This window comes from Schistocerca nitens, chromosome 7 (genome assembly GCF_023898315.1).
Source record: "Schistocerca nitens isolate TAMUIC-IGC-003100 chromosome 7, iqSchNite1.1, whole genome shotgun sequence".
NCBI classification, from domain to species: domain Eukaryota; kingdom Metazoa; phylum Arthropoda; class Insecta; order Orthoptera; family Acrididae; genus Schistocerca; species Schistocerca nitens.
This window is the reverse complement of record NC_064620.1, coordinates 570,250,193-570,394,371: the sequence shown is the minus strand read 5'-3', so window position 1 is coordinate 570,394,371 and position 144,179 is coordinate 570,250,193. Positions and strand designations below refer to the sequence as shown.

Sequence of the window (144,179 nt, the reverse complement as noted above, 5' to 3'; positions counted from 1 at the left end):
TTGTGTGTGCAGTCAGTACCATAATACATTAACAGAATACAAAAGCAGAATTTTTGGTTCGCGAAGGTAGAGAGAAAACGCAGCACAATTTTGGTGTGTCTGTAGACAGTGGCATGACCTACTGAAACACAAGTACTATATATTTTAATAGGAGGATAATTTTGTGATTAATAGGATTAGGATAAGTCTATTATGTGTTATTTTGGATGGAACATGTATTTTGTTATAAATATAATTTTGTGTTGAGGAATTTATTCGGTCATTAATGGGTTAAGTGTACTGTGCTTCAAGTTTTACTACAGTTTGGGTGAAAGTTGATTATAAATATGGTGTGTGTTTAAGAATATTAGTGTCTTATAATTATTAAATGATGTGAGTGAATTTAATGGACAGAAAGAGCAAGGACTTTAATTAAAATTTCTGATTATATGCAGTCATGAAAAATACTGATAAATACTAATTACTCGTTGATTTGAACGGATTTTGCCATCACAAAAACCATGCTTTCTTATGGAATTATAGATGAAATATCAGGCAAATATGAAATTCAAATTGAGTGTAATTTGCCAAAGCTTTGACTTTTATTTGCGTTATTATTGATCTCACATTTATTGATTCCTCTGGAATTGGCCTTCAGAGCCTGAGTCATTAGGATTCGCAATGTTAAATCATTATGGCGAAGTGTTGTACAACACTCCTATTTTGTCAGCATAAACCCATCGTGAGGGTGAGCAGCGAATCTGCGTGTATTTGGGATCATATGTGACCGTTGTACCATAAAATCGAGGGCAGTATCTCGAGGACAATCGGTACTTGGAACGAAACCCCGTAACACTGCATTAGGCTAGAGAAAAGCGTGTCCATATGCTACGAAACATGATGAATTAAGTGAATACAACAAACTAAATTAACTGAGGGCAATATATAAGATTATTTGATAATGTTGTTGTATCCCAAACTTGATAACCACAACTAAAGCAGAAACTAACATTTAAAATGAGCGTCACAGCCTAAAAGACTCAGATAATTGTGTTTAATTAGTTTCATACTATGTTTCTTAATACTTTGTAAGACCACCATTCGATTATCTGTGTGTTTAAGCAGATCAATAAATCATCAGTTCGTTAATGTAAAATCTTTCATGTAGTCTACAATAATTTATACGAAAGGATACAATCTCTTATCACACTTGTTTATTTTATTAATCGTGCATGTGCCAGTCAGTCACAACGCATCAGGGGAGAACTCTGATGAGAGCCGCGTACATCCATGTGAGTCGTGGGACAGATCTGAGTCTGAAAAAAAAATAAACAGACAAATAAAATAATATCATGTGCCGCAATAGAAGTGTTTATTGATGACTATACTGTAAACGAATGTTTGTGGAAACTTCACGGAACTAATTACACAAGGCTCTTGAGCAGTTTGTTGGGAAACCCTATAAAACAAGGGGTGCAAAAATGTAGGCTAATGTTAGTGTTCAGAGAACAGCCACAAACTAGCCGATACAAAGAGGAAAAAGTACTGTAGTTGTTCCATTATTAGTTATTCCATTATTAGTTATTAGTTGGTACATGTGCCAAGTTTTTATATCTGTGAATAGAGACCGTTACAAAAGTGGAAGGTTGAATGACATTAATACAAGGAATTCTTTCCAAGTGTGCGTTTTAATTATGAAAGAAACATAAAAATTGTTAAGGCTTTCGTGGCCACTTGCAATGTCGGGAATATGCCGTACACCATGCACATGCGGAAAAGTTTATGTCGGAATGACTGGACGATCAATCAACATCAGGATCAAAGAACTTAACTGACACTGCAGGTTGGGGCAGAGCACGCACTGAGTGAGACCGACCACGTAATAAAATTCACCGACACGGAAGTTCTGGCTGTAGAGAAGCACTATCACACGCGATTGTTCAGAGAAGCTGTAGAAAAAAAGAAACACGCGAACAGCTTCAACAAGAAAGAGGAAAGCCCTAAGTTAAACGGATCCTGGCTTCCCGTACTGCAGCGAACGACCGTCGCAGGTAGCAAGAGGGGAACTGCACGAGAAATGACCGCGGAGAAGCCCACGGACGTTGGCGTGCCAGGTACATACAGTCTGCGGCCGCGAGTTCGACTCCAGTTCGCCGCCGGCAGTGGAGGGTGAAGCTTTGACAATACCAGTCACTCGTGCTGGCGAAACGTCAGTAAAATCATTAGATTAACGTCGGCCGAAGAACCCGAGACAGAAGCCAATAGGCAGTTTGCAAAGAAAGATGAGTTTCATATAGGAACAAAGCAGTCTTGTAGTTAATGATAATTTATACATCAATGATACAAATGCGGTACATTATGCTGTATGAATGTGATGGATGAATGAGACTCATAAGGAAAGATTTGTGAGGAGACTGCAGCAAAAAACTTATAGTGAAAAAGGCAAGTCTTTGTAAAACACAATATGGGATAATAAGCAATTGAATTGAGAAAACAGTCCAAGGAATATTGTGAGTGAAAGGAAAATTTTTATACACTAATAACAGCGGAAGGACTGCAATATCCATGTCACTTATGTTGACTGATGAGAGTAAATAATTACTTTGCATAGCTGAATTTATATTCATTACAGTATTTATAACCATTTGCGTTACTTTATCTGATTTTATATTTATTATTGTATATCTCTTGTTTTCCATACATAATACGATGAAATTTTTTGTGTGTGCGTCAGCTTCTGAGGTAAAAATTTTGGCCAAACACGTGTAAAATGTTCTTCATTTGTATGTAAACTGTATGTAGACTTTGAGCTGTGGGAATTCGAAGTACGTTTTTCATACTGTGCATACAACTGTAATAGTTGTCATCTATTCCTGTACATATTTGCCAAATACTCAAGTAAGGCTGCCCTACTATATGATTTGTAATTGAACATATGGCATGGAATCGTAAGGGGTAGAAATTAAGAAAAAATTATTAAAGATCATGCACATTGCAACAGGCGAATTCATGTCATGCATGGGTTGGAGACAGAGACAGGAAGTGATCCAGTATATGGAAAGGGGTTTGGTCAAAGATACCATCAGAACATCGAGTGTTGAGTGAGGATATGCATTCAGTAGAAAGGAGACTACGACGAAAAACCAAAGGAAATGAGACAATCATATTCTTTATCTCGTAAAACGTGCTACAAGAAACTTTATCTCTTTCACTGGAGCACATAGAAAGGAACCGTCAAAGCAGTTAACGGCCTGTTAAATCAACAGAGCAGAATAATCGGGACTCATGCAGTCATTACCAGCCGAGCCTCCCATCATAGCCTCACGCTAGCTCCCCTTAAATACCCCAGATCTCCATCTCTCATCATGAGCTGATCATTTGGAAGTATTTTCAGTAATAGCACTCGATTCCATGGTTTAGATATTGAAGTGAATGTATGTCCTAGATGCGCCAGCACAGTTTATGAACTAGTCAAAGATGTATTGGGGATCAGGGCCTCCACCTGATGAACTTCATTGTGCTAGTGTTGAAAGAACTGGCTGTCTCTGACAACACCTCAGAGTGCTGTCAACACGGAACTTCATTGTGGAAGGCAGCAACAGAGCCTCTTGGGGTCCATATCCCTGTTCAACACTCAGAGCCTTTGGGTGCTGAAACTTACCAGGGGTAGGGAGGGGATCAGCCGACCACACGACTACGGATACCAGGTACATCGTCGATGGGTCATTAAGGATCGTCGTAGAATTCGGAGTGCGACTGAGGATACTCCAGCAGCCAGCACAAGAATAATTTCGTACTGAGCAATGGCCGTGCCTGCATGTCGGCAACCCATTGCAGCGCGTGGGTGACTGACATTCTCGCCAGGTCGTGCAACTACTAAGCTGGTTCGACAGACGTAAGTTAGAATCCAGCACACAGCTGAATGAACAACAGTCGAGGCTGGTGCAGAAGAACAACGACTTGTCAACATTCGGAATCAAATAATATTTTACTAGCGTTGTCGACGTTTCAGAGGTCCTCACAGCGATCCTGAATTCTCGCAGAAGCTGTCCTGCTCACCGCTCTGTCAACTGGTGCCCTTAAGCCTACACTGTGACGCCATCATCAGAAGAAGTGTTCTACTCCAGCACCTGGAATACTGAGGCTGTGATCTTCATCTATGACGTTGACACACCGCAGCAGTGACTACAATGCAGTATGCACAAAAGGCATTCTGCCCTTTCTTTGGTTGTGATGTGGCAGCGTTTAGGGTTTTTGACGGCGATTGTATGTCAAAAGTATATTTTGTGAAATATGACCCCAGCAGTTGGGTCCCTTAGCAAGTCACACATATTTGAACATTCTGAGCCAGTACTCGCGTCTATTGACACAGCGTCGCTATGGCTCATTCCTACAGAAAAGCTACCATCAAGATCAGTTTCCAGCCTGACCACGCAAGAACACAAGCCTTTGAAATCGTACGCCTTATCCGTGACGAAGTTCAAATAGCGCCACGGCACGTAGTCGATATCCACCTATCCATCACAAGTAGCGTCGTCTACGACAAGATGATCGATGATGAGCTGTGTCACGCTGTTGTGAGCAGATGTGTGACCACCCTCAAGTCAAGCACTCCGATGGTCACAACTGGACGGTTACCGTTGACCAATCAGGACGAGGGTTACGTATACTACGAGGCTTCGAACTCCCGTTCGAAGTGCCACCGGACGTAGTCATTGCGGCTTTCCAACCGCGTGGGACGGTAGTCAGCCACGTGGCCGAAAAATGGAGCACCTTCGAGATGTACCCGGTCCTCGACGGCGTCCGACAAATCAAAATCAAATTAACAAAACAGTGCCGTCCTACCTAGTTATAGGTAAGTCGAGAAGTCGTGATGTACGATGGACAGACTCGTTCTGGTTGCGGCCGAGGGTATCATGTACGTTCGGCGTGTATTCAACGTCGGGTTACACATATCCCGTTAGGTGACACGGCGGCACCCCTACGGTAACGGCCCTCCCCCTCAATTACACAGGGGTGACACGGTCGACCTTCATGACCGACGGAAGACCACGTGGACGACAGGGAACGTTAGACTGAACACCCGTAGTACGTCAAAGTTGACCGAAACCATTACAGAGTTGATAGAGATGGAAGGAGGTCGCCCATCGTCTCTACAGGGAAATTCGAACGAAAGAATGGAACTCAATACCAGGGTTGTAACGACCTCTGCTTTTCTCTCAGACAGGGATGCGGTGCGGGAACCAAGCAGTCTTTCGGACAAGTCCGAAGAAAGAGGTCACCGTGGAAACATAAAAAGCGACGTCGAACACCCTCAGACGATTTCCTCCTGCCGACGTCTTCTCTGGTTGCCGACAGACTGGCGACGAGACAGGAAACATTCATGATACAGGGCCGCTCTCGCCAGTTGCTTTCCCTGACTTCGACACAGCCGTTTCCGCTCTCTCTAGCAAACATATCACAAGCACAGCTCCAGCCTTCGGTACACCGGCAGAAACAACTGCTGATTAACCCTTTGTCACTCAGCTCGCAAGCGTCCTACCGCAGCCGCCCGTAAGTTAAGGACCTTGGGCGGACGTCATTGAAGACGATTGTGAATAAGGACAGGGGTGTCTCCTGACACACCTCGGCCCCTACAGTGGAGCATCAGGTGGCATAGTGGACAGGCCGACGATGTACAGACATATCTATCAGCGACCATCTACTTTAACACCATTTGGACACTTCCGATGTTGCCGCTGCTCCAAGACATGTTCACTGCAGCAAACATCGACACTGTCTTTCTCTAAGAGGTCTTAATCGACGATTTCCCGGGTATGTATGGTTATATGGCTCATTTGTCCCGCGTCTCGCCAGCTAACAATGGAGTCGCAGTTCTCTTTAGGGAGGGCCTCGAGGCGGACGAAATAAGACACCTCCCCGACGCTGGAGGAATGGCCGTAACGGTGCTAGGCGTCTGGTTTATCAATGTGTACGACCCTTCCGGAACGAATCGCCGTCGCGACCGATCGCTCTTCTTCGCGGAAGGAGTAGCACCGCCTTTTTAGGGCGATTTCAATAGCACCCTAGCACCTAAAGATCAGCTGCCACGCCAGTCACCGTGCCCCGAACTTGGGACACTCATCAGCGATGTCCAGCTGCTAGACCGTGAATTCATTGTCCCAGGAAGGGGAAACTTTATTGACACATTCCTGGGGTCAGATACATCACATGATCACACTGACAGAACCACAGGCACATAGACACAGGCAACAGAGCATGCACAATGTCGGCACTAGTACAGTCTATATCCACCTTTCGCAGCAATGCAGGCTGCTATTCTCCCATGGAGACGATCGTAGAGATGCTGGATGTAGTCCTGTGGAACGGCTTGCCATGCCATTTCCACCTGGCGCCTCAGTTGGACCAGCGTTCGTGCTGGACGTGCAGACCGCGTGAGACGACGCTTCATCCAGTCCCAAACATGCTCAATGGGGGACAGATCCGGAGATCTTGCTGGCCAGGGTAGTTGACTTACACCTTCTAGAGCACGTTGGGTGGCACGGGATACATGCGGACGTGCATTGTCCTGTTGGAACAGCAAGTTCCCTTGCCGGTCTAGGAATGGTAGAACGATGGGTTCGATGACGGTTTGGATGTACCGTGCACTATTCAGTGTCCCCTCGACGATCACCAGTGGTGTACGGCCAGTGTAGGAGATCGCTCCCCACACCATGATGCCGGGTGTTGGCCCTGTGTGCCTCGGTCGTATGCAGTCCTGATTGTGGCGCTCACCTGCACGGCGCCAAACACGCATACGACCATCATTGGCACCAAGGCAGAAGCGACTCTCATCGCTGAAGACGACACGTCTCCATTCGTCCCTCCATTCACGCCTGTCGCGACACCACTGGAGGCGGGCTGCACGATGTTGGGGCGTGAGCGGAAGACGGCCTAACGGTGTGCGGGACCGTAGCCCAGCTTCATGGAGACGGTTGCGAATGGTCCTCGCCGATACCCCAGGAGCAACAGTGTCCCTAATTCGCTGGGAAGTGGCGGTGCGGTCCCCTACGGCACTGCGTAGGATCCTACGGTCTTGGCGTGCATCCGTGCGTCGCTGCGGTCCGGTCCCAGGTCGACGGGCACGTGCACCTTCCGCCGACCACTGGCGACAACATCGATGTACTGTGGAGACCTCACGCCCCACGTGTTGAGCAAGTCGGCGGTACGTCCACCCGGCCTCCCGCATGCCCACTATACGCCCTCGCTCAAAGTCCGTCAACTGCACATACGGTTCACGTCCACGCTGTCGCGGCATGCTACCAGTGTTAAAGACTGCGATGGAGCTCCGTATGCCACGGCAAACTGGCTGACACTGACGGCGGCGGTGCACAAATGCTGCGCAGCTAGCGCCATTCGACGGCCAACACCGCGGTTCCTGGTGTGTCCGCTGTGCCGTGCGTGTGATCATTGCTTGTACAGCCCTCTCGCAGTGTCCGGAGCAAGTATGGTGGGTCTGACACACCGGTGTCAATGTGTTCTTTTTTCCATTTCCAGGAGTGTATATGCCGCCATCCTTCGTCGCCAACGAGTGTGGCGCAGTGGACATCCGTGGAAGTTAAACCCCGTAGATCTCGCCTCTTTGTATTGTCGGCGCCACATCGAGGACACGTGGAGTTCGTGCGTCCGCCGCCTCCCGACGTATCATACATTTATCAGTTGGTTGTTTAAATGTGCCAAGCGGCCCTACGGAAAACCTTGATTGTGTTTGGTTGTGAGACCGACTCCTTGCCGTCCACACTAGAATGACAGATGACACTGTGACAGATGACAGCGACGGTACAGGCCATCACCACTGAGGATGGCTGTCGCGTTGGTACACAACACGGTATTGGTGCAACCTTCTTCGACCATTACGCACGACTTCATTCTGCTCAATGTTCCGACCCGACGGCGGTGAAAGGAGTCTCACGATTGTTTTGTGGCACGGTTACACTTTTCGCTGTACAGCATATGTAGACGACCTGCTTCTCGTGCTCCCCATTCGCAACGACGTCGCCAGCGCACTACAGTGGATTGCCACATACGCTATGGCTTCAGGAAGCTGTCTAAACGTCACCAAATTGGTCACCATGGCCATAAGAGACGGTTTGATCCCACAGTGTGTCGACCACCAACAACTTAGTGGTACTATCAAATGTCTCGGAGTAGAGTTTCAAGACGATATATAGCGCACTGCAGCCTTTAATTACCGCCACGTATTACAAAAAATGCGGGTCCAGACGTCCGACCTCCATTTGCGGAACCTGGACCTTCTTCAAACGACACACTTCATCAATGTGTATCTAGCATCGCGCCTTCCACACATAGCGCGTGTCCTCCCAATACCGTTAGCGATGGCTCGACCTTTATTAGCGGCTTTCGGAGCCTACTTCAGTGCAGGCGTGCTTTTCAAAGTCAGTTATGAGTCGTTGACCCTTGCGCCAGACAAGGGAGGTCTTGGGCAGGCCCACGTCCATGACAGAGCCGTGGACCTGTTTGTCACTCGCCACCGCCCGGAAAGTTTGACGGGTTTGCTGCTGGATTCGTTAACTCCGCCCTCCTTTATGCCCCCACTACTTCGGTCAATTTTTCATTTAACACAGCACCGACGAAACACTCGACGGCTTGGGAGATATATCGCGTCCTACATCAGAGGCGTCCGCCAAACGCCAAGAACCCTCATGTTAGCTGGAAGGTGGTATGGCGGACGATACATGCGGTTACATTGGATACAGACGTCCCATTGTAATGGTCGCCTAGTCGTTGATATTGCTAATTGCTGTAATCGCAATATTTCACTCCCATTTACGGAGCTTGTTAGCACTTGATGTTAGGTTGGCGCCATTAAAATGCATTGTAGTAATCGCTGCTGCTTGCTGGATCGCTGCTGTGTCTCGATGCTGATGCTGGCTCTAAATCTGGTTGTCTAGGGTTAAAAACATGAGGTCCCGTGTTTTTTATGTGCTTTTGATGATAAAGAACGAACGAAACCAACACATATGTAAACATCAAATATTTATTACTTTGGTGGCCATCTTAATTCCACAGACCATGACACAACACAAAGTAGTACTTCCTTTACATGTTCTCTGCATTGTTTATCCATCTCAAACAATAACACAGAAACACACTTTACCAAAGTGACATTCCGAGTGCTTCCCGACCCTTCTTGCTGCTTGTATTTATAACATTGTCAAAGAACTACTAAAAAGAGATATAGTTTATAAGTCACATGTACATCTGTTATCATAATTTGTGCAGAAAAGTTATTAATTTGCATCGAGTGACATAATTTAACATGTTATTAAAATGACAGACAGATTTGTTGACTTGACAGAATAATTCTTTGTTACAAAAAGGCCGTGTTTTAGAAGTTTGTCAATTGACTTCTCTAATTTGCATAAATAAGTAAGTAACATCAATTATTAAGAATTACGTTGGTTTTCGTCTAAAATAGGATTGATTACGTGAATACTGAGTGAAAACGCTCCTAGTGAACAAATAGGTTTCACTGGGTGATTTTTATTTAAATACCTAAGTTGGCCACAATTTTTTGTACTTCATATTAATTATTTAAGATAAACTTAGTGTTTTTTACATGATGACATTTGCTGTATCAGTGATCAAGTGATATTAACTTTTGTGTGGGTCAGTTATTCAGTATAATTTAATGGGTTGACTGTTTATGGAGACATGTTGTGCAATCATTGTTAACATACACAATAACTTTTCTATAATCATAAATACTCGTTAAACTGGTTGAATTTGGAGGGCATCGCATACTTCGGTAAAGTAAAGCCTTTAATATGTTCCGTTACACCATCAACGTGGTAAATCACAGTCAACGGTAAACAAATCACCAGATCGCGCCTCCGAAAGGATGGCGGAATCACCCCTATGTGCAGACTGCGGAGTACCAAACAAGGACGAGCACCGTCTCAGATGGGGCGCGACAGAAGACTTAAGGCACTTGGTGTGACAAATTTTCTTGTACTTTCTGCGGATGACCGCTGAATATATCTCAACTCGGCTTCTACTTTTCCCGGATGAGCTATATTTTCTGTGCACCAAGACCAACCCCCTCACGTGGGTCCGTGGGCACGCGGTACAATATTTATTCACAATGTACCTTAAAATGTGTTTGCCTTTTGGGACTGCCTACAAGAACGTCATTGTACGATTGTACGGAAACCAAAATATAGGAAATATTTTCGTAATTACTTAGGTAGTGCCCTAGGCGACACTCGTTGCAGCTGGGTCATCAACAGGTAGGAGAAGATACCCATTGACTGAGCTGACGAGAACACGACCGATTACCAGTGGAATAGCCTGGATGACGGAGCGTAAGAAGAATAGTGGCGCAGCCTTGTGCATCGTGTGCTAAGCTCATTATCCGTTTCCCCATATGTATTACCTCTGTGTAGGAAAGACCCGAGATTGGTTTGTTGGCTTAGTGCACGATGTGGTGCTAGTTACACGAATTTTATGTGGTGTATAAAGGAAATACAAATAAAAATTATAAATAAAAAATTAAAAAAAAACATAAAAAGGATTGTTCACTATTGATTTTTGACCAGGCCTCGGGTTATTACGACTCCTGCCTACTCTGCTCTCCTTGCTTCCCCTCCATGCTCTCCTCAGTAAAAAAAAAAAAATAAAAAAAAAAAATTATTATAGCGTGTTTAGAGATACTCGAGGATGAGGATATCGATGGATCACGAGGTGATAGAAGCAACTAACAAACTGTCAATGCATCTGCACTACTTGCCTAGGTTCGTCACATGAAAGACAGTGTGAACGGGATACGATATTCAGAATTTCAGGTATTCCACTACCAGCGACTCCTGCCACACAACACTGCATACCAGCAGGCGATAATCCATCATTCTATAGGAAACCATGCAGAGTAGCGAAACGTCTACAGCCACTAGTAGATCAATTTACAGATCAAAAATTACATAGGAGTATTATCTAGGCCGGCCGAAGTGGCCGTGCGGTTCTAGGCGCTGCAATCTGGAAACGCGACACCGCTACTGTCGCAGGTTCGAATCCTGCCTCGGGCATGGAGGTGTGTGTTGTCCTTAGGTTAGTTAGGTTTAACTAGTTCTACGTTCTAGGGGACTAATGACCTGAGAAGTTGAGTCCCATAGTGCTCAGAGCCATTTTTTGGTATTATCTAGTATAGCGATATCCCGACGTCGGCAGATATTGTTATTGTACACAAGAAGACAGCTGACGGCACTCAAAAGTATCGATTTTGCTGTGGCTACCGTTGTTTGAACACACAACATGACGGATACGTCAGAAAACCTAGCAAGATTTAAATATCTTTCAACAACTGATCTTAGAATTGATTATCACCAACTGAATGAATTTCTCCAAGACAGACCCAAAACAACTTTCAGAACACCTTCAGGTCATTACCAATATCGAAAAGTGCCGTTTAGATTGACAAATGCTCCAGCCACATTCTAAAGCAATGGCTCTCAACCTTACTGAGTGCAATGAGGTACTGGCTAGTAGCCACCCCCCTCCCACCACCATCAACAATATTAGCGCCTAACTAAAACTAGAATGAAATAGAATTTCCTTTGAACGCTTTTATTTTTTAAATGGTGGAAATAAATGGTAATTAGTTTTCGTAGGTGTCTCAACAAACCCCAAAATGATAAGTCAATGGACAATTGGTGCCGCTTGATTCTAGCAACTTTTTATTTATATTTACAGAAAGCTGAATAACTCTCAGTGCATTGCCAGTGTTACCTACAGCTCCTCCTCAGAAAATAAAGTTAAATATCCACATTGATGATAGATATTTATTACGAAACGTGTTTCCTCTGCACCACATATGATTCACTCACTCCCTGCAACCACATTTTAATATTATATTTTAATATTTTAATATTTTAATTTAATTTAATATTTAATATTTTAATATTTTAATATCAGCCAGGTCACTGTACTACTACTTCTGTACCGCTAGATTCCTGGTCTCTGTACCTCTGAAATGGTAGAAGTTGGAAGACTTTAGGCTGCCAATGCTTTGCCTCTGACCATTGCCCACAGCAATACAGAAGCCATTACATAATTATAGTTGTGCTGTGATCTCAATTATATCGTTCATTGTAGCAAAGTGAATAATGAAGCAGTTTCTGGTCCATTTTGGGAACTACATACTAATCGGAGAAGGTATTTTCATTATGTATTTGAGCATATATGGTTCAATTTTGCTGTTGCAGATGGACGATACAAAAAAGTATACGTGCAGTATGTGGACTATGTGAGGAATAAGGAAGATATTGTGATCCAAAAAATATACGTGCAGTATGTGGACTATGTGAGGAACAAGGAAGATACTGTTCATAAATTCGTTTCACGAGATGTAACCTCGACGACACTGTCTTACGCTTTACTGCAAGTATTTGAAATGAGAAATGTAATTATTGGTAACTTATGTCATTAGTATTACAGTTTTACGAAATAGTGATGATGATAACATTAATGATCTTTTGAAAATAGTTCAGTTTTGAGGCCCAAAAATTACTGAACACCTTTTTTTACCGCTTAGAAAATTTCGTTTTACCCCTTAGAGATAATTGCCTCCAGGCTGGCAGCCACTGTAATTCCTGGATTAGAATGAAAATCTGTATGGTATATCTTGACAATAAAATTGTGTATTTGGAAACTGTAGAACATGATGACTCAAAAAGAACAGAAAAAAAAGAAAAAGATCATGTTAAACGCCTGGAGGAAGTATTTAGTAGATTGAGGGCAACACACCTACACTTAACTTGGAGAAATGCCATTTTACTCACACACAAATAACTTATTTTGGGTGTATTATCAATGAAGAACGTGCGAGAAAGTATCCTTGACTTACTTCCGCTCTATGTGATTTCCCAACACCACAAACTAATAAACATATACAGTCGTTTATTCGATTATGCAATTATTATCAGAAGTTCACGAAAGGGATCGCTGAAATTGCTCAGCCACTAACTACGTTACTACTAAAAGGTGTCAGTTTTCAGCAGACAACTCAGTGTCTAGAAGTATTAGAGAAACTCGAAGACATATTAATATCAGGTGGTATGTTATTATTCTCTAACTTTTAATAGGAATTTATAGTTCCTTGTGATGCCTCAAACAATACTGTGGATTGTATTTTTAGTAACAATGTTGGCGGGAAAGAACACCCAGTGGCATATGTCTCCAGACAATGAAAGAAAGCTGAAACTAAGAATTTGACAACTGAAATGTTAGGAATTATTTACAAAAGATCTTATTTTTTTATTGCTATTTGTACGATCGTAACTTCAAAGTGGTTACACACCACGTATCTTTAAAATGGTTATGAGGGTTGAAAGCTTGATCAAGTCAATTAGCGAGACTGTTGTTAAAATTCAATGAGTTCTGCTATAAAGTAATTTATAAACGAGGAGTCAAACATATGAATAGTAGTACCTCAAGCAGGAAGGCAGCAGTTTTACAAGTAGTGGGTGGAAGCCAGAAAGATTGGATCAAGACACAAAAGCTGTATGTGAGTGTCAGTTGTTTCGAACACAACCTCAGTCTGAAACACAAGAAAGCGTGCTATGTACATCTACATAGTGTAGATCTCGCAGTGCTGTTCCTGTAACATTGAAAATGGAAGTTATACATCAGTCACATGACCACATCTTATCAGATCAGGGAGGGAAAAAATAAACTGATAGATGTGAAGCTGGAAGATTTTCGTGGAAAACATGTCAGAGTGATGTAGAACAATATTTAAGAAACTTCATCCTGTGTTCATAAAGAGAAGATTGGAGTCATCAGGAAATTCAGTTACAGAGACTACCAGAAGCTGACAAACAATTTTCTGCACTAGGACTGCACTTTTTGGGACCTCTTAATAGAACACAAGTGGTCAATAAATAAATCTTTACGATGTTAGACCGTATTTTACAGTCTTTCTTATGATAGCCATCCTAGATCAGAAGGCGAGTACGGCAGCACAACATCTGGTTACTGAAATTTGGCATGCCAGAAGCCATTATTGTGGACCAGGGAACTAACTTTGTACCCAAACAAATGAAACAGTTATGTTGCTTACTGAAAATTAAGTTGTTACGTATAAGCCTGTTCCATCCTCCGACGAATGGAGAGACAGGACAGGTTCACTGTACTTCATCCAAAATTCTAAACCATTTTTTAAATTCGCAGCATTCAGACTGGGACGTATATTTAAGTTTTGTCGTCAGTGCATATAATTCAAAAGTTCATACCGAAACTGGCCTCTTGCCATACGAGATGATATATGGGCGAAAAATCTTGTCACCTTTTGGTGTAGTTCAACCTAATCTTGGTCCAGAAGGGGGGACCAGTGAAAAATTTCGAAGAAAGTGAGAGAAATTTTGTAAAGGTAAAGCGTTCCATGACAAAAGCTTTAGAGAAAGAAAGGCGCATTGGGCAACGGATGAGTAAACTGCCAAAATACAGAATAGGACAGTGGGTCTGTAAACCTAAAAGGGCAAAACGAAAATACTATTTACGAAATATCAGAGACCTTACCAAGTTATTGGAATCACTTCACAAGTCAACGTAAAATCACAGTAGTCAAGTGGAGCTTCTACAGCCCATGTAAGTACAGGCAGACCGTTTACAGGTGAGAGGGATTCATTGTTACAAATTTATTCAACTATTGCGAAGAAAGAAGAATTAACGAGGAAAATGGAATATCAGAGAAACCTATCTTATACACTTAGATGTAAAAAACAGCGTAAACTTCATCTAATATGTTCTTGTGGTACTTGTTAACAACTTAGGTTAATCTCATGTTTCATATCTTGTCATGTCCTGCGTATACTTTTACAAAGAAAGGAGGGAATTGATAGTATGTCCTTTTCTCTCACGAATTAAATCTCTGTATGAGAAACTTAGAACTCAGTGTAACAGTTAACAGAAATAGTACCACTAACGCTAATACATAAGAAACGAGGTTGTTAAATGCAGGTGGGAAATTCCTAAAAGCTTTATTCGGAACATAAGATAGTGAAATTTTGACAGCGCATTCGGAAATGTACAAGAGTTAGTGGAAGATACCATAGCAAAAGTAGATTGGCACACAACATACATAGAAAACATGGTGTAGAAATGCTGAATGTTATTGAAGAACAATGTAACTTAACAACGGGATTAGAACAATGTGCGCTGAACACCAGGAATATCTTAAATAGTGATCGAGAGAAAACACGAACCCTCTTAAGCCAATTAGATGAGAAAGTGGTGACATCTACACTGTTATGAGCCTCAGCAAAAAATGGCTCTGAGCACTATGGGACTTAACATCTGAGGTCATCAGTCATCTAGACTTAGAACTACTTAAACCTAACCAACCTAAGGACATCACACACATCCATGCCCCAGGCAGGATTCGAGCCTGGGACCGTAGCAGCAGCGCGGTGCCGGACTGAAGCGCCTAGAACCGCTCGGCCACAGCGGACGGCTGAGCCTCAGCAGATATACTAGATGATGCATGGTTTGAAGTCGAAACTTTGTATGGAGCAGCCCACCATGCTGCTGATGGGCAAATTTTGAAGGCATTACAGAAACCACAAAGAGACTTTCCAGAGGCACTACAACATTTGGTGCCTACAACTAGTAACAATATAGATTTATTTTATTGCATGTCTGATGTAAGAGTGGATACCGACAAGCTAGATTGCTTATTAAGTTACAGTTTCCAATAGTAGGAATAAACGCGCAACGCCAGTGTTACATGGTACATCCATATTCTGTTAAATGGAATATAGTTGGGTTATGAAAACAGATACAAACTCATTAAGTATTAGTAGTTTTCAGATGGCGAGATGTTTATATCATTATGTCTGTGGCAGATTAAAGATGTCTTAGATATCACTTTGCTACAATCCCTAGACGGTTTATTAACTTCATTTACGCCAATAATCAAACATGAGTTATAATATCAGGAGAAACTTAGACAAAATACAGTTAATTTAAGTGTATCAACAACAAGCATAATCTTGGTTCTAGAGTTCATTTGTGCAACTTACTTTTGTACAAAGCATAAGATATCTCATTAAACTGAGTCAACTACCTTCTGATACCTACAGAATGGATAAAGTAATAAGTAAGGTATGTGGAAAGTGGGAATAGTGCAAACAACAAAAAGACAGCCGGCCGAAGTGGCCGTGCGGTTAAAGGCGCTGCAGTCTGGAACCGCAAGACCGCTACGGTCGCAGGTTCGAATCCTGCCTCGGGCATGGATGTTTGTGATGTCCTTAGGTTAGTTAGGTTTAACTAGTTCTAAGTTCTAGGGGACTAATGACCTCAGCAGTTGAGTCCCATAGTGCTCAGAGCCATTTTGAACAAAAAGACAAAGTAAATCAATTAAGCTAACTAATATTCAAAAGGTAGGTTGAGAAGCAACCCAGAAAACTTTTTTAAAATACAAGGCGACTAAGTGAAAGAAAGAGAAAATTCGAGACGAAGTTTTTAAAGGGTAAGATGTGTTATGGCACAGAGTAATTAGGGGTTGCAATTAAAAAAAATAGTTCAAACTCATTCACACTGCCACAGGCAAACTCAAGTCATGACAGAGGTAGAGGCAGAAGTAGGAAGCAAGCCATATATTACAAATGACTCACATTGTTGATACAATACGATACCATCTGTCGAGTGAGGATACACATTCCCCAGAAAGGAGACTGGAAAGGAAAAACCAAAGGAAGCGAGACAAACATATTCATTACCTTGTAAAACGGGTTCCAAAAACCTCTCTTTCACAAGAGGGCATAGTGGAGAACCAACAAAACCGTTAACAGCCTTTTGGGAGAATAGATCAGATTAAGGAGGACTCATGGCGTAATTATGAACTGAGACTCATGTCGTAGCCTCACACTACCCTCCTTTAAATATCCCAGCTCTCCACCTGTTGTCATGAGCTGACCATTGGGATCGATGGGTTTCACAATAATATCACTCGATTCCATGATTATGATACTTCAGTCAAACTATGTCTTAGATTTCCAGCACAGTTCATGAATAAGCTGAAGATTTACTCAAGTTGATGGCCTCCACCTGATAACCCTCACGCTTAACGCTACATACCATCTAGTGATGGAGGAACTGACTCTCTGACAACACCACGTCACAGAATGCTACCAGCACATAACGTCAGTTCAGAAGCCAGAAACAGGGCCACTTTGGATCCATACTCCTGTTCAACACTCAGGCACCTCCAGGTGTATGGGTAATGAGAAAATCAACCAACCGCACGATTACCGGCAACAGATTGTAGATTGTTCAAGGACCGTCACAGAATTCGCAGTGGGACTCCAGCAGCCAGCGTGAGAATCACTTTCTACTGCGCAAAGGCCATACCTGCCTGCCAGCAGAGTACCGCGGCGCTTAGGTCACCGACATCCTCGCCTGGACGCCCAGTTCTGAGCTGACCTGATGGATGTCAACTAGAATCCAGCACACAGCTGAATCAGTAGCAGCTGAGGCTGGTGCGAAAGAACAATTAGACTCTAATAATGTTTTACTAAAGTGCGCATCATTTATGTTGGCGGCCGAGTTTAGGTTCGTTCTGCGCATCTGACGTCAAAAAATACAGTCAGCCAATGAACAGAGAACGACGTTGCCAGATCTCGACTGCAGAGCAGAGCAGGGAGCAGTGTCTTCAGTTTTAGAAACGTTCAGTCATAAATAAAGTAATAGAACAAAAGCAATGTCTTGATAGCAGACTTTGTTTTATAGAAAGTTTGGAAAAACCATTCTTTATACCAATTGCTTCATTTTCTATTAATTAATTAAACCAAACAAGCAATAAGACTCCTAATTCAGGCGATAGCAAGGAAAGGTGTTTGTATCAATTTCACGAATCGCTTTTTCGCAATAAAGAACAGCGGTAATTGTTTATTTCCTATTGTACTTCGACGAAGTGCGAGTAATTCATAGGCATACCAACAGTGTTTGTCAGAATTTTGCGTGACCTGTTAGAGTCCTTATGGAGCGAAATAGCACGATGAGCTGCGCTAGCGGAACGGTTAAGGCGTTGGGTTAGTAGGCGGAAGGTAACGAGTTCAAACCTTGTGCGAATATTTTCTTTATTTAAAAACAATATCGAAGTGTCTTACTTCACGAATTTTATTCGTTTGAATGCAATTTTTTGAAATTTCTAGTGCTTTGTCTCTTCATTAACCCTTTCGCTGCTGCAGTCACGTGCTCCCCGCATTCCGCGCTGTGCGCGATTTTGTCATCACTGCACTGCTCGCCTGTGCAGACACATGGTGTTCCCACTGCTTTGAAACACTTATCATTCGATTTCACAAAAACTATTTGGCCCAAAAATTAGATTTTTACACATCTTCTTGACTGATACTTTCCCCCCATAAATGACTTAATTTTGTTTCGATGTTCAACCCAGTTATTGTGCAGCATTAAATGTAGAAAACCATTGCACGAAATTTTGAAGAGTTTGCAGAGGTAAAAGTCCTTAGAGTATACTTTCCGTATGGTCGATTTTAGTTGCCACAATGTTGAGAATGAAATGTGGACAAGGTACCTAAATTTCATATAAAATTTACTGTATAACAATATCTCATTTAATTTAGGTACCACATAGGTGTCGTATGTAATATTGAGAAATATTCCGTCTTTCGCGACTGTAATAAAAGTTTTATTTACACCGGGCGCGTTTGGCTTTATTTTAAAGCACTTTAATCAGTCAAAGGAAGTGGGGGGAAGGTATCAGTCAAGAAGATGTGTAAAAATCTAATTTTTGGGCCAAATAGTTTTTGTGGAATTGAATGATAAGTGTGTCAAAGCAGTCGGAAACACCATGTGTCAGCACAGGCGAGCAGTGCAGTGACAAAATCGCGCACAGCGCGTTATGCGGGGAGCACGTCTCTGTAGCAGCGAAAGGGTTAATGCGGCCGTGGTGGCTTTACTTCATAAACTGCGCGCTCCCCCCCTAAACGTAAGCTTGCGAACTATACTATACTATGGCGCTGCTTCTCTTTGCGCGTGCGTCGTGTGCAACTGGCAACGCAGCAATCTCCCGCGTCTGGACGGGCATGCGCGAGCCGCCAAGATAAAAGAATTCAACTATAGCATCGTTGTCGATTATTAAAAATTATCTTGACTTCACGCAGAGGTGTCTCTGCTTGGCACTCTGTAATATAAGTACTGTTTCAAAATTCATCTCAATGTTCTATCTTCATTTCATTGTGTAGCTAAAAGCTTATTTTTTTAATAACTATGAAAGGTATATACACAGCGTAAAATTTATATTTATTTTTATATTTTATTTTTATTTTTATATTGAACCAGAGATGGACAAATATAGTATCGATTGTACAGTAGCGTCGCTGCTCAATAACGATCGCATGTTCAAGGAGTTATCAGCAATGTGTCAGAGTAATTTTAGATAGAGAGATATCTGGAGGACTCTCAGCTGTAAAGACGTATTGTATATGATGTGTGCTGGATACACACTTACTTCCTACCAGCATTAATGACTATTTATTTGCAAGATACCATACTGGAAATAATTAAGGTAAAGAAAGTTGTTTTGTTACTAGTTCAATGCGCGTGTTCATAAGTGACGACCGAAACAATATATAACACACACACCCAATGATTTTTTCAAACCAAACATCATCCTCCAATGATTTTGTAAAGCTAATTTTCAATGTATGATCAGTTTATGGTGTGTTAATATTGTGAGCATTATTAATTTTCAGAATCGGAATACATGTTTTAAAGTTAGTGCCATATTGTTACATACCACAAGTCAATTCCAGTTCCCAGTCCATGTTGTTTATGATTAACTACTTCGCTCAACAAGTTATTGTCTCAATCATATTCGATTTAATTAAAATGTATGCTAAGCAACAGCCTTGGACAACAGCTGTAAGATAGCTATATAGTTTAGAGTATTAACGGGGAGCAGTGCGAAGAGCGTTACCTTTGCGCAGATAAAGGTAAGAAATTTTATTATTTCAGGGATATCATTCATTAAGCACAGGGACCATTGTTTTCAGATTGATCAAGTTTTGTTTTATTACCAGGGCCGATTTAAAACCAGTCGTGTTGCAACAGATTCATGCAGTTTTGGTTTGATTTAAAGTTATTGACAGTTTACATTCTCGCAGTCGGAAAAGTTCACTACAGGGCAAAGCGCATAAGCGATGAGGTCGCCATTCTCATTCTAACAGATGTGTTGCGGGCTACTGTCAGTTAAGTTATTACAAACGTATAAGTTTCACTTGGCGAATACTGTGCAGATCGAAATGAAATAATACAGTCAGGTATACGCTCTGCTCTTTGTTACTTAGTCAGTGTAGTTATCAATTTTGCGCTGCGCATTTACTAATCTGTGTGAATTATTTCTAACAAGTCAACAGCAAATTGTTCTTTATTTCTTGTTTCTTTGTTTGTTCTTTGATTGCATCTATGCATAATGCCGCGTAAAACTATTAATACTAGTACGCTTTGCCCAATTCTAACAATACTGCATTGACGACAGCGCATGAAAGTGCATCTTCAATGCCAAACAGTCACACTACATTGAATTTTGCTTTACCCAGACTGCACATTCCATAAAATCGAAAGCCGCTGTTACACATACTTTCCATATACAAAATATGCACTCTGATCATTTACGTTTAGAATCGAATCAAAATGACGATACCCAAACCTCAGCATACATGTCAAATGCTGACACTGTTGAACGGTTTACTCAAAATACTTTAAACACTGATGGTCATTTATCAAATAATGCCATTATGATGATGTTTCTACAAATAACGGTTAGCGATAAAAAGTCACAGCAGAAACAACAAGAACATTTCACTTAAAATATTGACGCTATGAACCAACAGACACAAAAAGTAGTGACGATGTTATGTTCTCACATAAACAGGAGAAACTGACGAAAATTAACGAATGTTTTGAACAACAAGGAACGCGACTTAATGACGCCTTAATTAGCACATTAGAGGCATGTAATAAATTTCAAGAGCAAGTTACACTTACAATCCAAGCGCAAAATGAGATCATTAACGGACAAAACAAAGAGATTGAACAGACGCACGAAACTCTCGTTCACGAGTAACATGAAATCAGCAAAAATGTAATAGCTCGCGTAGAAACATACATAGACAATGGCTACAGTAAAGGTTTCGGTGGTCTTAAAAACCGTGCAAGACACGAACACACAGCTTCAAAGAGATTTTGCAGAGCATAAAACACAAGTAGAAACTCGTTTGAGTCAACAACACAAAAAACACCAAAAACATACAAACTGTCACCAGTAGACTTGAAGAATTACAACTTGATACAGATTCTTCCGTAGTCAAATCTGACATACGCAATTTTAATAAGTGTACAAAGAAACAGTAGAATCAGAGCGACAAAAATGACACCAACAATACTGCTCAAATGTCATCACTTAAAGAAAAAAACTTGATGAATTTTCGAAATGAGTTGAAATTTTAGAAAGTTATACCGATATTAAATCTGAAGACACATTGCCTTCTCCTTTCAATCAGTCTGAACAATTTCAATCTATGAACCGTGCTGTTACTGACCTTAAAACACATAGCAGGGCAGTGAATCGTAAAGTAAACAGTTTGCACCATGAAATTGCCACGTTAAAAGATCAATCACCACACAATCAAGTACATAGTAACCCACAACATAATCAGGAAGATCAATTTGACACGACAACAACTGGAACACAATCTTGGCAGATTACGGCATGTGAGAGAATTGCACGCACAACAACGTCCGCAATACACATTTTTTAACATTAATGAACCGACAAAAAGTTTCCGACACGATGGTTTCGATTACAAGCATTTCTTGTCAGTACGTAAGCTCAAAGTATTCCGGAATAACAAAACAGATCTCCGTCCCTTACACTGGGTACGACAGTTTTCATTCTGATTACCACCGAGCCGTGGGAAAAAACAAAACAAAAAAATAAAAAAATAAAAAAATGCTGTTTTGAAGAGCGCGCCGCAGCGCGTTGTGTGAAGCAGTCGCCCTCCGTTTCTGGCGGTTGCGCCGATGTGGTAATCGCAGCTTTGGAATCTCCCTCTGGTGTGAAAGCGGAAAGGTTGCCTGTTCACATGCATGTAAGGGGCGCGGTAGGGGGGTCAGCCGAGGCGAGTCTAGTCAGTTGGTCAGCCGGCTCAGTGTGGAGCAGTCAGTGTCTGTCTGTCGTCGGAGTGCGAGTATGTCTGTCGTTTGGATCAAACCTTAGGCCAGAAAATGAGAGTCTTGCCACTACGCCAGTAACAGAACTCAGCTAGTGGTCGCCCGGTCGGGGTTGATTTCCTGCACCTGAGTCTGCGCGTTAGGCCGCTAGTCTGCTCGAGTTGCTCGGGCAACGGTCATTGGCAGTTGGACTGGTCGGTTGGTTGGTTGCTCACTGAGACACGAAATGACTTGTCCGCCTTGAGCGTCGCCGCCTGTGAGATTCCCACGTGAGTCCAGTGGGCAGCGCCGTATAGAAAGGGTTAGTGGCTTCGGGGTTCACAAGAGAGCAACAGGAGCGAAACAATGACATCGGGCTGGCCGGTGCAAGCTGCGACGCCATGAGACGGGAGATCGGCGCGCCTTGCTGCGTCCGTTGAAGCGGCTGGCAGCGGACGGTTCGGGGGAGCGTTTTGGGGGTGCTGCGCCAGGTCTTCGCCAGAAATCGCAGTTTATTAGAAGTTAAGCGATTGGAGATATGTTGTTTCATTTACTTGTTAAATTCTACTTGTCTTCTTGGTGAGGTCACAAGTCGCTTTGTTTTGGGGTCGTCCCACCATTATTCTCAGTTTGCCCACCCGCGGGAAGGTGGTTACTGTGAATTGGGTGCTCCGTTTTTCCCTTGTGGAATTGGGGAGGTTTAGAGCAATCTGCGGTTCGGGTTGTTTAGTAACCCCCCTCCTCCCCTCCATCCTGTCGATCTGCCATACGTTAATACAGTAGCTGCCTCTGTCATGTTTGTCGGCTTCGGTGTTAACGAATTTATTGCTTAAAGGCAGAATTCTTGAAATATGTTTCTATCTTGCTTATCATCTTGCGAGGTGGTATATGTGTAATGTAGAGCATGTTGCACATTTCATGTAACTCTGCATTTTATGGGTTTTATTTAAATAGTCATTTTAGGTTATAAGCTTGCCACCCTTCCACCGTAAGAGTCCTTAACAAAAAAAAAAAAAAAAAAAAAGAACAGTGCACCTTCGGTGGCAAATAATTTGAGGGTTGTACCATTTCCATTCCTCTCACGGGGTGCATAGTTTACATGTTGTATGAGTTGTTAAAATTTTTGTTTAAAGTAATCTGGTGTGTTGCAGATTTGCACCAGTGTACTCTTTCAGAGGTTGTTGTGAGCGGTGATGACTACGATGACTACGGCCGTGTTGAGAGGGAGCAGGCAAGCTTCTCGGTCCGAAGGCTCCTACTGTTAATATTGTTCTTGCCTCTAAATAAAACTGTAACTTGATTTTTCGAGGGTCCTTTTCTTATTATAATTTTAAGTCTGTTTTAAAAAGGCTTTTAGGAATGAAATTCACATTTGTTCAATTGTGACTTGATATTTCGAGTGCACTTTTCTGCTTATAATTTTAAATCTGCTTTGAAAAAGCTTTTAGGAATAAATTCACATTTGTTAAAGGTAATTTTCAATCAGTCACTTCCCGGCAACTACTTCCACGCTCACCTAGTGTGATTAAATGTGCCAATGTTCTTGATGAATCGGCAGTAAATAAAGTAAATTCTTGAAGAAAGATTTTAAAAGTAAATTCACGGTTCAACCACCTAAATGGCCTATTACACATAAAATACAATTCACTTGCAGCGTTTTGGAGGGCGAGCCCGCCACCAGGATGCGCCCCATTGCAAGACAACGCTGCTCATTACAAGAATTTCAAAATACCTTTTTGTCAGCTTATTGGTCGAAAACAACACAACGAGGAATTAAAGATCAGTTAACCAGTTTAAAGTCCTTTGAAAACCATTATGCAATTTTTTTGAACACATGGTTCAACAAAATCAGCATCTTGCCGAGCGATGTAGTCAATCGGCATTAATACAGCTATGCATTTCTAAATTACTTCGTTTATTACGAGTCTCCCTGTTAACGGGGCAACATTTCGTGATCTTTTACAACTTTTGAAAGTACAACGTTCTGACTATTTCTTTGTCAATAAAAATTTCTTCCAAAACAGCAACAGTAATAACACGTATGGATATCAAAACTCATCAAGAAATTTTATTGACAGACGTAATAAGAGTTTTAGGAATGGCAACAACTTTCATAATAGTTTTCATAGACGTTGAAATTTTAATAATCAATATTCACAAAACCAACAACAGAACCAACAGTGAGGTAGCGACAACAGCAATTTTGTACAAAAAAACCAGCAAGTTGGAAATCCCGGACAACAGTATTCTCCACAAAGTCATTCCAACTTCAATGGTTCGGCGCAAACTTTCGTGAACACGCAACAGCATAGCAATAATACTACACCGCAAGGCAATAAATTCGTATGTAAAAACCAGACATCGCATTTCAACCAAAATTTTCCATATCAGACTAATTACAGCAACAAACGGAGAGGTCATAACCAGAATTTTCAACATAATTATAGCAATAACAATTTTTTACAGAATCACGTTCAATTTCAGCAACAATCTCCACTTATCCTTAATGAGCCTGGCGTATGTTTACACCCGTCTAGAAGGTATCATGACCACAACAGCAGACTTGTACAAATTATTAATAAGCCACAACAAGCTGCCACAAGTAATCAAATTCTGAGTAGTACATGACTAGAGGACAACTCCGTTGCTTTAGCATGCAACGACTGTCAGTAATTAGAAACTCACGAAACAGTATCTGAAAATGTAATGTCTTTCGACGACGTTAGAGAAACGCTTTTACAAGAAAAGAATCGGAGTAAGAAGACAGCTTCCCACTCCATCATTGAAGTACAAATAGGTATACATAAATTTATTACTGTCACGATCATTCCTATCCGACTCTCCCACTGAGCAAAACAAAAGTACGTGGCACTGTTTCTAGCACAGGCGTCGACGTAAAATTTCAAACACATTTACCTTTTGAAACGGAACTTGTTGTCCCGTTCCATATTTTTTCCAATAAATTCCTCTACAGGAGAACTATAGCTGGAGTGTTTTGTCTCTGCAGAAGTGAATTCCGCGTATAACAAACAGGAGAGAATGAACCAAGCGATGTTTATTTACTTATTTATTCATTTTATTTCATGTGTGCCACGTTTCCTTGTATCCCTTCACGTACGCGACATTGGACTGTATGTATGAGATAGTATGTGACGGAGCAGAAAGCTCTTGTCAGAGGTCGTAGCATTGCATGTGTACAGTCTTTTTGTGGTAGGATTGTACCAATCCCCTAAACGTGAACAAGTTTAGCAAAGATGGTGGGCAAGTCAGGTCAGAGAGATCGCGCAGGCCCGAGTATTGGCTCTGTTAGGTTGGCGAACCATCCCCTCCACCACCTTTTGAACGAAGAACGGTTAGGCGAGGTTTCCGGTCGAGCACTTGTTCCTGGGACGCGGCGCTGGACGGACATGGACACGCAGCTATCGTTTTGGTAATGTTAACAAAGGTATTAGATTGTCGAAAATCTGCTCGGTAATGAAGTCCAGATGTTGAAATAAGGTGCGAGATTACCAATAAACCCCATAAGGGAATTAATTTTCATAATTTATTCGAATTTCAGAAGAACTTTGCGTTTGTGCCTTGGTCAGACCACGGACCACTGGCCTGAAGCTCACGGTCATGTTATTGCTCTGTGCTTAACCCAAATTCACTCATTCAATGTATTTTAATCTGCTCTTTCATTTATAGTAATATTTTGGGGGATTTTTATTTATATTCCATATGTTTTCTTTGTGAACTTGCTTTCGCACCACGTGGTCGGTTGGAGCAAACGCCACATTGATAAATTGTAGTTTCGGTCTGAAAATGTATTGCACACGATGAATAATCATACAATAGTGGGCGAGTGTAAAATAGGGAAAGAAAAATCTTCTGTGTTCGTATTTTTCTGGATTTCTGGTGGCTATCGAAACTTGTCCACGTGGGTTGAATAGTATTGAAGTGATGATGTTTCTTGTGCTCCCCCATAAATATTTGATTTGCTGGCTATGTTGTGCGTTAAGAATGGTGTAAACTCGTGCCACTAGGAAAAGTATCACATTTTAATAACCATTGATTTGACAAGGACTTGCGAAATACTCTTCGACCCTGACATATCTTTGTTGGTAGTGTCTTTGCTGAACTTCTTCTGAGTCACCTACAGCAACTGAATGTAATAAGCATTGGTTTAGGTCTAATGGTGCGTTTGTATAAAATTACATTGAAGCCAGGTCTGCGCTCTCCTGTCCCATTCCATAATTACGTGGCGAAACTGATCCATGTTAACTAGAGAGACCAGTTTTGATTATGTATATTGCAAGAGAAACACGACTAGTTGTTGAAATACCATTGGTATTGAATAAATAACAATTAATCTCTACCCTCGACTGATTATTTGCTCCCTCCATAATAAAGAATAGGTGACAGTCAGTACCAAAGTTGAATCCTAGGTCATGGAAGCAAATAAAAGGTATATACTGCCTATTAAGCCCTGTATAGGTGCCTTCTGTAGTGGTTCAAAAATATTGCGTTATCCGTTGCGTTCAAATTTTTACCGGTTGGGTAAAACCTTCCGCTAGGAATTATTAACGCCCGGCAATAACTCGCAGGGGTCCAGTAATTACGTGGACCACACGAGTTTAAGAAACCATTTACTACAGACGGTAGCTTGCATGAGCGGTAGGACATGACAAAGTGACGGTAATCTTCCTATTTAGGTAGAGCTTTACCACCACCAGTACTGGAAGGTTACGTTACACTTTCTCTATATATCGTCACATATTTTATTCTAAGTTTTGGATTGTCCCCTTACTCACCACAGACGTAGTGCTAGGTATGGACTTTTTGATCGAACATAAAGCTATTTCGGATTTCAAAAACTCGTAACTCATATTAAAAGAAAAAGACCATCAGGATGGTTTGGAATTTCACCAAATTTTATCACCTGAGGAACAAAACGTCATTAAAATTGAACTTATTTCTGTTACCAAAAATACGCATTTGCGTGCATCCTTTTATACGGACATTTTTTTTCATCGCACTAATGTACCAGACGATATTGAATACGAACTTGAACAAACTATTACCAACAAGGTCAGCGAAAGCAAAGCATCGACTGATGACGAAAGGCGACAATTACACGACATTTTACTACAGCATTCACAAATATTTGATAACATTTCAGGTACTAGGACAGGTTTTTATATGAATATCTGGTCAAACCTCACGATTCTTTCAAATCCAAACGTTTTTCCGTACCATTTATTTAAACAGAACAGGTCAAACAGGAACTTCAAGATATGCTTGGCCAAGGAATTATAGAACGAGCTATTAGTCTGTATGTAAGTCCACTACACATTGTTATTAAAAACGATGGATCATTACACCTTGTTTTCGATTCACGTCAGATCAACGACATTATAGTAACGGAAACTGATCGACCACAGACTTCAGACGAACTTTTACAGAAATTTCATAGTACATTTTTTTTAATTCAACACTAGATCCAAAATCGGTTGGCGCACTGAACTTCACCCCAACTGTAGAAATACACGAAAATTCTCTGTTTCGGCAATCGCTATCAGCTTTGTAAACTACTGTTTGGTTTGACAGTATCTTCTCCCGGATTCACACAAGGTATGAACAAAGTAATACCGGCTGAACTGAAAGGCACAATAACCACGTATGTTGATGACTCTTTAATTGCGGAACCCACTTGGTCTGACTATAACAATACTCTTCAATCTTTACTTCAGACATTTCTCCAGCAAGGCCTCACAGTTAATCTGAGTAAATCTCACTTTGGTAAAGCTTCTATTAAATTTCTAGGCCATGTCATTTCTGCCGTCGACATAGCGCCCGAACGGGAAAAACTTCAAGCAATTCTAGATATTACCATTCCTACTTCAAAAAAGCATTTTCGTACATTCCTAGGACTGATCAAATTTTTTCGTCGCTTCAGTCATTATTCTGCATTGGATACTCCGAGATTATGTCAGTTAACAGGCAAAAATGCTACCTGGACATGGGATGAACAAGCTCTTTCCGAATTCTAGAACCTTAAACGTGCATTCTTAAATGCACCGATATTATCACACCCTGATCCCACTAAGAACATTTAGATCGCTACTGACAGTTCCAAAACAGCCCTCGGCGTGTACATTTTCCAAGATACAGAAGAAGACTGCATCATTGTTATAAAAGCATTGCATTTGCGGGCATCATTCTGTCTACTGCAGAACGCAATTATTCGATTACAGAGTTGGAAACTCATCTGTCCTTTCGGCATTTATTAAATTTAGACACTTTTTTATGGAAGACATACCACTGTTTATACTGACCACCATCCTATTCAATTTCCGATTCCCGCAAAATTTTCTCGCGACCACCTTGGACGATGGAGTTATATTCACAAGAATTTGATTTTATTGTGATCCATATTCCTGGTTCTCAAACCGTGGTAGCTGATGCTTTATCTCGTCCTCTTACTGCCAGACAAGAAGACAATGCTACAAATTTTTGCCAAACTAATTACAGTATTTTGTTCACCCAGAAAGTGGCGTTTGAAAAATTTATTTCTTCACCTCTTACAGGCATTTCCAAAGAACAGGACAAGGAAGGTATCTGGAAAAATATTAAGCAGCTTTGGCCTGACAAGACCACTTCAACAATCAGACTTCACTACTTAGTACGTAACAGTATTCTCTTTAGACGTACACATCCACACGGCGACAAATGGCTCTCAGGTATATCTGAAGATATGGTCAACAAATTAATTTGGTGCACGCACTTAAGTTACGCACATTATTGTTTATGAAATTGTTTCCTCATTCTCAGACAGAATTGTTACTTTGCAAATATGAAAAAACGTATACGACAACATACAAACTTTGTCAGCAAGCGAATTCATCGACGACTTCTTATCTCGCTCCATTACATCCCATTATACCAATTAAATTACGTCAATTAGCCGCCTTAGATACCTATGGACCATATCGCAGAAGCAAGACAGGCTTTTCTTACATCATAGTAGCAGCAGAACTAACTTCTGAATTTGTAGTGTAACGTTCCCTGGCAGCACACACACTGTTAATAAACTGAAATGACGTTTAATTGTGCCATGTACGCCGGTATGAAGCAATTCTTATGTACTGTAATTGTTTAACAAAAATATTATTTAATTTTGTATAAAGGACGTTGGTTATTATTGTAATATTTTCTGTAATAATATTCTCGATGTATTTATGATTGTAATATTTTTATACTCATAATTTAATTACGAAATATGTTAATATCTGCGATGAAAAAATGTAAAATATAGCCACAGAGGAAAATAATGTTGTAAGATTACAAAGAGATATTAATAATCAGCAATAGTATAAATAGCTCTACATAATGTGCATTCTTTGTCGTCTTCCTCGAGAGCTGAGAGAGAGAGGAACCTGTGACGTAGCATTATATGCATGAGTAGACTTCTTTTGTCTGTATCTGTCTTTAGCCGCCATAGAGGAGAAATTATAAAGGTGTGTAATTTTAATTATTGTTGTGGTCTAAATACATTATAATTTATCAAAATTGTGTATTACTAATGTAAATTAGCTTGCCATGTCATCTATAATATTTCTTTAAAGAATTTTTAGCGATTATCGTTGGTGTTGCTGGGCTGTGTCGCGTCCGAACGATTTGCAGCGGCGGCACATTTAAAAAAGTTGTTCAGCTATAAAATTAACCAAACCCGTAGATAGGGAGCAGGTAAAATTAGCAGTGAATTACGAAATATTTTTCTTTTACAGCGATCCTGAGGCTGACTGAATTTATTACAGGTTTTACATTTGTGCATTCATAGGCGGATAATTAACGTTGAAGTTGTTAATCTGTTGGTTCTTTCAATTTCTAAAGCAAATAAATTAAACGTATAGTGAAGTGTGTTTTGTCAATTATAATTAAACGTTCAGGTCGGCTTGGCAATATTTAACCATTTTATGCTAACAGAGACAGTCTTTTGTTCCATAGCTAACGCCGGGAAAGAATTCGGTACATATTTAAAAAACCCACTGCATTTATAAAATGTGTGCCAAGGCCGAAACACGTAAAAAAATTTAATTTAAATAATTTTCAAAGTCATAAATGTTATTAATCAGTTAGTTTGAATTTATCAGCATGAGAGGGTTGCTAAAGTTCACGTAATTTTAAATGTGCTTAGTTCTGTCTAAATGAATTTTTATTAGCACACGTAAAGAAAAAGGCTTCTACAACAAAGTTCGTACTGTAAGAGTAAATAACAAAAATATTTAAAGCCATTTCTTCCCCATTTTCATCCATTCATTTTATATATATATATATATATATATATATATATATATATATATATTTATTTATTTATTTCATTATAGTAACATCCGCAGCGTTACGTAAAGCTACAGCCAAAACTGTTTCAGCAGCTTTTACAAAAAATTTCTTATCGATTGGTGGTCATGCATAAGAAGCTATTTCTGATAACGGGCCACAATTTAGATCAGTTATATGGACACCTACTCTGAAGTCTAGGAAGATTACACCTTTGTACATATCCAGTTACCGAGCTTCATCAAACCCATCTGTACGCATTATGAAAGAAACTGGTAAGCTTTGTCGTCTATACTGTCATATGAAACACACTGATTGGAATAAACATATCTACACATTTCAAGAAATTAATAACTTCATTCAAAATGATTCTACATTGTTGTCTCCGTACGCTGTATTAAAGAATGTTGAACCGCCGAACAAAGTTAAGGAATTAGTAGCATTTCCCTGTTCACGACGACTACGTCACATGATGTCATCGACATTGCAATCAACAATATTAAGCGTGCAGCTGAACGAAGAAAGAAATAACAGAAAAAGGTAAGTCATCTCTGCGAATTTAAAATCGGTCAGAAAGTATTAGTACGTACTCATCATATCCACAACAAAGCCAAAAATAGGTACAACAAGCTCGAGTTGCTGTGGAGTAGTCCGTACAGAATAAGACATATTTCGCATCCAAATGTTGTTCATACAGAAACCTTGCGCACGAAAAAGTCACGAGCGAACCATCATATCAGTAATGTAAAACGTTTACTGAATGAAACCTTTTTTTCCCTGATTGAGATGGTATTTGATACCACTCTCTCACAGCGTAACATAATAATTTCTATTTCATTTTTCTCTAGTTTTAACACTTTCATATCCACAATGCACTATGTATTTATTATTTGGCATGTAACTTAGTACCATTTTATGCACTACTACGTTTTTACAGATAGCATCTTTTAGATAGGAACAAGTTTTCACATGCTTACTCTATGTCGTCATTACTATTTACTCATCGCGCTCATTCACTGTTTCACAACAAGTTGTTACCATGTAAAATAAAATAAAACCAAGTAAACAAATGCACATTTTGAGGTATCGGGGATATATGGAAAATGAACCAAACAAGTGTAACACAGGTTATCCTTCGTTGTATACCAACTAATTTTTTTCTTTCAGGTATAAACTTAAAGGTAACATCCGTATACTACAAACTCATTTATATGCTTTCACTAATCAATTCTTTATAGCAATATCAAGAATGACATGTACTAACGATGTTTCTATGTATGCTAGATATAAGTTTCAATTTGATTATGGTAATATTTTATGAAGTGATAATAATGAAGACACAATGATGTTCTGTTAATAATAATAATGATTATATGTCAATGATAAGGCAAAGAAAAGTGACGACACAGAAGTCTCCCTGTTAAAATTAGATATGTTTTATGATAATTTGAAGTTAATGAAAGCACAATAATGTGTTAATGGAGATACAGATTCTATTTTTAGACTATTGTAGAAGAGCATGACATTACTTGATACAGAGATATTTTACTCCTTGTGGTACAAAGAAAGGATCTGCTTCTGAATGGTAGTCATGCATGTTCCTCTTGATACACTGCATTTTTCTGAACTAATGCTTTTACATAGTATGCACACTAACATTTAGCACGTGTTGATATTACTTTTGTTTGCATTAACTATGCCATTAACAATTCCAGAATAATAATTTCTTCATACAACGAGCCATTTCCCATCACTCATTTTTTCGTTTTGTGTGCTTTGCAATTTATGCTCATAGTATATGCATCTAGTTGTTAATTCTGATTTCTTTAACATTTTTATTTCTATGCTTAGAATAATCTTGTCATAATACGTTTTTATCTTGCTTCATTTTCACTGATCAATTTGATGACTATGGACTATATTGCTTTTCTTTTTCTTTTTCAGCAAAAGTTCGTTTTTCTTTGCCTTATTCCTCCTTTCCCAGAAGTTATGCGTATTCCTTCCATCTCCTATTATTATTTTATTTTCACTTCTCTGTACGGTATACGTTACTCATGTACAGTCAATATTCACAACAAATACCATTTTCACATCTTGTGGACTGCACAGATACTCTAGTATACTGATCATTCTCTTGAACTCTGACAGCATATAGACTGGTTAATTATGAACTATGCGTTCTGTCATTTATTACTGTCGATCTTCATGTACTATTTTCTAGAATTATAGCCTGTATACATTAAATTTTCAAGTCTACTTACTGACACAGCCACTTTCTATACGCAACCACTACTGTTCTGCGGACAGTCGCAACATGTAAATGTAGCTCACTATTAAAATAGCTCAACTATGAGTCCACAACACACTCTGTGTACCATATTATTAGATAGTGAACTATGAACACAATTTCTCGCTTATATATGTTGATGATGCTGCCATAAAGCAGTTGTTATCTGCATAAGGTTAGGATTTTGTTTTTATATCCACCACTGTCATATTTTGCAATCTTAAAAGCATTTGATGCCTCATTTTCTGCTTATTCTATTATCCGCTGAGATGGTAATGAAACATATACTTGTTTACTTGCCTGCAACAATATAAACATACCCAACCTTACTGATGTCGACGATAATACACTACAAATGAGAGAGCTGTAATGATACCATTGATTGCACTCACGACTGTACTAGGCAGCACTTAATATATATTGGCAGAGTTGTCATTGGGTACCAGATCTACCGCTACCACCAGTAAGTCTGCTCATTGTCAAATCTCACTACATTGACATACCTAGTGATCTTCAAAACGTATTGAAGATAACATGACTTAAAAATATTATTCTCTGAAGAAGAAATATGAACCAATGTCTATGGACCCTTGATCTTCCGACCATCCAAGCTGTAACTTTACATCAAATATAACTTTATCCTTGCATTTTTGACTCTTAACTTTATATATTATATTCATGATATAGCTACACTATGCTTTGTGTACCAGTGCTCGTGATTATGCATAACTACGGAAATCAGCGTTCTAAATGGACACTTGATATCACTTACTAGTGCCCAAAAACACTACATTTCTTAATAAATTTTCGAATACTTAGTAATGTTTTTTCTGTAACTCTCTATTGTATAACTCAGTTTGTTGTAATTCCCACATACCTTGTAAAGAACGAGTTACTCATACTGTTATATTTTTCTTAGATAGGCTACATTTTCAAAGTTTCATCGTGCGCATGAGCAGTGTCATACCTGACTACTTGTATTCATGATTCCTAACCACAGATGTTAAATGGATAAAGAAAATGCTTCAGAAGTTAGCCATGACACTTTCATGTTATTCAAAGAGCCAGATGCTCACGAAGATTTGTATTTCTTTATTAATTATCTCTTTTGTGCTACGAATCTGGACTTTTATCAGCCTATACTTATGTAATGTTAAGAATATCTTGTGTTATTATGGTCAATTGCCATAACAACCCCGCCAAATTCTTCAGAATGAGGCACCAGGGTTATGAATACACAGATTAAAAATTTCGTAAGAACATTTGATATTGAACTAGAGATGGTCAAATGTAGTATCGTTGTTGTAGTAGCGTCGCGGCTGAACAGCGACCGTTGTTCAAGGTGTTATGGGTAATGTGTCAGAGTAACTTAAGACTGAGAGATGCATGGAGGGATCTCAAGTTTAAAGACGTGTTGTATCTGATGTGTGCTGAATAGATACTTACTCGCTGCGGGCAGTAAAGATTTTTTATTTGTAAGATACCGTACTGGAAATAATTAAGTTAATAAAGTTGTTTTGTTACCTATGACATGTGCGTATTCATAAGTAATGAGTGAGACAATGTATAGAATTCACATCCAATGATTTTGTAAAGGTAATTGTTAATGTATAGTCAGTTTATTGTGTGTTAATATTGTGAGCGTTATTAATTTTCAAAGATTCATAATACAAAATTTTGAAGTTAGCGCCATATTGTTACTTACCACAAGTCAATACCAGTTTTTAACTAACTATTTTGCTCAAGACGTTATTGTCTCAGTCATATTAGATTTAAATAAAATGTATTCTAAGCCACAACCTTGCACAATAGCTGTAAGATAGCTATATAGTTTAGAGTAGAACAGAGAGCAGTGCGAAGAGCGTTACCCTTGCGCAGATAAAGGTAAGAAATTTTATTATTTCAGGGATATCATTCATTAAGCGTCGGGACCATTGTTTTCAAATTGATCAAGTTTTGTTTTATTACCAGGACAAATTTATACCAGTAGTGTTGCATCAGATTAATTTTTTGTGTTATGAAAATTCATGCAGATTTGGTTTGTTTTGAAGTTATTGACAGCTCACATTCCAGCAGTCAGAAAAATTCAGTACAGGGGAAAGCGTGTAAGCGACGAGATAAAATGCCATTCCCATTCTAACACATGTGTTGCAGGCTACTGTCAGTTACGTTACTACAAGGGTACAAATAGACTAAGCGATGCCGATGGTTAGCTAAATATGGACAATCTGTTTATGTTAAATGCGACCATTGATGCTTTGAGACGTAGGACGTACTTAACTTTAAGTGGATAGTGGGAATACAATGTAATATTTTACTTTCAGACCAGTGCAGTTCAATTGAAAGGAAATTTTGTGGCGCTGTTAGTTTTCATCATTTATTTTGGGGGTTGTTTAATGCATTGGCCATAAGAGATGCTCATCCTGCCACCCAGATACTGTAGTCACCTGATAATCGGGCCAGCAGCAACCTTAGCAGAGGCCCCCAAGGTAGTTCACCCAACTGCTATAGTGTGTTCGACAGGTATCACACTGCTGGTGAACGCATACAAACATTATCAAGCTTGAACGAAAGTGAACGTTTGCAAACATGAAAGCAAAGATGACACCTGGATGTGTCAACAGGACATGGGAGGTCAAATCTCAGCGTATAACACGCAGTCTGGCTAGCAAGAGAGTGTCTTCTATGAATAACTTACTTGCAAGTTATGTGTAGGTGTCTGCTATGAGCATCATGAGAGCGCTTAAAAACCCAAATAGATATTTTACAGATGTAGCTGATGTTTGCAAGTACAGTGCCAAAAATTGTTGATGGACACGTCCACATATCAGAGGACGCAAACACTCACCTTTAGGAATAATTTTCTTGGAGTACAAGAAAACTATCAGGGATAGAGAAAACTAATTTGGTTGGCCGGAAGAAGAAGATGAGCTGGCCAGTCGGGTGTGCAGCCAAGCTCAGAGAGAAAGCGCTCTGGAGAACTCTAAGAGATCATCCTGCAGTGAGGGAGACTTTGCGAAGAACACACTTCCTGGCGAGAGACTTCACTTGGAGACGTCAGAGCAGAGACGTCGAGTGCAGCCCTGATAAGACATGGCTTCTGAGCACAGCTGCCACTAATGTCTGACGTGCTGTTCTGGACACAGCCGAAGACGCGCACCCAAATCAAAGCTAAATTTTCCTCACTGCATAACTGGCAAGCAGTGCTATATTGTACTGAGTGGAAGTATTCGTCACACATATGAATACTGTGATTCTAGCTAGATGTACTTTGACGACCAGTCAGTATCTATAATATAAACAGGACTAAAACTTTTTCTAGTAGTTTTTGCACAGCTAGCGTGCCAAATATCGTGATGTGAATGTGTTTAATTTTTTGTTGGAAAGAGATTTTAAGTAACACTTAACCCCTCTGAAGCACTATTAAAACTTATACACAGGTGACCCATGATTAAAGATTCATAAACTACACTCCTGGAAATTGAAATAAGAACACCGTGAATTCATTGTCCCAGGAAGGGGAAACTTTATTGACACATTCCTGGGGTCAGATACATCACATGATCACACTGACAGAACCACAGGCACATAGACACAGGCAACAGAGCATGCACAATGTCGGCACTAGTACAGTGTATATCCACCTTTCGCAGCAATGCAGGCTGCTATTCTCCCATGGAGACGATCGTAGAGATGCTGGATGTAGTCCTGTGGAACGGCTTGCCATGCCATTTCCACCTGGCGCCTCAGTTGGACCAGCGTTCGTGCTGGACGTGCAGACCGCGTGAGACGACGCTTCATCCAGTCCCAAACATGCTCAATGGGGGACAGATCCGGAGATCTTGCTGGCCAGGGTAGTTGACTTACACCTTCTAGAGCACGTTGGCTGGCACGGGATACATGCGGACGTGCATTGTCCTGTTGGAACAGCAAGTTCCCTTGCCGGTCTAGGAATGGTAGAACGATGGGTTCGATGACGGTTTGGATGTACCGTGCACTATTCAGTGTCCCCTCGACGATCACCAGTGGTGTACGGCCAGTGTAGGAGATCGCTCCCCACACCATGATGCCGGGTGTTGGCCCTGTGTGCCTCGGTCGTATGCAGTCCTGATTGTGGCGCTCACCTGCACGGCGCCAAACACGCATACGACTATCATTGGCAGCAAGGCAGAAGCGACTCTCATCGTTGAAGACGACACGTCTCCATTCGTCCCTCCATTCACGCCTGTCGCGACACCACTGGAGGCGGGCTGCACGATGTTGGGGCGTGAGCGGAAGACGGCCTAACGGTGTGCGGGACCGTAGCCCAGCTTCATGGAGACGGTTGCGAATGGTCCTCGCCGATACCCCAGGAGCAACAGTGTCCCTAATTTGCTGGGAAGTGGCGGTGCGGTCCCCTACGGCACTGCGTAGGATCCTACGGTCTTGGCGTGCATCCGTGCGTCGCTGCGGTCCGGTCCCAGGTCGACGGGCACGTGCACCTTCCGCCGACCACTGGCGACAACATCGATGTACTGTGGAGACCTCACGCCCCACCTGTTGAGCAATTCGGCGGTACGTCCACCCGGCCTCCCGCATGCCCACTATACGCCCTCGCTCAAAGTCCGTCAACTGCACCTACGGTTCAAGTCCACGCTGTCGCGGCATGCTACCAGTGTTAAAGACTGCGATGGAGCTCCGTATGCCACGGCAAACTGGCTGACACTGACGGCGGCGGTGCACAAATGCTGCGCAGCTAGCGCCATTCGACGGCCAACACCGCGGTTCCTGGTGTGTCCGCTGTGCCGTGCGTGTGATCATTGCTTGTACAGCCCTCTCGCAGTGTCCGGAGCAAGTATGGTGGGTCTGACACACCGGTGTCAATGTGTTCTTTTTTCCATTTCCAGGAGTGTAGATAGAGAGGTAAAAATTGACATACATGCTTAGAATGACATGGGGTTTTATTAGAACCAAAAAAAAAACACCCCATATTGATAGACGCGTGAAGGATTTCTTGCGCGCGTCGTTTGGTGATGATCATGTGCTCAGCAGCCACTTTCGTCATGCTTGGCCTCCCAGGTCCCCAGACCTCAGTCCATGCGATTATTGGCTTTGGGGTTACCTGAAGTCGCAAGAGTATCGTGATCGACCGACATCTCTAGGGATGCTGTAAGATAACAACCGACGCCAATGCCTCACCATAACTCCGGACATGCTTTACATTGCTGTTCACAACATTATTCCTCGACTACAGCTATTGTTGAGAAATGATGGCGGACATAATGAGCATTTCCTATAAAGAACATCATCTTTGCTTTGTCTTACTTTGTTATGCTAATTATTGCTATTCTGATCAGATGAAGCGCCATCTGTCGGACATTTTTTGAACGTTTGTATTTTTTTAGTTCTAATAAAACCCCATGTCATTCCAAGCATGTGTGTCAATTTGTACCTCTCTATGTACATTATTCCGTGATTTATTCAGTTTTCAAATTTATACTTTTTGATCACCCGGTATAAATAAATAAAAGATTTACTTAAGTTTGTCAAACTTCTTTGCACAGGATTGCTCGATAAGTTACAATTGTTACTGCATATCAAAGAGTCACCTGACGCGCAGATTAACGAAAAGTTTTCTTGCAGTACAAAGTTCCACACTTACATGAAGAACTCCGTCAGAAACTTTAACTATGACGTTAGTCCTGAACTATGTTGTTGACTCCTTCAGATGAGGTCATGAACTGTGCGAGCTTTGTCATGTTCGATACTATATCCACCTTGAAGTCACTGCAGACCGGTTAGGGGGGGGGGGGGGGGGGCGTGATCTTCGGGTGCGCGTCCGATACGTCGCTGAGCGTTGCAGCGAGTGCTCGCTATTGCCAATGGTATCGATCTGCTTTAGCAACTTCGGTGTGGCAAAGCAATCTGTGTGCGGTGCGACACATGCCTTTGTCACTGTATTATCATATCGATTACACCTTCCGCAAAGACTTTCTCTGCATCCATTTTTTTCTATATATATTAAAAAATAACACACACACACACACACACACACACACACACACACTATAAAGAATACATTACCAATACTTGAAAATGTAAGTAAAAATTAACGATCGCCCTTGAGGGAACATAAAACTGATTCTCAACATGATCTTACACTGAAGAGCCAAAGGAACTGGTGTACCTGCCTAATATCGTGTTGGGCTCCCGCGAGCATGTAGAAGTGCCGTGACAGAACGTGGCATGGACTCGAATAATGTCTGAAGTAGCGCTGGAGGGAGCTGACACTACGAATCCAGCAGGGCAGTCCATAAATCCGCAAGAGTACGAGGGTGTGGGGATGTCTTCTGAACAGCACCTTGCAAGGCATCCCAGATATGCTCAATAATGTTCATGTCTGCTGAGTTTGGTGGCCAGCGGAAGTGTTTAAACTTAGAAGAGCGTTCCTGGAACCACGGTGTAGCAATTCAGGACGTGTGGAGTGTCGCATTATGCTGCTGGAATTGCTGAAGTCTGTCGGATAGCACAATGGATATGAACATATGTAAGTGATCATACAGACGCTTTCGTAGGCGTGACCTGTCAGAGTCCAACCTAGATGTATCAGGAGCCCCATACGACTCCAACTGCACATGCCCCACACCATTACAGAGCATCCAGCAGCTTGAACAGTCCTCTGCAGACATGCAAGGTTCATGGATTCATGAGGTTATCTCCATACGCGTACACGTCCATCTGCTCGACACAATTTGAAACGAGACTCGTCTGAACAGCCATCAAGTTTCCACTCATCAACAGCACAATGACAGTGCTGAGGGGCCCAGGTGAAGCCTAAAGCTTTGTGTCGTGCCGCCATCAACGATACACGAGGGGGCCTTCGGCTCCGAAAGCCCAAATCGATGATGTTTCGTTAGATGGTTCGCACAATGTCACTTGTTGATGGCTCGGCACTGAAAATTGCAGCAATCTGTGAAAGAGTTGCACTTCTGTCACGTTGAACGATTCTCTTCAATCGTCGCTGGTCCCGTTCTTACAGGCTCTTTTTTCGGCGATAGCGATGTCGTAGATCTGATGTTTTATCCGACTAATGATATTCACGGTAGACTCCTAAAATGGTCGTACGGTAAAATCCCAAATTCATCGATATCTCGGAGATGCTGTGTCCCATAGCTCGTGCCCGACTATAACACGACTTAAATCTTGATAACCTGCCATTGTATCAGCGGTAACCGATCTAACAATTGTGCCAGACACTTTTTGCCTTATATAGGCGTTGCCAACCGCAGGGCCGTATTCTGTATGTTTACGTATCTCTGTATTTGAATACGCATGCCTATACTAGTTTCATTGGCGCTTCATTCAAGCAGGAGAGGTACAACGCCTTTTACTTTGCACCCTTTCTTTACCTTGGCGCGCCATGTTTGGGGGTCAGTCGTGAGTCAGTTGTGGCCTATGGAGTCAAGTCACAAGCAAGCGTCCGTAAAGAGCAGCACTCATATGCGATGAATTGCTCTCAATATTCCAAATGTATCTTATTAACTGGAAAGCCGTCTCCCCTATATCATTGCCTCAGGTTTACGATATTTGAGGTTATAAGTAGTTAATGTTGCTCACTCCACAAGTTCACCAAGCTTGAAGGTTATGATGAAGCAATATGGCAAGCTGGAGCTATTTTTCTGCTAATAGTCGTGAAGAGAGCGAAATCTGGTGGCTGATTGCTGATTACAAGTCAGTGCATCACTCAAACAACATTTTTATTCTTGTGGAACTGCAACATGAGGATCAGCTGCAGTTGTTGTTTCTAATTATTTAGTTTTGTATAAAAGTTAGCACAGCGTCAGCCTGAATTTCCTTTAACCTTTTTCATTTCCTGTAGTCTTGTGTTCCTTGGTAAATAATTTTCTGTGATGCGTAGTTTAGTAGTAAAGTAAATGATGTGCACCGTAATTACTAAGTGAATACATTCTTACATTAATTGGCTGTTCTTCCAGTTCTTGATAGAATGTTTTATTCACTAGCTGAAAACCGATGTGTAAAATAGTAAATAATGTAGAATATTACCCCAGTATCGTGTGTTTTTCCTATCATAATGAAAGCATTCTGTCTAAAGCAAAATACGGCTTGTTCCCTTTCTTCATATACAATGCTGTCACTAATGTATTAATGCAGTAAAGCAGCTGAAATGGTGAGAAAGAATGAGGTAGCTCCTAGATTTGCTTACTTACAAAGAATAGTAGTGAAGTTAATGCGCTAGGTTTAACTGACTTCTAATGTCTTCGAACAGTAACTTAAAACATTTAAAGATTTACATTAAGTTGTACTTTTTTTAAGAATAGGTGCAGTAATTCTGATTGAAACAGCGTTGAAATTGTACTTACGTGAATAAACTCCATTTCCACTACAGTAAACATCAAAAGTCTAATGCCAAGTTCAGCCAATGACTATTTAGTCGAGATCAAAATATATTTCATTTTCTTCATTATATTATGTTTCGCAGAAGGATTTTTGTGATGTAAGGTTCTCTTTGTAGCAGTTCCGAAAATGAATATTGGCCTTACTGTTTAGCTGCTAACATAAAGTTTTCTAAGAAATAGCTCAGGCGAGAAGGAAAGTATTAATGAACCATGTTTTGACAACAGCCTCAATGACAGGCATTAGACGCTTCGGAAAATCAGTGTAGGCCTTCCAGTTGTTTGACAGGTGTTAGAACATGATTTATCATTTCTAGAATTAAAATCACTGATATAACTCTTAAATCAGTAATAGTTTCATCAAAAGTAATCATCAATAATGTCGAAGGGTCTGCTTGCTGCAATTTTCATGCGCATAGCTTACACTTCTGTAGCGACTTAAGGTTATAGCGAGGTCACTTAAGTTACGAGACGGGACTTGATACTCAGAAGATCTCAGTCAAAAACAAATAAGACAAAATTAAGTAAACGGGGTCGTTACAACTAGTCGGTAAAGGTTTTATACAAGTAATAAAAACACAACATTTAACAGGAAACAGTTGTATTATTCCAATCTTCAAACATTTCATTATCATTATAATCGTTAATTAAAACTCAGAACAGTCGTATATCTGTGTTTCTGTTTTTACTAACATCCTAAATATCGACATTGGAATAACATTTCTCTTTTGAAGTATAACAACATACGATGCGTCAATTATAAAAACACGTGATAACAACATGTGAATTATTTTCCACAGCAGCAAAAGTGGCGTCGCTTTGACCTGCGAGTTGATATAAAGTAAAAATTAAAAAATGCTTCCAACTGGAAGACAACGATCTCTCCACAGTCTGTTGTTGCCCCTGGGGCTGAACTCGCGTCGGATTTCACTGTATCCCGTTGGTGCCTGCCGCGTGAAGGCCACGTGGAGAGCTGCAGCACTAGTGAATGACGTGAGGTCACTACATCCGTCGTAAGTCGCCACAGCTGTGAATATTTTCGTATAGACATGTATCGAAATTCTCCATGCACCTCAGTTCATCTGTGTAACTGCGAGGCGTAGACACACCTCTTGTGTACGTAGAATGCGTCGACTAGCGAGTGAAATAAGACGCAGTAAATACTACAGAGGACAAGATCTGTTTGCATTTGTGCTTAGCGCAGAAATGTGGTAGGTACCATATACGAGTCTATGCACTGTTATTTGCCAAAAATATCTAAATTTTGCGTTTGATTCGTTTTTCTAGCACATTTTTATAAGTATCTAGAATTAAGGCAGTTTGTTTCCCAATAGAGTTTATTGATAATCGGTATGATGTATTGCTTTTATTGGCTGTGATTGCTAACAAACTCTTTCCACGTTCCGCTGCAGTGGCTCGAAATCAGAACAAGATGCAATGTTTGTACAAAAGCGTGAAAACAGAGTCGAAAGACTTGAAGGGGAAGTAGTAGTTTAGAATCGAGTACGGCGGTGTTGTAGTCTCTCTCCGATTTTATCAATCAGTACATTGAGCAAGAAGGAGTTTGGGAAGGGAATTGACGGTCAGGGAGAAGAAACAAAAACTATGAGGTCTGCCGATAATATTGCAGAGATGCAAGATAACTTGGAGGATTAGTTCAAAGGAATGTATACTGTCTTGAAAAGATTATCATCAAAAGTAAATCAAGTGTAATGGAATGCAGTCAAGCTACATGAGGCGTCTGAGAGGACATAATGTGCAGTTTGGCAATATCAAGGAAACTGCTTCTGAAAAAGAGAAATTTGTTACGGATCAGGAAGTCTCTTCTGAAGTTATTTCAATGAGAGTCAAACGTGGACGTTAAGCATCCCGGACAAAAAGAGAACAGAAGTTTTGCAATGTAGTGCTACAGGAAGGATTCAAAATTAGATAACTAGATTGAATAACTAATGGGAAGGTATGCAGTCGAACTGGGGAAAAAATAATTTGTGGTACAACTCGACTGAAAGAAGGTGTCGGTCTGCAGGACGCACCTTGAAAGATTGAGGAATTTTTTTAGTGGAAGTAAGTGTGGTACGGTAGACAATTATGGAGGGAGACCAAGACTTGAGTACAGTGAGTTGTTTCAAGTGGAGTTTATTATCAGTAGTTATGCAGAGATGAAGAGGCTTGCAAAGGATAGAGACACTGAACACCACAACAACAACACTGCGTAAGTATTGACAAATTGGAGGTTGTGTACAATATGATTAGGACATTGTTCTTGAATAGAAACTGATATAACCGGACAGGGGAAGTACAGAAGGTGGTAGAAGGAGCGAACCACGCATAGAAGCGAACGTGTGCCAAGTGTGTTAAAGCTTTTTATAGAGCGCAGATGGACTGAGTTAATCACTGGTAACCATTCCACGACAAATGAAAATTTGTCATATCGAAGAAGTGTTGGAAGGTCGACCTGAATGCCTGTAAACGTTTTCAGGGCAGAATGTCACAAAATTGTCGGGTACGCAGATACTTGAGCCTGGGAGCACGAAACGTGAAGCCACTGCCTCGAAAGCTTAACTTCACGGGTCTATGTCCTCAGTGGTTCTGAATAAAATCTACTTCTGTCACGTGCGCAGAACTATGACCTATGACGGAATTCAGGTGGATGGTCTCGACATCTTCTCGTTTACATAAGCTAAGATCAATAATTATTTACAGTTCATAAAGACCCATCTTCTCGGTGAAAGATGTCAGACCACACTTTGGTTCCTTTCCCGAGGTTCGAGAGACGATTTGCGTGCTGCTTCTCTCCACACATCAGTAATGTGTAGTGCATTATTGTATGCTGATTGACGTTTTGTACAATGGTTACTAAAGGCTTCGCATTTGCGAGATAATGCTGAGAAAAGATAATATCATACATATCCTAAATTTCAGTAGGTAGATTTCAATTATTGCTAAATTCGTTCCACAGAACTGGAATAAGGGAAGTAGAACGGGAAATATCCTGAATATTTTCTGGGAGTTGCAGAGGTGAGTGTTCCATTTACATCATATTTGCGAAAATTTCTGGAACGAGTATTCTTCCGGGCAGCAAGTGAAAGTAACGGTACAAAATGTTTGAATGGTAATGTCACTTTCAGTGAACACCCGTCTGATTTCTGGCAATTATCAAATGTGTGTAATTACAAGCAGAATAATCTCAACATGTAATCGAACAAGCCAGGACGAGTTCGGTCCACAGTTGCACGAAAACAAAAGCACTTGGTGGAGTAGCTGGTGGCACATCTGTGCGGGCGACGTGTCCTCCGATCGTGTGGCGAAGGCGAGCGTACGTCCGAGGGTAGGTTGTCGGCCGTTGCGGCTCGGGGGTGGACGCGGAGGTCGGCGAGGGCCGCCCCCTGCGGTTGATGGCGTGTCAGGTGGTGGCGGCTGCCGCGGCCGCGTCGATGTCTGCGTCGTCGCACTGCACCGCCTTGGAGGTGGCCCGCTGCTGCGGCGGCGTCTTCACCAGCCGCAGCCTCTGCCGGGGGTGCCGTCTGCAACAGGACAGCGCGACACGTTACGTCACGTGACGTCACAAGGTGCGTCTGCGCTCCAGATGACCGCCTCTCGGTCATCGGGCCGCGTTACACAGGTTATAGTCAGTTAGGTAGTTAGTTATTTGTTCCATTTAACACATTTACTGCAGACGTTGCGATGTGAAATGTGTCAAAAAAAAAAAAAAATGGCTCTGAGCACTATAGGACTTAACATCTGAGGTCATCAGTCCCCTAGAACTTAGTACTACTTAAACCTAACTAACCTAAGGACATCACACACATCCATACCCGAGGCAGGATTCGAACCTGCGACTGTAGCAGTCGCACGGTTCCGGACTGCAGCGCCTAGAACTGCTCGACCACCGCGGCCTGCCCCGGAATGTGTCAATAGAATATTATACACAGGGTGATTCAGTTGCTCTTATCTGTGGGTGCATCGCCTTCAAAAACCACGCGCGAAATTTTCGTATTCTCTCGCTCGTCTTTTCAGTGGAGCACTGGGAAATAACTACATTTTTATGGATGACAATGCGCAACTGCGTGGAACACCCAGGGGGAGGTGCTCTTGAACTGGTACCTGGAGAATGGACTGGCCTGCCGTTCACCCAACTTGGGATGAGCTGGGGAGACGGATTGCAGGGCGCCCACATGCCCTAACGACCATGAAGCAGTGGGCAGCTGCACTCGCGGGCGAATGGAACGACTTACCGCAAGAATTCCTTGCGAATCTTGCGGCGAGTATGGGACCATACTGCAGAGCATGCTTTACCTCCTTTGGTAATAACATACTTTATTGAGAACCACATCCCGCCTTTTGTTTTGTCCAGTAGACCATCAGGAAGGACGACGACTTCAGATTATTTGTTGTCTTTGAATTTCAGTTCGTCTCATTTCTTTCAGTTATCTTCTGTACTTTAATGTTGCAATTGTTTCTGCGTGTGGTGCAGGTTATGTTACTTAACAGGGACGCATCATGCAAAAGTTACTTTCATCCGTAAGTTTTGCACACCAGTGAAGAATGATGTTGATAAATATTAAGTGGTCAATATGAAATTGAAAATGCGTTTATGTTGTGTGTTCCTCTTCAGGTGTGTTCGGTTGACGATGTCTGAGAAGAGCATAGCACTGAAGAGCAGTATGTGCACGGAGCGTCAAAACAAAGACAACCAACACTACTGATATCTTTCTGTGCTTGGCGCAAGCGAAATGATTCGCGTCTTAAGAAGTAATTCTTTCCGAGCGTTTATTCTGAGTGTAACATATCATTTTATAGCCGCTCTAACCAAGTACACTGCTGCAGACGCCTCAGCCATTTACGGCTGCAGCAGGGAAGCAAGTTTTTGTTCACACTGAATATGATGGTCTGACATTAGGTAATCCTCGCATATGGCTGGTCGTCGAGGCCTACTAGGCGGACTTTCAGGGCATGTATTTTCCCTGGACACACTTTATAAAGCAGTACCATACAAAAGAGCTGTAAGTGAGAGCACGAAACGGGCAATAAAACTGCCTGCATTTTAGTCATGATTCTTATTGGCTGTTTGGACTAAATGTTAAATAATTTCGTGTAGTCGTTTGGACGTCGCGAAATCCACGAGTCGACCAGCAGCCCATATGGGGTGTAGAAACCATGTGCTCTCCAGGAATGAGGGTGTGTGCGTTAGGTTTCAGAAGTCGGTAGATGGCGACCCCGAGTGATCAAGTTACTTGGAGCAGTGCAGAAGGTTTCGGAAGTCGGGAGATGGTGACCCTGAATGACCATGCTGTCTAGAACAGCGTGGTAGAATTCTTAAGTCCGGAGGTGGTGTCCCTGACCAGTTACTGAGAACAGTGCAGAAGATTACAAAGGCCGGGAGATACTGACCCCGAGCGATCCAATTAACTACAACAGTGCAGAAGATTTCAGAGGTCGGAGATGGTGACCCTGAATGATCATGCTGTCTAGAACAGTGTGGTAGAATTCTTAAGTCCGGAGTTGGTGTCCCTGACCAGTTACTGAGAACAGTGCAGAAGATTACAAAGGCCGGGGGATACTGACCCCGAGCGATCCAATTAACTACAACAGTGCAGAAGATTTCAGAGGTCGGAGATGGTGACCCTGAATGATTAAGTTACTTCAAGCAGTGTGGAAGATTTCAGAGATCGGCAGATGGTGGACGTGAGTGTTCAAGTTACAGAGAGCAGTGCAGAAGATTTCAGAATTCAGGAGATGGTCACCCAGAGTGATCAAGTTACACAGAACAGTGCGGTAGATTTCAGAAGGTAGGTGTTGGTGACCCTAAGTTATAAAGGTACTTCGAGGAGTGCGGAAGATTTCAGAGGTCGGGAGATGGTGACCTGCATGATCAACTTACTTAGAGCAATGCGGAAGGCTAAGAGAATGTGTATTGCGTTCCCAGGGGCATCTTCTTAGGCATTTTCGTCATTTTATGGGCGATTATTGCGGCTTAGCGACTGCAGAGCTGTTCAGTAAAATGGGAGATCTCAGAGGAGGTCGTGGAGATATTACCTTGCCGGAAGTGGTGTATGCTACGTGTGACGGCTATGTTTACTTTATGTAAATAAATTACATTTGTTCACTTGAAAATTATGACCGACGTTTTTGTTCGGACCTTTCCTAACTGACTCTGACTTGTATTCCTAATTTGTTGTTGTGGTGATTATCGGCATGATGAGCTAGTAGCCAGTTGGAGGCAGTGTATGAATCTGTTAGCGGTGAACGCACTACATTGCAACTGTCGTATCTCGGATCTTTGCTAAAAATTTTACACTCTGGAGTTTTTACTCTGGAGTTGTCAGGCAGGCTGTGCACGGGGGCCAGAAACAAAAAATTCCCGGTTAAAGATGCAATTTTTTCCGGGTGAAAATACACTGCCGGCCGGAGTGGCCCAGCGGTTCTAGGCGCTTCAGTCTGGAACCGCCCGACCACTACGGTCGCCGGTTCGAATCCTGCCTCGGGCATGGATGTGTGTGATGTCCTTAGGTTAGTTAGGTTTAAGTAGTTCTAAGTTCTAGGGGACTGATGACCTCCGATGTTAAGTCCCATAGTGCTCAGAGTCAATTGAACCATTTTTTGAAAATACACTATACCCAGGGCGAAAGTTTTTTTTCCGTGATGGTTGGTTAGTTGATTCGCGGGAGAGGACCAAGAGCGAGGTCATCGGTCCCATCGGATTAGGCAAGGATGAGGAAGGATGTCGGCCGTGCCTAGGAACCATCCCGGCGTTTGCCTGAAGCGATTTAGGAAAATCACAGAAAACTTAAATCAGGATGGCCAGGTTTGAACCGTCGTCCTCCCGAATGCAAGTGCAGTGTGCGAACCACTCCACCACCTCGCTCGATTTTTTCGCGTTATGCGACAATATGTTTCCTCTGAACTCTAAAACTTATCAGTCATTTTAAAGGTAAAGATTTTATACCCCGTAGCATAACTTCCCAAAACTTTAGGAAATGAAACCCAGCAAGAACCAGGAGTTTCGGTAAGATTTTTGAAGCGTAGCAAAATGTACTGTGCATAATTTCGTATTACAAAAGCATAAATACGAATTCCATTAAATATATTAAAAATGTTTCAAATGGCTCTAATCACTATGGAACTTAACATCTGAGGTCATGAGTCCCCTAGAGTTAGAACTACTTAAACCTAACTAACCTAAGGACATCACACACATTCATGCCCGAGGCAGGATTCGAACCTGCGACCGTAGCAGCAGCACGGTTCCAGACTGAAGCGCCTAGAACCGCTCGGCCACAGCGGCCGGCAAAATATATCACGGTAACTTCCGAAACACTGACGTCGAAATTGTGCTTCGCGATGTGTTTTTGTCAGGCGGGCATAGCTCATGTCAAGTGATCTTACCAGCCAATGATTGCGTATTCAGAGAATTGGACACGTGATGTAGTGAGCCACCAACAAAATCAGTGTTGAATAGCAGGAACATACAAATAGGAAAAGTTAATGGTTTAAATTAATGCACATACAGTAGCGCTAAAAGAAAAGCTAAGCTTTATCGTATTATATTGGTAGTCCAGAATTTTTTGATGTTCTTTCCGGGGGTGTGGTCGGGTATGATTCTAAGAGCACAGCTTAAATTACACTAGCCATTATAAAATTCACCGAACATTTCGTGGATTACCTGGCTGAATACAAGTTCTGTCGTGCACCTCGACCCTTTCAAAGAAAAACAAACTGTTTGTGAAATTGTTCAAGAACTCTTCTCGCACATTTTTTTTGAAAGGTATAGTTTTTGCCTCCGTTATTGTGGAATTTGTTATCTATAAAGGAACTAAAAAAATATGAAAAACTAACTTGAAGCTCGTTCTTCTTTTTAGCGTGTGTTGGGTTTTGATACGATGTATCGGACACAAATTTTCCAGTGATTTTAAATAATGTCATAAACGGCTCTTTTTCTGTGCCCGAAATCTTTCTAACTGAATGATCCTTAAAACGTTTTAAGTTTTGAATGAGAATCAAACGGTCTGCGACTTAAGAAATTTATCGCTCATTCCCCACGTTTTGTATAAAAGGAAATTTACTTTGGAGGTAACGGTTCTCAAACCACCTTCAGCAATCTTTTCGGGCGACCTTCTAGAAATGTAAACAGTTGTGACCTCACGCTCGTCGAAAGCAGTTTGTTGTTACGAAATGTTGTATAGTGTTCGTCATGAATCATCTGGCTCATTTTTCTGTTCACAAATGCTTGCACTGTGTTTTGTTGTTGAAGACGGTGCTTTTTCTTTGCAACCAAAGTCTTATTTTGGCATTATTGTCTCGTTTATGTTTTATTGCTGCATTATTATTCTGCATTAGTGGACTACAGTAAAATTATTTGTTAGGCTATTGGTTCTTATCAGTCAAAATTACAAAAATGTAATCAAAAACTAAAACATTGAAATACTCCGGGAGCTCTAAAAAAAATCTCGCGTTTTCCCCGGATTTCCCGGTTATCTCAGCGTGTATACACGCTTTCAGAAGATTAACATTGCCTCGATGGTCAAAGCGAGGATGACAGCCCTAATTTTGTCTTATTCGACAGTGTAATTGAGCGGATAATTAATTCAGATCCATCTGCAAGCGTTTCCACATAAATTTCTGGACCGGTGCCTCTCGTAATTTGTCTCACGCGCGACACATCGCCAACAATAAGTGCATTCACGCCACGGCTGCGAGTCACATTTCGTGCGACACCACGGAAGCTCCGACGGGGGGGAGGGGGGGGGGGAAGACGACGAAAGGAACGTTTTAGTAGGAGCTCTTCTTTTAGTGTTCCATATCTCAAAAATCAGTGAAAACCGATCCCATATAGGATCACTCTGTTGTTAGTCTGTCTGTCCGACTCTTTCAAAGGAACACACAGAAGCAAGTTCAAATTTATGTTAGTTACTAAGGTCTACTGTTTCTTGGCGATGTACAAAATTTAAACTTGTACGGCAATCCAGTCAAAAGATACGGCCATTTATATTACATATTTTAATACTCGCAAAAAAACACTCATCAAACCATACAGTGCAGTTTCCGTTGACGTAGAATCATGAAATTTGGTAAGAAGCAAAGTTTTGCAGTACAAGTAAAGGAAAAACTCAAAAATTGTGGAGTTGCAATTACGTCACACGAATAAATATTCTTTTGTGATTTGTTATCCGGCCTTCTGTCCGTCCGTCTGTTATGACCCCTTTTTTCTGAGGAACGGGTCGACGTATAAAGTTGAATTTATGTCACGTACTAAGCTCTGTTGTCCCTTGTTGGTGTGAAAAAGCTAAGCTTCTAAGGTAACGCAATCGAAAGATATGACCATGTATGTGACATATTTTGACGCTCACAAACTCATTCATCGAACTCTATTGCATACTTCTCGCTGACGTATCATTATAAAACTTGGCCAGACGCAGTGTTTTAGAATAGAAGTATAGGAAAAAATCCGAAAATTGTTAGTTTGTAAGTATATAACACGGACAAAAATATTTGTTTCGTCATATTATACGACCGTCTGTCCGTCTTTTTTCAGGAACGGGTATACGTATCGAGTTGAAATTTGTGCCACATACTAAATTCTACATTCCACGCTAATGCATTTAAAAGATGTGGCCATTTACGTCAAATATCTTGATGACGTGCCTGTATTGATACATTAACAGGCAAAAATTGTCCAAATTCTCGATTCCCGGAATGGATGAGGTATCTATATACATAAATAAATTTGCACGGAACCCTCGGTGCGCGAGACCCACTTTGGCTTACCCGGATTTTTTGCAGTTTTGTCTAATTCTGGCTGAAGTGAGCATATGGGTCACTCTTTTCGAATATACTTTATAGCGTAAGTTTAAAATCCAGAGATGAATTACCGAGCGTCGTGAAACACTGTTGGGACACTGGACTGTCATTCTGTGAGAATGCGGTTCAAATCCCCTCCAGCCAACCGGATTCAGGTTTTGCGTGTTTTTCCCAAAACGCTTGACGCAAATGCTGGGATACTTCCTTTGTAAGAGCGTGGCAGATTTGCTTCCCCATTCCCCTTTAGTCCTAGCTTCTTCTCCGTCTCTAATGACGTCGTCGTCGACAGTATTTTAAGCGGTCAATATTCCTTTATCCCTCCGAGGAGATGAATTCGTCGACTGTCTCATTGGAAAATAATTTTGTGTTAGTTATAATTGTCTTTCCAAGTATTTTACTATCACTCTTTTTCTTGATCTTTAATAACATTGTCTGATAATAGAAACCGGCAGCGTTACCATTTGCTTGAAGTGGGGCTGAAATATATACAACAAATTATAAATAGGCTTCCGCGGGACGCCGGCCGGTGTGGCAGAGCGGTTCTAGGCGCTTCAGTCTGGAACCGCGCAACCGCTACGGTCGCAGGTTCGAATCCTGCCTCGGGCATAGAAGAGTGTGATGTCCTTAGGTTAGTTAGCTTTAAGTACTTCTACGTTCTAGGGGACTGATGATCTCAGATGTTAAGTCCCATAGTGCTCAGAGCCATTTGAACCATTTTTATTAGATGTGTGTTGTTTACATGCTAGTTGAAGCCATTGTGCCCCCATATCACTAATAACACTCGCTGATTTTATTACCATCGAAAAAGGCACAGCCCTCCAAAGACGTTATTTTTAAGCCGACTGCGCAACAAGATTGGCATATTGTTGGAGGACAGTAAATCTTACGGGTTTCCTGCACACGCATTTCTGCTGCTTTACAGTAAGACTGTTGTTAAATTATAGACATATCGGTTCATCGATATTTTTCCAAAAGGTACCGATATTTGTGTGCGACACATTCTTCACCGATATATCAATTATCGATATCGAAATAGCAATGTCGATGCCGATATTTTTATTTTATGTTATACTTTTTTCTAAATTTTTTAGAAATATTTGATGCTGCTCTTTTGAAATTGTAGTGGAATATAATTTTACATTCACTGGGTCAGGGAATCTCCCTTCTTTCTGATCTTTCATCACGTCCGGTCTTTCTCTTTGACTGTGTGAAGGAAGTATAGGTGCCATAAAGAAGTTGTCCGACTGCTCTGGGCGCTGACTGTGTGAATGGAATTACAAGGTATGCGATGTGAAGAAATAGCACAACAGTTGCGTTAAAAAATAATTTTTAAAGCAACTAGTGGGCGGAGACGTGTGAAGGGAAACGCCGACGTAATCGACGCTCGGCGCTGCCAACGGAAACTGCACAACGTTTAACTTCACTACGCAATTTTGACACTAAAACTGCTAGGTGGCTGGCGTTTCCACAAATGGAAAACTAGGGATGGCGTAATGAGCTACAAATCCGATATGTGACGAAACCGAACGGTGGAACCAATGGACACCTATTATTGTGCCACTTACCCGCAGTTACCATTGTTAGCTAAGTGGTTATCGCCAAACGTGAACGTGCATCGTTTTTCTTGTTCTGAGGGGTACGAGCAGGCTGCTAGCTTGTCGGTGTACAGAATATCTAATAATAAATCAATATCTAAATATACAGATCTAAAGCTGGCAGTATTTTTACAATGTTCAGTCGATATTCTTTTGACCGATACATCGATATTTTTTTCGTCGAGATGTCGACGTAACTGAAACGTTTCCAGGTGTATTGAGGCCAGATAGCGATATATTCTTAAATATCGGTATATCGGATTCCCGATGTACACTCCTGGAAATTGAAATAAGAACACCGTGAATTCATTGTCCCAGGAAGGGGAAACTTTATTGACACATTCCTGGGGTCAGATACATCACATGATCACACTGACAGAACCACAGGCACATAGACACAGGCAACAGAGCATGCACTATATCGGCACTAGTACAGTGTATATCCACCTTTCGCAGCAATGCAGGCTGCTATTCTCCCATGGAGACGATCGTAGAGATGCTGGATGTAGTCCTGTGGAACGGCTTGCCATGCCATTTCCACCTGGCGCCTCAGTTGGACCAGCGTTCGTGCTGGACGTGCAGACCGCGTGAGACGACGCATCATCCAGTCCCAAACATGCTCAATGGGGGACAGATCCGGAGATCTTGCTGGCCAGGGTAGTTGACTTACACCTTCTAGAGCACGTTGGGTGGCACGGGATACATGCGGACGTGCATTGTCCTGTTGGAACAGCAAGTTCCCTTGCCGGTCTAGGAATGGTAGAACGATAGGTTCGATGACGGTTTGGATGTACCGTGCACTATTCAGTGTCCCCTCGACGATTACCAGTGGTGTACGGCCAGTGTAGGAGATCGCTCCCCACACCATGATGCCGGGTGTTGGCCCTGTGTGCCTCGGTCGTATGTAGTCCTGATTGTGGCGCTCACCTGCACGGCGCCAAACACGCATACGACCATCATTGGCACCAAGGCAGAAGCGACTCTCATCGCTGAAGACGACACGTCTCCATTCGTCCCTCCATTCACGCCTGTCGCGACACCACTGGAGGCGGGCTGCACGATGTTGGGGCGTGAGCGGAAGACGACCTAACGGTGTGCGGGACCGTAGCCCAGCTTCATGGAGACGGTTGCGAATGGTCCTCGCCGATACCCCAGGAGCAACAGTGTCCCTAATTTGCTGGGAAGTGGCGGTGCGGTCCCCTACGGCACTGCGTAGGATCCTACGGTCTTGGCGTGCATCCGTGCGTTGCTGCGGTCCGGTCCCAGGTGGACGGGCACGTGCACCTTCCGCCGACCACTGGCGACAACATCGATGTACTGTGGAGACCTCACGCCCCACGTGTTGAGCAATTCGGCGGTACGTCCACCCGGCCTCCCGCATGCCCACTATACGCCCTCGCTCAAAGTCCGTCAACTGCACATACGGTTCACGTCCACGCTGTCGCGGCATGCTACCAGTGTTAAAGACTGCGATGGAGCTCCGTATGCCACGGCAAACTGGCTGACACTGACGGCGGCGGTGCACAAATGCTGCGCAGCTAGCGCCATTCGACGGCCAACACCGCGGTTCCTGGTGTGTCCGCTGTGCCGTGCGTGTGATCATTGCTTGTACAGCCCTCTCGCAGTGTCCGGAGCAAGTATGGTGGGTCTGACACACCGGTGTCAATGTGTTCTTTTTCCATTTCCAGGAGTGTATTTAAAAATACTGACACTCCTATTCTACAATCTCAAAGTGAAATGGTGTGGCAAACGGCAACCTTTAGCTGAAGCACGCGGGACAGTACGATTCTTGTGGGCGAAACGTGTACATTGCATACAAATCGCTGAAATTCTGGCAGTATATGGACCACATGCAATACCGCGTCGAGACGCAGCGAAAAGGTGGCGGAAATTTGACCAAGACAGCACAGGTGTCCCTGGGTTCTGATCTTGCACCAATTGATTTACATCTTTCTGGCAAGCTGGAAGGGCATCTGGGTGGAAAGAGATTTTCCAATGATGAGAATATTCGTTCTCGAACAGCACCGTGACGGAGGAGCAAATTTCCGTCGTCGATGAATTGGGCGACTGCCACAACGATCTGACCGCTGTTTACAGAGACTTCGTGAGTACACTACTGGCCATTAAAATTGCTACACCACGAAGATGACGTGCTACAGACGCGAAATTTAACCGACAGGAAGAAGATGTTGTTATATGCAGATTAGCTTTTCAGAGCATTGTATAAGGTTGGCGCCGGTGGCGACACCTACAACGTGCTGACATGAGGAAAGTTTCTATCCGATTTCTCATACACAAACGGTAGTTGACCGGCGTTGCCAGGTGAAACGTTGTTGTGATGCCTCGTTTAAGGAGGAGGAATGCGTACCATCATTTTTCCGACTTCGATAAAGGTCGGATTGTAGCCTATCGCGATTGCGGTTTATCGTATCGCGACATTGCTGCTCGCGTTGGTCGAGATCCAATGACTGTTAGCAGAATATGGAATCGGTGGGTTCAGGAGGGTAATACGGAACGCCGTGCTGGATCGCATCGGCCTCGTATCACTAGCAGTCGAGATGACAGGCATCTTATCCGCATGGCTGTAACGCATCTTGCAGCCACGTCTCGATCCGTGAGTCAACAGGTGGGGACGTTTGCAAGACAACAACCATCTGCACGAACAGTTCGACGACGTTTGCACCAGCATGGACTATCAGCTCGGAGACCATGACTGCGGTTACACTTGGCGCTACTTCACATACAGGAGTGCCTGCGATTGTGTTCTCAACGACGAACCTGGGTGCACGAATGGCAAAACGTCATTTTTTCGGATGAATCCAGGTTCTGTTTACAGCATTATGATGGTCGCATCCACGTGTGGCGATACTGCAGTGAACGCACATTGGAAGCGTGTATTCGTCATCGCCATACTGGCGTATCACCCGGAGTGATGGTATGGGGTGCCATTGGTTACACGTCTCGGTAACCTCTTGTTCACATTGACGGTACTTTGAACTGTGGACGTTACATTTCACATGTGTTACGACTCGTGGCTCTACCCTTCATTCGATCCCTGCGAAACCCTACATTTCAGCAAGATAATGCACGACCGCATGTTGCAGGTCCTGTACGGTCCTTTCTGGATACAGAAAATGTTCGACTGCTGCCCTGGCTAGCACATTCTCCAGATCTATCACCAATTGAAACGTCTGGTCAATGGTGGCCGAGCAATTGGCTCGTCACAACACTACTCTTGATGAACTGTGGTATCGTGTTGAAGCTGCATGAGCAGCTGTACCTGTACACGCCATCTAAGCTCTGTTTGACTCAATGCCCAGGCGTATCAATGCCGTTATTACGGCCAGAGGTGGTTGTTCCGGGTACTGATTTCTCAGGATTTATGCACCCTAATTGCGTTAAAATGTAATGACATGTCAGTTCTAGTATAATATATTTGTCCAATGAATACCCGTTTATCTTCTGCACTTCTTCTTGGTGTAGCAATTTTAATGGCCAGTAGTGTATATTGGGAACTGGTGAGATGCATCTGTGTCGATTTATCTTGTAATAAAGCACTCGATAAAAGTTTCTTAGCCTTTTTGAATTCCCCCCCCCCCCCTCTATATACCGCAGTATGGCTTTGAATGTTATGATCTCAGTAATACCAATTAAAGTCAAAGGCAGAAAATGACATCATTTCAAGAACTTATGGGGCCTGGGGACCCACGTTAGAAGTAGTTAAATAGTTTAGTCTGTACCGTTCGCAGTAATTCTTACATAAGCATTTAATGTTTACGCTGCGTACCAAAATAATACGAGAAACGTTTGTTACATTAATTCGATTGTCTAGTTCCACAATACGATGACCCTAATTGGCAACGATTATTCTACCATGCAGATATTGTGTGGTAGCGTCCAGATTGAGCTGCTTTTAAAATTTCATTTTTAATTTTCCTCCTTGTTTGTTGAGCCATTCTTCCTGTTTGAAAAGTGCGCTGTACATCTCAACATACACGCAGGGCGAACAGAAAAAATATTTTAAATATCTAACAAAATGCAAACAGAAACATGGGGCAGGCAAATATATACTTTTTCCGAGTTGGAACTTGTGTGCAGTCAAAACAAGCACATCCGGTTGTGCGACAGGCCTCAGAGCGCTATTGTGCTCCCACTCCGCGCGGAACGAGATGCAGACATTTTAAGAAAAAATGGCTCTGAGCACTATGGGATTCAACTGCTGTGGTCATAAGTCCCCTAGAACTTAGAACTACTTAAACCTAACTAACCTAAGGACATCACACACATCCATGCCCGAGGCAGGATTCCTCATGCATGCCACGCTACCTAATGCCTTCCCCTACTTCGACGTACACTGCTGGCCACCGTAAATGCAACGCCCTGAAGGAAGCATCCGAATCAAGTGAAATTTACAACATGCGCTTGCAGTGATGAGATATGCAAAGGATTAGAATTTCAGCGCAGACGCACATCACGCGCGACTGTGGCGCCACCTCATAGCGCCATTTAAAGCTTGCCGATTTCGACGAGTGTACGTTCGGCACGTGTGTTTACCTTGTGGTTGTTTCACAAGACGATCAGTTATGCCTCGTAGACAACAGCGAACATCGTTTGATCAATTATCCGAGTTCGACAGAGGAAGGATAGTGGCTTACCGAGATTGTGGATTATCATACAGAGAAATCGCTAGTCCTGTTGGACGAAACCAAACAACTGTAATGCGGATATGTGACCGTTGGATGCAGGAGTGTACGACGGACCGATGTGGTCGATCGCATTCACCTCGGTGCACCACTGCACGTGCTGGTAGGCAAATTGTGCGGATGGCAGTGACGGATCGCTCAGTGACATCCCGAACCACAGCACAGCACATTGCGGCTGTAACGCATCAACCAGTGTCTGTGCGTACCATTCGACGCCGAATACAGCAGAGTGGTCTGTCCGCAAGACGTCCATTGCTTCGTCTACCATTGACGCAGAACCACAGACGTCTCCGTCGGCAATGGTGTGATGACAGACGGATGTGGACGGCAGAATGGAATGACGTTGTCTTTACTGACGAGGCACGCTTCTGTCTGCAGCACCACGATGGTCGGATTCGAGTGTGGAGACACCGTGGAGAGAGGATGCTGGACAGCTGCATTATGCACCGCCACACTGGTCTTGCACCGGGTATTATGGTATGGGGCGGTATTGGATATTACTCTCGCACGCCTCTAGTACGCATTGCCGGTACTTTAAATAGCCGGCGCTACATATCCGAGGTGCTGGAGCCAGTTGTCCTTCCTTACCTTCAGGGCTCGGCCACAGCCATATTTCAACAGGATAATGCGCGACCACACGTGGCACGCATTGTCCAAAGGTTCTTCGTCAATAAACAGATTGAATTGCTTCCCTGGCCGGCTCGCTCTCCGGATCTTTTGCCGATAGAAAACATGTGGTCCATGGTTGCTCAACGAGTGGCCCAGATTACATCCCCAGCTGCCACACCAGATGATCTTTGGCAACGTGTGGAAGCTGCTTGGGCTGCTGTTCCCCAGGAACACATCCAACCTCTCTTTGACTCAATGCCGAGACGTGTGGCAGCGGTGATCTCCAACAATGGCGGCTACTCTGGCTACTGATTCTGGCAGGAACCACATGTCACAGACGTCTGTAAACGTAATCATTTGATACTTGGTCAACATGTTATCTACAAAATAAATTTTGTTGTGCTACCTCTTGTCTTTCTTGGTGTTGCATTTACGGTGGCCAGCAGTGTATTTCGAACGATCCAGAGAGCACTAGGCATTCTTACTCATTTGTGTAATTAACTGTTTATGATGTGATACACAATAAAAGTAATATATTTTACAGATGAGTTGGAATTTTCTTATTAAATGCCTCCGAGTCCCTAATCTAACGCTAAACGCAGGTCTGGCGCCCACGACTTCATACGAGAGGCCGCCGAGAGGTTGCAGTAATATAGGCAATCTCAAGGTCAGTGTTAATCCCTTTTAGGAAAAAGTTTAAAACATTCACCCTGTACAATCACGGCTTGCCTATAGAACGGTTTCCAGAGACAACGAAAGTGTGATTTTCAGTACTTCACACAATAACTGATCGAATTTAAAAATTTAAAAAGTTGTCACGAGCTACTCGTTCAGCGGTATAGTCCCACGTTAACGATTTAACACAATATGTCAAGCATTAACGTTGGATAATGTGCATGTTTCTTGAGTTAGCGTAACTGAAGACACTCGTTTGCCCAGACTTTCATCCAAAACGACAAAAGTTTATCAGTACATTTCGCTGTTTTTGCAGCAAAACTACAGTTGAGGCATGATGTAATTTATCACTTCTTCACTACTACATCTATTAGCAACACATTTTGCGGACAATACGTAAATATATCAATGAATTTACCTGTAAAACTGTGTCATTGTACGACACATAGCTCAGTCTCCACTTATCCAGTGTTTGAAAATGAGAGCACTTTACGATTTCCAGCAAATACAATTTCAGACATTTCTTATTTACTATCTGCCATAATGTACGACAAAACAGATAAACAGTTTTCACTATATTTTGAATAAATGATTAAATAATTTAAATGGCTCTGAGCACTATGCGACTTAACTTCTGAGGTCATCAGTCGCCTAGAACTTAGAACTAATTAAACCTAACTAACCTAAGGACATCACACACATCCATGCCCGAGGCAGGATTCGAACCTGCGACCGTAGCGGTCACGCTGTTCCAGACTGAAGCGCCTTTAACCGCACGGCCACACCGGCCGGCAATAATTTAAAAAATCTATGTTGGAACCTAGTTCTTATATAACTCTTACCATATTAGCGAACTATCTGCGATTACCGAATTAAAACAACAAACGTGAGTCTCATTATAACTGACATTATACTTCATACTGAAATGTGAGGTGCTATTGATGCATTAAGCTAAGCGTTAACATACCTTACTGTCTGTAACAGAATTGTTTTTAGTATGTCCGATTAGTTCATCCTCCCGATTATCGATAGTGGTGGTGGTGGCTTTCCCATTAGTCTATGGATGAATGATTTGAAACTAATAAAATCCAACATAATTATAGTATAAAATCCATGACATACGTCCTATTTATTCGACCATTTTCTGTCTTAAACCATCGCCCAAATAAAAATAAAAATGGTCCCACTTGTCATATATGATCCAACACAAGATTACTATCTCTATTGCAAACACAAATAATGTGCACAACATAATATGAACACTTCACAGTAATTGTGACTGCACTAAGGTCTGTTATCTTGTGTTGTATCATGCATGACAACTGGGAGATTCCCCCACCCTCCCCCGCTGGATGATGGTTTAAGGCCGAATCCGGTCGGAATAAACGCGGAATTAAGAAGCAGCACTGTGTTGTGCATTTCCTACGATCTATTTCGTCGGCTTAGAAAGTATTTGAATATAATAATGATGTTTTTCCTTCAACAACAAAGGTTTTATACGCTTAACGTCAAATATTTGAGCCATTAACTAATTTGTAAAATAGTCAGATGTCTGAAGCTGTTTTACACTTGAAAGTTCGATTCTGTAAAGAACTGGGCTTTGCCACTGGGAGGTAATGGTTACAGGATAGTAAACCAAATGAAGTCAGGAATTTAAAATAGCTGGTAGCGCCATTAATCACGCTTCTGGAATCTCATCACCTTATTGGGCACACAAAATGGATCCAGTGCACCTGGATCAGCTTCGTCTGCACATGCCATCTCATTAGCGACCGAGCCTGGGCTTGTACTCTACCCAGGCCTCACAGATGGGGCAGGGCACCACACGGACAGACTCCACCTTGAATACCCTGGCACTGGTCCCTGCCTGCTACACGGTGTCGTGGGGTTTCCTACTGTGGGGTTTCCTACCGTGGGGTTTCCTACGAGCAGTGGCGCACTAAACCTGTCAGAGGCCTGGACTGGCAAAACAAAAATTGAGGCTCCCCTTGCTGCCCCCTCCGACCCTCCTCACCATGCGGGAGTTCTCTGAGAGTTTCAAACGCAAACGGAAGTAAGTCCCACATTGCTTATCATCTTCATTTTGTGTCGTGACCATCCTTGATAAGACACAGCCTCCCTTCTGTTGTTGTTATCACTTCCATCGTGTACACTGCATAGAACAGAAGTCGTATAGGAAAACGCACGGAACGAAAGCTATCGACGACGACACTGTCTGAGAAACGGTGACAACACCTACACTGAGGGTGAGCGACTGGGGTAGACAAGCAGTGGGGTAGGCTCAGTTCGCAAACACCTCGTTAGGGAACCGGTTGCTCGGGACGGCATCGCTACCTGCTGTACCCTTGTAGGAAACCCCATGATAGGAAACCCCACGTAGCCTGTTACACACCCAGCCTGCAGCCCCCTAGGTCTGTGCCCCTGCCCCCTATGCCATCCCCCTACCCCAACACAGTGCACCCTGCCCACAGCCTCCTGAAACAGTGCCCTCTGCCCCCAGCCCTCTATCCACTGCCTCCTACCCCAAGTCCCCACCCCCCTGCCCCTGCCCCTGCCCCTCACCACTCCCCCACTCCGCGCACCTGACCCCTGCTGCTTACTCCTTGTTCCCTACCCCCTGCCCTGTGACGCCTGCTCCCTGCCCCACTCCCCCTGCGGGGGTTGGAACACTTGCACAGTGTGATATGGAGGATGCTAAGTTCACCCAACCTGGATATGATGTGACGTCATTATGACGTTTATACGCTTTAGTCGATTAACACACCTATCGACTTTTACGAATGTTCGAGATTCTAAACTGTCGTCAGCTAGTGGTTTGTTTTGACACGTGCGATTCCGAAAACAGCTCAGTGTGGCAGCGTATATGTATTTCGCCAAAATAAAAGAGCTGGATACTAATAGAAATATTCCTGACCGTGGCCTTGAAAACGCCACGTAAAAAAGTGAAGTCTTCTTATGTCCCGACCAGATTAGATAGTGTGATTGTTGTATTGAATGCTTACGCCAAAAATAATATTTATTTATTATCAACATTTTAGTATGGTTTCATACAATTGGTCTTGTCAGTACATATTAGATTGTAGCAGCATACTCTTGCTAACTTTTTTCTTAATTTATATAGCTGAAAGAGAACTGGTGCAAGTTTATTAGCTAAGTAATTTATATGTCCACCCCAAGATAGTCTTTTGTCAACCATAATTCCAAGTCATTTTACACTCGGACCGCAGAGACAGGTACCTTAGTGTCCAGTAATGACTGATGTGTAGAATGATTGAATTTCGAACTTAAAAAGAAAAATACGAGGCATTGTTGAAGGAAAATCGTCAACCGGAGATGAAATACGAGGAGAAGTGGATTTCTCAATGTAATCTTAACCAAACGTTAGTGTCTAGTACTGATTGACGTATGAAATGATTGAATGCAGTGTCAAAGCATTTCATGGTGGTATGATAGTGTCAAAGCATTCCATGGTGGTAAGGTTTCCTCTCATTAGTCTCTCGAATGCTGAACACATAATTAGAGACGAGCAAACGAAAAACAACGCACATGACACAAACACAGTACAATACACGATTTTAACGCAAGGAACGCAAAACACATTTAAACGAATGGCGCAGAGCACAGCGCTACCCTGTCACAATCTCTCGAAAGTTCACAAAGGTCGAATAGTCGATATACGGTTTCCATCGTTTTCGATGTAGCGTGTATACGTCATAATGACGTCACATCGTATCGAAGTCCGGTGAACTTAGCATCCTCCGTGTGATATTTGCACAGAGTGACACTTTCACGGAACCTGTGGCTTTTGCAGGGCTAACCGGCTTTTGACAGTTACAGGTGCACTAAGAAGTCTAGCAGTTCATCCCAGCTGCTTGTGCCAGCTGGCTTGCGCTCACGCCACAGCAGTGAGCAACCATATATCGCTTCAGGGTGGCTCATTAACGGGTTTTGTGTCAAATTTATTTTTAAAACATAAGACAGAAAAAGACAGAATGTCAACGAATATTGCAGTGTATTGTGTATTAAAGCAGGGACTTAGAAACAACAGAGAGGTTTCGTCCCACCTTAGCCCTGAGTGTTTCACAACAGGCCACAGCAGTCCACCCACCCCACCACCGCCCTGCACTGAACCCAGCGTTACTGTGCGGTTCGGCCCCAGTGAACAGTGCACTCCCCCCGCCCCCCCCCCCCTCCTCGGGAACGTCTCACACCAGACGAGTGTAACCCCAAATGTTTCCCTGGCAGAGTAATTATGGTGTACGCATATATGGAGACAGTGTTGGTGCAGCAATCGCCGATGTAGAGTGAGGCGGAAGAATGGAAACCAGCCCGCATTTGCCAAGGTGGATGTAAAACCGCCTTACAAACCATCCACAGAATTAATCCGCCTGGCGGATTCTTGCCGTTGACCGGCACGCCTTTCCGCTCGGGAAGCAGCGCGTTAGACCGCGTGGCTAGCCGGACGGGCTTAATATTGCGGTACTTATTTTGCTTTTCACTGAAGTACCAATATCTGGTACCACTTATCGAGTAATGCTAATGCGAAGACAACCTCTTAAGTTGAAGACTGCCAGCTAGCTTCTGTCGGTGGATTTCATTATCTTTACTGCGTAACATAGCAGCACATACATGTAAGCCTAAACATCAACATAACTGTAGCTGCAGACTTGTAAAATGGTGAAAATTTACATCTAAGAAACAGAAGTCCATGAGACTAATTTTGTTCTGAAACGAATCAGGCAAACGTCGTACTGCAGGCGTAGAAGTTCTAGCTGTAGCGGAGTTTCCGCACAGTCAACATAACTCTAAAATCAGCGAAACTGGGGAACACTTTGCAAGCTGAAAAGCGGTATGGTAATTTAATCTAATTGCAGATTCATTCGTTGAGCTTTCCTCCTGAAAATTATTGAGACGTTTATTGTTCCAAGATGATGAATACTTTCTTTAGTTAAATCGCTTAAAAGCTGTTTTTTTCGCATCGGCTTCTCGCTGTTCGCCCTCCGAGTGTCCATAATAGTTTGCATGGAGTTTATTGTAATGTCGCTGTGTACTGATTTTTCTCGTTGTGTTCAAAGTTTTGAACCACATTAACATAACAATAAGTGTATAAAGCCTATTCACCAGGCATCCTGCACTGATATGTCGATGTTGATGTGTCTGACTGCTTTGAAAAAATGGCTCTGAGCACTATGGGACTTAACAGCTGAGGTCATCAGTCCCCTAGAACTTAGAACTACTTAAATCTAACTAACCTAAGGACATCACACACAACCATGCTCGAGGCAGGATTCGAACCTGCGACCGTATGACTGCTTTGAAGATCCTAAGCCGAGCATCACGTTACTTTTCATCCCTTTGAAAACAGCTACGGTCCGTTTTAAGGGAAGACTGCTCCCAAAAACTTAATAATGGCTATTTCACATCTTTGAAGTGATTTAGCCGTATTCGAATTACATCTAAGAAATGTTTGAAACACAGACTGTGTAAGGCGCTGTGGCACAGTGAAAGATGCCAAAGATAATTTCTGATTTCTATCACCGTCAAACAGAACCATCTTTACTCCAAACTTGGCATAAACTCAAACTGGCGAAAATAAGTTGCAAGATATCCAGGAAACTGAAGCGAAACAAGTGACAACCAGTCGTTGGCAGTCAATTACTTTTCCTTTGACTGAGGATAAAAATTTAGCGAATACACTGAGGTCCTGTTCAGTACAATAAACAAGCTCCAAGGAAATAGACATTGGCCTACAATCAGATATCCCTCCCACTGCAACTCCTCAAGAAGACTGTGAGTAGATTTTTACTCCGAAATTTCAAGGAAAATGCTACTCTGAACTTGAAGCCTCACATAAGCAGGAAGAGAAAACGTTATGGTGACGATGAATTTTAATGGGCATGTTTTTGTACTAACATTCATTTTTTGATCTAATGTTGAAATCTATTTTACCTTAAGTTTGTTTTTCTAAACTCTGTGCCATCTTTCTTATCATAAATACGAGGTACGTATTAACAAAGATGAAAGAAGTATTTTCAGCAAGTGATCTTGAGATGTTTGCATACTTCTACACATTCATATTATCGAAAAAGTGTGCCAATAATTAAAGAAAATTTGAAATAAACACTGAAATCAAGTTATTAATATTCCTCATAAAATGAATGCACAGAGCTATCGAAATACGTCGTGTGAATGCACCTACAAAATCCTGCATGCGGAAATTACGTTGTGAGTACCAAAATTTGATTTTCAAGAATAAGATTAAAATCGTATAAAAAATTCGGTATCGAAAACCAGAGAAGTTATGGACTTAAAATTTGAGAATTGGTACATCTTTACGTAACAGACATGATTTTATAGTTTGGTTGCTTTTGGCAAAGAAAAAGAAAAGTAAATTTTTGCATGGAGTCTCCCCTCAAGCACTGCGCCATACTCTGATGACCCGAAACATTATGACCATCTGCTTAATAGTTTCTTTATCCGTCTTTGGAACGAAATACATAATCGATTTTGCATTTCAGGGATCCAATAGTTTGTTGGTAGGTTTGTGGAGGTATGTGGCATTAGATGTCTTATGCTCAGGTCCTGTAATACGTGCCGGCCGCTGTAGCCGAGCGGTTCTAGGCTCTTCAGTCCGGAACCATGCTGCTGCTACGGTCGCAGGTTCAAATCCTGCCTCGGACGTGGCTGTTTGTGATGTCCTTAGGTTAGTTAGGTTTAAGTAGTTCTAAGTCTAAGGGACTGATGACCTCCGATGTTAAGCCCCATAGTGCTCAGAGCCATTTGAACTATTTTGCGCTAACATCACAGTTTCATAGGACCTACTGTACCAGAAAATGATCCAATGAGACTGTAGGGCTGGATATCAATTTTGCCATGGTCACTTTCACGTATCTTTTATTTGACGAAGATTCAAAAACAAAAGTTTGAAATTCGTCCATGTTGATTGGAGCTTGACCTTCACTTGTTGGTCGATAAACGGTAGTCCTCTTCACTCGATTGTGGCAGGGGCGTGGGGGTGGGGGGCAGAGGAGGAGGAGGGGAGGTTTCAACAGCAGGATCTCTAAAGTGGTGGGAAACCTCAAACTATCAGCCTGAATCACTACACAGCCTTGGTGAAAGCTCAGTAAACACTGTGTATGGACTATATGAAATGATTATACACTCCTGGAAATTGAAATAAGAACACCGTGAATTCATTGTCCCAGGAAGGCGAAACTTTATTGACACATTCCTGGGGTCAGATACATCACATGATCACACTGACAGAACCACAGGCACATAGACACAGGCAACAGAGCATGCACAATGTCGGCACTAGTACAGTGTATATCCACCTTTCGCAGCAATGCAGGCTGCTATTCTCCCATGGAGACGATCGTAGAGATGCTGGATGTAGTCCTGTGGAACGGCTTGCCATGCCATTTCCACCTGGCGCCTCAGTTGGACCAGCGTTCGTGCTGGACGTGCAGACCGCGTGAGACGACGCTTCATCCAGTCCCAAACATGCTCAATGGGGGACAGATCCGGAGATCTTGCTGGCCAGGGTAGTTGACTTACACCTTCTAGAGCACGTTGGGTGGCACGGGATACATGCGGACGTGCATTGTCCTGTTGGAACAGCAAGTTCCCTTGCCGGTCTAGGAATGGTAGAACGATGGGTTCGATGACGGTTTGGATGTACCGTGCACTATTCAGTGTCCCCTCGACGATCACCAGTGGTGTACGGCCAGTGTAGGAGATCGCTCCCCACACCATGATGCCGGGTGTTGGCCCTGTGTGCCTCGGTCGTACGCAGTCCTGATTGTGGCGCTCACCTGCACGGCGCCAAACACGCATACGACTATCATTGGCACCAAGGCAGAAGCGACTCTCGTCGCTGAAGACGACACGTCTCCATTCGTCCCTCCATTCACGCCTGTCGCGACACCACTGGAGGCGGGCTGCACGATGTTGGGGCGTGAGCGGAAGACGGCCTAACGGTGTGCGGGACCGTAGCCCAGCTTCATGGAGACGGTTGCGAATGGTCCTCGCCGATACCCCAGGAGCAACAGTGTCCCTAATTTGCTGGGAAGTGGCGGTGCGGTCCCCTACGGCACTGCGTAGGATCCTACGGTCTTGGCGTGCATCCGTGCGTCGCTGCGGTCCGGTCCCAGGTCGACGGGCACGTGCACCTTCCGCCGACCACTGGCGACAACATCGATGTACTGTGGAGACCTCACGCCCCACGTGTTGAGCATTTCGGCGGTACGTCCACCCGGCCTCCCGCATGCCCACTATACGCCCTCGCTCAAAGTCCGTCAACTGCACATACGGTTCACGTCCACGCTGTCGCGGCATGCTACCAGTGTTAAAGACTGCGATGGAGCTCCGTATGCCACGGCAAACTGGCTGACACTGACGGCGGCGGTGCACAAATGCTGCGCAGCTAGCGCAATTCGACGGCCAACACCGCGGTTCCTGGTGTGTCAGCTGTGCCGTGCGTGTGATTGCTTGTACAGCCCTCTCGCAGTGTCCGGAGCAAGTATGGTGGTTCTGACACACCGGTGTCAATGTGTTCTTTTTTCCATTTCCAGGAGTGTATTTGCAGAACATTAGCGCAGGCGGTTGTAGCGTACCACGTAGAGACGTATGCTGAAACACTCATATTAACTTAAGAAAAAAACAGTATAAAAGGCCTCCAGTTGCTGTTACACAATTAAAAAATTAAAAACAATACTCAGCAGCTAGCAATTATGATATTTTTATACAGATGGATAACCAGCCCATCGCATCCCTCCCAGAGAGTACAGTATCTTAAGTGGATTTTAAGTCCCACAGTGCTTGGAGCCATTTGAACCATGTATTTCTCGTAATCAACGGGCAGCTGAGTTGGGTACGCTGTGATGGCGCACAATAACGACCCAGATGGGTTCCATAGGATTTACATCAGGAGAATTCGGTCGCCGAGGCATCAACTTGAGTTCACTATAATACTCGTCAAATTGCTGTAGCACTACTCTGGCTTGGAGACAAGGAGAATTATAATGCTGAAAGATCACGTCGCCTTCGGGGAAGACATCAAGCATGGAGGGATGCTGGTGGTTCGCAGATCAGCGTGTCTTCGATTACTAACACAGATCCTACGCAAGCGCTGGAGAATGTCTCGCATAGCATAATATTGCTCCCACCGATATGCTCTTGTGAAGTGCTGGAAGTTTCGAGCCGCCGTTTACTTCGATGACGGCGTTCGTGGAGACGACCATAGACCTAGCGAGCAAGCACGTTTCCAGCGATCGACGGTCGAATCTCGATGTTCCCATGCCAACTACAATCGTAACGGACGATGTCGTTTAAACAACAAGTAAACACGTAGGGGTGGTTTGCTGCGGAGCTTCATGTTCACTAATGTACGATGAACAGTGTGCTCCGAAACACCTGTGCGTGCACCAGCATTGTGCTCTTTTGGCAGAGATGCCACAGATCACCGTTTATCATACCTTACAGAGCAGACGAGCCTCCGAACCCCACGTTCTGTGAAAAATCGTGGACGTCCAACCATGTAGCACCTAGTGGTAGAAGCCGACCCGTACAGATTTATATCCCAATTGACAGAGTTACCATCATCCTGTTCAGAAGATCGCCGTTTTGAACACGTTGGTACATAGAGCAAAAACTGTTTCTGACGAGGACCACTTGAAGTCCGAAATTAAGCATCTAACGTAGGTGTTCCGAAAGAATGGCTGTGGTGCCATTAAAATAGGAAGAGTCCTGGGTAGACGGGGTGTAAAGACCGATTTTTCGTCCTCCTAAGAAAATTAAGATGATGCGCCTGTTAAGGACAGTCTCGGCCTCAGGGTCCCTGGAATTTATAACATCCCCTGTGAGTGTGCAGAACACCAGCGGCATATTAGAAATAGAGAACTAGAGAAATCGGCAATTTTGGAGCACAGTCTCACTAACAAACAAGAGATATTGCTTGATGAAACATTTCTCCACACACTGGTTTTCTGTTATTAAGGAGTCAGTTGAAATCAGAATGAACGAGAAGAACTTTAACCGAGATAGCGGATACTATCTGAGCGGTGCATGGAAACGAGCACTCGATGCAGAGAAGCAGCAGAGGCACTCCTTGTAGAGTTAACGTTGCCACGGTAACGGTGGCGCCACCAGCGGAGATATAGACACCGTCTGCGACAGCAGCACGTAATCGCCGACCAATCACAAGCTGTCCACAGGCTATGTAAGGCCACCACATGACCAGTGAAGAAAGTTAGTTGCTCCTGACGATGACGAGGGGGGCTATTGTCGAAAGCTCGAGATTTTATCCCGAACTGATGTGGCAGGAAAACCGAGAATGTTTTACATAGAATGCACTCTTATGTGACGGTGTATTTCCTCGTTTGCCTTATACGATGTAAAGAGGCCCCAACACTCAACTTGTCCCCACAGGCATTGATTTAAATGCTAATTGCAACCAATAATCTTTGTTCTAGGAAACAAACCTATAGCTGCTTGGACGATGGAAGTTTCGAAGTCTATTATCAGGGGTGAAGGGTTCCATTCAGGCACGTTAGTTTTAATAGCTTTCAAAAAAAAGTTCATATGTTTCTCGCTTTTTATTTGGCGGCATATAACGTAAACAGCTTAAATGGTGTTTGTTTCCTTCCAAGAATTATTAAGGTCGGCGTGGCGTGTAAAAAACTGTCTCAACTGCTTGCTCGAACTCTTGAACGATCCATTCACAAAGAATTATTCGCAGTTTGATAAACACGCCTTTCATTTTTCGCTGGCAGGTATCAGTATTCTGCCACTCGGTCCCCTGTCATCACTTACTTGTAAAAAATTGCTACTATCATTCATCAGTTAATTATTTTCTTGGGCCGGCCGTGGTGGCCGAGCGATTCTAGGCGCTACAGTCTGGAACCGCGCGACCGCTACGGTCGCAGGTTCGAATCCTGCCTCGGGTATGGATGTGTGTGATGTCCTTAGGTTAGTTAGGTTTAAGTAGTTCTAAGTCCTCGGTGACTGTTGACCTCAGAAGTTAAGTCCCATAGTGCTCAGAGCCATTTGAACCATTTTTTTTTTATTTTCTTGGAAAAATATTCTGCAGAGTAGGTGGGATCTTCTTTAGTTCCCACATATTTTCGCTTGATGCCATGTAAAGATTGTTTCGCACTTCTTTGTGATGGTAATGATGTTTTAAGTCGTAGCCTCGATTGAAGGGCTGTCCTACTTCTTCAATGCAAACTTCTTCAACGTACTGTAGCGTCTGTTTCTTTTGCCCACTGCTTTGCGCTGACAAATCGTTTATCACACTTCATTTGCTGCTTCACTGGAATACAAGAATGGATACCCTGCCCGAAAACTGGGTCATTTTTAGTGGATAGCCTTTCTTTGAATTCATTCTTTTTAAGGTTTACACTGCACCAGTAAATCACTTCTTTTTTTGTTTGCATAGTCCACTATATACAGGTGCCTGTTAATCAGTAAAGGCTTCCATTTAGTGGTCTCGGTGAACTCCATTATCTCAGCACTAAAACACAGAACACCACTTACCAGTCACACGTCCACTGCAGTACTGAACTCTGCGAGAAAGCTACATACACTACGAACTGGTGCGGGGCAGGGAACTTAGTGCAGGAAATGGGCTTTGGCCTTGTCCTGAATACGTCGCAGGTAACGGGGGACAGGCTGGTGTATCCTACTTCTGGAATACCCAGTCTACTACCTACAGCGTCCTGGGCTCCGTGCGAATGCCATATGTCATCACATCCCTCTCCGCACAAGCGTCACTCCTTGCAAGTGTCAGAAACTACCCACGTTCTCCACTTCACGCACCCTGACCCCCCACACCCACACCCTGCCCCTGCCACTTTGCCCATTTGTCATCCCTTTCAGATCACTGGAGATGCAATGCGTGTGGGGAGATGGGCATCTGTGATTTATTTCTTTCTCAATACATGCGTCAAATCAATACAAAAGAGAGTATATGAATTCCTTGTTTCAACGCAGAAAGAGTTATGCTAACAAGGGAACCTCCCCATCGCACCCACCTCAGATTTAGTTAAAAGTTGGCACAGTGGATAGGCCTTGAAAAACTGAACACAGATCAATCGAGAAAACAGGAAGAAGTTGTGTGGAAGTATGAAAAAAATAAGGAAAATATACAAACTGAGTAGTCTATGCATATGCTATGCAACATCAAGTACAGTCTAAGCTCACGAGCGTCGTGGTCCAGTGGTTAGCGTGAGCATCTGCAGTACGAGAGGTCCTTGGTTCAAGTCTTCCCTCGAGTGAAAATTTTTAATTTATTTTCAGACAATTATTATCTGTCCGTCCGATGCGATCACTTTTTTTGGGAGTGATTAGCACATCCACAAGAAAAACTAAATCGGGCAAGGTAGAAGAATCTTTTTTACCCATTCGCCAAGTGTGCAAGTTAGGCGGGTCGACAACATATGCCGCCACCAGTGTCGTATAGAATATATCAGACGTGTTTTCGTGTGGAGAAATCGGTTGACCTATGACCTTGCGATCAAACTTTTTCGGTTCCCATTGGATAGGCACGTCCTTTCGTCTACTAATCGCACGGTTTAGCGGTGCGGTCGCAAAACACAGACACTAAACTTATTACAGAGAACAGAGACGTCAATGAACGAACGGACAGATAATAATTGTCTGAAAATAAAAAATTAAAATTTTCACTCGAGGGAAGATTTGATCCAAAGACCTCTCGTACTGGAGTAGCTCACCCTAGCCACGGGACCACGGCGCTCATGAGCTCATATACTCCGAGATGTTGCATATCATATGCACAGACTACTCAGTTTGTGTATTTCGCTTATTTTTTTCATACTTCCACACAACTTCTTCCTGTTTTCTCGATTGATCTGTGTTCAGTTTTTCAAGGCCTATCCACTGTGCCAACTTATAACTAAATCTGAGGGGGGTGCGATGGGGAGGTTCCCTTGTAAGAAGGGAATCTTTCCTCCACAATAACAGCAGCTGAAGCTCAGCTGTTAAGAACAAGATCTTTCTGACCATTTAACAATGATTAGTAGTAGTTGTGTGCATACCATGAAAGATAAGTGACTGTAATACCAGTGGTTCATATCTCATTAGTAGCATTATAATTTCTTTTGTTTCAATTCCATATTTGTTTATTTACGTAAATGGAAATAACAAATACTAAATGGAAATAACGTGTACTGAATGATACATTTTTAAAGGTGGAAGTTCATGAAATTGACCGAAAATGCCAGTTTTCAATTTATTTTTATTGACAGAACTCATGGACATTAAGTTCCAAAAATTTAAATGATGAAATCGCATCCGAAGTGCTTGAAAAATAATTAAAATTGTGAGGTGACATTCTTGTCACGGCCACTTTTTGAAGTAAAACTTCAACATTAGCTTGGTAAGCAGGGATTCCCCGGATTACTTTCAAGAAAACTAGCACGGGATATATACCCTTTGTTTTTATAGATCATATGTGACTCAGTTCCGTACCCTGGAAACAAAATCCAAAATCCAATTGACTCATTAATCTTCTGGCCGTTTGATGTACCTGCCGCAAATTATTTTCCTGTGCGAAACTTTTCATCTCAGATTTGCAGTTGCAACCCTTGGCCCCCAATATTTGCTGGGTGTATTGCGATCTCTGTCTTCTTCTACAGTTTTTACCATCTACAGCTCCCTTTAGTATCACGGAAGTTATTTCCTGATACCTTAACTGACGTCATACCATTCTGTCCCTTCTGCTTATCAGTGTTTTCCACACATTCCTTTCCTCTCCAATTCTGCACATTCCTTATCTTATCAGGCCACCTAATTTTCACCATTCGTCTGCTTCGATTCTAACTCACTCACCTATGCCCTAAAAGCATATTTTCATCTGCTGCAGTTGTCAGACTTGCAATTTATGATGCAGCACTTGTAGGTAAAAGGAGAGGCAAAGTATTAGAGAGAAAAAACTTTAAGACAGGAAATCTCACTTATGACTTCTTGAGGAAAATAGATAAACAGCACCTCTCTGCGGATAAAATGTCAGTTGTAGACTTGGTAAAGGAAATGAGGCAGAAGACAAGAAGCCCTGAAGGGAAAGAGGACCCTGAGTACAAATTTTGGACTTTCTGAAGAGGTGACAAGAGAGAAAACGTTAGGCTGAACTGAAAATTATGGCTTTTGAAGTTTATATAGCTTTTTGTCAGAGTCTGTGATGGATAAAATTACGAATTTTTGTACTATTTCTTTCTATAAAGCCAACAAATGATGTCTCAAGAGTAATTTTTGAAATTCTGAACGTAAGATGAGATTGTCAAAACGTGCTGGGAATTTTGATTGAATTTTATGTTACACCATCAAGATTATGATTTTAAAAAAGTTGAAGTTCTCCTATTTGGTACATTCGAGAAACCTCATGAGACAAACTTCCTGAATGCAAAGAGATTAAACACGGAGAATGTTGTAGAAATGTCATGAATAGTTTCTGAGAAAAAGGTACATATGATATTTTTTTAAAAAAACACTTTTATTCCTTTAAAAATTTGAATATATATAATCCAAGAAACTTAACAGTAAATGCGTTAATATCATGTAAAGCATGGTACAAAATTTCATTGCAGTATGTTCAAAACAATGGATGTAGTGTATCTTTTAGACAGTGTGTGTGATTTTCATGAACATCCATCCTTGATAAAAGTTACATCTGTTTTTATTCTTGAGTAGGGAAGAATGTGTCATATTGGAACACGTTTCAGATTTTCGCCTCTGTTGAGTCCATTTTGAAATGATATCATTCACTTTACGTCTGCTGCAACTGTTTTCTGAAGTTACGAAAATCACAAAAGTCGCGTTTTTCCATATGCGAGAAACTATTTCAACGCAAAATTGGTCATGTACCTAGAAACAAATATTCTATAAATTTAAAAGCGTTGCAGTCGAGAAAATCTTGTCAATACTCTATTGGATAACCTATTTGTTAGCCTGTTAATCTACTATATACCAACAGTCAGTAAGAAAAATCAAATCAAAGAGAAGTATTACAACTTAAAATCATTTTGAAATAGGAGCTTTTGGAAACTAACACAAATTTCCATTTTAAGGATAGGGAAAATTGTTGAAACATAAAATAAAGGCACTTCATTTGCAAATATCATATATTCTATGATAAAAAGAACTCTAGTTTCAAGGCATAAGCTGGCGCCTGACTGGTGAGGTATGACTTCACTGTTATGTAACTTATATAACTTGTTTTAGAATCACATATAATTTTATTAAGCATAAAGCTCTGCAAGTGACGAAGTAACAATATCCTCAAAACAGCTTTAATGTATTATACAGAATATAAATATCTAGAACTCTTAATAATTAGGCATGCTGCAAAAACACAATCTCATGTCTGACAACAACAAAAACATTTTTTAAAATCGGAAACTGGTTTTGGTGGTGTCTAGTACATGGCCTTCATGTGTTCCTAAAATCGGTCACTAAACTAGAACACCGACTACGAAACATTGTGTGTTCGTAGGTACATTATCCCCATGGTACAACACTCTCCCCTACCAACAACATGAAAAAGAGAGTATTGATATGAAATGAAAATTTGGCAGAAAAGTACGAGACAGCAAATAGAAAATGAAATACTTTTTTGCATTCCGTACCTCAGTTAGTAAAAACGGAAACCTTATGGGATCACTCTGTTGTCCATGTATCTCTGTCTGTCCCTCTGTCCTATTGTTGGAAACCCTTTTTTCTCAGGAACAGGCAGACATATTGTGCTGGCGTAAGCTGGCGCCAGCACACCATGCAGCATAGAGGTCGCGAGACAGAGGCTCCATTGAGTGTAGGTGGAAGAAACTAAAATGAACTCTAACATGGAAATTAAGCGTTTCCGGACACATGTCCACATAACATCTTTTCTTTATTTGTGTGTGAGGAATGTTTCCTGAAAGTTTGGCCGTGCCTTTTTGTAACACCTTGTATAATGGTAAGACAGAGATTTAGGAACCAGGTTTTAAATTGTAAGACATTTCCAGGGGAAGATGTGGATTCTGACCACAATCTATTGGTTATAAACTGCAGATTGAAACGGAAGAAACTGCAAAAAGGTGGGAATTTAAGGAGATGGGACCTGGATAAACTGAAAGAACCATAGGTTGTAGAGAGTTTCAGGGAGAGCATAAGGGAACAATTGACAGGAATGGGGGAAAGAAATACAGTAGAAGAAGAATGAGTAACTCTGAGGGATGAAGTAGTGAAGGCAGCAGAGGATCAAGTAGGTAAAAAGACGAGGGATAATAGAAATCCTTGGGTAACAGAAGAAAAATTGAATTTAATTGATGGAGGGGAAAATATAAAAATGCAGTAAATGAAGCAGGCAAAAAGGAATACAAACATCTCAAAAATGAGATCGACAGGAAGTGCAAAATGGCTAAGTAGGAATGGCTAGAGGACAAATGCAAGGATGTAGAGGCTTGTCTCACTAGGGGTAAGATAGATACTGCCTACAGGAAAATTAAAGGGACCTTTGGAGAGAAGAGAACCACTTGTACGAATATCAAGAGCTCAGATGGCAACCCAGTTCTAAGCAAAGAAGGGAAGGCAGAAAGGTGGAAGGAGTATATAGAGGGTTTATACAAGGGCGATGTACTTGAGGACAATATTATAGAAATGGAAGAGGATGTAGATGAAGATGAAATGGGAGATACGATACTCCGTGAAGAGTTTGACAGAGCACTGAAAGACCTGAGTCGAAACAAGGCCCCGGGAGTAGACAACATTCCATTAGAACTACTGATGGCCTTGGGAGAGCCAGTCATGACAAAACTCTACCATCTGGTGAGCAAGATGTATGAGACAGGCGAAATACCCACAGACTTCAAAAAGAATATAATAATTCCAATCCCAAAGAAAGCAGGTGTTGACAGATGTGAAAATTACCGAACTGTCAGTTTAATAAGTCACAGCTGCAAAATACTAACGCGAATTCTTTACAGACGAATGGAAAAACTGGTAAAAGCGGACCTCGGGAAAGATCAGTTTGGATTCCGTAGAAATGTTGGAACACGTGAGGCAATACTAACCTTACGACTTATCTTAGAAGAAAGATTAAGAAAAGGCAAACCTACGTTTCTAGCATTTGTAGACTTAGAGAAAGCTTTTCACAACGTTAACTGGAATACTCTCTTTCAAATTCTGAAGGTGGCAGGGGTAAAACACAGGGAGCGAAAGGCTATTTACAATTTGTACAGAAACCAGATGGCAGTTATAAGAGTCGAGGGGCATGAAAGGGAAGCAGTGGTTGGGAATGGAGTGAGACAGGGTTGTAGCCTCTCCCCGATGTTATTCAATCTGTATATTGAGCAAGCAGTAAAGGAAACAAAAGAAAAATTCGGAGTAGGTATTAAAATTCATGGAGAAGAAGTAAAAACTTTGAGGTTCGCCAATGACATAGTAATTCTGTCAGAGACAGCAAAGGACTTGGAAGAGCAGTTGAACGGAATGGACAGTGTCTTGAAAGGAGGATATAAGATGAACATCAACAAAAGCCAAACGAGGATAATGGAATGTAGTCAAATTAAATCGGGTGATGCTGAGGGGATTAGATTAGGAAATGAGACACTTAAAGTAGTAAAGGAGTTTTGCTATTTAGGGAGCAAAATAACTGATGATGGTCGAAGTAGAGAGGATATAAAATGTAGACTGGCAATGGCAAGGAAATCGTTTCTGAAGAAGAGAAATTTGTTAACATCGAGTATAGATTTAACTGTCAGGAAGTCGTTTCTGAAAGTATTTGTATGGAGTGTAGCCATGTATGGAAGTGAAAGATGGACGATGACCAGTTTGGACAAGAAGAGAATAGAAGCTTTCGAAATGTGGTGCTACAGAAGAATGCTGAAGATAAGGTGGGTAGATCACGTAACTAATGAGGAGGTATTGAATAGGATTGGGGAGAAGAGACGTTTGTGGCACAACTTGACCAGAAGAAGGGATCGGTTGGTAGGACATGTTTTGAGGCATCAAGGGATCACAAATTTAGCATTGGAGGGCAGCGTGGAGGGTAAAAATCGTAGAGGGAGACCAAGAGATCAATACACTAAGCAGATTCAGAAGGATGTAGGTTGTAGTAGGTACTGGGAGATGAAGAAGCTTGCACAGGATAGAGTAGCATGGAGAGCTGCATCAAACCAGTCTCAGGACTGAAGACGACAACAACAACAACTCTACCTGTGCTGCTAGAACATGTGCCTTTACAAGTACGACACAACATGTGGTTCATGCACGATGGAGCTCCTGCACATTTCAGTCGAAGTGTTCGTACGCTTCTCAACAACATATTCGGTGACCGATGGATTGGTAGAGGCGGATCAATTCCATGGCCTCCACGCTCTCCTGACCTCAACCCTCTTGACTTTAATTTATGGGGGCATTTGAAAGCTCTTGTCTACGCAACCCCGGTACAAAATGTAGAGACTCTTCGTGCTCGCATTGTGGACGGCTGTGATACAATACGCCATTCTCCAGGGCTGCATCAGCGCATCAGGGATTCCATGCGACGGAGGGTTGATGCATGTATCCTCTCTAACGGAGGATATTTTGAACATTTCCTGTAACACAGTGTTTGAAGTCACGCTGGTACGTTCTGTTGCTGTGTGTTTCCATTCCATGATTAATGTGATTTGAAGAGAAGTAATAAAATGGGATGTAACATAGAAAGTAAACGTTTCCGGATACATGTCCACATAACATATTTTCTTTCTTTGTGTGTGAGGAATGTTTCCTGAAAGTTTGGCCGTACCTTTTTGTAACACCCTGTATAATCTATCTGAAACCTGTCAGTATCTTCAGGCTTCTTCCATGTATACAACCTACTTTCATGATTCTTGAACCAAGTGTTAGCTATGAATAAGTTGTGCTCTGTACAAAATTCTACCAGGCGGCTTCCTCTTTCATTTCTTACCTCCAATCTGTATTCACCTACTACGTTTCCTTCTCTCCCTTTACCTACTGCCGAAATCCAGTCACCCATGACCATTAAATTTTCGTCTCCCTTCACAATCTGAATAATTTATTTTATTTCATCATACATTTCTTCAATTTCTTCGTCATCTGCAGAGCTAGCTGGCATATAAACTTGTACTACTGTAGTAGGCGTGGGCTTCGTATCTATCTTGGCCACAATAATGCGTTCACTATGCTGTTTGTAGTAGCTTACCCGCATTCCTATTTTCCTATTCATTATTAAACCTACTCCTGCATTACCCCTATTTGACTTTGTGTTTATAACCCTGTAGTCACCTGACCAGAAGTCTTGTTCCTTCTGCTAGCGAACTTCACTAATTCCCACTATATCTAACTTTAACCTATCCATTTCCATTTTTAAATTTTCTAACCTACCTGCCCGATTAAGGGATCTGACATTCCACGCTCCGATCCGTAGAACGCCAGTTTTCTTTCTCCTGATAACGACATCCTCTTGAGTAGTCCCCGCCCGGAGATCCGAATGGGGGACTATTTTACCTCCGGAATATTTTACCCAAGAGGACGCCATCAACATTTAACCATATTGTAAAGCTGCATGCCCTCGGGAAAAAATTACGGCTTTAGTTTCCCCTTGCTTTCAGCCGTTCGCAGTACCAGCGCAGCAAGGCCATTTTGGTTAGTGTTACAAGGCCAGATCAGTCAATCATCCAGACTGTTGCCCTTGCAACTACTGAGAAGGCTGCTGCCCCTCTTGAGGAACCACACGTTTGTCTGGCCTCTCAACAGATACCCCTCCGTTGTGGTTGCACCTACAGTACGGCCATCTGTATCGCTGAGGCACGCAAGCCTCCTCACCAACGGCAAGGTCCATGGTTCGACTTAGGTCGAATTTTTCTTTTGTTTCCTTTACTGCTTGCTCAATATACAATATACAATATACAATATACAATATACAATATATTGAACAACACCAGGGAGAGGCTACAACCCCGTCTCACCCCCTTCCCAACCACCGCATCCCTTTCATGTCCCTCGACTCTTATAACTGCCATCGGGTTTCTGTACAAATTGTAAATAGCCTTTCGCTCCCTGTATTTTACCCCTGACACCTTCAGAATTTGAAAGAGAGTATTCCAGTCAACATTGTCAAAAGCTTTCTCTAAGTCTACAAATGCTAGAAACGAAGGTTTGCCTTTTCTTAATCTAGCTTCTAAAATAAGTCGTAGGGTCAGTATTGCCTCACGTGTTTCCATATTTCTACGGAATCCAAATTGATCTTCCCCGAGGTCGGCTTCTACTAGTTTTTCCATTCGTCTGTAAAGAATCCGCGTTAGTATTTTGCAGCCGTGACTTATTAAACTGATAGTTCGGTAATTTTCACATTTGTCAACACTTGCTTTCTTTGGGATTGGAATTATTATATTATTCTTGAAGTCTGAGGGTATTTCGCCTGTTTCAAACATCTTGCTCACCAGATGGTAGAGTTCTGTCAGGACTGGCTCTCCCAAGGCTGTCAGTAGTTCTAATGGAATGTTGTCTTCTCCCGGGGCCTTGTTTCGACTTAGGTCTTTCAGTGCTGGTTCAAATGGTTCAAATGGCTCTGAGCACTATGGGACTCAACTGCTGAGGTCATTAGTCCCCTAGAACTTAGAACTAGTTAAACCTAACTAACCTAAGGACATCACAAACATCCATGCCCGAGGCAGGATTCGAACCTGCGACCGTAGCGGTCTTGCGGTTCCAGACTGCAGCGCCTTTAACCGCACGGCCACTTCGGCCGGCCTTTCAGTGCTCTATCAAACTCTTCGCGCAGTATGATATCTCCCATTTCATCTTAACAAGTGCAATATTAGGCGTAAAAAAACATCCACAGCGTCGCGGTTAAGTGGTAATGGTGTTCGAAACTGCCTCGAGCCATTTATTTTTACTCACGTTTATTTTTCACAACATTATGAACTGTCCGTTAGGTCATTAAAATGTTTGTTCTCTTTCTGCAGTCTTGGCAGTTGTCATACTATACATTGGTTATATATGATTCATGCGGCAAGAATTCGCTACCTTTGCAAATAATCGTGATGAATAGTGAGTGCAGGCAAGATACTACGTATACTTCTCACAGAAATGAAAACAACAATTAAGCAGGTGTGAACTGTTTCAACAAAGGAATTCAAGAGTCATAACTTCCAAAATGGTATGCAACTTCATAAACGTTAACAACATATGTTTTGACAGAGAACAAGGACACCACGTGATTGTAAAACTGATGCGCTCATTTGTTGCAGCTTATGTGACTATTGTAATTTCGTCATTTCCTTGGGAGCGATCACGTTCAGATTCATACTAACACCTAAATTGAACAAGAGATCCCTGTCGAATGATACCCGTACTTGCACGAACACAGTGTATGGCACAAAAGATGTTTTTTCCGGTGAAGGATTCGGTTGACTTGTCGACTTACCATCAAAAGGTTGCGGTTCCCATGTGAAAGCCACTTCCTTTCGGCTACCAGTACAGCGGTTGTGCACAATCAACTGTCTCTATAGGACCCTGCCTTAAACATCGCTGTCTCAAACGGACATTACACAACGACACAAATTTGAGTACAGAGAACAGCGGAAAAGCAAAAGCTCCATGGAGGTCTGATGACGGCTCACCCGCTTGGCTGTGCAACACCGTGACCACGACACCATAGCTATTTCAGACTGCTCGATGTTCAAAAAATGTTCAAATGTGTGTGAAATCTTATGGGACTTAACTGCTAAGGTCGTCAGTCCCTAAGCTTACACACTACTTAACCTAAATTATCCTAAGGACAAACACAGACACCCATGCCCGAGGGAGGACTCGAACCTCCTCCGGGACCAGCCGCACAGTCCATGACAGCCGCGCCCCAGACCGCTCGGCTAATCCCGCACGGCTCAGACTGCTCGATATTCTTGTTTTTGAACCGTTCACTGTTTCTTTTTTGCCTTTTTTTCACATTTCAGTACGCCTTCTTGCTCATGCTCGATCTGTGTTCAGTTCCTGATGCTGGTCCCTCTTACCATTACATCTGAGGGGTTTAGGGGGGAGGGGGTGGGATGGGGAGTTTCTGTTGTCAGTAACAGACATCAACACTGACCCAGACAGTAACACTGTAACATCCACTTCATTTTATGTTGGGCGCGAGCTAAGTAAAGCTGGCCGGTTACCATAGGGCCAGAGGGGTAACTGGCGAGGGCACTGCGGGGTAACAGGGTGTGAGGCGGGGCATATTTCATTTTTTTTCTTCCAGGACGGTCAACTCAATGGCCATGCGCAACATGTACCTACCAGTGTGTATGGTGCAAATTTCAAACGGAAGTAACACGGATTTTTGAATTCGCATTACAGCGACGATCATCTTCGAATATGGCACCGATTGGAAGCAAAGAGTATGAAATCAAATTAAGGAATTCTGTTGAAATACGACGCAACGAATAGGAGAGAAACGACTTTGAAAGCGTTTAGTAAACACTTATGATTGTGTGTCATATTGCATAATGCACTGAAATAGAAGTGAAATTATGGTTATTAGTTAATTAAATATCCACTCACACAGACAGCACAACAATACTTCGTCAGGAAACTACAGTGTCACAACTCTTGGGTCGGTGAGGACGTAATAAACCTGAAACAACAGTCGGCACGAAGTGTTTTGAATGATGCAGACTTCTAACGCTCATTACTTGGGGGTCGGTCGCCAGCGTACGGCGTCCTTACCATAGGTAGTCTATTGGGGGGTCATAACATACTAACATGTTTAGGTTGCCAACTAATATTGGTTTGATGCATAAATTCTTAGACTATTAGTTTAGCGTTTTGGCATTCGAGTTCCTATGGGTTTATTTATCGACTGTCGTTTTTCATTTGAAGTTCACTTTTGCTATTTGCTTGTCAGTAATATATTTAATAACCTATTTGTTAGACTGCCGTTCTACTACATACCACCAACCAGTAAGTAAAATAAGATTAAGAAAAAGTATTATTTACACGTATACTCTATAAATCACACATAAGTGCGTGGCAGAGGGTTCATCGAGCCACCTTCACAATAATTTTCTATTGTTCCAATCTCGAGCAGCGCACGTGAAAAACGAACACCTACGAGGTGCGGCTACAAAAAAACCGGACTGATGCTGGAAAAAACATTTATTTACAATTATTTACAATTTCATGTTATCTCCTTCAATGTACTCTCCTCCTCGGTCTCTACACCGCTCCATATGAATTTTCCACTGTTCATAGCAATGCTGCAAATCATTTTCGGTAAGTCCATACATTACTTCCGTCGCTTTTTCTTTTACTGCTTCAACAGTCTCAAATCTAGTTCCTTTCAAAGCTGACTTGACTTAAGGGAAAAGAAAAAAGTCACAGGTGGCCAAATCAGGTGAGTAGGGTGGATGATCTAAGATGGGAATGTTGTGTTTTGCCAAAAACGTCTTCACTGACAACGCACTGTGAGCTGGGGCATTGTCTTGGTGAAGGATCCATGACTTTTTTCTCCACAAATCGTTCCGTTTTCTCCGTACTCGCTCACGTAGGGTAGCCAGGACGCTAATGTAGTAATGCTGATTCACTGTTTGTCCCTCTGGTACCCAATCAATGTGCACAATCCCTTTGATGTCAAAAAAAAAACAATCATCATTGCCTTGAATTTAGATTTTGACATTCATGCTTTTTTTTTTGTCGTGGAGAACCAGGAGTTTTCCAATGCATCGATTGGCGTTTAGTTTCGGGATCGTAAGTAAAAAACCACGATTCATCGCAAGTAATAACATTTTGTAAGAAGGTGGGACCACTTTCAATGTTTTCCAGGATGTCAGAACAAATCATTCTTCGGCGTTCCTTCTGTTCAATTGTGAGACACTTTGGAACCATTTTTGAACACACTTTGTTCATGTTGAAACTTTCATGAAGAATCTGCCCAACACTTTCCTTGTCAACTCCTGTTAACTCAGACACTGCTCTGATTGTTAAACGGCGATCTTGTCGAACAAGTTTACCGATTTTTTCAATGTTTGCATCAGTTTTTGCTGACAATGGTCTGCCAGTGCGAGTGTCATCACTGGTGTCTTCGCGGCCATCTTTAAATCGTTTAAACCACTCAAACACTTGTGTTCGCGATAAACAATCATCGCCGTACACTTGTTGTAACATTACAAACGTTTCACTTGCAGATTTTCCTAGTTTGAAACAAAATTTGATGTTAACACGCTGTTCTTTCTGTACACTCAACATTTTCCGACGCACAGACAAAACGTCAACTACTTAAAACAGACGCCACGGGCAGACTGAGTGCAGGAGGCAGATGAAACTCGAGCAGTAGGCGGAGCGAGAGTCACGTGACAGGCCACGCGACTTTCAGTCTTACTGCATTCGTTTTATTGTTTCACCAGTACTAGTCCGGTTTTTTTCTAGCCACACCTCGTATATCTTTCCGTCTGAGCTCTGATATCCCTTATTTTGTTATGATGATCGTCGGCCGTTGTGGCCGAGCGGTTCTAGGCGCTACAGTCTGGAACCGCGCGACCGCTACGGCCGCAGGTTCGAATTCTGACTCGGGCATGGATGTGTGATGTCCTTAGGTTAGTTAGGTTTAAGTAGTTCTAAGTTCTAGGGGACTGATGACCTCAGATGTTAAGTCCCATAGTGCTCAGAGCCACTTTTTTATTATGATGATCGTTTCACCCTATGTAGGTCGGCGTCAACAAGGTATTTTCGAATTCGGAGGAGGAAGTTGGTGATTTAAATTTCGTGAGAAGATTCCGCCGCAACGGAAAACGCCTTTCTTTTAATGATGTCCACCCCAGATTCTGTATGCTGTCAATGACACACTCTTCCCTATTTCGTGATAATACAAAACGTGCTGCTCTTCCTTGGACTTTCTCGATGTGCTCCGTTAATCCTCTTTGGTAAGGATCTCACACCACTCATGACATACTAATTTGTCTAGGTTACCAACGAATATTGGTTTGGTGCATAATTTCGTAGAGATTTTGTTTTGCATGTTGGCATTCCGGTTGCTATGCGTTTATTTATCGATTGATACATTTTATTTGTAGTTCACTGTTGCTATTTGTATTTACATATTGTCATTTTGTCATTTGGAGATAGTGATAGGACCTGTGGAGCCGGCCGCGGTGGCCGTGCGGTTCTAGGCGCTGCAGTCTGGAACCGCGCGACCGCTACGGCCGCAGGTTCGAATCCTGACTCGGGCATGGATGTGTGATGTCCTTAGGTTAGTTAGGTTTAAGTAGTTCTAAGTTCTAGGGGACTGATGACCTAAGACGTTAAGTCCCATAGTGGTTCAAATGGTTCAAATGGCTCTGAGCACTATGGGACTTAACATCTGTGGTCATCAGTCCCCTAGAACTTAGAACTACTTAAACCTAACTAACCTAAGGACATCACACACATCCATGCCCGAGGCAGGATTCCAACCTGCGACCGTAGCAGTCGCGCGGTTCCGGACTGAGCGCCTAGAACCGCGAGACCACCGCGGCCGGCAGTCCCATAGTGCTCAGAGCCATTTGAACCATTTTGATTTTTGGACCTGTGTGCACTAGAAAATGTAGAAAATGGAGTGCCAAATGCAGAAATAGAAACATTTCCGACAACTTCTTCTGTTTGAGTTCAATAGAGGGATAACAGCAGCGGAGGCAGCCCGAAACCTTTGCACCCTGTATGGAAATGGAAATGAAAATGATCGTATGGCATTGTTGGCCGGAGGGCCCCATTCGGGGAGTTCAGCCGCCGTATTGCAAGTCGTTTTTAGTTGACGCCACTTCGATGACTTGCGAGTCAATGATGAAAATGAGCATGAAGGACATATAACACCCATTCCCCTGCCGGGAATCGAACCCAGACCCCTTATGTGGTAGGCGGTAACGCTACCGCTACGCTACGGAGGCACACTGTATGGGAATAATGCCACTGGACAGAGAACAGCAAGAAAATGGTTTTCCCGTTTTAAGGAGGATGGTTTTGACATTAGTGACTTTCCACGTTTAGGATACCTTGGATATTTGATGAAGATCGTTTACATGCATTAATCCACAATTATCCACGTATTTGTACTCGAGAACTGACAGATGTGATAAACTTATCATACTACCATTGTGCGACATTTACATGCAGCTGAGAAGGTTTAATATAATCAGATGTGTGGGTACTGCATGCTCTGACCCAAAATCACAAAAGCAGCGGGTGGCCATGTGCACTTCTCTCTTTGGTCGTCATCGACTGGCCCGGGAAGAACATCGACCGTTCCTATCCTGCAACTCTATTGGGTCCGAAAAAGAGCTTCTTTATGCATACAGAAGGAAAAGAAAGGAATGGCGGAGCCCAAACAAAGCAACAACTCCCCATGCAAAGACCTTCGCTCATCCACAAACGATAATGTTATCTATGGGATGGAACAGCGGCGGTTTGGTGTACTATGAACTGTTTCCGCGAGATGTAACCATCACTGCTAACATTTACTGTCAACAACTGAAACGCCTTGCAGACGCTTTCCAAGAACAACGACCAGGGAGACTGCGTGATGTGATGCTACTCCACGATATTGCCCGCCCGCATTCCGCTGGACTGACAGACACATCGGTACACGGATTGGGTTGGAAAATTTGTGGTTAGATTAGATTAGATTAGTACTTGTTCCATATATCATGAATACGACACTTATTAATGATGTGGAACGTGTCAGGTTAATAAAAGGTGTCTATACAAGATATTACATGAGGCAAAATACTACATGACACTCAAATATTTTTAATTTTCTTTTTGTGGTGGTTGGGAAATTACCCACTTACTATACCCAAAAATTCATCTAATGAATAGAAGGAGTTGCCATTAAGAAATTATTTTAATTTCCTTTTAAATGCTATATGGCTATCTGTCAGACTTTGGATGCTATTAGGTAACTTACCAAAGACTTTTGTGGCAGCATAATTTATCCCCTTCTCAGCCAAAGTTAGATATAACCTTGAGTAGTGAAGATCATCCTTTCTCCTAGTGTTGTAGCCATGTACACTGCTATTACTTTTGAATTCGTTCGGATTGTTAATAACAAATTTCATAAGTGAATATATATATTGTGAGGCTACAGTGAAGATTTCTAGCTCTTTAAATAAGTGTCTGCAGGATGATCTTGGATGAGCTCCACAATTATTCTGATTACACGCTTTTGTGCAATGAACACTCTTTTACTCAATAATGAGTTACTCCAGAATATGATGCCATACGGAAGCAGAGAATGAATGGTAATTTCTTATGGGACCAAACTGCTGAGGTCATCGGTCCCCAAGCTTACGCACTACTTAATCTAACTTAAACTAACTTACGCTAAGGACAACACACACACACGCCCGAGGGAGGACTCGAACCTCCGACTGGGGGGGGGGGGGGGCGACAGCGACAAGACGCCCTGGACGTCGCCTCGCGGCTACCCCCGCGCGGCCATTGGGTTGGGAGTCATTCCACACCCACCTCCTTCACCTGATATTTCGCCCTCAAATTTTCATCTTCCCGCTCTGTGTCGAACAACCTTCAAGGAACCTCATTTCAGATGAAATGGTGTCCGAACAAAGTTCGACGAGTTCTCCACCTCAAAACAACGTGATTTCTAGAGTCGTGGAATCTAAAAGTTACCCCAGCGTGGTCAGAATGTTGTAGAAAATGAAGGAGAACACATTATTGACAACTAAAGTCTCTGTTACGTGTACCTAGAGGGAAAAACGGTACGAATTTATGTTCCGACCCAGTAATAAGACCGGTCCGTCTACGGGCCGAACTGCCGCCTCACAGTGTCAGTATTGGATTCTGAACAATGCTTCTGACGGCCACTGCATTACAGCTAGGACTCTCTGACAAGGCAGTCAGCGAGACGAGGCGGAGCGGGAAGCTGGCGCGGCAAAGCAACAGAAGCATCCTGGTGCGGCTTTCGGTCTGGTCCTGAGACGGCTTGCTGTCACTCTGGGCAGTGAATGAGTGACTGGAAGGTGCTTAGCATCTTGGGTCCAGGAATGCTGAGCTAACAAGATAAAACTGGATAATGGGAGTGGTGTGCGCTCCACCACGACGGTTTGTCGGAAGTCAGTTGTACGAGTTCTATTCAGTGCAAACCCTCGCCTGTGCAGACCTCATGTCTGACTGGTTTCTGTTCAGATTGTGCAAGTTGTTATACTGCCGTAACGGAGAGGTCGCCATATTTCCTGTTTGTCTCTTACTCAAATGGTTCAAATGGCTCTAAGCAGTATGGGACTTAACATCTGAGGTCATCTGTCCCCTAGACTTAGAACTACTTAAACCTAACTAACCTAAGGACATCACACACATCCATGTCCGAGGCAAGATTCGAACCTGCGACCGTAGGAGCAGCGCGGTTCCGGACTGAAGGGCCTATAACCGCTCGGCCACAGCGGCCAGCTTGTCTATTACTGCTGGCGTTGTTGGAGTTGTTGGCCTAGTTTATTTTCGGCTTGAGATCACCAGTGGTTAGCCTTAATCAATGTGTCTTGTCAACTGATTGCACTAGTATCAGTTGGGGACTATATGTCTCGGCTCTTGTTGCGATCTATTTTTGGACACTGTGTCCTGAGGTAATGTTTACTTCCTTTATTTCCTTCTTGTCATTTCTTCACAACACCTATTTGTGATATCCTTGTGTAACGTTTCGTGCCATCCTCGCTGTTATTACGTTAAAGCCATTCCGAGGGGCAGAGAATTTTTACTGTATTGTATTATAATAGATATTGAGTTACTGCGTACTTGTGTATCGACTTCATGTTCTCTGACTGGTTGAGTATATCTTAAAAAATATTTTTAAAGCTTGTGAAGTAATTACGACCACAAAATCCCCAGAAACTGTCGACTGCGCCAAAGTAACAAATTTAAATTAATTTCGTACAATAAGTACTTGAAAAAAAAAATATTTTCTTTAGCAACTCTGTCTCAGTATTCGATGCTGAACATGTCCATGTGATAATAAACATAGAATTTTAATAAAAGCAACTTAAAATCTCGTGAGATTCGAACTAGTCGCTTTACAGCTACCTGACCACTGCGCTCCACAGACACCTACTGGCGGTTATGTTACGTAGTTGGAAATATTTTATATTTGACGCAATTGGAAATCTGATCTTCGCAGACATTTTCCAAGATTTTTTTTTTTGGGGGGGGGGGGGGGGGGGGGGAGAGGGGGTGTAGAGGCTGACGGATTTTAAACCAGTATTTTGGAATATAAGTAGCATTCAATGCTTGTCCAGCAAAATGGACGTATGTGCGAAGTTCCCTTTTAAACGAGTGAAGAGATTTCCACAGAGCTTAGCTAAACATACTGGAGGGTGTCAATGTATTAAGCCTCTATCTAACAACGTAAGGGAGAAGAATTAAGTTAGCCGGCACGGTAGGTCAGCGTGTTCGGTCAGAGGGTTTAGCTACCGTCTGTAATAAAAAAAAAACTGAGTGAACGGATCAACGAACAACCTGAACGAGTGTCATCGGACGTTCGCCACGGACAAAGTCAACAAACAATATAGAACAAAATTAGATTAAAAAAAAGTGCCCACGAGCATACGGGGATTTTCTCCCTTCACATATTTCACTGAAAAGCACAACAAATTTCACAATTCTTATTTCACCTACAATCAGAGAATACAAATTTCAGTGGGATTTCCAGAGTTGTAGGGTAAAGATTTGAATCAATATTCCACGAAATTCGATAAATAGTTAGTCAGCGGTTGAGAAGTGCCGTGTTGACCTTTTTAGCCGCTATTGGTTGACCATCGAACCTCCGGCAAAATGAAATTTTCTCGCTTGTATTAACACATTGCGGACGGAGCCCGAGTAGGATTCGAGCAGCGGCAGTCAGTCAGGCGGACGAAGCCCGAGTCGTGCTCGTGCTGTGCGAAAAACCTCGTAGCTAACATTGTCTCTCCTGCCCTCTGATGGCAGTCATGTAGGCTGCACAAAGAAGGGTCTCTGCACTCGTATTTTTCGAGTTCTACACCATGTAAGGATGTAGAGGCTTGTCTCACTAGGGGTAAGATAGATACTGCCTACAGGAAAATTAAAGAGACGTTTGGAGAGAAGAGAACCACTTGTATGAATATCAAGAGCTCAGATGGCAACCCAGTTCTAAGCAAAGAAGGGAAGGCAGAAAGGTGGAAGGAGTATATAGAGGGTTTATACAAGGGCGATGTACTTGAGGACAATATTATGGAAATGGAAGAGGATGTAGATGAAGACGAAATGGGAGATAAGATACTGCGTGAAGAGTTTGACAGAGCACTGAAAGACCTGAGTCGAAACAAGGCCCCGGGAGTAGACAACATTCCATTAGAACTACTGATGACCTTGGGAGAGCCAGTCATGACAAAACTCTACCATCTGGTGAGCAAGATGTATGAGACAGGCGAAATACCCACAGACTTCAAAAAGAATATAATAATTCCAATCCCAAAGAAAGCAGGTGTTGACAGATGTGAAAATTACCGAACTATCAGTTTAATAAGTCACAGCTGCAAAATACTAACGCGAATTTTTTACAGACGAATGGAAAAACTGGTAGAAGCCGAACTCGGGGAAGATCAGTTTGGATTCCGTAGAAATGTTGGAACACGTGAGGCAATACTGACCTTACGACTTATCTTAGAAGAAAGATTAAGAAAAGGCAAACCTACGTTTCCAGCATTTGTAGACTTAGAGAAAGCTTTTGACAATGTTAACTGGAATACACTCTTTCAAATTCTGAAGGCGGCAGGGGTAAAATACAGGGAGCGAAATGCTATTTACAATTTGTACAGAAACCAGATGGCAGTTATAAGAGTCGAGGGGCATGAGAGAGAAGCAGTGGTTGGGAAAGGAGTGAGACAGAGTTGTAGCCTCCCCCGATGTTATTCAATCTGTATATTGAGCAAGCAGTAAAGAAAACAAAAGAAAAATTCGGAGTGGGTATTAAAATTCATGGAGAAGAAGTAAAAACTTTGAGGTTCGCCGATGACATTGTAATTCTGTCAGAGACAGCAAAGGACTTGGAAGAGCAGTTGAACGGAACGGACAGTGTCTTGAAAGGAGGATATAAGATGAACATCAACAAAAGCAAAACGAGGATAATGGAATGTAGTCAAATTAGGTCGGGTGATGCTGAGGGAATTAGATTAGGAAATGAGACACTTAAAGTAGTAAAGAAGTTTTGCTATTTAGGGAGTAAAATAACTGATGATGGTCGAAGTAGAGAGGATATAAAGTGTAGACTGGCAATGGCAAGGAAAGCGTTTCTCAAGAAGAGAAATTTGTTAACATCGAGTATAGATTTAAGTGTCAGGAAGCCGTTTCTGAAAGTATTTGTATGGAGTGTAGCCATGTATGGAAGTGAAACATGGACGATAACTAGTTTGGACAAGAAGAGAATAGAAGCTTTCGAAATGTGGTGCTACAGGAGAATGCTGAAGATAAGGTGGGGGAGGTATTGAATAGGATTGGGGAGAAGAGAAGTTTGTGGCACAACTTGACTAGAAGAAGGGATCGGTTGGTAGGACATGTTTTGAGGCATCAAGGGATCACAAATTTAGCATTGGAGGGCACCGTGGAGGGTAAAAATCGTAGAGGGAGACCAAGAGATGAATACACTAAGCAGATTCAGAAGGATGTAGGTTGCAGTAGGTACTGGGAAATGAAGAAGCTTTCACAGGATAGAGTAGCATGGAGAGCTGCATCAAACCAGTCTCAGGACTGAAGACCACAACAACAACAACACCATCTGTACTCTACAAAAATGTTTAATATCTGTCTACGCTGCATTGAGTCCCATGTTGCTTATGTCTACTCCCTTCAGCTTTGTTGGCCCATACTCGCTTCCTTTATACGTTTGGAATTGTCAGTTTTGATGACGCCGATGTTTTCAAAGTTATGGAAGTCGTAATCGGCGATTGCAGTTCAGAAGGGGAAGTCGATGATTCTGATATTGATCCAGATTACTGTGTGGCTGAATGTCCACATAAATTATAAATACGTAAAAGAAAATAATATAGTGATGCGTGTGAAATATTGCATCGCTTACGTGAAAATGAGTAAAACAACTCTTGTAGTTTAACATGTCATAAAAAGGCACCCAACACGTATCTACAAATCGTGTTCCTGTGTCAATACAGGCCAGAAGAGCAAACGCGCCGAATCCTCCACATTCCTACACTATCAGCAAACTAGATTCTAATATCCTCATTGTTTCTTCTCTGACCACTAAACATGGTATGCTGCCGCGCCTTTACAAACACATCCCAACGTTCCCACACCTACATCCTAACCCAACGCAACTTCAACCAACTTCCTTTCCTACACAATGAAATCCGCGCCGATTTTTATGTATCCTACCAGCTATAGCTTTCCCCAACTATTTCCGCTCCACAAAAGGGCTCCTCCCTCCCTCCTTCCTCAACATTTCGCCCCATCCCTTCTTGTCGTGATACCATGGTACAGCCCACCGATCACACTCATCCCTCCTTTCTTTTCTCGCAATATCCACTCTGCTACCTACTCTCCTTCAACGGATACCACCTGGCGGATGATGAACTTACACCCACAGCCATCCCCTACAGAACACCCAGGGTTCAATCGTCCCACAACTAGTGCAGGTCATATAGATTTTTAATGAATGTAAAATGCTTATTTCAAATGAACAGCGTCGTCATTTTTACGTATTAGATGTCTACTTTGTCTTTTTATCTTTACCTGTCATTCTTTTTTTATTTCCTTTTTTCAAATTTTAAACAAAGAATACAACACTATCTGTTTATGATCATGTCTTCATTGTATTTTAAAAACCTTTTTTATGTTTTGCATCCTAAATATCTCTTGTAATGTCTTGATTCATATTTTTTAAAAGCTCTAGGCTGTAGAATGGGATATTGTACTGCTGGCAACAGCGCCCCCCCCCCCCCCCCCCCGATGTTTCAGAACTCACCAAACTCAGGAATATTTTCTGTATGAACGAAGTGCACAATTTTTTTTTTTTGGAAAAAAAACCTGACACAATAAACCAGCCATATGTCCGTTAATTTTAATACTTCATAATAAAATTTTTAAGCTTGGATAAATGGAATTTCATCACTTGAAATGGGACAGCGTACACATTTATTGCGTTTACAGTTACACAGCAATGGTATTCGAAAAATGTGTTGAAAGCAGCAGTCCAAGAGCCCCGTCAAGGGTGAGTGTGGCCAACCGCGAATGTGTTACATTTTTACCGTCTGTTAATAACACCTGTCCCGCATTCCAGAACCTATAGTGAACAAGCACCCACATCTCTGCTAGTGAAGCACTCTGTTGAAGCAGCCCTGTGTAAGACAACTCATTGCTGCGGTACATGAATCCTCTCTTTACAAAAGTTGTGATTTACGTAATGTGGGCACTATTCACTAATGGATACAGTAGTCTTCCATCGTTTTCCATATGACTGATTTGTCGAAACCGGATACCACTTAACGAGTTCCTCCCCTTCCGAAGAACTTTAAGTACAACCTCAGAGAATCTTGAAAACGTTCATTCTAGTGTGACGTGTTGTTCCTATATTTTTATGGATTTCAGACCTTTGATTAGGACTGACTGTGTCACATAACAGTTCTTTCTGCATCCACCAAATATCAGTCCACAAATAACTGAAGATTCAGTTGCTCTAAGCACTTTACCCGTTCTCTTCAGGTGAGGAAGACGACTAAATACAACACTTGTTGGTTTCGCGTTAATGGCCTCTTCCGTCGCTACTTGGTAGAACAACTTCATATTTATCATAGAGGAACACAATCTGTGTACGTTCAATGGTAATAAGGAGACGGATTTCACCATACAAGTTCATCATCAGGCAACAGCACACCTACATCGTCAAAATTGGCGGAATATTGATCAACAATGCCGAAAAAGATATTACATGTGGAGTGTCCAATGCAAAAAAGAGAGTAAACGTTATCTTTGACAGTGCTCCTAAAGAGTAAATTAGTATGAAAAAGTATTATTTTCCTGCCGAGAAGAAATATTCATACAAAACGTTTTGAAATGTGTTGACTACCACAATAATAAACGTAACGAAAAGTGGATTAGTGGGACGCAGCAGACAGTGGCAAAGAATGGGCCTTCAGTAAACTCCAAGCGAAGGGAAGTACTAAACTGAGTTTGAAAATTTGCTATTAAGGGCTGTGAGCTAGATACTGTTGATCTCCGGGGCTCGCAGAAAATTAGGAGATAACAGTAATAAAATGAAAATTATTTTAAAGATCGAAGAAGGAATAATAAATAATTATTGACCTGGCCCATAGAAGACCAGAATACAGATAATAATACGAGGGCTATTCCGAAAGTAAGGTCCGATCGGTCACGAAATGGAAACGACTATGAAAATCCGATAAAGCTTTGCACAGATGTGTTGGGTAGTGTCTCTAGTATAACCCCAGTTAGCATCACGTCGCTCTTCTCATTTCTGAGCTCGCAGTGAGTGCGTAAAGATGTCTAGAAAATAGTGTCTGCCGCCAAGTACGGGGGCCTGGTGAGAAATTTCCCCTGAAGCTATGCAGCTAACATTACATAACTGTCGTGCTGTTTCGTCTTCAAGACAATTCTCAGCCGCATTCTGCAGGGGCAATGAAGATGCTCCTGCATCGTTTTCAAATGGAAATGTGAGATTACCCACAATACAGCCCGTAATTGTCTCCCTCTGAGTTTCAGCTCAGGTCACATGAACCGCTGGTTATGAAGACAACATTTCGGCACAAGACAACGAGCCGTAGGCCAGCGTAGAGAATTGGCGGAGAGCACTGGCGGCTGCCTTCTATAGCGAGGGTATGGGAAAGTTGGTACAACGCTACGATACACGTCTAAGTCGGGTCGGCGACTATGGAGATAAGTAGCTGCAAGGTGTATCTAACTGTTGCAAATAAAACATTTTTGATTTTTACCGTGGTTTCCATTTCGCGACCTATCGGACCTTACTTTCGGAATAGCCCTCGTAATAATACCATCTGATAATATTAAGAAGGATATCACCATGTTTTGCTATTCCTGAGAAATATTTGCTAGCCGAAATTAAGCGAAAAGGGAGAAAGATCAGGCGAAATATGCTGAGTGCAATTTGTAGAAATGAGTTTTACCTACAAATCGAAACACGAAGTACCTTTTAAAGTAGATGAAATTCCGGGCAATATGTGTAAACCCAGAATTATGTTTTACGGTCACAGATTTGGGATGATCTATGCAATGAGTAAGCACTAAATGAAAGCAAGGAGATTTTTGGAGAGGGGATTAAACTCTGGGAGGGGAGAGAAAAATGTTGACGTTTACCGATGATACTGTAACTCTACCAGAAACGGTAAAGGACTTAGTTGCAACATGAACTATAACAAAACTGAAACAAGGACACGGGAATGTAGCCGAGTTAAACTAGCTAATGCTGACTGTTTTAAATCAAGAAATCAGACAGTAAAAGTTCTATATGTGTTTTGCTATTTGGGCTGATGAAGGCCGAAGTAGATACGAATGCCGAAGTAGAGATGAATGCCGAAGTAAACATAAAATGCCAACTTGTTACAGCACGTAAAGCAGTACTGATAAAGATGTATTTGTCACAGTTTAACTGAAGTTTAAGTGTCAGAAAATCTTACCTGAAGTACTGAATGTTAGCGATTAGATGGGTAGATCGAGTATTTAAGGTGTAGATGCCGAATCGAACTCGGAACAAAAAATCATGGGTTAACTTGCCTGAAATAAGGAATCGATTGATAGGACACATACTGAGGCATCAAGGAGTCGTCCGTTTGGGGAGGCAGAGTGAAAATTTTAGAGGGAGCAAATCTGTACAGGTACTGTAAAGGGCTTGGTCACAGTATTCTGGTTTAAATGGTTGCAGTAGTTTGTCAGAGACGAAGAAGCTGGCACACGAGAACTACATCAAAGCAGTCTTGGAACAAAGTCCACAACAATAATATGAGAACTGAATGACTCGAGGTAGACAAACTGCCGCTTCAGTAACTTAGCCTCGAAACTGTACTGTCTAGTTACATTAAGAGGAGTTAGAACGACAATGTTAAATATTGTAACTTGGCTTCCCTATATTTCAGGAACCACTGTAGCCACTGACATGAATCATTTACAAGACATTAAACTGTGTGTTCTGATTTTACTGAACTACAATAATTGCATTTGAGCCCCTGCTTTTAGAAGTACAATTTTTTAATCACACGATTAAAATTTAGTGTACTTTCTGTACGTTATCCTAAATAATTTTAATCATACATAACATTATGTTCTTCTTTTAGTTCAGTAGACTCAGGATATATATATATATATATATATATATATATATATATATATATGTTATTACTCCCTGAAGATTTGAATACTCTAATCGAAGTGACTTCGGAGATTTAGGGAAAAATGCAACAGAAAATGTAAATTTTCAGGAACGGCTTCTAAAGTTTCAAAAAGACTGTAACTCAATATATGCTTTATATTTTGTTTTTAGTCACTCAGAAGCATCCCAACTGCACTGTACATCATCATCTTGATCTTTTTTCAAGTGTTTTCTTCTTTTCGTCTTTCTGGACTCCTTAGCGGCCAACTGTGCTGCATACTCTGCTTTATCTGCTTTGTCCATCCGTTCAAGTTCTCTGAGGAAGTTAGCTCCAGCATTAACTCCCATATGCTGTAGCACGTTCACCCTACCAATGCTGCCATCATTAAAAGCAACAACAGCATCACTGACCACCCACTTTAGTGTCTTTATTCCAACAAAAACATTTTTTTGGTAAGCGAGTCCATATAACACTTTTGAACGACTTATTGGGATTTTGAGTCTGACCAAGCAGACACTTCTTCAGTAATTCAGGATTTGCTAGGTTTCTGTAAATAGGTTTTATGATAGCCATGACTGCTGCTGGAATGGAATGTTTATGGCGGTATGAACTGTTTGAGTGCTGGGTGTTGCGGTAATTGCAGGTCCAGGAGGGCAAAGGTGGAGTACACGTTTTTCTTCAGTTGACAGTCTCTAGAAGAAGGTAGCCCATACTACCTGCTTCATTTTCAACAAATCCTCAGTATTATTTCTAATGACCATCCCGTAATAAAGCTGATCAATCATTTTGTCTGTCAGCCTGCTCTTATGGTTTTACCATCAGAAAATTTTTTGTCTCTCAAACTTTGTTTCAACTTCGTCAACCTGGTGCCCATCCCCTTCTTGACATGTCCAACACTGTGCCCCCTTCTTGACATGTCCAACACTGATAACCTTTATAACACAGTTATCCACAGCCTTCTACATATAAATTACCGATTTTATTAGATATTGAAGTAATGCAAGTAAAAATTTTAACATTTTCAACCGGTGTAGATCATATTTCCCCAAGGTAGTGTTATAGGCCCTTTTCTGTTCCGTATCTATACAATCGACTTGGGAGACAATCTGAGCAGCTGTGTTAGGTTGTTTGCAGATGACGCTGTCGTTTATCGACTAATAAAGTCATCAAAAGATTGAATCAAATTGCAAAACGATTTAGAAAAGATATCTGAATAGTGCGACCTGAAATAACGAAAAGTGTGAGGTCATCCACATGAGTGCTAAAAGTTATTCGTTAAACTTCGGTTACATGATAAATCAGTCAAATCTCAAGGCCGTAAATTCAACGGAATACCTAGGAATTACAACGACCAACAACTTAAACTGGAACACATAGAAAATGTTAATCAAAGACTGCGTTTTATTGGCAGGACACTTAGATAATGTAACAGACCTACTAAGGAGACTGCCTACACTACGCTTGTCCGTCGTCTTTTAGAATACTGTTGCGCGGTGTGGGATCCTTACCAGATAGGACTGACTGAGTACATCGAAAAAGTTCAAAGAAAGGCAGCACGTTTTATATTAGCGCGAAATATGGTAGAAAGTGTCACAGAAATGATACAGGATTTTGGATGGACATCATTAAAAGAAAGGCGGTTTTTGTTGCGACGGAATCTTCTCACGAAATTCCAATCACCAACTTTCTCCTCCGAATACGAAAATATTTTGTTGACACCGACCTACATAGGGAGAAACGATCACCATGATCAAATAAAGGAAATGAAAGCTCATACGGAAAGATATAGGTGTTTGTTTTTTCCGAGCGCTATACGAGATTGTAATAATTGAGAATTGTGAAGGTGATTCGATGAACCCTCTGCCAGGCACTTAAATGTGATTTGTAGAGTATCCATGTAGATGTAGATAATAGTTCCCATGTGAGTTTATAAGTAATATATATATATCATTTTATTATGAAAATTGCAAATTTTATAATGAGATAAAAATCCGAAAATGTGAAAAAAAATTTTTTGCCGTTCCTACTCCCCTTAATGTCGCCACTTGTCAGATACCTGGACATCCACGTTTTGCAGCACGGACTGCTGCGAGACGCGCAGGTAGTGTGTCAATGGGGTTCTGGGTGGTATCCACAGAGATGTGGAGCCATGCCGACACACAGTTCCATTGCCAGCTGAGCTAGGATTTTCGGTTGAGCGTCCGCCCCAGGTAGCTGACTGGCCAGCGTGACAGAATGTCAATCCTAAGGGCCCGGGTACGATTCCCGGCTGGGTCGGAGATTTTCTCCGCTCAGGGACTGGGTGTTATATTGTCCTAATCATCATTATTTCATCCCCATCGACACGCAAGTCGCCGAAGTGGCGTCACATTGAAAGACTTGCACCCGGCGAACGGTCTACCCGACAGGAGGCCCTAGTCACACGACATTTACATTTTTCGGTTGAGGATCGAGGGCGCTAAAAGCCCAATTGAGATTGGTTGGTTGTTTCGGGGAAGGAGACCAGACAGCGAGGTCATCGGTCTCATCGGATTAGGGAAGGACGGGGAAGGAAGTCGGCCGTGCCCTTTGAATGGAACCATCCCGGCATTTGCCCAATTGAGGTGGTCCCACGGATTCTCGATCGGGTTTAAATACGGGGAGTTTGTTGGTCGGCGGGGTGCGGTAAGCTCGTCCTAGTGCTTTTCGAACCACACACGTACACCGTGAGCTGCGTGAAGCGTTGCACTGCCTTGCCGAGGATAAACGAACTGCAAGTAGGGTAGACATGGTCCCAAAGGATATATGCATACTTGTGTTGTTGCATTGTGCCTGCGAGAATGACGATATCACCCAGGGAACGCCACGAAAACATTTCCCAGACCATGACGCTCCCTCCCTTCCGACTATTGTTGCAGGGTGTTTGCCATCTGTCCGATGGAGCATAAAACGTAATTCATCTGAAAAGACTACCTGTCGCCTCTCTGTGGACGTCCAGTTTTGGTACTGACGCGTAAATCCCAGCCTTCGTCGCCGGCGAAGAGCAATCAGCATGGGTGCATGGACTGATGGCAATATGCAGAGACCTACAGGCAGTAACGCTCGCTGAACGGTTGTTGAGGAGACACTGCCGGTAGCCCCTTGGTTCATCTGGGAGGTCAATCGCTGAACATTTGCACGTCTGTTCTCTCGTACACATCTCCGCAACGGTGGCTCATCATTGTCACCTATGGCCCATGGTGCACCGAGTTGCCCCGGCGCCGGTTTTGGGTAGTGCCGTTTTTCCATGTAGAGTATACGTTAAACACGGCGGCACGCAAACAGTTTACGTATGTAGTCGCTTCTAAAATGTTTCCACCCTTGACCCGAAAGCGAATGACCATACTGTTTTGTATGTCAGATAAACTGCCCCGCCTCCGCTTTACGACAAGAACTGCACCGTTTACTGTATCCTCTCCCCCCCCCCCCTTACCGCCCCGCCCGACATGTGTAAGTAGCCTGTTTTTTATGTTTGCATTAATAACTCTGACAGCGCTGAGCGCACTCAGCAAGAGACTCTGTTGCTGGTCAGACTCAGCAGTTGGAGGTGAATCGCCAGCAGTGATGAAAGTTGGAGGTGAACAGCCAGCAGTGATTGAAGTTGGGAGTGAGTAGCCAGCAGTGATGGAGGTTAGAGGTGAGTAATTAGCAGTGTTGGAGGTTTGCAGTATTAGCGCGAGCGGACGATCTTTACGTGTCCGACTTGGAGACTGCCGGACGGAGTGGCCGAGCGGTTCTAGGCGCTACAGTCCGGAACCTGCGCGATCTCTACGGTCGCAGGTTCGAATCCTGCCTCGGTCATGGATTTGTGTGGTGTCCTTAGGTTAGTTAGGTTCAAGCAGTTCTAAGGGACTGATGACATCAGAAGTTACGTCCCATAGTGCTCAGAGCCAATTGAACCATCTGAACCTGGAGACTGACCAGCAACAGTCTCTCTTACACACACACACACACACACACACATATATATATATATATATATATATATATATATATATATATATATATATATATATATATATATATATATCTTTGGAGTCACATTATTAACGTAAAAATAGATTGTTTGCTTTGCAACAAAATCTTTCCTTTGCTAACCATATTCCTATCAGTAGTTAGAGCCTTCAGTAGTTAGAGTCTTTTATTTAGCTGGCAGTATTGGTGCTTGCGGCATTGCTGTAGTTCGGGTAATGAAGATTTTGGTGAGGTAAATGACTTATGAAATGTATGGGTTACTGTTAGGGTCTCTACTTATTCAGGGCCTTTCTTTTGAGTTAATTTTAAAGCAGTCAGATCGCGTTACTGTTGAATATTGTGGGAAATTAATGTATAGGAAAAGTTTGAGTTCTGTTAGTCAGGGCAAATGCAGTAGGTCAGTGTTGAAATGATAAAGAATAGTAAAGAGACAGTCTGTTAATTTCACTCAGCAGTTTAAGTAAATATTTTTTTATAAAGAAGTTTCACCTTCTCAGTTACTTCAATTTAAGTAAAAATTTTATTGAGAAGTTTCACATGCTTTACATTCTATCCACTGCTAATGCTACCATCTGCGTCCGTGAGGTGAGTGGTTCTCGCGCGCTGATATCGAACATAGGTGCTGGTCACTTTAATGCCACTGGACCTTGTAGAAACAACAGTGTACTGTAAGAAATTCCATAGAAGCGTTGTCCATATGTTTGGGTCATTCCAGGATTAAGAAAGGTAGAACTGATGTCATATGATGTGCTTATTGCTCTGCCAGACACAATAAACTGATGAAAACATATTCTTCAAAGGAAGAAACAACAATTGAGGACATTGTGACAATGGTTGTAAGGTTATCGTCGATTATTAGGCGGTCGATTAACGAAACAAATGAGAGTAATACTATAACATCATCGCTGTTTCCTAATTTGGACTCTGCTTGTGCCATGTAGGCGAATATTAGGCGGCTCTTGGGAATGTTTACCTTTAGTATAGAAACAAAGAGTCAGTCAGGAAGGCCACACACACAGGAGCCGTGCAAACAATGCTGATCTGTTGCATCGCCGTAGTCCTGACAGGGGAGAAGCTGACGTGTGCAATTATGGCGCTGATCTTGTGTAACAGCAGCTGGCGTCAGCTGATTTGTCCACACCGCATTAATGCAGTTGCAGCTGTGTGTGTCCAGCTAATTAACATTTTCATAGCAGTAATGAAGCTGATAGCAGTGAAAAAACTTTAATTAACGTGGTGATCTCCGCCGATCTGTAAACCAATTACCGTAAGCCGCTTTTTTGGTCAATATTGAAGAAGTCCATATGGCTCTACGTGCATTTGAAGCTAAGAGTTAGTGTTTAATACGCATGTCCATACGCACGCACGCACACACACACACACACACACACACACACATACACACACATATACATGCAGAGCTGTTCATAATCAAACGATCATGTTCATGATTCCCTTAATGTAAAATGCAGTACAGTGTCTCATAATATACACAGCAATATCGATATTTCACAAATGGACTTTACAATTCGTAGCATATCCATACGAATTATCAATATGTTTGTTTCAGTCCCTATTCCTTGTACAAATTCACAACAGCAAGTGACAATAAGCAGATGAACCATCGATTTATTTTCGACATGTGTGAATTCATTCTTGAACAACTGTGTGGTTTTCTTTTCTGTAGAGGCACGTGTGTTGATCATTCTTGTCAACATTAAAAGAATTAATTTTTGTGTCATAATTGGACTTTAAACACAACATACAGAAAATGAAGGATAGGGCTTAAACGGGACTAGGCGCAAATAACCTAAATGGCGGGAAAACGAAAAATTTGTGAATGTAAAAACCGGTTTTACTATACTTATGCAGTTAGCTTCTATGTGTTTATAGCATTAACCATGTATTAGAAACTAATGGCAGAAAATGACGAGGAAAGAAGATCCCTAAAAATTCCTCAATTACAACTGTGAGAAAGATGTTTTGCCCCCGACATTTAGAAATGTAAATATACTTTTGTTGTGATAACGGCACTGTAACCGATTGCAAACAGCCCCATTACATTAATTTGAGGGCTGTACACGACATTGCGGTTCAATACATAGAACCGCTGTTCTGGCTGCACACGCCATCTTAGGCGAATAACAACAATGTAAGACTTTTATCCATTGTGGATGTGGAGCACTGCGACTGTGGTGTGAACAGGTTTTCAGAAATTACTGCAACCAGTCGCCTTTTATGTAGATGTATGGTTGCAGTAATTTCTGAAAATCTGTTAACAACAATGTAAAACAAAGGAAACTAATCACTGTTAATTTTTTTTCTATTTTTTCGTATAACCTGTTATGCGGCGCCATAACACACACATTCACCGTCATAAAAATTCCAAGCAGTTTAATTGCAGTTCTAACGATAATTTTTGTAATTTTTTTAGTCCCATCAATTAATTAAATTAATTAATAAAGGAAATAAATTTCTTGTATAAGTCATTTTGAATTTTTGGAGAATAAAACCGTCTAGATCGCTTAATATATGTCTTTATTTGTTACATCATTTCACACCCCAATTATTACATTGATCCTTGTTTCACAAGTTCTTCGTTTTGTTCTGATGACGACAGCAGCCGAAACTACGTAATAAAGTCACATCAAGTGACCTACATGTTCACAAGGAATTCATTAAATCATAAGTTGTGTAACAAAAATTTTCACAGTTAAATAATAAACGTTAATTGCTGTATTGAAGACTTTTAATTGAAAAACTGCTCTAAAGTAATATTTGGGCGCTCTTAATTATTACGAAATCTGCCGAGGTACGACCGTCACCAGTGATTCAGCTGATGGGTCCAAAGATTTTAAATGTAGTTCCAAGCAGCCAAACTTAAAAGGAGATACGGCTAATGCAAGCAAATCGAAACTGTGGACTGATTCTCAACCACAATTACGTCTCTTCAGGTTCAAGTTCTCATTAATATTTACAGCCAAAATCTTCCAGAATTCTACCCTGTTTACTTGCATCTATTCATGTACTGAATTAACTGTCGGTATGACTATTTGTTGTACAGAACAGAATATGGTGTTATTTCTCAAAATTTATGTAGCAGTTATTTTCAGAGAACCACATAAAAATTCTTTGGAAAATGTTATTGAAACTTCTTACAAGTGTTATTGAAACTTCCGTCAATACTATTTAATGCGATTTGTTATAAAACTACTATCAGCTGCAAAAGGTGCCAATTCGTGTTTATGAATGTTAAGTGGTGGGTTATTACCACATATAATGAAGAAGAACCCCGTGGAACTCCCTTCGTGATTTCTACCTAGCCATAAAAATTTTTCTCCTTCAAAAATCTTTTGAATTACTTAGCACCACCTAGTCACAAAAGTTCTTTCCGTTCAAAAATCTTTTGAATTACTTAGCACAATTTATTTGCATTCTGTTTGTTTAATATGATTCATAGTAAAGCCATCATTTCCATGTGACTTAAGTTTTTCTAAGAAAGTAAAATGATATACACAATCAAACGCCTTGGAATGAACACAAAAAACACCAAGTTGCGAAATTTAACTCTTGTAATATTTGGCGAGTGTATCCCAACTGTTGTTTCAACTTGAATGTGAGACTAATCCTAGGCACATTACTTTCTTCGAATATTTTGGAATGGGACGTTTGTAAGGAAATAGGACGAGAATTATTTAAGTCTTTCTTGTAATCTTCCTTATGAAGTACTTTCAGAATGGTACGTTTTAACCGTCCTGGAAAAATTCCATGTGCAAATAATGCATTCCGTGTATCACATCACTTCCAATTCACACACAGAGACCGACTTTTATGAATTCTAGGCCGGCCGGAGTGGCCGAGCGGTTCTAAGCTTTACAGTCTGGAACCGCGCGACAGCTACGGTCGCAAGTTCGAATCCTGCCTCGGGCATGGATGTGCGTGATGTCCTTAGATTAGTTAGGATTAAGTAGTTCTGAGTTCTTGGGGACTAATGACCACAGAAGTTAAGTCCCATAGTGCTCAGAGCCATTTGAACCATTTTTTATGAATTCGAACTGAAATTTCATCAATGCCACAAGAGCTTCTGATATCGCAGTCTTTTGTAATTTTATTAATTTCACTGAAGGATGTTTTTGCTACTTTCAGTTTCTTCTACTGAAATACTTAAATTAGGAGATACATAGAAAACTGAAGGTCATTTTATGTCTTGTGAATATTTGGCCATGGGGATAAAGCAGAGTGTTTATATGAGTGTGTCCTGGTCTAATCTGACACCTTTGTTTCCTCTGTCCAAAAATTCATCTGAGTACATTCTGCATACAGCAAATGAAGGCTACACCCTTAGCTTCTTCATTAAGAAGATTCACGTTTATTAGGAATACTGGCGTTTTAGCCACAGCTTCGCCCACATAGGCGTATGTCGCATATATTGCACACGTCTCCTTCCACCCCTCTGGCCATCTCCTCCTCTCTTTCTTTCTGTCCATCTCCTTCTCCTCAATTGCTCTGTCCATCTCCTCCTGTCTGTATGTCCATTTTCTACTCCCCCTCTATTTCTCCATCTCCTCTCCTCCTCTCTTCTGCCCTTCTTCTCCCCCTCTGTATGACCTCCTCCTGCCTCTCTAACTTCTATCACTCCCCTATCCGTTTCCTCCACCACATATTTATATTCATCTAATCATCCCTCCTTTCTTTACCTGCCTATGCCCCCTCACACTGTTCATCTCCTGTTTCCCCTTTCTTCTATCCACCTTCTCCTCCCCTGTCCCTTTGCCTATCTCCAACTCTGACTATCTATTCCTTCCTCCCCACCTTTTCCATCCATCTCCACCTGGCCAGTTGCTCGGCCACCACTGACCATACGTTTTCAATTGGTGAGATATCTGGAGAATGTGCTGGCCATGGTAGCAGTCGCACATTTTCTGTATCCAGAAATGTAGGGTTTCGCAGGGTTCGAATGAAGGGTATAGCCACGGGACGTAAAACATCTGAAATGTAACGTCCACTGTTCAAAGTGCCGTCAATGTGAACAAGAGATTACCGAAACGTGTAACCAATGGCACCCCATACCATCACGCCGGGTGATACGCCAGAATGGCGATGACGAATACACGCTTCCAATGTGTGTTCACCGCAATGTCGCCAAACACGGATGCGACCATCATGATGCTGTAAACAGAACCTGGATTCATCCGAAGAAATGACGTTTTGCCATTCGTGCACCCAGGTTCGTCGTTGAGTACACCATCGCAGGCGCTGCTGTCTGTGATACAGCATCAAGGGTAACCGCAGACGTGGTCTCCGAGCTGATAGTCCCTGCTGCTGCAAACGTCGTCAAACTGTTCGTGCAGATGGTTGTTGTCTTGCAACCGTCCCCATCTGTTGGCTCAGCGATCGAAACGTGGCTGCACGATCCCTTACAGCCATGCGGATAAGATGCCTGTCATCTCGGCTGCTAGTGATACGAGGCCGTTGGGATCCAGCACGGCGTTCCGTATTACCCTACTGAACCTACCGATTCCATATACTGCTAACAGTCATTGGATCTCGACCAACGCGAGCAGCAATGTCGCGATACGATAAACCGCAATCGCGGTAGGCTACAATCCGACCTTTGTCAAGGTCGAAAACGTGATGGTATGCATTTCTCCTCCTTACACGAGGCATCACAACAGCGTTTCACCAGGCAACGCTGGTCAACTGCTGTTTGTGTATGAGAAATCAGTTGGAAACCTGCCGCATGTCAGCACGTTGTAGGTGTCGCCACCGGCGCCAACCTTGTGTGAATGAGCCGAAAAGCTAATCATTTGCATATCACAGCATCTTCTTCCTGTCGGTTAAATTTCGCGTCTGTAGCACGTCATCTTCGTGGTGAAGCAATTTTAATGGTCAGTAGTATAAGACCTGCACAAGGTGGCCGGATGAAAACTCCTTTGTAAACCATAACATAAAATTCTATGTCACAAAAGTTGGGTCTAATGTAACGTAACAGACCCTTTCATCCAGTATTATAAATTACCTGCAGTTATCTGTCCGTTTCTATACTGATCTTTTTACTCGCCTTTACTTTACCAGCTTCCATTGTATGGTTAAAGTATCATGTCTGGTGTCTCTTTTAGCAGCTATCCCCAGCTTCAGTAATATGTATTGGAAGTCAGAATCACCCCTAACTCACAGCGATATGCTTTGTGGGGGAGAGCATCCATGAATAACCCTGAAAGGCCAGTACGTCTTGTCTTAGTTTTGACAGTCCTTTAGAAAAGCTTTTTGAAGCGATTGATATATTTCAGTCGAAGGAAGAGGTCAACATACCTCGATCCTCATAACTAGTTTTGCTTAAAAGACAATGTTTTCATTATTATTCATTAAAATGTCGATAATGATGCGCTGATAAATCTCATAATATTTTGGCTGTACAAAATGAAATTTCGGTTTTATAATCCTCTCACCAAACAGAATCGTTTGATTTACATCAGAATAATATTCTGTTGACTTTCCTATTCGCATTTTGAGGGATTTAAGATTTTTCATGTTTTTAGGCGTTCCACCTCCCCTTGCAACTAGGAGGAGGAGGATATTAGTGTTTAACGTCCCGTCGACAACGAGGTCATTAGAGACGGAGCGCAAGCTCGGGTGAGGGAAGGATGGGGAAGGAAATCGGCCGTGCCCTTTCGAAGGAACCATCCCGGCATTTGCCTGAAGCGATTTAGGGAAATCACGGAAAACCTAAATCAGGATGGCCGGAGACGGGATTGAACCGTCGTCCTCCCGAATGCGAGTCCAGTGTGCTAACCACTGCGCCACCTCGCTCGGTCCCTTGCAACTAGGCCCTGTCAACGTACAGTAAATTAAATTTGCGAGCAACTAGAATCGACGATTTGTGAGGGACTCAGAATTTTATTCAGATGCACTGAATTGTCCGCATAATTGCCCATGAGGAAAGCTTAGTTATTTGGTTAATAAGATTTGTGAGGGACTCAGAATTTTATTCAGATGCACTGAATTATCCGCATAATTGGCCATCAGCTAAATTTAGTTATTTGGTTCATAAGACACCTGGTAAGTCTGAGGTAGGGCTTGTTTGCCACCATGGGACTGACGTAAAAAAGTGACCAGAATATTTTTTTTCTAAAAAAAAGGAGGAAGACACCGATTTCACTAGAGATGGAGCACAAGCTCGGATGTTGTCAAGGATGGGGAAGGAAACTGGCCGTGCCCATTCAAAGGAACCACCCTGGCATTTGCTTGGAGAGACTTACGGAAATCACAGAAAACTTGCATCTGGATAGCTGGACACTGGTTTGAACCGTCGTCCTCCCAAATGCGAGTCCAGTGTGCTAACCGCTGCGCCATCTGGCTCGGTACCAGAATAAAAGAAGAAGCTTCAGCTATGTGTGGGCTGCTCTCAGAGAGTCTTTTGTTAGACCAGTGACCCTGAATTTTCAATTCTATTAAATTGTAAGTTGGCAAGACTGATTAAACCAGATGTAAGATATCTTCATTATTTTATTTTTAAAACCAAGATCACTTCAGTCAAAGCCGGCCGGTGTGGCCGTGCGATTAAAGGCGCTTCAGTCTGGAACCGCGTGACCGCAACGGTCGCGGGTTCGAATCCTGCCTCGGGCATGGATGTGTGTGATGTCATTAGGTTAGTTAGGTTTAATTAGTTCTAAGTTCTAGGCGACTGATGACCTCAGAAGTTGAGTCGCATAGTGCTCAGAGCCATTTGAACCATTTTTTGAACTTCAGTCAAAAAATGGGTCCGTTGGCTTGTAACAACCAACAATTAAAAGATAGTTGGAAAAACAAATAATTTAGTTAAAGATTCGAAATTTTTTTTAGTCATTATACATGGTGGAGATATCCGCAACTACCATTCTTGTAAGCTTCGATATGAAATTTTTATTTACTAATATCCCAGTATCAAATACAGCGGATAACACAAGACAGAAAGTCGCTACAGATGTTTGTGACCTAGATGAATTATGTCTTCGATCGAGCTATTTTAAATGCAGAGGGGCATCTTATGATTCGTCTGATGATGTGCCTATGGGCTTATCATTGTCGCCGGTAGGAGATGACACTTTATGGAATAGTTTTAGCAATAGGCGCTACGTACTGCTCCTTCAAACACTTCCTGTAGGCTCCGTTATTTGGGAGGCACATTTTTAAAGGGCCACACACCAAAGAGGAGTTTCACTGGTTCCACAACTTCCTGAGTGAGTTTCACCCGAAAACCAGCTTTACGTTGACAGGTGACAGTGAGGTAGTTTTCCCGTTCCTAGATATGCTGGAATGTACAGGGTGACAATTATTGAACTACATGAAAAAAATGTAAATTAGTTACAAACTACGGCGTGCACACACCTTATTCAAAACGTGAATAGACAACAGATATTCAGATTTAGGTTATGACATATTCGAAATGCCTACCATCATTGGCGATGACGTGGCGGAGGCGAATAGCGAAATTCTGCATGACCCGCTGTTGTGTCGGAATATCGATGCTGTCGGTGACCCCCTGAATAGGTTTTTTTCAGCTCAGCTATGGTTTTTGAGTTATTGCTTTACACCTTGTCCACAAGAAGGAGTCGCATATGTTCATATCCGGTTGATGTGGCGACCAATCGAGGCCGATGCCAATGGCTTCTGGGTACCGTGGAGCCAGAATGCAGTACCCGAAGTGCTCTTCCAGGACATCAAACACTCTCCTGCTTCGATGGAGTCGAGCTCCGTCTTGCACGAACCACGTGTTGTCGAAATCACGGTCACGTTCAATAATGGGAATGAAATCATCTTCCAAAAGCTTCACGTACCGTTCGGTAGTCACCGTGCTATCAAGAAATATCGCACCGATTATTCTGTGACTGAACACTACACACCACACAGTCACCAATGTAGGGTGGAAAGAGTTCTCGGTTGCGAAATGAGGATTCTCAAAAAAATGGTTCAAGTGGCTCTGAGCACTATGGGACTCAACTGCTGAGGTCATTAGTCCCCTAGAACTTAGAACTAGTTAAACCTAACTAACCTAAGGACATCACAAACATCCATGCCCGAGGCAGGATTCGAACCTGCGACCGTAGCGGTCTTGCGGTTCCAGACTACAGCGCCTTTAACCGCACGGCCACTTCGGCCGGCGAGGATTCTCAGTCCCCCAAATACGCCAATTTTGCTTATTGACGATGAAAGGGTCCTGTAGCCACCTTTCATTGCCAACTCTCGTAGTGGTCAAGTCGGCAAAGAGGTTTCCGCTACTTGTGAGAAATCCACCTGCGTTAGGTTGGTGGCGGAAATGGCATCCTGGGGTTTTCCGGTCCACGCGGAGCGTGGAAGAGGCTGGAGAAGCGGGAGGCAGTCTGCCGCCGGTACGGGAAGCGTACACAGCTGTGCTCCAGTCGAAGAAGGGTGAGTTGGACTGACCGCGTGGCGCGTTGTCACATAGAGAGGGGAGCTTTTAGCTTTTGGTCTCGAATTTCGTCTTATAAAGATTTACTTGCTGGGTTGCAGCAGGGAATGCAAGGCTTTTGTAGACTTTCAGTTTGATTCCCAATGCAGTCTTGACTTTGATCCGTGAGAGGAACGCAGCACAAAGGAGTTGCATATGTTGAAGTGCCCTCGGTTCAGTGTGAATGTTTATGTGCCTACAACTGTGTGTGTATGCTTCTAATCTTTTCCGGATCTTGGTAATTTTTGTGTATTTATGAATTTTCTTTGTCTCGTGTGATTAAAATTTGGCCACGGTCCATAGAAATTGTCTCCGCGGACCGAGTGGGCACGCGAGTTTGTTACGAAACGTATAGTATTTCACAAGCAATTGTACATAGTTAGCATGCAACAGCATTCTATAGATGCACTACATCGATGTTTTAAGGAATAAATAATTTTGCCTTCAATCTTATCTTGTGTACCGATGTTACGTCGCCGTTACCTTCGCCATTTTACCTTGTAGTTTTCCTTGTTGGCCCACCTATAGCGTTTCCATGTGCACAGGTGTAGTGATTAGTGTCCCTTTTTTTATCTGAAACAAATGCTCTGGAATAGATCGTGTTTTCACGAATCTTGCTGCAGGCTGCACTTACGCATGGTGTTCACGCCCTATTTACTTTACTCAATATTTGATTCACGGGAAGAATGTCTGGATCATATTAATAACTACATCCCATTCTTTATCAATGACTTTACAATGAATGTTCTTTTGTGAGTTTTTCTTATTAATAAATTAAGTAATTTTCCGACTCAGTGCTGCCTCTTCTTTGTCGTGTGGCTAGAGTTGGTGGCGACCCTATCTTTTATATTGATTTCAGTGTCAAATAGCATTTTCTTATTCAAAGTTCGCGTGGCTCTTTTAGCTATCAGGATACATTCAAAGGTCGCTTCATGCTTCTTGCACATAGCGTCCTTTTATTCACGCTACTTACAACGAACCCATCCAAATGAAAGTCAGCTCCGTCGCTAAGCCAAACTATGCATGCGCATATTGATTCCCATCATGCTATGCGGCCAACTATGCTGCTTGAACGTCCTAACGCAGACCTTGCAGAAGCTATAACGATTTTACTTCATATAGTTCAATTACTGTCACCCTGTAGATTTGACAACACAGTAGGACACAGGGTGTATAAAAGCCTACGGACACAAATACGTATTTACATACCACATCACTCCAGGCCTCAGCACTGAAGCAATCAGTAGGCCTGTAAAAATTCGCTTTCCAGCCTGCCTGCCCCTATCTATGCCGCAACCATATAAGCAGCTCATCCTGTCGCAACGGATACACAAGAGTACGAGTGTAATTGAAGCACAGTGGTTAAGGCAGGCCAACTCGGGTTTCTGCACGCCCGGCAAGCCTCATGCGACCCGTGGAACTTGATGCACGTGACAACAGGTAGCGCCATCAATCGAGTGTCACTAGCCGGTAATATGTTTGCGTATGTAGCTACATGACAGCTCAGGTATCATAACGGTGGGAGCAGCAAAATGAAGAAACAAAACTTGAAGGAAATTGAAGAGAAATTAAAAATCTGCGAATATATACTACACACGAAAGAGATCCCAAATCCAGCCGTTGAAAAGTTACGCCGCGGTGGTATAGCGGTTCTAGGCGCCCAGTCCGGAACCGCGCAACTGCTACGGTCGCAGGTTCGAATCCTGCCTCGGGAATGGATGTTTGTGATGTCCTTAGGTTAGTTAGGTTTAAGTAGTTCTAAGTTCTAGGGGACTGATGACCACAGCTGTTAAATCCCATAGTGCTCAGAACCATTTGAACCATTTTTGAAAATTTACGGTAGGTGTCCCGCAACGCCCATCATTAAAAAAAAAGAAAAGAAAAAAAAAACTCAATCGCGAAACTATAGTATGTTACAACATATTTGTACATTTGACCAGGTGTTTCATAACCCCATAAATATTTTGAAAGATACCAGAGGCTAGTGGCAGACACGTGTGTGGAAATGTGTGCTAAGCACATGAGGCCATTTAGCAGTATACAGGATTTCTAAATTTAGGATCATCATTGTGCGAAATAGGAGAGAAATTATGGATCACTGGGTATTAAAAACAACATTCTGGTGGGATGCAACGTAGTGCGAATACATTTTAGTATGGAAGGAAAGGTTCTTCTTTCAGAAATGTACTTTTTAAATTAAAATGATGTGAAAAATGAACTTCATATTTGATAAACGGGCCGGCCGGAGTGGCCGAGCGCTTCTAGGCGCTATAGTCTGGAACCGCGTGACCGCTACGGTCGCAGGTTCGAATCCTGCCTCGGGCATGGACGTGTGTGATGTCCTTAGGTTAGTTAGGTTTAAGTAGTTCTAAGTTCTAGGGGACTGATGACCTCAGAAGTTAAGTCCCATAGTGCTCAGAGCCATTTGAACCATTTGATAAACTGCATTTGGAGGATTAAGATTGAAATATTTTGCTCACTTTGAATGAATTCAGCGAATCCAGAATACACATCCTGAAAAAAAAAATTGACATTCATGTAACTGGGGTCATCTTTGGCTGAAACACATTACGGTTAAAGAAACCAGACTTGCAAAACCTTACTTTAGTCGGCGTTGCAGTATAATAGACATCTTCAGGTTCCTAGGTGCAAAGGATCTCGACTTTCAGAGATGGTTCTAATTACCACAGAAAACATGTATTAGACGTACCTGTTGATGGCTCTGAGAATAGCCAGTACTAGTTGAAAGAAAGTGGAGTTGAAGAGAAAAGCGTCCATATCGATATAAATAAATAAATAACCGCGAATACGCCGAGAAGGAAAAGGACATATGCAATCCATCTGTTTGTGGCCTCAAATGAGCCAAAATTATACATTTCATTGGGCATCGTCTTTTGATACTCGTGTATTTTCTTCATCTTCCGAGCCCGACTCGTAACACTGCAATGAAAGCGTACAGAATAAATTGCTTACAAGGGAACCTCCCCATCGCACCCCCCTCAGATTTAGTTGTAAGTTGGCACAGTGGATAGACCTTGATAAACTGAACACAGATCAATTGAGAAAACAGGAAGAAGTTGTGTGGAACTGTGAAAAAATAAGCAAAATATACAAACTGAGTAGCCCATGGGCGACATAAGCAATATCATGGAGACAATTATCACACGAGCGCCGTGGTCTCGTGGTAGCGTGAGGAGCTGCAGAAGGAGAGGTCCTTGGTTCAAGTCTCCCCATCAAGTGAAAATTTTACTTTCTTTATTTTTGCATAGTTATTATCTGTCCGTTCGTTCATTGACGTCTCTGTTCACTGTAATAAATTTAGTGTCTGTGTTTTGCGACCGCATCGCAAAACCGTGTGATTAGTAGACGAAAGGACGTGCCTCTCCAATGGGAACCGAAAACATTTGATCGCAAGGTCATAGGTCAACCGATTCCTCCACAGGAAAACACATCTGATATATTCTATACGACACTGGTGACGGCATGTGCGTCACATGACAGGAATATGTTGTCGACCCACCTAACTTGTACACTTGGCGAATGGGTAAAAAGATTCTTCTACCTTGCCCGATTTAGGTTTTCTTGTGAATGTGATAATCACTCCCAAAAAAGTGATGAAAACATAAGAGTTTGTCACATAAACTGAAAATAAAAAATTGAACTTTTCACTCGATGGAAGATTTGAACCAAGGACCTTTCGTTCCGCAGCTGCTCACGTTACCACGAGACCACGGCGCTCACGCGTTTCGAGCGTCCATGATGTAGCCTATCTTGCCACGAACTACTCAGTTTGTATATTTTGCTTATTTTTTCACAATTTCACACAACTTCTTCCTGTTTTCTCAATTGCTCTGTGTTCAGTTTTTCAAGGCCTATCCACTGTGTCAACTTATAACTAAATCTGAGGGGGGTCCGATGGGGAGGTTCCCTTGTTAGTAGCGTAGCACAGCGGGAAGACGGAAAGGCAAGCAAGACTCCCTAGGCCTGCTTGGGTTGGGCATAGCTTGGCTTGGATGGGAGGGAAGCAGCCTGCCCGTTGTGCCAATAACGCGAGGCAGCTCGTTACCTGGCCAACAGGAAAGCATGATCAGGTTAAAATCGGAATGTGTACACCTCTGACAAGCATGTGCTCAACACTTTACGCACCTTCCGTATCAGCGATAACAACAGCTTCCAACCTGAGTTGAATTTCTTAAAGAAGTCACTGAAGGCCAACGGCTATGATGGTTCGTCCATAAACAAAACATTTGTAAGGAATAGTAATTAAGCTAATAGGTATGCTGAGGAACACTTTCTCGCTCTCTCAAACTGCCGTTTGTTTTGGGGTCACTGACCGCAGAAGCAGAATTCTACGGAAATATGGTATACACACTTTATCCCTCAGTCAAAACAAAATAAAAGACTTTTTCCGACGCAAAACGGATACAGCTGGTTACCTCCACACTGGGGGCGTCTTGGAAATGATGTGTGTACGAGGCCGAGAGTACGGGGTTATTACAAATGATTGAAGCGATTTCGCAGCTCTACAATAACTTTATTAATTGAGATATTTTCACAATGCTTGGCACACACATACAAAAACTCAAAAAGTTTTTTTTAGGCATTCACAAATGTTCGATATGTGCCCCTTTAGTGATTCGGCAGACATCAAGCTGATAATCAAGTTCCTCCCACACTCGGCGCAGCATGTCCCCATCAATGAGTATGAAAGCATCGTTGATGAGAGCTCGCAGTTCTGGCACATTGTGTCTGTTCACTTCACCATTAAGAAAAAATGTTGCTTCGTCACTGAAAACAAGTTTCACACTGAACGCATCCTCTTCCATGAGCTGTTGCAACCGCGCCGAAAATTCAAAGCGTTTGACTTTGACATCGGGTGTCAGGGCTTGTAGCAATTGTAAACGGTAAGGCTTCTGCTTTAGCCTTTTCCGTAAGATTTTCCAAACCGTTCGCTGTGGTACGTTTAGCTCCCTGCTTGCTTTATTCGTCGACTTCCGCGGGCTACGCGTGAAACTTGCCCGCACGCGTTCAACCGTTTCTTCGCTCACTGCAGGCCGACCCGTTGATTTCCCCTTACAGAGGCATCCAGAAGCTTTAAACTGCGCATACCATCGCCAAATGGAGTTAGCAGTTGGTGGATCTTTGTTGAACTTCGTCCTGAAGTGTCGTTACACTGTTATGACTGACTGGTGTGAGTGCATTTCAAGCACGACATACACTTTCTCGGCTCCTGTCGCCATTTTGTCTCACTGCGCTCTCGAGCGCTCTGGCGGCAGAAACCTGAAGTGCGGCTTCAGCCGAACAAAACTTTATGAGTTTTTCTACGTATCTGTAGTGTGTCGTGACCATATGTCAATGAATGGAGCTACAGTGAATTTATGAAATCGCTTCAATCATTTGTAATAGCCCTGTATATAGGGGAAACGGAAAGGATTGTGAAAGGACGTACTAAGAAACATGGACACCACAGACGGCTAAAGCAAAGTGTGAAATCTGAGGTAGCGGAACATCACGATAACTATGACTTTGACACTGATTTTAGTAAAGCGTATTCGACAGCTAAGCGAACTGACATTTGTGGAAGAAAACTTCGAGAAGAGAATGAAATTTCTAAGAACGAATGAAGGACGGCTATAGTCTTCCAGCTTCCGCCATCAAGGAAACAAATACGTGGCAACGGAGCATGAGCAATACAGACAACGTCCAGGAAGTCACCTCACTGGGAACAATATTTTTGATAAACATTCCCCTTCTCTGGCACTGCCCGTTCCACTTCTATACAAAACCAGTCGCCTGCGAACAGCAGCAGGAAGAATTTTAACCAGTAATTCTTCTCTAGTATAAATGCAGCAAAGTTTCTACAGAACGACAATCGCCTGCCAACGGCAGCCGCAAGAATTTTAGCCAATAACCCCAGTTCTTCAGCGTTAGCGCTCGAAACTTCACCTCATACCACTATACACTGAAGATGGTCCACGGATATTAGCCACAGGAATTTTACTCAAAAATCCCCCTTCTCCAGTACAACAGTTTGAAAATCCCCCAGTAAAAGAAAACGTGATATGCTCCTTGACAGCGTTCAGTCAACAGTGGACACCACAAGATCTTGAAAAAAAAAAAAATCCCAGCAAAGGATTCGAAACACCGATCATAGAGAAGTAACTAGCTGAATATCCGGCGTTGCCATGGAATTTATTTCAATTCTGTTAGGCCATTTCCTACCTGCCTCTCTGTCTCCTCCGCCTCATTATCTGTTAATGTACTTCTCCCCCCACCTACTCTCTGCCCCCCCTCCCCCACTCCTGCTCTTTCTCTCTCTCTCTCTGCCCATCTGCTACCCTCCCTCTCGTTCTGCTCTCTGCCCATTTCTTTTTCCCCTCTCTCTGTCCATTTCCTCTACTTTACTTTTTACGTTCATCTCCTCTTCCTCCTTCTCCCTGTCCGTCTCCCTCTCTTCCCATTTCTCTGCCCCTCTACCTCTCTCTGTGCATCTCCTCATCCTCTCATATCCCCTGAACAATGTGCAGTACAATGATATAATTTTGTAGGCACATTCAGCAGTATATGTGGATACTGTCTGCTAAATAGAGTCAGTGCCAAAGAAACAATAAATGTAGACGCCATACCTGATGCGACAGTTTTACTGCATGAACAGAGAAAATGTAGCCTTTCAACATTTTTTGGGGGTTTTCAGAGAGAAAAAGTTTCGTAAAGATTTGAAATTACGTGAAAAGTTTGCTGCAAGCTGCACAGATAGTAGCTATGGACTTTATTACCCAACGTGTACATTATGCAACAAATTACGTGGAAGTAACGATTAAACGTACTGAATATTGCATAAGCACATATGGGTAATGGTCGTTTGACAACAGTTCCCGCAAAGGTGACGTCATTTTGACGACACATGCTATATCAACAATCGCATGATCGGCTATCGACTTTCGTTAGCGATCGATACAGGCCATTCACAAGACGTGATGCGCGTGTACCGGAGAGTTACAAAAAAACGCGCCATTCTTGGAATGATTTATTATAATTATTGCTACAATAAAATATCACATAATAACTTACTGACGGTTAATGCCTTCACATAAGAGTTCTCTCTCGGGACTGAGTTATTATCGTCATTAATTTACAAATTAAGCATGAAACACAATTGTTTTATAATTTGCAGTAAGCCGCGTTTCAACGTAACGTAGCATTGAGAATTTATCACAAACACGTCACCATTATCATTAAATGTCACTTAACAGCACATCAACGATATAAGCCTTCAAGAGAGAGTGTGATAACCAAGACAGGAGACACACATCACATGGATAAATGCTAGCGTAGATTCGCATCCCACCACATGCAAATATTTTTTTTTCATGTTAGCGTTGTTAACACATTCTGGGACTTTTTTTATGAATGTAACACAAGCGTGTTCTGCCATGTTATTTACGTTCCGTCTGATATGAGAACGAAGGATGAAATAAATATTTAACGATTTCGGAGTGTGTGGTTAGGCAGCAACCTAAGACGAAAGTTTACACTGCTGCGTCTGGAACAAGCAACAATAAAATTCGCATTTTTCCTTGACACAAATATTTCGCTGTTTGAAACTTCCTAGCAGATTAAAACTGTGTGCCCGACCGAGACTCGAACTCGGGACCTTCGCCTTTCGCGGGCAAGTGCTCTACCAACTTTTTTTTTTTTTGGTCTCCTTCCTCCCCTTCAACCCATCCTTTACGCTCGCCAAGTGTTGCCTTCTCGGCCCGGCTTCTCCGCCTTTAAGAATGAATGTAACTTGATGATGTGGAAACGCGCTTCTTCTGAACGACGAACGAAGTATGCCCCTTCTGTTGCCTTTGTTTGCAACATGGCTTGAATAAAAATAAATGTAATTTCCATGGAGAAGGCAGTCTCATAATTGTTGTGGAAATGTAACTGCATCTGTAAATTTCGTTTTCCGTGCGTGGAAAAACGGAAAGAAGCAAACTCATTATTCCTGATAAGTATAATTTCCTTTTTCAGAAGGTAATGAAGTAAAATAGGCTTCTTCTGCTTGATTTTACGCTTAATTAACATAAATGTGTCTTCTTGTGAAAAGAAAAAGAAAGAAAGACAGAAACTAAATAAATGGTGTATACCAGTTTCATCACTGTTTCCCCGAAACCAAAGTAATAGATACACATAGGCTTAATTGGTCTATACTGATGATCTTCTCTGACTACATTCTGTTGGAAATCGTCCTCCTGCTACTTGAAGTACAAACTTTAACCAAAAATCATTCGTCTAATATACGAAATGCTTGGATGTGCAATGTAAATTACGCATTTCTATTGGTTACAGGATTGTTTTAGTTAAAAAGTTTGCGTAATTTTCTTTGTATTTTTTAGTACACATCAACTTGTGGTGCTCAGTTGTAAGGTATACCCAGAAGTCCTCCCTATTGCTTGATTCTTTTGTTAGGACGTAATGCATCGTTTGGCCTTTCAACCAGTTAATTGCGTTTCGTTTTGTTTTAGGGTAAGGTATACCGTCAGGGGTTAAAAATTCAGCAGGCGTAACGGCGTTGGGCGTAGTTCTGCTGATGCTCGCTATCTTTTGTCTTATGTAGAGCCATATTTCTTTTACCCTGTCACACAGCAATCTATGCTCTTCGGTATCTGGTATTTTACATAATGGACACAGCGGTGACTCGGCCAATCGAATAGAGTGAAGTTTAGAGTTCGTCGTAACTTTTCTGTTTACAGCAAAGTACCAGGTCGATTTGACATACGTTGGCAAGTTCCGGCAGTGAATATTTTCCCATATTGTTTCCCAGTTATAACAAGGATACTTTTGTTCTATGTCGTTTCTGGGTTTGTCTTTCATCAAGTTATTATAAAGTTCTTTAACTTTCATGATGTCTTTCCCAGGAATCCTTGCCTGTATATAGCTGTATTCTACGAAAAAGTATTTCAAGTGGTATAGTCCGTTGGGTATGTGTTGGACATTTATAGGTGCACTGACGTCAGCAGGAGCTATTTCGTTTAACAAATGTGCAGCAAGGGTACCACTTGGCTCTTTCCAGTGTTTGTATGTGGTAGCAAGGTATAAGGCTTGCGCTTTTTTGCTGACATCGGTAAGATTTAACCCACCACATTTCGTAGGGAGCATCAGAATGTCATATTTGACTTTGAAAATACGTCCGCGGCTCACAAAGTGTCCTAGTGCAGATGCGATGCTTTTCAACAAAGTCGCAGGTGGTGGCAGAACTTGTGCTACATAATTAACTTTGGATGTGATGTATACATTTGCCACTGTTACTTTTTGAAGTTCATCGAGTTTCCTAATACTATGTGCTTGTACAGAGGCGCGTATGCTGTTAAGTAATTTTCGATAATTCGCAGCAATAGTGTGCTTGATATTTCTTTTAAAATCTATGCCGAGACATTTCATGGTTACAAGCTCGCGTAACAGATCCTGCGTTTGCGTCCCAATTCCACGGCCGATGTTGAAAATCCCCGAATTTGTTCCATTAAGTTTTGCACCAGATGCCTGTACATATTTTGTTACTATTCGTAGTGCGCTCTGTACTTCAGCGCCATTCACGACTAGGAAGCCAACATCATCAGCGTATGCCTTGCACACGATCTTTTCTCCATGTATTTGTAGTCCTTGTAGATGTTTCATAAGGGAGGCAAGCAGGGGCTCGATGGCGATGGCGAAGAGTGCCATTGACATTGGACACCCTTGCCTAATGGAGCTGGTGACGTCAATCGAACGGCTAATGTGTCCATTGATGACAAATCTAGCTGAATTGTTTGTTAATGTATTTCTTACTACCGCAATTAATCGAGGTGGGAAGCCCATTGCGCCCATGGTGCGAAGGAGAAAACTATGGTTAACTCTGTCGAAGGCTTTGTCAAAGTCGAGTGATATGAGGGCACATTTTATTTTGCAGACGTCGGCCGTTGAGATTAGGTCCCTGTAATCACAGAGGGTCTGGAGAATTCTTCTGTCTTTGCCCACACTTGTTTGATAAGGGCCAGTGACGCTGGTCATTGTGGTTTTCAGCCTGCGAGCGAGGATGCGGCCAAAGATTTTGTAATCACTGTTTAAAAGCGTAATTGGCCTCAGAGCGCTTACAGATTTCGTATTCGTAGTTTTTGGCACTAGCACTACGAGTCCCTCACGAAATTCTTTCGGGATGTCATTCGCAGGGTTTAGCAGTTCGTTGCAGATTAGAGTAAACTTGCCTTTTACGAGGCCACTGAATCTGCGATAAAATTCTGCTGGAATTCCATCTGCCCCTGGACCCTTATTTTTCGTGCTTCCATATATAGCTTCTTCGACATCTTCTTCAGTCACTTCCGAGAGGAGAGTCTGTGCTTCCGCGTGGCATACTTTGCCCTGGAGGTTGATCATTAACTCGTCTTGAAGCTGTTCGTCAACCGGCTGACTAGACATTAAGGATTCAAAATGCTGTACGATTGCCTCTTTAATCTCTCTTTGCTTCGTCAGCTTCCTTCCATCATCAGTTGTTATTTCAGATAATATCTTGCGAGACGCCCTTTTGCTTTCACGAATGACATGATAAATGGAAGTAACCTCGTGCTGGGCTATGTTCTGGGCACGCGACCTTATTTGGTAGCCTTCCAGTTGTTTACGCCGTAGTGCTAAAATTTTTGCTTTAATTTTGTTAATTCTTTCGTGGTTGTCCACAACTGTTGCATCGCACTTGTACAAATCCCTTAGACACTGAAAGTAAAATTCTATAGTTGATTTGTACCAAAAGTTTTTGTCTTTGGAGTAGTTTATGAAAAACCTCCGTATTTTAGGTTTGGCATGTTTCAGCCACCAGTCAGTGCCAGAGTTGTACGAGCTAAATTTGCTTTCACACTCTCTCCATACCTTGTGAAATGCCTCCTGACAAGCATGGTCTTCCAGATGTGACACATTGAGCTTCCATGTGCCTCTACCTCTGAATGTCCCTTGTTTTATCAGATTGATTGTGCATATGTATGCAGCATGATCTGAAAAAACGGTAGGCCATACTTCGGACTGCAAAATGAGGTGTTTCAAATTGTGCGTTACATATATCCTGTCGAGACGGCTCGCCGAGTGACTTGTGGCGTGGGTGAAGCCAGGGGCTGCACCGTGCATATGTTCCCATGAGTCTATTAGTCGTAAGTCATTAACTATACGTTCCAGTTCAGTACACTTGTTGAAATTGGGAGTTTGGTCTTTGGCATGCAAAACACAATTAAAATCCCCTCCTAGGATAAGGTGTTCATATCGAGTTCCAAATAGTGGGACAATTTCTTCTTTATAGAACTCCGTTCTGCGGTGCCTGTTACTGGATCCTGAAGGGGCATACACGTTAATGAGTCGTATTTTGTTTATTGTGGCCGCTATGCCTTTACTGTTTGGTAGTTTTACTACATCTTGGACTACTATGCCCTCCTTTGTGAGCAGAGCCGTGCCCATTTCCGCTCCATGCCCTGGGTTTGTAATGGCGTTGTAGCCAGGTACGTTACCAAGCTCAATGTCTGTCACTTCTTGTAGAAGTATAATGTCACTGTCAGATGCGTATATAAAATCTTTTAAGTTCTGTAGTTTAAAGGAACTATGAATCTTATTAAGGTTTACTGTCGCGATTTTGTATGCTTGTAGGTCAGACATTCTTCGTTCTACTTGATCTAACTTTAAAAAACATTCTTCCGTTTTGTCTCGCAAACGTCAGCTTTAAAACGCGTCTTAATAATATTCTCCGGTAGCAAATGTTTCAGCGGTGTGTCCTTGTTCTTTAGAATGTTCGTTCGCGGAGACGTCGTCGTTGAAGATATCAGCCACCTGTGGGGCTAGCTTACAGTCTGTCTTAGTTTCTGAAATTTCTGTCATTTCAACGTCGGGATTGTTATGGTCGCTTTCGTCTGCCCAACTGGTTGAGGTTGTCGTCGTGGGTGGGACGAGTGAAGCTTCATGAGAGTGACTCGTTTCTTGAGGGTGGTTGGATGCTGTCGTTGTTGGTTTTCCTTGGACGTCTCGTTTTTCCAGCGCAGAAGGGGAACGCTCCACAGAAACTGGTGTCGCTTTCGTGTTGCTACAGATCTGTTGGCTTAAGGTACTACCTATTTCCTTCGCTTTTTGTCGGAGTATGGGAGCTGTCTCCTCTGCACCTTTGCGCGCCAGCCGGCGTTTCTTATTTTTCTTCGGAGAATTGCCTCTCGACGGACTTTCTTCAGCATCCAAGATAGTGTCGCTTTCCTGCAAGGTGTGTCGGTCTTCAGCTTCCGGCGGATCTGCTGCCTTTACAATTGCAGGCGCTTGTGTCGGTGGAACTTCAACTGTTTCCGTAGATTTGCGGGACTCTTGTAAGTCGTCAGCTATGACGGCACTGACGTCCATCGGAATTCCAGTGTTTAGAGAATTTGTATTTGCACACGATTCAGGGGCTGAGGAGACAGTCGGCCGTTCGCGTGCCACGGCGGCGTAGGTTCCTGGCAGTGTTGTCATCGCCGGTGGCCTGGCGGCCTCGCCGGCCGGCAGCTGTGCAACGCGCCGCTGTATACATTCTGCGCGAACGTGCCCAGGCTTGTTACAGGCGGCACAGGTTCGCGGTTGGTCGTCATAAATTACTATCCCTCTATATCCGCAGACATTGATGTACGACGGGATGTGCTTTTGTAACTCTACACGAAGCTGCCGTACGCCATTTAGCACTGGGAATTTATGCGCGCTTGACCATTTCTCGGCAAAGTTGCTGAGCACTTTCCCAAAGGGCGAAATTACAGCATTAATTTGGTCTGTTGTAATCTCAAAGGGTAACTCGAAGATTCGAATCGTGCGAATGCCAAAACCAGCATGTGCAACGGTGACTTCACCAACGTTTCCATCTGAGTGCTTAAATTTCATGACACCTCCGGAAGACTCAACTATTTTCTCGCACAACTCGGAACTACGCATTTTACCAAACACGACACAAGCTACAATCGACAGGTGGATCCCAATTACATCATTAAAGGAAAGCTTCACATCTTCTTCTAACCAATTTTCTACTTCAAACGACTTGGGTCTGGCATATCGAGGATCAAAAGTAAGTTTCAACGTATCTTTTCGACTTGGTTGAGCCATCACTGCATGCTACTCATTACTTCTCGAAGCGTTCTATAACAGAGTTTTAAGCCGCAGCAAGCGCAAGACTTACCACGCGGAAGCACAGACGGCGCAGCGCACACCAACTACGTCCTACCTCCACGCCGTCCGCCGGCGAACTTGACCAACTGAGCTACCGAAGCACGACTCACACCCGGTACTCACAGCTTTACTTCTGCCAGTACCTCGTCTCCTCATTTCGCTGTTTGTTTGCGAATGTGTGGTATTTCCTGAGTGTGTGGTTAGGCGAGAACCTAAGAGGACTGCTTAAATTACTGCAAATCAAAGGAGCAACAATAACGTTTATATTCTTCCTAGTCACAAATATTTCGCTGTTTGTTTACGGATACGTAGCGATTTCGACTATGTGGTTAGATTGGGACCTAAGAGTACAGTTTTAAATGCTGCGAAAAAAACTGGCTGCAATAAAATTCATATTCTACCTTTATACTAATATTTGGCTGTTTTATTTCCGTATATGTGCCACCTTTAGAGTGTGTTGTTAGACGGGAACCTAAGACGACAGCTTAAACTGCTGCGAGTGAATCGGGGAGATATAACATTCGTATCTTTCGTTGTCACAAAGTCGATAGCCTGTCGTGCGGCTGTCGATATTGCGCCTGACGCCAAAATGACATGACGTTTGCGGGAATTGTTGTGAAACGAGCATCACCCAACGCATATGAACAAGGGTAAGCATTTTTACAAATACGATAAAGCTCAAAAGTCAAAGGGTAAGTAGCTTTTTCAAAGAGAAAATATTTTTCCATAATTCGCTTAGTCCTCTGCAGATCAAGAATTATCCTGTATTGCACGCTTTATAAAATATTCTGTTTTCTTCGTCAAGGTTACAGCTACTTCGTTACCAAATTTCATCGAAATCGGTTCAGCAGGTTAGCACTAATGAAAACGTCATGCTTGGAGCGGCAGCTTTCCACTCATCTCAGTGTTCTTGATGTCATATATACTGAACTGTATGCTGTACGTAGACAAAACCTTGCAAGTGCACTCAGTGATACGTGTGAAGACTGCCCGCAATATGTGTTGCGAACACAGTTAGTATTAAAGAAGTAAGAGATTAAACCATTGTGCCTGATGCGAAAGTAAACAGCATAAATGTAGTAAGCGATAAACTTTTTCCCTTTCATCATTATGTGGGTGGAGGAATGGGTGGGTGGGGGGGAAATCAGTGGGAAAGTTTCGTACAGGTTTGAAATTATGTGTAAAGTTTGTGGCAAGCCACCAAGTGCTCTTGTTGTCAAATACAGGTTGAACAGAATCTGCGTATTCGCGTGTCGTGGCCTTAACAATCTTTTCATGCCCACCCCCACCCCTTCGACAGGTAGCTGGTTCTTATCCCCACAGAGATTCTTTCCAGACAGGAAGTGATGTGTGTACCAAGTGAATTTCTCGACCTCCGCTATCGGGTGGAGAAATGTAGGGTCCCCCTGAATAGGTCAGGCCCTTCCGGCAGCTATTGAACGCACTGGGTGTGACCGGCTGCAGATAGTGGCACATGTCGGAACGAATGACGCCTGCCGCTTGGGTTCTGAGGCCATCCTTGGTTCCTTCCGGCGGCTGGCTGATTTGGTGAAGACAACCAGCATCGCACGCGGAGTGCAAGCTGAGCTTAATATCTGCAGCATAGTGCCCAGAGTCGATCGCGGTCCTCTGGTTTGGAGCCGTGTGGAGGGTCTAAACCAGAGGCTCAGACGACTCTGCGACTATAATGGTTGCAAATTCATCGACCTCCGTTATTGGGTGGAGAACTGTAGGGCCCCCCTAGACAGGTCAGGCGTGCACTACACACCGGAAGCAGCTACTAGGGTAGCAGAGTACGTGTGGCGTGCACACGGGGGTTTTTTAGGTTAGAGGGACCCCCCCTTGGGCGAAACGATAAAATACCTGACGGCTTACCAGAGAGAACATCAGCATCGTTGATAAAGAACGTCCGTCCTCAGAGACCAAAAACAGGAAAAGTTAACGTAATATTGGTAAACTGCAGGAGTATCCAGGGCAAGGTTCCTGAATTAGTATCGCTTATTGAAGGAAATAGTGCGCATATAGTATTAGGAACGGAAAGTTGGTTAAAACCGGAAGTGAACAGTAACGAAATCCTAGACACAGAATGGAATATATACCGCAAGGATAGGATAAACGCCAATGGTGGAGGAGTATTTATAGCAGTAAAGAATTCAATAATATCCAGTGAAGTTATTAGCGAATGCGAATGTGAAATAATCTGGGTTAAGTTAAGTATCAAAGGTGGGTCAGATATGATAGTCGGATGCTTCTATAGACCACCTGCATCAGCAACCGTAGTAGTTGAGCGCCTCAGAGAGAACCTGCAGAACGTCGTGAAGAAGTTTCGTGATCATACTATTGTAATAGGGGGAGACTTCAATCTACCAGGTATAGAATGGGATAGTCACACAATCAGAACTGGAGCCAGGGACAGAGACTCTTGTGACATTATCCTGACTGCCTTGTCCGAGAATTACTTCGAGCAGATAGTTAGAGAACCAACTCGTGAAGCTAACGTTTTAGACCTCATAGCAACAAATAGACCGGAACTTTTCGACTCCGTGAATGTAGAAGAGGGTATCAGTGATCATAAGTCAGTGGTTGCATCAATGACTACAAGTGTAATGAGAAATGCCAAGAAAGGAAGGAAAATATATTTGCTTAACAAGAGTGATAGGGCACAAATCGCAGAATATCTGAGTGACCACCATCAAACGTTCATTTCTGAGGAAGAGGATGTGGAACAAAAATGGAAAAAATTCAGAAACATCGTCCAGTACGCCTTAGATAAGTTCGTACCGACTAAGGTCCAAAGCGAGGGGAAAGATCCACCGTGGTATAACAATCATGTACGAAAGGTACTACGGAAACAAAGAAAGCTTCATCATAGGTTTAAGAGTAGTCGAATCATAGCTGATAAGGAAAAGCTGAACGAAGCGAAAAAGAGCGTAAAGAGAGCAATGAGAGAAGCATTCAACGAATTCGAACATAAAACATTGGCAAACAATCTAAACAAGAACCCTAAAAATTTTGGTCATATGTAAAATCGGTAAGCGGATCTAAGTCCCCTATTCAGTCACTCGTTGACCACGATGGCACCGAAACAGAGGACGACCGAAGAAAGGCAGAAATACTGAATTCAGTGTTCCGAAACTGTTTCACTGCGGAAAATCGTAACACGGTCCCTGACTTCAGCCGTCGCACGGACGCCAAAATGGAAAATATTGAAATAAACGATATCGGAATTGAAAAACAACTGCTATCACTTAGTAGCGGAAAAGCATCCGGACCAGACGAGATACCCGTAAGATTCTACAGTGATTATGCTAAAGAACTTGCCCCCTTTCTATCAGCAATTTATCGTAGATCTCTGGAAGAACGTAAAGTACCTAGCGACTGGAAGAAAGCGCAGGTCGTTCCCATTTTCAAGAAGGGTCATAAATCAGATGCGAATAATTATAGGCCTATTTCGCTTACGTCAATCTGTTGTAGAATAATGGAACATGTTTTATGTTCTCGTATTATGACGTTCTTAGATAATACAAATCTCCTTCATCATAACCAACATGGATTCCGCAAACAGAGATCATGTGAAACTCAGCTCGCCCTATTTGTCCAAGAAATTCACAGTGCCGTAGACACTGGCGAGCAGATTGATGCCGTGTTCCTGGACTTCAGGAAGGCATTTGATACGGTTCCGCACTTACGTTTAGTGAAAAAAATACGAGCTTACGGAATATCGGACCAGGTTTGTGATTGGATTCAGGATTTCCTAGAAGAAAGAACACAACATGTCATTCTTAACGGTTCAAAATTTGCAGATGTAGAGGTAATTTCGGGAGTACCGCAAGGAAGCGTGATAGGACCTTTATTGTTTACAATATACATAAATGACTTAGTTGACAACATCGGTAGCTCCGTGAGGCTATTTGCAGATGACACGGATGTCTACAAGAAAGTAGCAACATCAGAAGACTCGTACGTACTCCAGGAAGACCTGCAGAGGATTAATGAATGGTGCGACAGCTGGCAGCTTTCCCTAAACGTAGATAAATGTAATATAATGCGCATACATAGGGGCAGAAATCCATTCCAGTACGATTATGCCATAGGTGGTAAATCATTGGAAGCGGTAACGACCGTAAAATACTTAGGAGTTACTATCCGGAGCGATCTGAAGTGGAATGATCACATAAAACAAATAGTGGGAAAAGCAGGCGCCAGGTTGAGATTCATAGGAAGAATTCTAAGAAAATGTGACTCATCGACGAAAGAAGTAGCTTACAAAACGCTTGTTCGTCCGATTCTTGAGTATTGCTCATCAGTATGGGACCCTTACCAGGTTGGATTAATAGAAGAGATAGACATGATCCAGCGAAAAGCAGCGCGATTCGTCATGGGGACATTTAGTCAGCGCGAGAGCGTTACGGACATGCTGAACAAGCTCCAGTGGCGGACACTTCAAGAAAGGCGTTACGCAATACGGAGAGGTTTATTATCGAAATTACGAGAGAGCACATTCCGGGAAGAGATGGGCAACATATTACTACCGCCCACATATATCTCGCGTAATGATCACAACGAAAAGATCCGAGAAATTAGAGCAAATACGGAGACTTACAAGCAGTCGTTCTTCCCACGCACAATTCGTGAATGGAACAGGGAAGGGGGGATCAGATAGTGGTACAATAAGTACCCTCCGCCACACACCGTAAGGTGGCTCGCGGAGTATAGATGTAGATGTAGATGTAGAAGCGGCTACAAGGGTAGCGGAGTACGTGTGGAGTGCACATGATGGTTTTTTAGGTTAGAGAATTCCCTTCCTAGGCCCGACAAGACGCCTCCTGAGACGCGGCAAGGTAGGAGTAGGCAAAATGCAACAGGGAATAACAGTATTAATGTGCTAACAGTAAACTGCACGAGCGTCTATAGAAAGGTCCCAGAACTGCTCTCATTAATAAACGGTCACAACGCCCATATAGTACTAGGGACACAAAGTTGGCTGGAACCAGACGTAAACAGTAATGAAATCCTAAACTCAGATTGGAATGTACACCGCAAAAAATGATTCAAATGGCTCTGAGCGCTATGGGACTTAACATTTAGGTCATCAGTCCCCTAGAACTTAGAACTAGTTAAACCTAACTAACCTAAGGACATCACACACATCCATGCCCCAGGCAGGATTCGAACCTGCGACCGTAGCAGTCCCGCGGTTCTGGACTGAAGCGCCTAGAACCGCACGGCCACCGCGGCCGGCTGTATACCGCAGAGACAGGCTGGACAGTGAAGGGGGAGGCGTGTTTATAGCGATAAGAAGTGCAATAGTATCGAAGGAAATTGACGGAGATCCGAAATGTGAAATGATTTGGGTGAAGGTCACGGTTAAAGCAGACTCAGACATGGTAATTTGATGTCTCTATAGGCCCCCAGGCTCAGCAGCTGTTGTGGCTGAGCACCTGAAGGATAATTTCGAAAATATTTCGAGTAGAGTTCCCCACCATGTTATAGTTCTGGGTGGAGATTTTAATTTGCCGGGTATAGACTGGGAGACTCAAACGTTCATAACGGGTGGCAGGGACAAAGAATCCAGTGAAATTTTTCAAAGTGCTTTATCTGAAAACTACCTTGAGCAGTTAAACAGAGAACCGACTCGTGGCGAATACATATTAGACCTCCTGGTGACAAACAGACTCGAACTATTTGAAACAGTTAACGCAGAACAGGGAATCAGCGATCACAAAGCGGTTACTACATCGATGATTTCAGCCGTAAATAGAAATATTAAAAAAGGTAGGAAGATTTTTCTGTTTAGCAAAAGTGACAAAAAGCAGATTACAGAGTACCTGACGGCTCAACACAAAAGTTTTGTCTCACGTACAGATAGTGTTGAGTATCAGTGGACAAAGTTCAAAACCATCGTACAATATGCGTTAGATGAGTATGTGCCAAGCAAGATCGTAAGAGATGGAAAAGAGCCACCGTGGTACAACAAACGAGTTAGGAAACTGCTGCGGAAGCAAAGGCAACTTCACAGCAAACATAAACATAGCCAAAGCCTTGCAGACAAACAAAAATTACGCGAAGCGAAATGTAGTGTGAGGAGGGCTATGCGAGAGGCGTTCTATGAATTCGAAAGTAAAGTTCTATATACTGACTTGGCAGAAAATCCTAAGAAATTTTGGTCTTATGTCAAAGCGATAGGTCGATCAAAACAAAATGTCCAGACACTCTGTGACCAAAATGGTACTGAAACAGAGGATGACAGACTAAAGGCCGACATACTAAATGTCTTTTTCCAAAGCTGTTTCACAAAGGAAGACTGCACTGTAGTTCCTTCTCTAGATTGTCGCACAGATGACAAAATGGTAGATATCGAAATAGACGACAGTGGGATAGAGAAACAAAATCGCTCAAGAGGAAAGGCCGCTGGACCTGATGGGATACCAGTTCGGTTTTACACAGAGTACGCGAAAGAACTTGCCCCCCTTCTTGCAGCGGTGTACCGTAGGTCTCTAGAAGAGCGTAGCGTTCCAAAGGATTCGAAAAGGGCACGTCGAACGGATGTGCAGAACTCTAGACCTATATCTCTAACGTCGATCAGTTGTAGAACTTTGGAGCACGTATTATGTTCGAGTATAATGACTTTTCTGGTGACTAGAAATCTACTCTGTAGGAATCAGCATGGGTTTCGAAAAAGACGGTAGTGTGAAACCCAGCTCACGCTATTCGTCCACGAGACTCAGAGGGCCATAGACACGGGTTCACAGGTAGATGCCGTGTTTCTTGACTTCCGCAAAGCGTTCGATACAGTTCCCCACAGTCGTTTAATGAACAAAGTAAGAGCATATGGACTATCAGACCAATTGTGTGATTGGATTGAGGAGTTCCTAGATAACAGAACGCAGCATGTCATTCTCAATGGAGAGAAGTCTTCCGAAGTAAGAGTGATTTCAGGTGTGCCGCAGGGGAGTGTCATAGGAACGTTGCTATTCACAATATACATTAATGACCTGATGGATGACATCGGAAGTTCACTGAGGCTTTTTGCAGATGATGCTGTGGTGTATCGAGAGGGGCCGGCCGAAGTGGCCGTGCGGTTAAAGGCGCTGCAGTCTGGAACCGCAAGACCGCTACGGTCGCAGGTTCGAATCCTGCCTCGGGCATGGATGTTTGTGATGTCCTTAGGTTAGTTAGGTTTAACTAGTTCTAAGTTCTAGGGGACTACTGACCTCAGCAGTTGAGTCCCATAGTGCTCAGAGCCATTTGAACCATTTTTTTGTATCGAGAGGTAGTAACAATGGAAAATTGTACTGAAATGCAGGAGGATCTGCAGCGAATTGACGCATGGTGCAGGGAATGGCAACTGAATCTGAATGTAGGCAAGTGTAATATGCTGCGAATACATAGAAAGATAGATCCCTTATCATTTAGCTACACTATAGCAGGTCAGCAACTGGAAGCAGTTAATTCCATAAATTATCTGGGAGTACGCATTAGGAGTGATTTAAAATGGAATGATCATATAAAGTTGATCGTCGGTAAAGCAGATGCGAGACTGAGATTCATTGGAAGAATCCTAAGGAAATGCAATCCGAAAACAAAGGAAGTAGGTTACAGTACGCTTGTTCGCCCACTGCTTGAATACTGCTCAGCAGTGTGGGATCTGTACCGGATAGGGTTGATTGAAGAGATAGAGAAGATCCAACGGAGAGCAGCGCGCTTCGTTACAGGATCATTTAGTAATCGCGAAAGCGTTACGGAGATGATAGATAAACTCCAGTGGAAGACTCTGCAGGAGAGACGCTCAGTAGCTTGGTACGGGCTTTTGTTAAAGTTTCGAGAACATACCTTCACCGAAGAGTCAAGCAGTATATTGCTCTCTCCTACGTATATCTCGCGAAGAGACCATGAGGATAAAATCAGAGAGATTAGAGCCCACACAGAAGCATACCGACAATCCTTCTTTCCACGAACAATACGAGACTGTAATAGAAGGGAGAACCGATAGAGGTACTGAGGGTACCCTCCGCCACACACCGTCAGGTGGCTTGCAGAGTATGGATGTAGATGTAGATGTAGAAGTTTGCTTGATATCGGGCCAGTGGTTTCGGAGCAGATGCTGAACATACATACATACATTTTTATAATACTTCCGGATATCTCTCTTTCACGTCATCCGATTTTGATGAAATATAGCCTGTACAATGCCTCTAGTTATGCTGAAGTTATCAGTGGAAACCCCATAACTATGTGCCTAATAGTTAGGGAGATTAGCGTTTTCAGAAAAGCAGACGGACGGACACACAGACAAGAAAGTTTTACTACAAGTTTCAACGAAGATGTTTTTTTTTTTTTTCATCATCCGATTTTGATAGCCCAAACTGTAGAATGGAAATCAGTCATGGGTTAAGTGTCAATAAACTGATTCTCAGTTACTCAATTGTTTTTCTTTCAACAAAAATATTTTGATGTAAAGACCTCAACAATATTCTTTATTTATTGTCTAAAGTAAGAGTCACACAATTATTGTATTTTTTTAAGTTTCCTACCTTTTGTCAATGAAAATAAATGCAGAGCAGGTATCGGCAAAAATGGGGTAAGTATCTATTGTTTTTAATAATAAACACTTTACAGACAGACTGTCCTTTGACCAAATTATTTTTAATCCTCCTTTTAATTTTACAGTGCACAAAGCAATTTTAATTGATTAACTGTTTGAGAAATGTTCTTTTAGCTACTTTCAGATACAGCATGTGTTGCAAATCCTTTTTCTTTTCAGCTGACAAATTGTTTTTACATTGTTGTGACGGTAAAACAAAGTTATTTATTATGGTGGTAATCCCTTTTATGAAAACCTTGACATTCATCTCGTCTTGACGACGCCAGGCGTAATTTTTTTCCCTTTAATATAACTACATTTGGAAATATTTATTGTCCCTTTGTTCATATGTGTATCGGCGTTTTTTTTAAAATAAAACAGTGCTCAGGCTGGAGCATAAGGAACCACAAATGGATTCTTAGGTGCCGCATGCTCCAGAAGTTTTACAAGGTCCTAGATACCTGAGACACTGACATTCTTCCAGCCTCTCCGTTTTTCAGTCTGGGCAAAATCTCTATCGCACGCTGCAAACAACTACAAAACTTTGTGGCAGTTTAGCCTCAACAGTGGGCCGGCACATACCGCTCATGTTATCTTTCGGGCGTCGTATGCCGTACTAGAAATGATCGCTGCGCGTTGCCCGCTTTTCAGGTTGTTGACAATAGCACTTAGGTGGGTTTTTCAGTTCTAACCAAAAAAAAAATTTTTTTTATGTCACTTAGCCCGTTATTGTATTTCCACTCTACAACTACGAGGGGCGTTTGAAAAGTCCGTGCAAAAATAAAAACTACTTCCGTGTTTGGGGTAAACCTTTTTTATTTTTCGACATAGTCTCCTTTTAGACTTATACACTTCGTCCAACGCTGTTCTGATTTGTTGATCCGTTCCGAATAATATGAATTGTTCAAGTCTGCAAAATAGCTATTAGTTGCTGCAATCATCTACATCTACATGATTACTCTGCAATTCACATTTAAGTGCTTGGCAGAGGGTTCATCGAACCACAATCATACCATCTCTCTACCATTCCACTCCCGAACAGCGCGTGGGAAAAACGAACAAACAACCTTTCTGTTCGAGCTCTGATTTCTCTCATTTTATTTTTATGATCATTCCTACCTATGTAGGTTGGGCCCAACAAAATATTTTCGCATTCGGAAGAGAAAGTTGGTGACTGAAATTTCGTGAATAGATCTCGGAGCGACAAAAAACGTCTTTGCTTTAATGACTTCCATCCCAACTCGCGTATCATATCTGCCACACTCTCTCCCCTATTACGCGGTAACACAAAACGAGCCTCCCTTTTTTGCACCCTTTCGATGTCCTCCGTCAATCACCTCCTCTTTTGAATAAAATCTTTGTCCCGCCAGCCATTTCTTCAAATTGGGGAACAAACAGTAATCCGACGGAACCAAGTCTGGTTAATAGGGGGATGTGAAACGAATTGGAATCCTATTTCCATTAGTTTTGCGACCACAGCTGCTGAGGTGTGTGCTGGTGCATTGACGTGATGGAAAAGGACTTTTTTTGTGGTCCAATCACCGTAGTTTGTCTTGCAGCTCGGTTTTCAAACGGTCCAATAACGATGAATAATATTCAGCTGTAATAGTTTTACCCTTTTCCAGATACTCGATGGGGATAACCCCTTGCGAATCTGAAAAGTCAGTCGCCATAGCCTTTCCGGCCGAAGGACTGGTCTTCGCCTTTTTTGGTGCAGATTCTCTCTTGGTAACCCATTGTTTAGATTGTTGTTTGGTCTGAGGAGTGTAGTAATATATCCATCTTTCATCCACAGTGACGAAACGACGCTTAAAGTCCTGCGGATTCTTCCTGAACAGCTGCAAACCATCCTTGCAACACTTCACACGATTCGGATTTTGGTCAAGCGTGAGCAACCACGGAACCCATCTTGCGGATAGCTTTCTCATGTCCTAATATTTATGCAAAATATTATGTACCCGTTCATTCGAGATGCTAACAGCACTAGCAATCTCATGCACCTTAACTCTTCTGTCATCCATCAGCTTATCATAGATTTTATCAATGATTTCTGGAGTCGTTACCTCCACAGGGCGTCCAGAACGTTCAGCATCACTTGTGCCCGTATGGCCACTCCGAAAATTTTGAAACCACTTATAAACTGTTCTAATCGAAGGTGCAGAGTCACCATAATGTTTATGAAGCTTCTCTTTAGTCTCCTGAGGCGTTTTGCCTTTCACAAAGTAATGTTTAATCACCACACGAAATTCTTCTTCGTCCATTTTTTGACAATCACTCGACTTCCTTGATTCACTCAAATGCCAATCACAAAGAAATAGACCAATATGGCTGAAACTTGGTGTGCATTCTTTCCAAAGATGCTACTAACTAAACATGACCTCGATACCCGCCGGTGGTGCCATCTCTCGGACTTTGCACGGACTTTTCAGACGCCCCTCGTATGCTCAAGCTACCTGCAACTCTGTTAAAATTCATTTACGAGTGTTAGTAGAGATTAACGAGTTCATAGACAGACAGACACTATGGTTTTACAGGTTTTCTATTAGTGTAGATATGAGGCGGCCTAACGACCCAGAAGAGATTACATTCAGTTGCAACGGAAGTCTGCAGAGTTACATAAGAGTACGCCTAGTGGATTTGAGAATCTGCTGATGGGATTTCCGCTATGCTAAGCTAACCAATGACACATGCGGCCGATCTCAAGGATACCTGCGGTACGGCTCCCAGCCCCCGGCGTGTCACCGCTGTCAGTGAGTGACGATGACGTCGGGGGCGGACTTGGTGGACTGCACGCTGTAGGGGCGCGACACGTCCCAGCCCGGGGGCGGCGGCGGGGGCGGCGCCGCGGCCCGGCCGCGGCCGTTCTCCACCTCGATGACGGCCTCCGCGCGGAACCTCTGCTCGGCCGTGGGGGCGGGCGGCACGGCGGGCGGCGGCGGCGGCTGCGGGTAGTGGTGGCGGTGGTGGCGCTGGTGGTCGTGCTGGTGCGCTTGGTGGTGGTGCGGCTGGTGCTGGTGGTGCAGCGGCAGCGTCGCGAAGTCCGGCGGCGGCGGGTGCCCCGGCGACGCTGTCGAACCTGCGGGCACCGCGAGGCGGAAACATAAACCAATCAGCGTGTCGCATTCCGCGCGGCTTCCAAGGTGGTGCCCAGTACCTTGCTGCTCCACGGACTGTACCTTGCTGTATTAATTCGCACAAAAGACGTTCGATGAGTAAACTGGTTCCTGATGCCATTATAATCGAGAACATGAAGAACTCAGGGAGCTTCTGGATTGTGGCAAGTGTATCGTGGACGCCACTCAGACAAGGAATACGTCCACCTTCAATCAAACCACATAACCTCCCATGCTGCAAGTGACGTAAATGTTTCTGTGGTTCTACCGAGTGAGATGTTCACCAGCTACGTGGTGAAAACACACAAGAAACCGGCTTCTGCTTTCCTGACTCACAAGGGGACCGCAGCTACTCGTCATCACGAATTTCGTCCAAATTTATGGAATACGGCAGGGCCTGGCCAGAAATGGTAGTTACAACGGAAGTGGATACTCGAGATGGCCTAGCTTTTAGGAAAAATACACTACTGGCCATTAAAATTGATACACCAAGAAGAAACGCAGATGACAAACGGGTATTCATTGGACAAATATATTATACTAGAACTCACATGTGGTTACATTTTCACGCAATTTGGGTGCATAGATCCTGAAAAATCAGTGCCCAGAACAACCACCTCTGGCCGTAATAACGGCCTTGATACGCCTGGCCATTGAGTCAAACAGAGCTTGGATGGCGTGTGCAGGTACAGCTGCCCATGCAGCTTCAACACAATACCACAGTTCATCAAGGGAAGTGGCTGGCGCATTGTGACTAGCCAGTTGCTCAGCCACCATTGACCACATGTTTTCAATTGGTGAGAGATCTGGAGAATGTGCTGGCCAGGGCAGCAATCGAACATTTTCTGTATCCAGAAAGGCCCGTACAGGACCTGCAACATGCGGTCGTGCATTATCCTGCTGAAAGGTAGGGTTTCGCAGGGATCGATTGACGGGTAGAGCCACGGGTTGTAACACATCTGAACCGAGCGAGGTGGCGCAGTGGTTAGCATACTGGACTCGCATTCGGGAGGACGACGGTTCAATCCCGTCTCCGGCCATCCTGATTTAGGTTTTCCGTGATTTCCCTAAATCGCTTCAGGCAAATGCCGGGATGGTTCCTTTGAAAGGGCACGGCCGATTTCCTTCCCCATCCTTCCCTCACCCGAGCTTGCGCTCCGTCTCTAATGACCTCGTTGTCGACGGGACGTTAAACACTAATCTCCCCTCCCTAACACATCTGAAATGTCACGTCCACTGTTCAAAGTGCCGTCTGTGCGAACAAGAGGTGACCGAGACGTGTAACCAATGGCACCCCATACCATCACGCCGGGTGATACGCCAGTATGGCGATGACAAATACACGCTTCCAATGTGCGTTCACGGCTATGTCGCCAAACACGGATGCGACCATCATGATGCTGTAAACAGAACCTGTATTCATCCGAAATAATGACGTTTTGCCATTCGTGCACCCATGTTCGTCGTTGAGTATACCTTCGCAGGCGCTCCTGTCTGTGATGCAGCGTCAAGGGTAACCGCAGCTACGGTCTTCGAGCTGAAAGTCCGTGCTGCTGCAAACGTCGTCGAACTGTTCGAGCAGATGGTTGTTGTCTTGCAAACGTCCCCATCTGTTGACTCAGGGATCGAGACGTGGCTGCACGATCCATTACAGCCATGCGGATAAGATTCCTGTCATCTCGACTGCTAGTGATAAGAGGCCGTTGGGATCCAGCACGGCGTTCCGTATTACCCTACTGAACCTACCGATTCCATATTCTGCTAACAGTCATTGGATCTCGACCAACGCGAGCAGCAATGTCGCGATACGATAAACCGCAATCGCGACAGGCTACAATCTGACCTTTATCAAAGTCGGAAACGTGATGGTACGCATTTCTCCTCCTTACACGAGGCATCACAACAACGTTATGGTGCACTGCCTGGCGGGCCACAGCCCTTCCCCTACACACCTGGACCACTTTGGCCTTAGCCGAAGTGTATGTGTGAATGTGGATCCCCGAGCACGTAACACAAAAATGTGATACACTCACACACGTAAGGTGGACGTTAAAAAACCGAAGACATAGGGCAAACGTTAAGAGACCCAAGTAACTGGAGGATGCTTAACCGAATCACTGATAAAATGTCAGGAGCGCTACACGTATGAGCAGCAACGACCATTTACAAGATCGCGGCCCGAAACACCACCCTAAGCCACAACGTGATGCATGGGACAACAGAGATTCAAACGTTTATATGGAAACAGATGAACGTATAGACACAGATGATGACATCAACACTGCAGTATCACCAGATACATATACGACATACTAGCATGTCACATGACTGCAGCAATATCACAAGTAATACAGAGATGGAATTTAGAAATAAGTTAGTAATATAAATAAAACAAAAAAATTCCCAGTTTGTACGAATAGACACGTAAATATTTAGTTCTTTGGTTCAAATGGCTCTGAGCACTATGCGACTTGACTTCTGAGGTCATCAGTCGCCTAGAACTTAGAACTAATTAAACCTAACTAACCTAAGGACATCACACACATCCATGCCCGAGGCAGGATTCGAACCTGCGACCGTAGCGGACGCTCGGCTCCAGACTGTAGCGCCTATAACCGCACGGCCACTCCGGCCGGAATTTAGTTCTTTCGTCCATGGTTTTCAAACATGTAAATGTGTAATTTGTGAAATGTATATGATGCATACTGTACATGGGAACTTAATGAAATTGTGCATAAACGTACGTATGCAGTATAATAAGACGTAAATACACAAACACAAGCGCACTACGTAGGTAAGAAGCGCGTTTTGGGCAGACGAGGCTGGAGGTCAACTACCGAGGGTCATCTCCCGCATACGGAGCATTTAAGTGGAGGAAGCAATTGTAGTAACAAATAGTTTTGTCATACCTTATATACAGATCACGTACAGCTAATACCACAAGATACATACATACATACATACAGCAGTAGCTACAGTAGAGGTGAGTATGCCAATTCATGTAAGACAGGCTCGAAGTGTTTACCGAAGCCCTCCCACTTGAAATAGCCAGGTAAGCGGGTCTCTTCTGCTATGTAAATCTTCCCTTTCGTGTATATTTTTCTTCTGAAGAATTAGTAATTTTTTACGATTGTGCTTCAGGTATTTTGTGCTTTTTCTTTTTTTTTCTTTTTTGATTAACAATTTAATTACGTAAGAAACAAGAAAAGTACTAAAATTCTGAAAATTGTCTAGTTTGTAGTAGCAAATGACTCTGTAATGACTCTGTAATGTTAATAAATAAATAACCTACAACATCGCAGCGCGTCAGCAATCGTTGGTTAACATATTAAAAAACTAAAAACCCGCCTCGATTGCGAAAAAAGCACCTAGTGTTAAGTGTTACCTACTGGCTTTAGGTATAGTTTTTAAGAGTTCCTCCTGTTGTCATAGGTAGCTTCATATATAAGTTTCTTTACTAGCATAAACAACCGTATGCGGTTATTTTTAGGTTTCATCTCCTATTTAGCTCGTCTCTTGTTCTATTCATTTCATTTTTTGATACACGTTGATCCACGGTTGGGAATATATGGGCTATTTAGCCCCGACCCATGTATAAACTTTCTCGTATTCGTATGCGCATGCGCATTCAAGTAACTTCCCTTGTCTTGCGCATGTGCATAGATAGTGGGTCAGGCTTGTAAGTGAGCGACCGTTTTTAGCTGCAGTTTATGACGGGTCATGGCCCATCGAACATAGGCCGTGTGAGGTGGAGCGTACACCATTAAGTTAAGTAGTGGTTTTGACTTTGTAGATATGTACTGTATGTGTTTTCCTTTTCTTTTTCGTTTATAAATCTTTAGCTATGGTGTTCTTTTAATCATTGACAAAGGTCTTCTTAGGCACTTGTAGTTTTATTGTTATTCTGAAGAAGGTGTAGTTATCTACGCCGAAGCCTGGATTAACACTTAACAGTAGGTGCTTTTTTCGCAATCGAGGCGGGTTTTTAGTTTTTAATATATTAATAAATAAATCAGTTACACCGCAAACAGACCAAAATAATACTCAATATTTTCAAAGAAGGTATCTAAAAGCAATTTTTTGAGTGATGTGATGAAATTTCTACGTGCAGGAGAACAAATTTCATCTGGTAATTGACTCGTGGGGAGGGCAAACAAATCCACAATTATACAACGCGATTTTTCAGGGTGGAAGAAGATTGTCATTGTACACTAAAGAGATTTCATCTAAACTCACTCCCCTAATGTAACCATGCGATGTCCATTTCAATCGTCATATTGTATTTCTACAGAAACCGTAAAACAATCATTTAAGTGTGATATTGCGGTGTTTATGCGTGTAAGATGCCGGGGAAAATTATTGCTTCCCCGGTTTTTACGGTGGCTATCACCCCAGCTCGTGTAATAAAATCCCTACCTGGAAATTTAATTTGAATCCGAAATTTTTCTCTGCCTTTGCTTTTCAAGCCTTTTACGAAAATATTAATAAACATAATATACTGAGCATTATTTCGGTTTATTTGGAGTGTAAGTAACGTAAATAACGAAGATTAAAAAGAGCTTCCGTACAGAGACCTGAGCCCGCGCCCCTCTCATTAGCGTTGTGTAGACTTCACACTACACCAACCCCCGCATGGGAACAACACTAACATAATTGGCCCATGATTTGACCGACCTGCGCAAAGATCCTATTTTCGTAATTATTAAAAATTCAAAGTCAAAAAATTTTAGGACCGTTTGTATGAGCTTTGGAAACTGTGTGGGTCTATGAGAATTTTATTACATTTTTAATCATATCTGCAAAGATGATAGTTTTAAAGAAGTTGATTTGTACTTAAAAATTACTTTTTGATTTTTAGTCTCAAGTATATGAAATTTTTATATCGATTTGAAACATTTTGATGAAAATATAGCAAAGAACAAGCGGTGAATTACAGGTCTATTCCAGTTTCTTTTCACCTGAGTCAACCAACGTACTGCTTCCTCGTCGATTTTTTAATCGTCGCGCCCCCTCATGCCTCCAGCTTTCGTTAACAATAGTAAGTTATCCTTTGCTTGGGAAGGTAATGAAAGGAAAAGAATTTTGAACAGATTATCCAAAAACAGATTACGTTTCCAATTTTATCCGAACTTACCCCCTACAACCATTGTAGTCTCGTAGTAAGAAGGCAGGAAAAACATTTTAATTGTTAATTTTACGGTTTTAAAATTCACAATTATGTGGGTAAAAATTTACAAAAATCCAAGTTTTACAGTTTCTAAGTACACAAATAAGCCGGTCGCTTAAGGGGGCGAGAGTATACTAAAAATCTCACGCTCCGCACATGTGCTGTGTTAGGTGTTCTTTTTTAGGGCAATAGGTGTACACTGCGACCATTGGCAGGCTACTCGAGGAAGAGTAGTCCTGAGAGATACACAGGAAGGAGCACAGGAAGTAAACTACTGCTGAAGTAGAAAGTGCACTAAAACAATTAAAAAAAACAACAAAGTCCCTGGGGAGGACGTGATTACAAATGCAATGATGAAACTAAGTGGAAGCCGTCAAGATACGAATCAACAGCTGCATCAAATCTGGAAGAATACCAGAAAACGGAAATATTCTGAAGTGGTACTGTTCTTCAAAAAGGATGATAAGGAAAACTTGGAGAACTACTATCTGGGTAGTTTATCACAACTTTACACATTCCGGATTAAAACTTTGACAAAGAGCCTCACTAGAGAATTGGATTTCCTGCCAGCCTGTTGAGCAAGTTGGATTTCAAACAGATTTTTTGACCATGGATTACGTCCAGACTATTCACCTTCTTCTTGAGAATACATCTAAGTATAACGTCACGGTTCGTCTGACCTTTTTAGATCTTAGATAATCTTTCGACTGCTTTAGTGTAACCCAAAGCTCCTAAAACACGTTTATGTACAGGCAACTATTGCAGTCGGAGTGGATGACAAACTTATCTCCGGTAAGATCCCAGTCGGCAGTGTTCACCATGGCGACAGCACCTCTCCGAAACTGTTAACCTTACGCTGGAAGATGTGTTCAAATCGCTAGACAAGAACAGCAGAGGAATAAAGATCTGCGGCTCATATCTGAAGCATCGTGCTTTCCGATGATGTTGTGGTCATAAGTGAAGATTCGGAAGAACTGAACAGTACAATCCAACAACTAAAACTTGCCTCTGCAAAGACTGGCTTGGAAATGAGCCTCAATAAAACAAAAATACTAAGCTCAGACAACCAACCACTGTCAGGCGGAAACCAGTCTTGGAAGCTGTTTATGAATACATCTGTCTTGGCCAGAAAATTAAACTGGGGAAAACGAAAAACCAATTAACAAGCAGGAATTTCTCGCAGAATAGGACTGAGTTAAGTAGCTTTCCAGAAACTAAGGTTTATGCTGAGCATGAAGATGTCCCAAACAACCTGAACCTTAAGGTCTATAATATGTGGATACTACGAGTTATTACTAGAAACTATGACTCTGGCAAGTGCTCGTTAACTGCAGCGTACTCAAAGAGCCATGGGGCGACAGATGTTAGGAATTATCTTCAGGGATAGATTCGATCAGAGGACATCAGAAGCCGAAAAAAAATAGCAGATATGCCAGAGAGAATTCCAAGACTGACGTGGCAATTGGTCGGACACGCAGATCGTCAGGATTACAGCAGGTGGAGCCCTATAATTGTTCATGATAAACCATGGGACCACAAGATAGGCGATGGAAGATCCAGAAGGCAATTCGTTGAGACCTGAAGCCGTGGCTGGAACACGATGGTGCCACGACTATCAAAATTTTCCGAAGCTATTAAGAACTGTGGTAAAAATTAACATGTTGTTGTTGTTGTAGTCTTCAGTCCTGAGACTGGTTTGATGCAGCTCTCTATGCTACTCTATCCTGTGCAAGCTTCTTCATCTTCCAGTACCTTCTGCAGCCTACATCCTTCTGAATCTGCGTATTGTATTCATCTCTTGGTCTCCCTCTACGATTTTTACCCTCCACGCTGCCCTCCAGTACTAAATTGGTGATCCCCTGATGCCTCAGAACATGTCCTACCAACCGATCACTTCTTCTAGTCAAGTTATGCCACAAACTCCTCTTCTTCCCAATTCTATTCAATACCTCCTCATTTGTTATGTGATCTACCCATCTAATGTTCAGCATTCTTCTGTAGCAGCACATTTCAAAAGCTTCTATTCTCTTTTTGTATAAACTATTTATCGTCCATGTTTCACTTCCATACATAGCTACAATCCATACAAATACTTTCAGAAACGACTTCCTGACACTTAAATCAATACTCAACGTTAACAAATTTCTTTTCTTCAGAAACGCTTTCCTTGCCATTGCCAGTCTACATTTTATATCCCCTCCACTTCGACCATCATCAGTTATTTTGCTCCTCAAATAGCAAAACTCCTTTACTACTTCAAGTGTCTCATTTCCTAATCTAATTCCCTCAGCATCACCCGACTTAATTCGACTATATTCCATTATCCTCGTTTTGCTTTTGTTGATGTTCGACTTATACCCTCCTTTCAAGACACTGTCAATTCCGTTCAACTGCTCTTCCAAGTCCTTTGCTGTCTCTGGCAGAATTACAATGTCATCGGCGAATCTCAAAGTTTTTTTCTTCTCCATGGATTTTAATTCCTACTCCGAATGTTTCTTTTGTTTCCTTTACAGCTTGCTCAATATACAGATTGAATACCATCGGGGAGAGGCTACAACCCTTTCTCACTCCCTTCCCAACCACTGCTTCCCTTTCATATCCTTCGACTCTTATAACTGCCATCTGTTTTCTGACCATAAAAAATTAGGATAAGTAACTATAAAACATGAAGTTTAAAGTGTAACAGTTCATTCATTTTTTCGTAAATTAAATAAATTCTAGAATTTTATAAACCCGTTAGCATGGTTTGTACGCTGTGCAAACTTCATCGAAGAATCTCTCTTACTTATGAAAAAAGTGTACCTATAGCAACAAATGCAGTAAGTGAAAAAATGATGAAATTTCAGATGTAAAAATATATTTTGTTATGTTTTTGAACTTCCACTGCTGTGAGCGGGAATTCTGAATCCTCCCTGATCACGCTGACAAACTTTTATGAATTTATTTTTTAATATTATAGACAGTGGAAATTAAAATGTCCTGTGGTGCCTCTCCTGCTCCAAATCCGTCTGTTTGACGTCCTACCCCCTTAATATGTGATGGATGTAACAGTGTATTTATTTGTGAGCGCATATAATTGACTGTAATTATAAATTAAATACTGTAAATTGCTTGTTAATCACCAAGGGAACTGTGTTTAAATGTATCGGTAGCAGCAAAGAAATAGCAGTAGCTGTGCCCTTGTTTTACGTAGCGTATGGAGAGAGTGTCGCGCTGCGAGCAGAGAGGAGACACGGCAGTTGAGTCTTTAATGAGTGCGGAAGTGTTCGTTGCGCTCTCCGGCAGAGGCGGTGTGCAGCTATGACCGCGTCATAGTATGCGCACCTACTTTGTTGACCCCGCGAGTATTCAGAGCACGGTCAGAGTGGGCAGGCGGAGGAAGCAAACTATTGCTTGTACCATAATTATCCGTGGCTCTGGAGAGAACTCGTAGTTCGCATGGTCGTCTTCTACATTCTTCATCGTCCGCACAGCTATAACTTTGAAAGACTGTTAACTGACGAAGTATAACTAGTACTATACAAGCATTACCCAGTGGCATTTCTTCAGAAACTTCAACGACTAACTTTCTTGAGTAATAACCGGTAATAGTGAAAACTTGTAGATTTCCTGTGTTGTCATTGTCCTTAGACATTATTACTATGCAGGGTCCCGTTTCCTTCCCATGCAGTCACCGAGTATCGTAAAAATACGAAAATTGATCAACTAATTACTGTCAATTTTGTTCGTTTGCTAATGACCAGTGTCACTCTAAAGTTTGCTGCCTCAGTACCTGTTCATTCTCGTATTGCATAGCAGAGGATTAACTAATTTGAAATTTTGAGTATTAACTTCACTCACTTAAAGTAACGTAAAATTTCAGTCTCGAAACTAACAACTAAATATATAGCCAAATGAAGAGTGCGCAGTTCATCTATTCTGTATTTAGCTTAGCGAGTGATTTACGCTGGCTCTGTAGGGATTTTATTGTTCTTATCTTATAGTAAATCAGCTGCTTGAAGTAAATTCAATTCAGTCTTTCAATAATTAAAAGTGAATTGCTTGGATTTTACAAATTTTGCATTAAGTTACGATAAGGTTATTGAAAACCTTTTTTTATGTGACAAAATTTCAGTTACAATCAGTCATTTATTTAACCAGTAACTTCATTTAACTTTGCTTTCAAAATTTAGTATTTCACATTAAGTAACTGCAAACTCAGCGCTTTCTGATTCTTTCATTTTCTCGTCAACTGTCATGATGTGGAAAAGCGTGACAAACTTCTGTTATCATGCCACTGATTATTTTTATTTGCTTCATTTTCTTTGCCATTACTTTTCTTAGAATTCTGGATATTTATTGCCATAGAGGGCTGGCGACCGTTTAATTATTCCTTTTTTCGCTAACTAGCACTTTTTGTATTAAGTATTACATAGTACCCTTTCCCGCCCTGTGTGGTTTGTGAGCGATAGGAGTATATTCCACCAATTAAAAACTATCCATGTTTAGATCACGTTTAGAACAGACTCTTCCTTCAGAGGTGTCTGTTGTACACTTTCTCCTACTAATCGGTATTGTTTTCCTTTGGTAACGATAGCCATATTCATTGTAAAATTTCATTAGACATACGCGATCACAGTCATTTATATTGCGATCCAGTAGGCCAATTATGAAAGGGAAGGTTATACGTGGGGACTCTAGTGACAGAACAGTATCAATTTGGTGTTGCTCTTGGCACGAATTTTGTGTTGTGCAGATTCGTAGCGAATTAAGCCGTATCGCTACAAATAAAGTCGCTCACGCACGACAGTAGTAAAGTGGTGAAAATAAGCCATAAGAGTTCTAAATCTGCATTAATCAATAAAAGACAACATGATGAACATAAAGGAAACTGATAACTTGATTGTACTTAAGCGGGAACAATCGATACAACAAAGGGGAACGCTGGCAGTGGAATCCCCTCTACCGCTGAAACTACAGGAACGGACAAAAAGAGGAATGCTGTCATGTGCAGATGCTACGGAGTAAATATCAAAACCGAATCCATTGATGGTGAATACCAGGAAACTATTGAGAAAGAACCAGAGTCAAGAGTGAAAACCAGCAATATCTGAAAATATAAACGATTTTTTGAGCACGTTGAACAGTAAAATTAATGGTCTGTCTGAATCAATTAAAACTCAATCTGAATCAATTAATCCTCATTCAGATTCAATAAAAGCTCAATCTGAATAAAAAATGGTTAAAATGGCTCTGAGCACTATGGGACTTAACATCTGTGGTCATCAGTCCCCTAGAACTTAGGACTACTTACACCTAACTAACCTAAGGACATCACACACATCCATGCCCGAGGCAGGATTCGAACCTCCGACCGTAGCGACCACACGGTTCCAGACTGAAGCGCCTAGAAACGCACGGCCACATCGACCGGCCAATCTGAATCAATTAATGCTAAAATTAATGGTCATTCTGAATCAATTGAAGCTCAATGTGAATCAGTTACCGCTTAAATTAATGCTCAATCGGAATCAGTTAACAGTGAAACTGGTGCACGATTACGTAAAATGGATGGTCAGAACAAAGCAATAAATATTGTTAACCAGCGGAGTTTAGTTTATAATATTGGAGTTGTTAACACGAATAACCTTAAGCAGGACGTGAGAGAGGTAGTCAAAAATAGGAAGCATAAATAGTCGTTTTCAGACAGATCTAAGGAAACTGGAATAGATTGTTGTTCCCATTATTGAAAATAAGATAATTGAAAAGGTAGAATTAGCGCGAAAAGACGATAGGGAAAAGGTTACGACTTTGCAA

At 42.5% G+C, this 144,179-nt stretch overlaps 1 long non-coding RNA gene across 1 annotated transcript; it reads right to left on the bottom strand.

The window, feature by feature from the left end:
• Positions 1-41,795: 41,795 nt before the first annotated feature.
• Positions 41,796-132,926, bottom strand: LOC126194774 (uncharacterized). The gene is made up of 2 exons (XR_007538503.1): positions 132,813-132,926; positions 41,796-44,735 (listed from the first exon to the last, which is right to left on the bottom strand). It is a non-coding gene; the product is annotated as an uncharacterized LOC126194774 (long non-coding RNA).
• Positions 132,927-144,179: the final 11,253 nt, after the last annotated feature.